The sequence below is a fragment of the Syngnathus leptorhynchus genome, chromosome 7 (assembly GCF_054491065.1).
Source record: "Syngnathus leptorhynchus isolate UIUO chromosome 7, UIUO_Slep, whole genome shotgun sequence".
NCBI classification, from domain to species: domain Eukaryota; kingdom Metazoa; phylum Chordata; class Actinopteri; order Syngnathiformes; family Syngnathidae; genus Syngnathus; species Syngnathus leptorhynchus.
The window spans coordinates 11,027,252-11,164,054 of NC_141201.1; the positions used below are offsets into that span (position 1 = coordinate 11,027,252).

The following is a 136,803-nucleotide window of genomic DNA, read 5'->3' on the forward strand; positions in this document are numbered from 1 at the left end:
TGACGTTAATGGGGTCATTGCACTGACATCCATTAACTGCAATCTCTAGGGTCATTGCAGCAGTTTAGTAAAAACATACAGAACCCCTAGAGTTTTCCAACGTCATGTTCAGCATTAAAGATCTCATGGGCTCGGAACTTCAGGTTTCTAATTAAATTTTGCCCTCTTATCTAGTTTTACATTTTCCATGACATTCATGGCACTGATAAACTGACGTTTTAGGTTGGTAAGACATTTTCTGTTTCCGTGGTGCCCTTTACAAAATGTTGAAAAGGTAATAATAATAATAATGAGAGTTGCTTTGTTTTTCCATTAAGGTGCATTTGAGTAGTATGTGAATAATGTAATCAGGAAGCATTGAGAGACTCAAGGGAGGTTGTCAGTCCCATCTTCTGCTAACCAGCAATTACAGTCTCACAGCCACTGCCACCTGCCATGTCATGTGATTGAGCACAACATGTTATTGACCATCTATCTATTCATCAATGTGTGCATGCTAAAGCGATCAAACAAATCATTCTGATTTTAACACAGTACGATGCAATAATCATTTCTTCAGTCAAATAAAACCACCAGCATCATTCGCCTCTGTAAAGGTGAACATTGATAGAGCTCTTTCATTTGAACTCATTGGTGTACCTATGAATGAAGCTTACGGTTAGATTGTGAATAGTGTGTCGAAAACCAGGAAAATAGTGGATACAAAAACAAGCTCTTCTGGTTCTTCTAAAATTAATGAGGACTGCCTGTTTGAATAAGTTATTTTGTCATGCAACTAGCTCCCTCTTGTGGTCTAGTACTTTTACACGTTTACATCTCAATACCATATTTGCAACTTTTTGTCATGTATTAAAATGGATTACTAACTCCCACTTGTGGTCAAGTACTTTTACACGTTTACATTTCAACAATATCATATTTGCAACTTTTTGTAATGTATTAAAATAGATGATTTGATCTTTTCATCTACAGTCATATTATCATATTGTTACTGCAACAAATTCACTCATTTGATTTAGTCGGACCCCAAATGCCTTTAATAGTTATTATGAGACACAAGACAGAATTATTTTTGCTGAAACACAATGCGCCTCAATATACCCTTTGACATCTATTCATTGGTTAACTCCAAAGATTCATCTGTCGAGAGAAGATGAGAATTGGCCACATAATTTTCACAATATTTCTACATCTTATCCTGCCACTAGATGGAAGCGTGACCCTGTTCCTTCAGTGAGCAGCTTGCTGCCTGCTCACTGCTGTGGAACTTGAAAACACCAATCATTCTAGAAACCTTGTATTACGACAAATGCTCATCAATAAATTTGTTAGTAAATTAGTTTGTATGTAAGTTATTAAAAAAATTCACGACAGATTGTTGAGGCAATGCAGATTACATTTTTTTTGTGCTGGATATTTGAAGAACATCTTCATTCACTCTAATTGTCATCTCCATCATTTGAGAAACGTGCTTTAGTTTTGCATTTGTGTGCATTTTTACCTCTCAACTTCAAGCATGTACTATTTACATGCATGAACGCCAAACAGTGCACCATGGGACGCACCTTTCATGTTTTATTTCATGCTCAAATGCACAAGGTCCCTTAACACACACCTGGTCAATATTAGTCTCAAAGCATATTCGGATCTAGTCAAGCAAAAATGATCATTCTTACCACTCACTACTTGTAAGTGAAAAGTATTTGACAAACCATCTGACATAACTTAGGGACGGATATAAAAGTTTACTTAATATGTTGATGTAGCCACTTTCAGTGAACTTGATAGGCCATAAAATTACGTGTTTCTTGAACACCCATTTTCTCTTCTTTCTTCTTTTCAGACAAATAGACTGACTAAAAAAGATTTAGGTAAAATATTTTGCTTGCAATAATTGCATCAAGCATGTGACCCCATTAACAGTCTCCCTTTGCAGATAAAAAAAACCCATACCTCCTTCATTGGGTTTAAGTCTGAAGGAGCTTTTCCCTTTGTAAATTTTACAACACAACACAGTTTTGTTTTGGGGTTATTATCATGTTGCATGATTAGGTTTGCCTTCGTCATTCTTGAAATTGGCAGACAAGATTTCTGTACATTTTCGAGTTTATTTTGTTGTTGTCCGGCCCAAAGGAGGCCATGTTACCTCCACTAAGTGTGGACGGATTTCTAAATCACATCTGTAAAAATGCTGAAAGGGTCAACAATTGATAACAAAGAACATTAAATCCTAAAGGACTAGCACCAATAATGACATATTTTAAGAGACGGGCACAAAGTGTCCAACCATCAGTAATCATGTTGAAGTCAATACACACAGCATGTACAGACAGAGATGCCGAGGTCTGCTTGTATTGAGGTCTGTTCCCATTTCTGACAGCTGCATGCATCACTGGCTTCTTTGTCTGAGCCAATCAGCAGCTGGCTCACTGGATGTTTCCTTTTTCAGTTGGAGAAGAGCTCGGCATACACATTAGACTGAAAAGAAAAAAAAAGAGAGCATGGCAAGTGTCAGACAGACAGAAAAAGATGAAGGAGAAGAGACCACTTACCACTGTGACGGGAATTTGTTAAATGTACAACAATGAAGAGAGCGGCGTCACAGCGGATCGGCCAATCGGATGCTGAGAAATTGGGCCACTTATGACATCAACGCTGGCATCGGATGAGAGTTGCCCGCATGAGGGAGCTTTCCAGCGAAAGGACAGACGGAGAGAGCATAATATGATGCTCTGCTCTAATACAAATACACTCACATAGAAAAATAAAACATATAGCATTCAAACAGTATGCACCGTCCAGTATAATCAAGATTCCATAAAAAAAATAAAAATTAAACGCACCATAATGACTCAAAAGCTCCAAGAACATATGCAAGACTGCATTCAGTGTAAAGGGGCTCTTATAAATCATTCATGAATATCAATAGAAGTGAGTACATTCTTTGTATGAATAATAGCATTAGTGCCTATAGAAATAGTGGCAATGGGGAAAACAGGGATTCAAATGTGTAAATTGAGGAGCTTTGCTCGGCCTAAACCGAGCTTTTTCCTTCACATCATTGATTAGCATAAATTATAATGATAACAGCTGTATAAGTTTTTGGAAAATATCTTAGTCTCCAAGGAAAATGCCTTTCTAGTTTTCACATGGCATTTTTAATACTTTTTTAGAATGTTCAGGATTTCACAGTCCCACTATCATTTATTGCACAAAAGGGAGTATGGTCAACCCAAAACTTCAGATGAGAGACAAAGACAAAAGTGACTCTCGGTCTGGGGAGAGTGGGAAGTGCATGACTTTATAAATGAGGAGTCAGAAAATACGTATATGGGTTTGTATCTAATCTATCACACTGATAGGATATTGTTTTATTTTCTCACAAATTCTGACACATCACAATTTGAAAAGGATTACATTATACCGCGTAAACTTGTAAAAGTCCCCAAATGTATCGGATATACATTAACGTGGTTTGTCTAAACATAGCATCTTGTTCTTTGTACATATTCCAAATATGATGCAGATTTTCCATAGCTACTTATTTTCCAAATCCCTTGTGATTATTACCCACAAATTCAAAACAAATGAGACCCTTGGGGTTGTACTGCACATTAAATCTGCCATTCAGTCTATTTTCTTTCTACTACTACATTTTTTTCTGGGTCTCCTATGGGAAGGTGTCAAGATGATAAGCAACAGAGAGTCTGGGAGAATTGGGCAGGAAGCAAATAGATGGGAGGCAGTCTTAGGGACTTTACACATGTATCAATTTATTTATCTTTTGATTTAAGGTTCCCTGATGCTTTTACAGGACATTGTGGTCACAGCACACAAATGTATCCATTTGAATAACTCCTGCCGCAATAACATTTTGCCTTGGCAATTCAGGAAGTTTGTTCGTTGCTGGGCGTGTGGCTTCACAAGTATGGACAATTCTATTATGCTTCTTTTCTAACAATATTGTGAGCCAGTGTAACACAGCAGGGGTTCAGTGTTTGTATACAGTGTGTGAGAGGGAGAGAGGGGGGGTGGGGTTAACCCCCTCGGGAGGCAAGCAAAGAAAAAGGCATAATGCGTTGTGTTGTCCGCTCATCCATCATTTCTGTACCATTTATTCTGTTCAGGGTCATGGGTGAGCAGCTCGAGCCTATTTCAGCTGAGCATGCTTGAGAGGCGAAGTACACCCCGGATCACAATAACTTTACACACCTACATGGATAATTTAGTTCCATTAAGCAATGATTTATTAAGGGCTGGGGCGTTGTACTGCATGGTGATAAATTATGCTTCATGGGTCAATGTACAAGAAAAAAGTGTTGGTATTACAGCTAGAACAAGAGATTCTTTACACTAATATTCAATTCATGTTCTCTGTTCAACAAGAGATATAAAAGACACTAAATGTGTTCATCCTGTGTGAGTAGGCCTGCTATTCACTTCATTAGTTAAGCATCGAGAATAGTTCCATTGTGAGAGGAGCTTAAGCTGATAGAACTCACTTTATCTCCTTACCTTGGTTCTCATTCAAGATGTTTGTGTCAGGTCCTCTGCTAATAAAATGTTGAATTTCTGTACGTGACATCTATGCAGGGCTTTGTTCATACGTGATTGTTTTTGTTTGTATCAAATTCAAATGTGGTCTTTTGATTGCACGCTGTGTCTGTTTGGGTGACGTTATGATGACGTCATAAGTCACTCACCCTATGTGTGAGTTAAGAAAATAGGCCGATGATTCATGCATGTATGTTTGTACATAGTACAGTGCATCATGTATGTACCTATGTAAATCTGCATGTATGTGCATGAATTGTGCATTTGCTGGTAATAGTATGCATGACCACGTGTATACACAATGTGTCGCCCTGCTTTCTGATAGTGATGTGATTTATCACAATATTACCATTTTAAATATTTCTTCCTCCCTGTGACTTAGAAGTGACAATGATTATTCTTTGCCAATGGCTTACAGTACATGAACACCGTATCATACAAAATGTGTAATACATCTGGACGCATAATGTTTTTATTGTTGTTTTAGATATTGTCAATTCTAGGGTTGAGATTAGTTACAGCATCAGTAATTTGACTTTGTAGCAACCTCACACATACCTTTATTACGTTGTCTTTTTTGACAAGGATTTTTGATGCATCTTTAGCAGTACCTGCGTGTGCACATACGTGTGTGTGTGCGTGCATTCCAGTGGATACAGTGATTGGTAGTTAGTTGGAAAAGAAGAGTGAAGGTCAACTCCAAGTGTCTGCAGTGAACAAGTGAGTGGGATAGAGAAAACTAATGCAAATAAATTGGACGAAGTCCAGCTGTGGAGCACAGGTAGGAATCCCAAATAATATCTTTGTTTCCCTAACATTTATTTATTTATTTATTTATTTATTTATTTATTTATCCATCCATCCATCTTCTGTACCGCTTTGTCCTCCGCACTCTCACCCACACTCATACCTCGGGGCAATTTGGAGTGCTCAGTCTGCGTACCAAGCATGTTTTTGGGATGTGGGAGAAAACTGGAGTGCCCGGAGAAACCCCACGCGGACACGGGGAGAACATGCAAACTCCACACAGGGAGGGCCGGAGGTTGAATCGAACCCGCACCCTACTAACTGTGAGGCGGACGTGCTACCCAGTGCGACACCGAGCCGCCCATTTATTTATGTATGTATTTATTTATTTGTCGATTCATTGATTTATTTATTTACAAAATGACATGGATACTCTACCAGTAGAGCCTAATAACATGTTTGGTTTTGGTGGGTCAGACTGGTACCCTCTCCCACCATCAAAGCCAAGACATGGTAAGGTGATGGCTCAACCAGGGTTTTATGCATTATCCCTGGTTAGATCTAATCACAACCCTTTAACACTACTCGTGTCCTCAGTAGTTGAAATGTATTTTGGGATTCTTAACCTGTTTCCTCTCCTTTTTCTCTCTCTCTTTCTCTGCACAGCCTGAAGGTATAGTTCACCATGACAAAGGCAATTAGTCAACAATAACAGCATTAACATTTGGTATCATATGAGTCATTTCATAACTTGGGCTCACACTGTTTCAAAAGTTCAATTTATTTGAAAGTCTGTGTTTATTATAGTGTCTTTTGTTCGATCCATTTTCCGAACCGCCTTTTCCTCACAAAATTACCCACACGGGCACGGGGAGAACATGCAAACTCCACACAGGAAAGCCAGAACCATCATCAAACCCTGACTTCTGTCCAGTGAGGTGACGTTCTAACCAGCGCTCCACCGTGCACATAACCTATTTCTACAAAGAAAATTTGGGGATTTATATCGTTAAAAGTCATTTCATTATCGGGTGAAAGAATGACATTTTTTAACAGCTGTCAATTAGCATTCAATTTAACAACAAAAACATTGACCCGTTTTGACATTTAAATCAAATGTGAGTCCAATTTGTAACTACATGCTCATAGATAGGTATTATTGTGCAGCATTGCTCTCGCTCCCGACAGATGATGATGGTCTTGCAGTTGGACAGTTCCAGAGGCTCATCAAGGGCTACTCGAGTCATGACAAACATCCTCCGGGCGGCGTCAGAGCGCCTGGCGACGTGATCACATGTGTCACGCCGTCGTATGTATACCGGACGCGGGATGCCTCTCGTGGCGGACTGAAATTGTCTCCCACTCTTGCAGAGGAGCGGCGAGGTCCATTTGCGGAATGCGGGCTGCACAAATAATCAAGGCTGCATTCAGCGGCCGGATGCGCTCCGGAGCTGCTGCTTATGACTGACTGTTTTCGTGCGTCTCCAGCTCCTCCCCGCCTTCTTTTGGATCGGGCCGTTGCACATCAGTCCTGCCGCTATTTTTCGTCTAGCGGTGCGCCACTTTGAGCCAAGCCGCTGCGCAGTCAGCCTCCACCCCCTTCCCCAACCCTCCCTCCCTCCCTCCCTCGCTCCCTTCCTCCCTCCCTCCTCACCCCGACGCATGCACATTCTCGGCTGCTGGGACCCCGCTGCTCGTCCGACTGGGTCAGGGAGTGTCCGCGTCTTCTCACCAAGGCCATCTCCCTCGTCTCCTTAAGAAAGAGTCCAGGCCGACTGGAGCACTCTACCTGGCCTGCCTGCTGGGTGTTTTGCTTGCACGGTATGCTGACCGGCTCCTGCCGGCCCCAGGGACCAGCGGGACGGGGTGCTGTGGCTCTGTGACCGGGGCGAAGGAGGAGGACATCCCTGTCTTCAAGCGGAGACGGAGGTCCAGCTCCATAGTAGCCTCGGAGATGATGGCGCACAGTCAGAGCAACAGCAAGTCCCACCGCAGGACTTCGCTGCCTTGCATTCCACGGGACCAGGTAAGACGTACGCGTGGCCCTTTAATTAAACCAACATGGTTGTGTGCATGATGATGACCTTCCAGCCGCCGTGGGCCCGTATCGCTGCGACACGTGTCGAATCTTTACGCAAACTAACCCCACAGGACACATCTCGGGGGTAATAACAATTCATTTGTGCATGACCATCGTGAGTCTTCGAGGCCATCCATATTTGGAGGAGGCACTTGCAGCTATGCACGGCCTGCATGCCTGATGTTTACTTGCACTCTGCCGCTGCTGTTAATGTGGTCGTCAGCATCCTGCTGGGCTCAGTTTGAGGCTTCATGCAGATTGTGCAATTGCTGTGGACATGACTGTTTTTGTGTATACAAAAGGGCATAGTAGCATGTTTTATCAACTTATCAATCTTGTGCGTTGTCCGCAAGTGATGCAAGTGTTCATCAACTTCAACTATAGAGCACATTTTATCATTGTAGTGCTGTGGTAAACATTTATGTATGTATGTATGTATGTATGTATGTATGTATGTATGTATGTATGTATGTATGTATGTATGTATGTATGTATGTATGTATGTATGTAATTTATTTATTTATTTATTTATTTATTTATTTATTTATATATTTATTTCTTCATTTATTCATTTTTCATAGTGTCTGGGGCTGCGTTTGATTTCATCAGTCAATTAGATATTATCATGTTTCGGATTCACAGTCTGCTTATGGTCATCTTAATGTTTAATGGATGTATTCAAATGTTTATGAGTAAAATTAGACCCAATGGATTGTGTGGAGTCTGAGTAAATGTATTTATCACAGCATTCATCCACAAAAAAAGCAAAACAAAGAGTGACAGCTGGATGTTAGCAGTTCCTCATTTGATGGTCATAATAATTCAAAATGGTTAGGCAGTTGAGTGGAGTATATTTTACAAGTTACATCTACGCCAAAGAACGGCACCAATCTGCTCTCATATGCCCCCATTAGTGTGGCAGAATATAGTCTGCCTCACTGCGTGCTTTTTTATTTGCTGTTTACGTGATCAAACACTGTATGTATCTCTCAACTATTAAATACATTATCCTGACTGTGGAAAATTATAGTAGGCTATATTAAAAGTGTATGAAAACATTATGTGGCGGACCAGAAGGGAGACAGAAAGCAAACACTTGCAGTTTGTCAGGGATTGTGCAGTCAGAGGTGAGGCGAGACTGCTCACCGCCACACTTTGCATCTGTCCATGTATACTTTTCAACTGGAATCTCCTTTACAAGTTGGTAACCGGCAAAGTAGGGATGGAAAGTAAGATGAGTGTTTTGATGGATATAACTGTAAAAGCAGTATTATGCAGTGCACTTCAAAGGACATTTAGTTAAAGTTCTATATCAGTGCACACTGAAGAGTAACTGTATTTGATTTGAGGATGGTTAATTTCAAAATCATGTTTTTGTTGACTTTTCAGCACACAATACTTCTTTTTTAACTCCTACTCCTACCACTATTAGTACTAATAGTGCAAAACTGCACTGCCTCAGCCCTTTCTTGGTGCTGCGCTAAACCTCTGTTTTTGTCCGGAAGGCTGTTTTGTCAGTGGAGAGAAGGTTAAGTGTGTGGTGCACTTTGTTAGTAATTTCCAAGCACATGACACAGTATATGAACAATAACATCACACACAGCAATTTTCTTTCTATTTTCCTTGCATTTTAAAAATCGGTCAAGATGATAATATTTCCATGCATGCGAGGCTTTAGGTACAGGCCTAGAGATAATGAAGCTCTCCAGAGTGCAGTTGTACCTGAGAGAAGCGGAGTTTTCATCAAGCATTTTTGATGCAATATTTATGAAGCCGGCTGGTGTAGCCTGCCAAGCTAGAGGCAAGACAGCCACTTTACTGAACTGGAATCAGGAATATATTTCAAATTCTTCTCTGACTTTATTTATGTATATATTTTTGCCTTGTTATTAATGTTTTGATGTTGATGTAGGATCTTATTTTAATGAGGGATGAGCATGATGTCATGCTGCTATTGAATTGAATTATTGAAAGGTTTTGACACGTGTAGTGCAGTTCTCTCCTCAACTCGAACTTTCTGAAAACCTTCAGTCATTTGACCAATGACAATTTATGGAAGTCAGAACGGCGCACACAATGAAAACTATAGTCTTCTCTGTTATTCTCTGAAATAACAGTTGTGAACAATCCACTATTATGAAGCAACTAATGTCATAGTCACATGTAGTAGGTTATCACAGTGAGAGACAACCATAATACATTTAATGATACCAGATGGACAACACAAGGCACTCACAAACAATACATAGGTATGATTGATGCCATTTATTACACAACTGAAATGATGTTTTTTTATTTAGTTGGCTATAGTTCAACTTTACTTTAGGTCAGAGGTTTAAACAGCAACATATCACCAGACCTTGTATTGTAATATCATTGATGACATCACTGAGACATTTTCTGTGAGGCCCCGCCTAGCTGAGAAAGGACGAGGCAGGAATGCATTACGTGGTCAAAAAAGATGGTAAAACATAAATAAGTACAATTACACACAACCTGCTCGGGCCGTGATGACCATTGAGTCTGTGTTGTTTGACTAGCATGAGCACAAGTTTTCAGCCCAATCACGGTACACTTCCCCAGCACAGTTGGAAGACGGGGAAAATTAAGCACAACGTGCTTGCTCATTTATGAGAACATGAAGGTCAATCAATGTGATTGTTCCTCCCACCAGTTAATAATGATAAGCGCTACTTGGAGTGTAGGGAGCTGTTGTCATTGTTTAAATAAAGAAGAGCACAAAAATACGTTGCTAAAAGTGCCTGTCTATAAAAGAAGAAGAATGCATTAACTGTTTTTCAGGTTCAGTACTCTGGAGTAAATGTTTTTTCTCTGAAATATTTGACCCTTGACAAATAGAAGTCAGACCTCTGATAAGGCAATGCTCCGTTGCGTAACATAGTCATCATCACATCATTTGCAGTATCTGTGTCAGAGGGGGAGTGGGAGGGAGACTTTCAAAAGATTTTAAAGGAAAGACATGTGCTCAGAAGTCTATTTGAGGGGAGGCCCACATTCTCTCTTTGACGCAAATGAATTTCCTGAGGGACACACAACCTGTTCTCGTTTCCAGGGCTCTCTGAGTTCATCAAGGCTTATTAGCGCTTCCTTAGGGACCCCTGAGAAAATTGGTCTTCATTTCAAATAAACACACAACATTTTGAGAGTTTAACTGCTCGATAGGAAGCCAACAACGTTTGAATTAATGAAACAAATGTGGGATCTGCAAGGTTCTCTTCAATAATTTGGCATTCTTTCAGCAGACATGGTAATGAGCAAATGGGCTGGAATTTTACAAAACCCCAACACTCACAGCTCATCAATCACTCTTTTAAAGTATTTACAGTCATCTCTTTTGTGGTTTTCTCTGACTCTTTGAGAAGAAAGTACTTTTGAAATATTCATGATGCAACTTTTAAAAGAATCAGAATGAAACCAATAATGAACCATCAGACTTGCAGGGTGCATCAAAGTAACTTAGACATTGTCAAATATACTGTTTGAAGAAAGACACACCAAAAATGATCAAAGCAGAAGCTTTTCTTTGACTTTTTGTAAAGTAAATAATATATTGGGTGTTTGCAGAAAATATATTCTGTTTTCTTCAGTATGTCAAAAGCTAATATTGTGCCCTAAATTTCCGATAGCATATTTATGCTACTATATGCTAAAGACCAGTTTACACGGCAGGATTATCGGCCGGAAGTCAGCCCCGAATATCCGCTTCGGACAATCGTAGGTCAGCCTTGATAGCAGATAGTGCCATAAGTGGTGTCTTTAGGGGTTGGACTTTTATGGTGTGGTGTTCATTTTCCCATCACTAGGTATGGCATATTATTAAAAAAAATGTGAATTTGGTTTATAACTGCAGTCAAACAGCAAAATATGTTATTGGCCAAACTCGTTCAAAGAAACTTCACTGCATGACAGGGGAGAAATCTTGGAAGGAGGAAGGTTTAGGGGAAAGGCAAAGCGTTGAAAGATGGGGGAGGAAACCAGAGTGGGAGGGAGATGGTCTGCTGCCAAGCACAGCAGAAGTGTAAAAGGACAACGAGTCGGTCGTAGCGCTCAGACTAATCACAACGCTCGAAGCCCTCGCATGCACTCGGCGCTCGAGCAAGTTTAACTCAATCGCGCATTGTTAGTCGGCCTTTGTGTTTGTTTTCATGTGTTTGTCACCGGGCCATGCGAATGTGGCTTCATGCCATAATGCTTTCACACAGAGAGGTGAGAGCCAGAGGGTGAAAAAAAAAAGAGCAAAAAAGAAAAAGTGTGAAAGGAAGCTGCCACAGCTTTGCTACTAAAAGGCAGCAGCAAATACTTTTTACTAGGCCTGTATACACATAAACACGCTCACAAACATATAGTGGCTTCCCCGCTGGCTGTCCAGATGAGGTTTGGTGGCCTTGGACAAGGATTGCCTTGTTACTTACTCAATGGTGTGTTTTAGCTCCAAAATATGCTCGGTGAGAGGCAAGGCGGTTTTTGGTCTGGGCACGTAACATGTTGAATCTGCTGTAAATCCATCCATCCATCCATCCATCCATCCATCCATCCATCCATCCATCCATCCATCCATCCATCCATCCATCCATCCATCCATCCATCCATCCATCCATCCATCCATCCATCCATCCATCCATCCATCCATCCATCCATCCATCCATCCATCCATCCATCCATCCATCCATCTGTGCACCTTCTACTTAAAAATCTCACTCTTGTTACAGTCAGTAATGTCCTTTTTCATTTGAAGAGAATCTCACACAGTTGAGCACAAAGACCAATCTGTGAACAAAAGTGACCCCAAAAATAGCTTTGCTTGTTAGCTGCTTCATGGAAGATACTAGGTCAGTGCCATTTCCGAACATAAGTGGACAGTTCATTGATGTCGTGGTGACACAAAGAGTGAAAACAATTTCATTCATGTTCAGTCAATGGGGAGCATGCAAGGTGTGATATGAGCTACACCCAAGACTAGTCACCTGTCAGTCACATGACTGACACATAAAAACAAACACACCGACACATCCATGTGACCACTTTGCGGATCTGTCATCTCCCTAGCCAACTTTACATCATCCGTCAGGTCTGCTTGCCGTACCTTATAAATGTACTACTTTGATCTCCTGCATGGACTCCAGCAAATCAGTTTGAGCTTCCACCATGTTAAGGACTGTGTACCTCTTGCGTGCCGATTTTAAAGGGAATGTGAGGAGCTGTTTTTACTGCGGCGGATCAAATCGTCTGTGTTCATGCCCACAGTGGCGCATAACCCTCTTCTCAAAGTCTAACCCGCCACAGGTTATTTGTAGGGCAATAAAATCTGAAGTTTGTGATCCATTTGAATCATTTTCAGGAAATATGTATTCTCCCAGACTTTTAAATTCATTCTGTTCAAACAGTTCAGTGCTTGAACTTGTTCAACGAAAACTAAAGTAACTGAACTGCATTGTATCGTCGATCATTTTAAAGTGTGCCTTTTGTCTAATTTTGGAAAAGCATTCAAGGTCAAGGTCAGCGTTAGGGGCAAAAGTGGGTCAGATGATTCTTTGTTTCTGGAATGTTGCCTATGCCCCTTTTCTTCTTTGTATTTGTTACATTTTGTATACCAAGTTTTCTGCTTAGCTATTTTTTTCTCTGTTTTTTTGTTGTTGTTATTTATGTTCTCCTGGTTTCCATCACTCTGCTCGCTATTCTGCTCGTCGCCTAGCAAGTTTTTCTTTGTATGACTGCTCCCGTCTTGCTCCTTGAAGTTGTTATGGACATTAAAAGGATTTATAAAACCTTACTGGCATCTGTTCTGTGCTCTGCGATCCATCACACAAACTTGCAAGCTACAGTAGAACATCAACACGACTAACCACTGTTCAGTGCAATTATTTATTGAAGAAGAAACAGCACATAAAGGTTCAGTCCAAAATGGATGATTTAGTCCTTCCCTTCTGCAAAGACAGTACTGCACAGTTTACACAATGTGGCATAGAAAATGACTGTATACTCAAAGTACACTCACAAGCACGTCAGCTAAATATTTATTGCAAAATGCTACCAAGTGTTTCTACTGAGTGTCTTACTGAACAGCTTATGTATCATAGAGGTCGTGCTTTGTGTGTGTGTGTGTGTGTGTTTGTGTGTCTATACTTCCTTGTGGCTTGTGCTCAGTCAACAGTCTCCTGACAGTATGTTTGTCTTGGATTGTCCAGTTTAGCTTTACATTAACCAATCAGATCATCGAGGGTAGTATTGAATCCTATGCATCTGGGAGTGGTTTTATTTCTCCACCATAATGTTCAGATGCGTGTCTAGTGTAGAGCAGCTAAGTGCTAAAGCGACTGTTAGCAGACTCGTGATGTCATATGTTGCATAGTAACGTAACACTGGCTCTCTGGAAGATCCTCCTATCACGTTTCTGATTATTCATATTATGTTGTGATAATCGTTATGTGAAATACTGACACCCTAAGTATGGATTTATGCTTTACATATTTAAAAAAAAAAAAGCATTCTGTTCCTTTGTCTCAAATTCAGTCCCCTTCAACGTGCCAGCTTAACACTCTTCGGCATAACTCCATCACCTACCTCTCTTCTCCCAAATTGTTGTTTTGTCTTATAATATTTTGTGGTTGCCTGATTGTCCTGTGATAACAATTGTAGTGTTTCAAGAAGGAATAAAATGACAAAAGAAATCAAATGTTTGTCAGTATACATGCGGCTCCTAATGGAGGATAAGTGTTTGATGGGTGTGGACCTGAAATGCCCAGCATGGTCAATGTCAATCAATGAAAACAGAAAGCTGACAAAGAGAAGTGGGTTATGGGAGTTGTGACGCACTTTGCTTTTGCAGCAATAGGAGTAGGATGACAAGCTGGCGTCAGTAGCCTTACATGGCTACAACAACGTTCGGTAAAAGCACTCCACTTAACTGTGCGCTCTTGATGGGTGGAGGGAGGATGGGAGATGCTCGGAAGAAATGATGTGTGTGAATTTCAAATGAGCTCAGTGCATGCAGGACTTGTTAGCGTGTGATGCATTTTAGTCACTAAAGTAAAGATGATATGTAGATGTCACAGGAGTTGGAATGTGCACTGACTGTCATTACCCTAACTGGATTTTTGTTTTGTTTTCAGTTTTACCATGCAATACAGAGCAAAGTTTGCATTTATGTGTTTTAAGTCACATTTGAGAAATATTTGGGATTACACAACGATGACCTTAACCCCATCAAATGTCACTCTGGTCCAGCGTCAGTGACCCCTGAGCTCACAAATGTTCTTCCGAATGAGTGAACAAGAAATCTCAGAGACAAACTCTAACGTCTCTTGAAGAAAGCCTTAATGTAAGAGTGTCAACACACCATGTCATGCATCACATACATGATAGGGAGAATGCAAAAAAGGACATGCATAATTATAATTTTGCTGACAGATGCATGCATGCATTTACTTGACATTACATGCAAAGGCCTCGTCATGCAACTCCTCTGTGAGACACACGCACACACACACGCGTGCACACTTGCCAGAGGCGGTGTCCAATCACTGCCATCAGCACAATCCATTCACAAGGGACGTAAAAGGGTGGAGATAAACGTGATAAAAATGATGTCATTCCTCCATTTAAAAAAATGAATTTGTATGTGAAGTATTTGAAGTTGTTTCACCTTTCAGTCATGGCACATATGCACGCAGTATTTATTTTTAGTGAATTTTGAATTATTTATGGTCATAAGGACAAGCTCATACTTTAACCTTAGGGAAAACTGTTAAATCACGACATACCACTTTGTAATGAAAAGTAGATGATAAAACACCAAGTATTGCAAAAAAAATAATTCATAGAAACAAATTTTCCTTCTCCTTTTTTCCATGTCACCCAAGCATTACTTTGGTTTTATGAGAGTCAATATGTTGCTTACACTGTATAGCACGGTGAATATTGATATTCGACATATTCCTTTGTTGGGTTTAGTTTTTTTTTTACTTGTAGTATAATACTAATGCTCAGAAGACACCTAGCTGTTTTGACATCATAGTTTTCTCTCTCTCTCTCTCTCTCTCTGTCTCTCTCTCTCTCTCTCTCTCTCTCTCTCTCTCTCTCTCTCTCTCTCTCTCTCGCACACACGCACACACACACACACACACACACACACACACACACACACACACACACACACACACTTAGACACACGCATGAGGTGATCACTTAATTAGATCAGTAAGCAACGGCCAGGTTGGTCTGGTTTCACAGGGCCTCCTAAGATGAGTATTGGGAGCAATTAGCTTCATTGAGCAGCACTAATGTGGTTTTGTGCAATGATGACGATGTGGGAGGAAGGTGGACTTGGCGGCGTCAGCGTCATAATCACTTTAATTCATGCACACTAAGAACACAAACGCATGAGTTCAGTAGGTAAACTGTGATTTTTTTATGCCTAGCACATTGCATAGTCATTTTTAATTGTTGCTTTATGATGCAGAGGCAATTGAGCATTTTCACTGAGGTGGCAAATCCAGGTCTAGAAGGTAAAAACTGGTTTGAGCCTATAGTGCTTCTACAGCAAAAGGATCATGAATATAAATGCTGTTTACTCACTCGGATGTCACAATTTTTATGAAATAATATACATTTTCAAGACTGTATGGGATTATATGATGGTATACTACTGCAGCTTTCTTTTGTGTTTGTGTCCTAACCTGCAGTGCAGGAAGCAAAGGTAACTCTGTCAGATGTTTTTACTCAGAAAAACACTTTCAATCCTATCATTTGACTGCTATGGCAAACAAGTCGTAAAATCATTGCAGCAGGGGGGAGGCGGGATGGGGGTTGGTGGATGGTGCTGCACATCAAGCGTCGGTAGTGACAGAATAGTGATGAGTCTATTTCTTCATCATCATCAGTAGCTCCTGCTCCTCTTTTATTTTTAGATGGAGGCGTGAGGGCAAGTAAAGTAGAGACAGCAAATGAAGAGGAATGTGCTTCCTCTTTTTTGTCCTCATTTTAAAATGCGCAACCACACACTCACTGACATTGTTTAGAGAGCAGTCACAGTGGGAAAAAAAAAGGAAAATTTCATTTAAAAAAAGGGAATGGGTTTAAGAATAAGCTCCTTCCTTCCTTCCTTCCTTCCTTCCTTCCTTCCTTCCTTCCTTCCTTCCTTCCTTCCTTCCTTCCTTCCTTCCTTCCTTCCTTCCTTCCTTCCTTCCTTCCTTCCTTCCTTCCTTCCTTCCTTCCTTCCTTCCTTCCAGGCATGCCATCCTTTTTAGTTGGTTATAGTATGCTACATGCCGTGCTTGAGCTACACTCAAGCTGCATAAAAAAATGTTCTAATACATTCAAAGTGTGTGTTACAGTCATGTCACTTGGGGTCTGTACGTACGCACGGTGTAAACACAGAGCAGTCGTACCAAAGTCGGTCAACTCATTTCATCTCAGTTATAGCGAATTGTACAATACAGTATTGTAATTGGGCCAAATCATATTACTGTGTATTGTATTTGAATTTTAATTGTACCATCATATTGGCCTCACTCATAAAGGAGCTCATCTTTCCTGACCACATGTGGGCTAAAAAATAATTTGATGGACTTTTAGCTGGTTTCTTTGATTTTGAAACCCATTAAACAACATTGATGCCTCTATTTGGGCAATGATCAATATGTAACAACTGTTTTCTGATAATATCGTATCCACATCTTGGTTGTCATGCACACCTATTACAGGAAACCCTCCACAATTGTGACCATCGAAGGATCCAACAACTAGTTTATGGCCCATTGACGACCCACTTTGATCTTTGTCCCAATGAATCTTAGCAACCGGGTATTTTCAATACCTGGGATTTCCGTGTTTTGCAGCTCGTCTCATCACTGGACCGGCAGTGGACACTTGCGATTGGCAGATGCAACGTGGGTGGCAGGCGGGTTACAGGGCAGAGGGAGGTTCATGAGATGACAGAGGAGAGCAGAGAAGCAGATTAGCAGAGCGGGCGAGAAAACGAGAGTGGGCTGCTCCACCGAAATGTCAGATGCTCTGTATTGATGTTCGTGTGCCATTTGAACTGCAGTTAAGGACAGAGATCACTGCTTAGGCTGCTTCAGCATATTGTATCACAAGACTTCTTGATTTGTGCACAGCGCCAACATAAAAGATGCAGAGGAGGCACTCATCGGGTATCATGGGATGCCCCCTGGACAATTCACGTCCTGCTATGCAGGTAGAGTATTTGTTGACATGAAGACTTTCTGGACAGTATGTGTAGGTTCCTATTGTGCGTTTGTGCATGCGTGTGCTGAAAATCAGATAGACATTTAATTAGGAATGGAGAGATAGGACCACTTGAAGCGATGTCTAAATTAAGCTTGATGCAGACAAGTTTTTAGGTTATGCGTGTGCAGCAGTTGGTGTTTGTTTGCTGAAGGGAGATTTAGTGTGACTATTATTTTTTTATGGCCACCAGGTTCCTTTAATAAAAGGGGCTGTGTTATTTTTTTATGCTCTCCTAAGAGAACACAATTGTTCTGCATGTTCTTATTGTCATGAGATCTTGCTGAGTTGTAGGAACAATCTTGAATCCCGAGTCTTGACTTTCCCCTCAGGTGAGCAGTAAAGGATTGTCTGAATGATTTTGTCTCAAAATATCAGCCATCTCGCCCTCATTTCACAAAATGGATGCATCTTTTTATCATCATCAACAATATTTACTTTTTCTATGACTTAATTGCCCTGCAACTCTGATCTCTGCAATCCCGCAATCGTGTCTAACTCTGCAGTCATTCTCTTGGATCCCGGACATGAACGTGGCCTCTGGCGTGTGTTGTTGACTTTCACAGTTGTGAAAGAAAGGCGGAATGATGACATTATATGCTTACCAGATATTTCACCAGCACCTTTTTCATACAATAAGAGCTTGTGTCAGAATCTTGAATACATTTCTTGCAGCTAATCACATTCTATAGTGTTTTTCTTATGCACTAAAGAAAATGACAATAACAGAATGTAAAGTGTCCATGAGCTCAGCTGGCCTGCTTGAATGAGCTGTTCCCATTTTCACTTGACTGACCACAATCTGCCTTTGGACTCAACTCTTTTTCCTCTCTAGCATTCTCTTTCTCTTTGCTTTATCTCTCCTCTTTCACCATCTGCCTGATCTGCCTACATATCTTACCGTCTCAAGTTGAAGATGATGGGGGGGGGGGGGTTGACGCAGAGTGAGCAGAAAAGTTTTCTTTAATTTAATGAAGCATACATCCATATGATGATATATGAATGCATGTAACATCCATTCAGTGACTTTGGGTAGCAGGCTTGATGGTTCTTAGGCATTGACTGATACTTCCCCTACTGTATCCGTGGGCCATTATGCTGGAATTAATCAACTACCCCTACTTCGTCTCACTAAGCCACTGTGGCGGTACCTGCGCATTTATTTATGCCACATTGGATTCACCTGCAAATATTTTGCTAGCAATAAGTTGTGTTTTGAGTCACGTGACTAAACCTGAAAAAAATATTTTGTATTAATTATGAAAGATTGATATAATCAGGGACGGAAATTCAGGCTGAAAAAAACTTAGCTGTGCATATTAGACCTGGAATTATTTTATCTTATAACACCTGAAAGTATTTTTTCCTCACATTTATTTCAGTTATTTGATAGGAATTGATCTTTTATTGTATTTTCTGTGAAGTACTTTGAATTGCCATGGGTATAAATTATTTTCAAAAAATCAACTTTTCCTTGCTTTGATACACTAGGATCAGTCATTACATTATCCCATTGCAGAAAAGTGTCCTCAATTCCAAGGTCAAACCCCCCCCCCAAAAAAACAGACATACACACTCATCCCCAAACACACACACACGTGTGCACACACATGCAAGCTTCCCCTGTCACCACAGAGAAAGTCCATTACTGCCAGGTAATGACTAAATGTCACAATATCAGGATGTCATAAAGCTCTGGAGTGGTCTAATGGGTTTTGTTCAGGTTGAGGTGACACGTGCACACTCCCACACGCACTTGTGCCGTCACGCACTTTTCCAGGAAACAATCTCCCAACACGCTTGATGATGGCGTTTACTCATCAGCAAACATGTTTCAAGAGTTGATGCAATTTGTGTTAGGAAGCATGTTACGAGAATCATCTGTCACTTTTGTTTGAAATCAGAGAACTGGCATTACCTTTCATGCCCCTAAGTATGGGAGTACAAAGTTGTACATATTTTAATGAACTTAAAGTAATAATAGTGTGCATAACAGCTTCAACATTTAAGTTGTTTCTGTTCGACTATGGCTTTGATTTGCCGACTTTAATGGCCTAATATATTGTTAAACTAGCTTAGAAACAGCTCATGCGGTGGTAAAATTAGTGAGTAGGCAAATATCACTGTAGGTGAGTTGGGGTCTTGTTCAAACTCCAAGGTCATCAGACAAGGTTTAATAATGGTCATCATCTGTGGACTTGGAATACTAATGCTAGAAATGAAGCTAACAACAAAGCAATCCACTCTTATCTGTGTGTTCCTTTGTCTTTGCTGTATTGGCACATAACTCCTTCGTAATATGAGTTCAGCTGTTCACCTACTTTACGCAGGGGCAACGAGCGGACAGTGCCTCAGAGATTGGAAAATCCAGTCATCTAAATTTCTGATGTGCCGGATATTAATCAGATGGTTGAATGCCTGGTCGGGAGCTGTCAGTCAATCCTCGCTGCCCTCTGTGCACTGCAGGGCTGTGACGTCAAAGGTTGGTCACAGATACAAGCAGAGTGGCAAAAAGAGGTTGCTGGCAGTCGCCATGCAAAGATGCCTTAGGGTGAGGCAGATGGGTGAGCCAACGCTTATAAAAGTATCACGTGTGCTTCGTGTGTTGCCTCAGTGGTGGAGAAAAGGAGGAAAGAGAAAAAAAAAAACATCTGCTCTGGTTTGAATATCTTCATTTAGCATCATTTTGTAACCATTCAGTATTACCAAAAGACTCTTTCTATTCCTATTGTTTAGTATTGTCAACTCACTTGTAGTCATTAGTTACTTCTGCAAGTGGTACAAATGTAAATGAAAGCTTTCGTTTCCAAAGCCATTATACAATGATCTGGCAATTGAAGTGACACTTCACATACTAAATATAATGAACACACAAGCCCGATTGGATGCAGGACGACTACTAATCGAATCTTCAGTTTGTGGCCTTGTGAGTGTTTTTAGAAGCTGCAGTCTGTGAGGTTAGTTGTTTACCACGTTGTTAGTTTTGTGTTAGTTCTCCATGATCCTGTTTTCATTTTGTATCTCTGTATTTGACTGTCCTGATCAATAAGTCGTTGAAAGTGCATTAGTAGCTGCCCCGGCCTCCCTTCACTTGAGCGGCAGTATATCTGTATGGCGTATTCCTAGTGATAGCGCTCAACTCAAAAAAACATATAAATTGGTACAATCTTTAGGTAAGCTACCGGGGTGTTGTTTATTTCACCATAGAGCATTGCAGTACTGCTTATTATTCCTTGTGGGCCAATTGTGTTTTGTGTATGAAACATGGATGGATAAATTATGTATGTGTGTCCTGGTACATGTTTTGGGGATATTGATTAAAAGATCAAGAGGAGCTGATTAGCATTTGTTGACATTGATGTAAGAATCAATCACTGAAACTACCCAAGGTGGACCAATTTGGGCTTATCAGTCACTGACTGCTAAATTTAGATGAGAGAAGGTGACGTAGCAGCAGAGGCCGTCCTTCAACTTGTTCCGAAGTAAGAGTAACGATAAGCAATTTTTTTGATTCTCACTGTTCTTTTATTTATTAGCAGCATTACTTGACTTCATTTTACTTGGTATGTGTAAAAGCCCGTAAAATGTTGCATTCCATCAAACAATGGTTACCAGTAAGTGAATTCAGAAAAACAGCAGAGCCACACTTACCGATGCACATTCAGCCGTTATTTCTTTGTCATAAGAACAATTTGATTTGATGTTTTTTTTTTTTTTTTGGCAGGCTGAAGCACAGTAATGCTATTTCAATTCATCTCAAACAAATATGTCAAGGTATTGCTGTATATTTAAGGTTGATTTTGCCACGAGAGATGGTTCGTGCGTGTGACTATTCCACAAACGTCATCCTTCTCCCAAAGCGAGTGCGTGCGTCACCGTGGTGTGATGTATTTGTATTGCAAGCACGACTGACCGACTTTTCTTCTTTTATCTTCTCTTCTCCAGTCTTCGGGTACCAGTGTGGTGGTGGACATTGCAGTGATGGGTGAGGCCCATGGATTGATATCAGACTTGCTGGCAGACCCCTCGCTGCCCCCTAACACCTGCAGCTCTTTAAAGGCTGTCAGCAGCCTCCTCAGCACTCAGATTATCCTCCAGCCACTCCATCGGCCTCACATGCCACTGGTCACACACGCCTGCTCCGACTCAGAGGACGGGCCTGATAAAGTAGAAAGACTGGCCATTCCAAAGGTGAATGTTTTTTTCTTACCATCTCTATGCTTATGTCCCCCTGCTGTCCAAATTAAGAACCCTGATATAATGTCAGGGACCGCCTTTCACCCCAACTGTGCGTTCTTTTGTGACAGTGAACACAACCCTCACGAGCACACACCCAAAATGTACATTAGCAACTACATACCAGGCTAAAATAACATTAAAGTCAACAATAATAAAGTTACACTGATGTCCATACTGTCCATGTTTTTGGATTGTGGGAGGAAGACAGGTCCCCACAGAGAACACAAATATACTGAGAACATAAAAACTCGGCACAGCCCATTAAAAAAAACAAAACTTGTCGTTTTTGTTGTTGTTGCATAGCCTACATTGATATGCATACGTCAGGCCCTCTTTGCTGACATAGCATTGAGCTGTAATGTAACTAAACAATGATGCACGTGCCTCTGAAGGGCTTTTTAATGTTTTACAAGGCCAGCGCTTCAAAATGTATGCAAGCACTTTAGGCGGCAAGGAAACTAAATAAAGCGTATGATGCAAGGCAAGAACGGCCTACCGGGAAAGTAGCTTTAACACTGCATGAATGCACACAAACATGGAGCTCAATGAAATGCTGGCTCACTGACAGTATATGCGGGTTCTCATTTAGCAAGGGGTAAATTGATAATTAAGATCACTACTGCTGCTCTGTTGAATGAAACTGCCTTGAGGAGAGCGCTTTGTTAACTTGATTTAGCTATTCCCTGTGTTTATAAAGGAAGCAGGACAATATTGTAAGAGGACAATATTGTTCAGGGCTTTAGTGCTATTAAAGAGGATGTTAAGTCTAAAATGCTCTTTACAATATTATCTTCGAAATCCACCACCTTTTTTTTCACATTTGGAATCTATAAATGTTACGTGTGTATGTGTTTTGGCAAGACGTTTAAGAGTGTTGTGGTTGCTTCATTGTTTTGTAATGTTTGTGTAGTTGTAGCATATAACTCAACATGATTTTCAGAGCAGCTCATGTAATATTGTTCTTTCTTTTAATCACTAAATTACCAACAATAATTGGTGAATAAAAAGTAATTGGGGAAAATTGTTATGTAATACACTTTATTGTAAAAAAATAAATAAAAATCAAATTCAATTAATTCATGAAAGAATCAATAGAATAATTGATTCTATTCGATAGGGAGAGCCATACTAGTTTTTGAGTGTTCAACTTTTGAGGTATTACTGTATTTGTCTTTTGTGCATTGGCAGCGTATCAGGCGAAGCCTTCCCCCAGGGTTGTTGCGGAGAATCTCATCAACATGGACCACGACCACGTCAGCCACTGGGCTACCTGCCATAGAGCCCGGTCCTGTACGAAGAGACCGCTCAGCTAGCATCAAATACACCACAGAAAGGTAATGCCATCATTCCATGTAATTGTGGGATGGGATTAATGATTGATGTTTCTGGGTTTTTTTTTTTTTTACCCTCATTAATTCAGTGAATCATGGAGAAACTCAGTCATGTCAACCATCTCCAAAAGCCGCTCCATGTCTGCCTCCTGTGCTGCATCCATCACATTGAACCACTTCTACAGCAAACCGCTGAGCAAACCAGGTGGGTGAAAAGGTCAAGCTATAAGAATAAGTAGTGGAAAATTTGCAATGACACTGTTGAATGAAAGGATTAGGATTTCTCTTTGTTTTAAATACTGTCTGGACACATTGTATGTATTTGGACACGTCTCATAATCAGTCACAAACAGTTTGGGAGGTCTTCCTTTTCCAGCATGACTGTGGCTGGATGCACAAAAGCAATGTCAATAAAGGCAAGGTCACTAGCTGACTTTGGTGTGGAGGATCTTTAAAGCCTTGATATTAAACCAATCAAATAGGTTTGGGATGAACAAAAACCTTTGTTCAAGCCAGAACCTCTCATCTAATAACAGCGATATTTGAGCACATCTGCTCTTCTGGTTGAATGGAGAAAATTCCATTCCTTACAAGGCTTCTGTGTCAGCAGCAAGTGCCCACTTGTCTTTGTAGTGTCACATAAAGTTGGTTAATCTCTCCTACAGGTTTCACCCGCTCCAACGTATCACCTCTGGGCTCTCCATGTCCATCACCCCCTGCCCAGGGAAGTCCCGTCTCCAGCCCAACTATCAAGACATGTTTAGTTCAGCTTCCCGAGATTGCTGGGCCACTGACAGAGCAGAGCCGTGGCTGTGTGGCTTCCAAGAGTCACCACCGAGCCTTAACTCACAGCCAGAGCGCCCCAAGCTCCACCACCCCTCATTGGCGACCTCCATCACTCTGTAGCAGGTAAACAATATTTGCCACATTAATTGTCTTCCAAGATTATTGGGACAGTGAGTCCAATTCCTTTCTATTTTCACTTTCTTTATTTTTTATTTTTTGTGTCACCTAATACTACTGGTCAATGTTTTAAAATAAAAATAAAATGATTATTTTATTGCAAGTTTACATTACATGAGATTATGTCCATGACATAACTTAAAAATATCTTTTGCTCTGTATTTTTATTTTTACATTATTTCAATGTTGACATACATGGTGCATCAAAAGATGAACATATACAATTCGGTATATCTAAATGAGAATACTATAACAGTCTGTGAGGAAATGAGTCACTCAAAGAGGACAGGAAATGAGTCATTAATCACAGAATGATCATGATCAAATAATGTGCATCCTCTGCTCTCATCATCAGCTGCGGCAGGCCGTTCAACAATCGACTGAACAACGGGGTAGAATCCATTGTCAAGGTAGACCGACTACGCCGTCCAGGTAAACAGACCTATGCTTGCATACATTTCAGATACATTTGGCTATTCTGCACAAGACGATGGTCATTGCTTTTTTTTTAATACAAACAAACGAGTCTCCTTAAACTTAGCTCCTGCATCTAGGATCAGTGGGAAACACAAACCCGTTTAACTTGATGAGGAATCCTCACGCAGATTATTCAGAGTATTTCTGCTCTTAAAAAGTTTGTAAGGAGACTATTAATATGACTCCTGTTAAGTCGTTTTATTACGCCAGTGCTGACTGCGATATTCCGTGTTCCCGTCAGATGAGCGTGCGGTTGCCTCATCGGACTACGACAGCACCTATGACAGCACTTATGAGACCAACCACAGTGACAGCAGCGACTTTGCACAGAATGAGGAAGACGCCGAAGCAGGCAAGAAGACGTCGGAGCTAAGAGAAGGCTGCCGGGACTATCCGTCAGAGAGCATCCTTCTGCATCCCCTCCTGCCGTCCCCTGAGGTTGGCAAACAGGTTTTATATGGTAGTGAGACAAAAACATGTTTCATTTCATTTGATGACTCGAGTTAGTTAAGGGTAGCTCAGTGGTCTGGTGGTCAACATGTCTGTCTCACAAGTCTGTGGTTCAGGGTTCAAATCTCGGCTCCAGCCTTTCCGTGTGTGGTTTGCATGTTTTGCCTGTGGTGGCATGGGATGTCTTCGCTAACTTTGGCTTCCTCTCTCATAGCACAAACATACATGTTAGGTTAATTAAAGACTAAATTGCCCATAAGTGCCAATATGGTTGTTTGTATGTGGCTTACGATTGGCTCGCGACCAGTTCAGGGTGTGCTCTCACCGAAAGAGAAGCAAGTTTCCTGGGTTTACTATGAATTCTTTATACATTTTCCTACTTTTGTTGTTGTTTTTGTTGATTAAATTTGAAATTCACGCCAAAAGGCATTACTGTAGCAATCAATACAGCCATAACTTCATTTTGCACATGTTGTGTAGTGAGTCATAACCTTGAGACATTTTTGCCTCAGGAAGTATTTGAATATTTCCTGGCTGTTCGGCTTCGGCAACAAACACTGGGCATCTGTTTGCTGCAATAGCTACAAGGCTCATTGATTTAGGACAGGCGGAAGTGTCAGCTAAGGCAAATATTTATCCCAAAAGTTAGACTGGAGTCTTCAAGTGCTTCGCTCCCACCAAGCATGCTCTCGCTGTTGCTGTTGATAGTTTACACTGTAGGACAGTGAATTTACTTTGCAAATTTATTGGTTTATATTCACGCTGGTGCCTGGAAAGCTGTGACGTCATACTCGTAGATAATCACATTTTATCCTGCTGACCATCTAAGCAACGTAGAACAGTTCACATAGAAAATTATTATTATGTAGGACCAATGGTCAAGTATGTTTGAGTTGTAAATTCATTTATTCGTTTTTTTTTTTAATGATTTTGCTTTCAACACACAGAGCAAGCTAATTCTGGCCCCGGAGCCACTGGTGATGCCCGGCTTGGAACCTCTCATGAGTCAACTCAACAAATGGAATTTTCCAATTTTCAATCTTGTGGAGAGGACTCACGGAAAAACAGGTTGCATTCTCAGCCAGGTAAGAATAATTTAGCTTTCTGGAGTCTTTGTGCAATTTATTTTATAGGAACATATCAACACATAGACAGAAATATGTAATGTGTATATAGGTTGAAAAGGATGCTTACAAATACACACCAAAATGTGTTTTAAATATGACCGTTTAATTTTTTTAAATACACTGAAAACTTGCCGAAGATAATGGTAACTAACAAAACACATGCTTATTTTTTTAATATAATGCTGTAAAGTTCCACAAAGTGATTCTGCAAACTGCCGCCACAGTCATTCACATATCGATAAATATAAAACTCTCTGTCAGCGTCAATCAAAATGGACGATGATAACCGTTTGCAAAGAGCTTCAGTAAGTTTTTTTTTAGGATGAAACTTAACAACAAATCCTCTGTAAAAATTGCTTACTTTAGTGAACCTAATTTGTTTGTGTGTGTGTGTTTGTTTGTGTGTGTTTGTGTGCAATGTCCCAGGTGTCTTACAGGCTCTTTGAAGACACGGGCCTGTTTGAGACCTTCAAGATTCCTGTGGCAGAGTTCATGAACTACTTTCACGCTTTGGAGAATGGATATAGAGATATCCCGTGTGAGTAGACGTTCCTATTTAATTATTGCCAACATTGTTTTAATTGCTTTCTCTGTGAAAAAACAAACAAACACTTAAAGAGCAGTTGGGATCTTGCAAAAATAATGAGCCAAGTGGCTGAAGCAGGGATGACAATTTATGACGCTCATCACAGTCATATTAGAACTATCAAGTGTTTATTTTATTTTTTTAAATAAAATTGAACTGTGAGCACTCAGTAGTAGAAACAAATGTGAATACTCAGAATGGGGCCAGTTGAGAGGCTGTGCAGGTTGTAGCTCCAGTTTGTACATGATGCATTGACTGCCCTCTGCTGCTCATGATAGATCACAACAGGATCCATGCCACCGATGTGCTGCATGCAGTTTGGTACCTCACCACGCAACCTGTGCCCACCCTCCCCACGCTCCTGACTGAGAACGGCATACACAATGGTGAAAAGCATTTCTTGATTGTGACTAATTACCATCCACTTTTCCATGCGCTGTCTTAAGAGCTGCATTTTCCTTTTTTTTTTTTTCTACCCGTAGACCCGGCAAATGGCATAACCCCTGGTACTACGGCCTTTCTGTCATCCAAGATGCAGTCCTTGCTGGAGGAAGGCTATGGCTCCTTGTCTGGCCTAATTCCGGGTCTGGAACTGATGGCCTTGTATGTAGCTGCCGCCATGCACGATTACGACCATCCCGGAAGAACCAATGCCTTCCTAGTAGCAACCAGTGCACCACAGGTAAATGATTAGGGGATACTGAAGTATCATTTTTCGCTTTGGATGAAGAAAAGTAAAAATGGTTATATTTTCCCCACTGTAGGCTCTCCTATATAATGACCGTTCTGTCTTGGAAAACCACCACGCTGCTTCAGCATGGAACCTCTTCATGTCTCGTCCGGAGTACAACTTCCTGGTTAACCTTGAACATGTTGAGTTCAAACGCTTCCGATTCCTTGTCATTGAAGCCATCTTGGCTACCGACTTAAAAAAGCACTTTGACTTCCTTGCAGAGTTTAATGCCAAGGTAAAACAAGACAATTCGCAAAATTCTATCAATTCTATATCTTTTCTTAATTGTCTGTGTAATGTTGTTTCTGTCCAGATAGTCCCTAATAAATTGCGAGACATTCTTCATTCTTCCTATACCATACATGCTGTCTGTTTCCTGTACATGTGCCCAGGTGGGTGACGAAGGGATGTCTGGTATTGACTGGACAAACGAAAATGACCGATTGCTGGTTTGCCAGATGTGCATCAAGCTCGCTGATGTCAATGGACCGCTGAAGTGTAAGGAGCTGCACTTGCAATGGACTGAGGGGATCGTCAATGAGTTCTACGAACAAGTATGATTCTAAATCTCTGTCACATTATTTAGCTATAGATCAGAGACAGAAAACTCTTCAGATTAAAAGTGGGGGCTGCCAGTCAGGGTTACAGGGAACTAAGTTGAGCAAACAGCTCCGTAGCCTCCCGCCTAGAGAGAGGAGTTTTGAGAATATTTACGAAATGTATGGTAAATGCTGTTAGTTGGTCAGATCAATATTGTGTCCCTTTGAACTTGTATGTGCAAATTCATTCACTGGACACTTCATTAAGTACACAATATGATGTCATCCATTATATTTTTGTACACTTTACTTTGAAAAACAAACAAACAAACAAACAAACAAACAAACAAACAAACAAACAAAAAGCCTTTAACATATACTAGATACAACCTGTAGTTTTTATTGGCAGGCATAATGTTTTTTTTTTACAAACATAATTCTGAAATATTTTTAAATGAGCTTTTTTATGTTAACGAAAATCGTGCATCTTAGTAAAGGGAGAATTTCAGGTACAGGTTTTGTATTAGATATCAGTAGATTAAACCGCAAGTCAGCTAAGCAGTGCACAGTGAGTGCACATGCATTCTTAAAATTGCTCCATGTGAGTGTGTGAAAGTGCTTAAGAGCTGCACTTGAACAGAAAGAGAAAATGCACCTGCTTGCTCAAGAGTTTATTCAATTCTATTTTTGATTCATAAGCCTGGCAACAAATCCTTCTGTCAACCAGCAATTGTTATGATTGGTTGGACCGCTGAAGATAGTCAAGTCCATTGGAGAGATATATTAGAATATTGCAAACAGAAAAGCGAGAATGATTTTTTGGAACACAGTATATTCTTGCAAAAAAAGAAATAAATGCAGCTTTTGTTCACTGTAAACTGCCTAAAATAAATAACTGTCATGAATGAGTGGAGCAGGGCGATCAAATGCAGCTTGGACCAGGGTTTATTGAAGGGAAGGGAGGTGGGCGAACAAAGACACAAGCGGGACTCACGGACAGCAGACAGAAAAAAGAAGTCCACTCGGACATGGAACAGATTCTGACCGTTAGCCTCCACACAAGACCAGGGGAAAATGGAGGAGCAGGACAGGAACACTAGGCAGAAAGCTATAGTAGACACTGAGAGAAAGAAACACATGGCCAGGGTTTAAATACATCAGATAACAAGAGGAAGCCGTTGACAGACATTACAGTAATAAAGGGGTGTGGCTGAGGGAAGTTGCTGGCCGAACGTCCTCTGGCATGGACGTGACAATAACAGGTTTGGTGCAGTAGTCAATCAATTGACCAATGAGGGAAAATTATGCAAAGTGCAGCAAAGATCAGAGATGAAGATGTCATGATGAGGAGCGACGGGCGGTCAACTAGTTAGCATGTCCGCCTCATAGTGCAAAGACTGGGGTTTCTTTTCCAGCTCCTTCCTGTAGTGTTTGCATGTTCTTCCTGTGCCTACATATATTTTCTCCGGTTTCGTTCACATTCCCAAAGCATGCATGGTAGGCAGGTTCAAATGGTCAGGATCGCTTCAGTTTCCTACAGAACGTGCTGATGAGTTGATCATTTGAATGAGGTAGGGAGAGGATATGGCTCTAGTGCAGTGGTTCTTAACCTGGATTCATTATTTTGATTAGCTTCATAATGTCTTTTGGATGCTATTCTACGATTAACCTGGGTTCGATGGAACCCTTGGGGTTCAGTGAGTCGGTCTCAGGGGTTCGACAGAGGAGGTCCAAACAAACCTGATTTAGTGTAAATCCTGATTTGGCAATATGTAATTTGTTGTGAGTTCATGCATTGTGTTGGTTTTGTTCTTGAACAAAGTGTCATGCACGGCTCATTTTGTGCACCAGTAAAAAATATCTGTTTTGAATAAAAAAAAAAAAAAAAAAAATCTGTGAATGTGTTAAGAACCACTGCTCAATTTCGAATTGGCTCCATCTAGTGGAAAGCTGGTGGATTTATGGACGAGGACCATCTTCCTCGAGGGGGCGTCTTACCCCACAGTGGTGGCTTATGGTTATGTTCTTTCTTTCTTTCTTTCTTTCTTTCTTTCTTTCTTTCTTTCTTTCTTTCTTTCTTTCTTTCTTTCTTTCTTTCTTTCTTTCTTTCTTTCTTTCTTTCTTTCTTTCTTTCTTTCTTTCTTTCTTTCTTTCTTTCTTTCTTTCTTTCTTTCTTTCTTCCACAACCTATGGCAAATGCAATTTTGAAATAATGCTCTGCAATGCTCTTTAACATGCAACTCTATTCATGAGGTATTAAAATATAATTTTGTGTTTTAGTTTTTCAAAAATGCAGCTCTTATATGAACCATGTGTGCGTGCATTGCTGGCTTCCAGGTTTTCAGTTGCCATAGCAATCAGAGCTCTTTTCCACATTAATTGCATTTGTACTCACTGACGTAAAAAAATAAACCCTTAACACGAGTACCACAAATTGACTCAAAGTGAAACATGGAACCACAAAATAATGTCACATTAAGATGAGACTTGAAGAATATTGTAAATTTGAAATAAAACAGGGCGGCTGGGTGGAGCACTGGGTAGCACATCCGCCTCACAGTTAGGAGGGTGCAGGTTCGATTGGATGGTGGAGTTTGCCTGTCCCCCGCCTACTGCCCTATGACGGCTGGGATAGGCTCCAGCACGCCCGTGGGGACAAAGCGGTACAGAAAATGGATGGATGGATGGAAATAAAACAAAGTTCATATGGGAAATCTGTTCCATGCAATCATCTTAGCTATGTGATCTACCCATTGTTCAGTTATGCCTTTGTTGACTCAGTACAAAAACAGGAAAAACACAAACAATAAACATCGCAAGGACAATGGAGGAACCAGATGTCGTTTTTTTTAAGTTTGTCTTTATCATAAATCCTGTCAACTAATAATTTATGTGATTCAACCTATCGCAATTGGTATGTAGGGGTATTTGGTGAGCGGACTCGAGACTCTTTCCATTTAAACTCGTTGATGAGCTCGCCAATCAGTTATAGGTTCCTCTAATGGATACTTGACCTACTTTAAAAGACTGCAGTCAGTGGTGCTGTACAAGACTACCTAATGTTCCCCGCTAGTGCAAATCAGCAGAGCAGTGTAAATCCAAACATGTTAATTTATTAAGATGTATTAGTATGTGTTATTCCACAGCTTTACACGAAACAATTAGTTGGATATACACACTGCAGTTTTAAAATGTAAAACATTCTGGTGTTGGGGGGGCTCGTGAATTTATTAATCAATACTAAAGCAAACCCCCAACACCCGCTTTGAAATTATTTGTATTTGGGTTTCATCAGGATCAAACAATGCATTAAAAACTTTTTTTTGTGTTGTATAATTTTGGGTACTGTTATTAGGAAATTGTTTGAAAAACATAAAACGTAATGAATAAAAAAAAAAACAATGATTTAATAAAATATCTTTTATTTATTTTCTCCATCAATGTATGTCCATTGTTTTAACTTTGAGATAATTAGAACACTGTAGAGCAGACTATGCTTTTTCTTGTTAATACAAAAGGGCTTCTTCAGAAAAGGTGTGTCAGAGTCATTTTTGTCACAGGTCACATTATGGTTATTGTTTCATTAGGATTGTGAACGCTTTATGTTTTCACATACACACAACAAATTGAATGGAATTGGAATCATTGGAAATTTTGTGATGTAGCCTATAGTGTGCACAATTGAAACCCTAGAAACAATTAAGTGTTGTTTATGGTTAGACAAGGTATACATTTCTGTACCTTATCCTTTGCACGTAAAGATACAAACAAGTACTCAGCTGACATGAACGCCTTTTAAAAGAGCCCACTGTTGGACGGAATGTGGTTTTGACTGAACCTAGAGTAATACAAGTTTGCACCTTTCTAGGGGGATGAAGAAGCAAGCCTGGGCCTTCCCATTAGCCCGTTCATGGACCGCTCAGCACCACAGCTTGCTAAACTACAAGAATCATTCATCACTCATATAGTGGGACCCCTTTGTTCCTCGTACGATTCGGCCGCTCTGATGCCCGGTGAGTGGGTTGACCTGCCCGAGGGGCAGGTGGAGCAAGAAGAAGCAAACGAGGGTCACGATATAGAGGAGGATGAACAGGGAGATTTGGGTGAGGAGCATACATCCCCTGGTTCGGACTTCTCCCGTATGTACACCTCTCGTTTTATTCACGTACCTCTCTCATGTGCTTGTTGTGCCTTCCAGTTATTCCGTTGCAAGTTTTCAATTACTGCCTTGGCATTCAACTATTGACTGCTGGATTGTATTATTGCAATCAATTTACTCGTCTATCTAATTGTGTAGGAAATTAAATTAACCAGGTCACAATTGCGCTAGTGTTTTTATTTAAAGCTCGGGAACATCCATTTTCTATTTTGCTTATCATTATTAGGGTCACGGGTGGTGCAGGAGACTGTATCTGGCTGTCAGCCAATCATATGGACAAACAAGGATTTACACTCTATTTGCGCCTATGGACCATTTAGAGTCTTCTCTCTAGTCGTCTCCCCCTCTGGTTCCACAAGTTGCTACAGTAGATAGTTGTACAGAGGAACGTGCAATTGTTAGGAAGAACCACATTTCAAATTAGCTTAAGCGAGAATTCATTTCAATGTTTGATTGAAAAATATCTTTCCATAAAACCGTGTAAACTGGTTTCTGGAACAAAGAAAAGGGCGGGCACTGGTGTACTGTGTTGAAAAAATGACATTGTCAGTAAAACATCAATGACATCAGTTTTTGATCAACTGTAGCTCGACTGTTTATCATATTAAGCTTTATTCCTAAAATCAATTTTTACTGTACTACATCAAGGGTATTTGGTTCCACTATGTCAAATGTATTTTTCTAGTTACGGTCATAGACATGTGTTGATCGATATAAAGGAAAAGTCATTGGAATTGCATTTTCTGAACCTTGTGTCATGTCTTACAGAGAGGCATAAGACAAAGAAGGAAAGCAGGAGGAAAGTGTTCTGCCAGATTACGCAGCACCTTCTGGAGAACCACGAAATGTGGAAGAGAGTCATTGCTGCAGAAGTTCAGGAGGACACTTTGAAAGAGGACTCAAATGGTCTTAGCACCTCCACTGACCCAATCACAGCCATTAATGAGGAAGAGGAGGAACAAGCAAGCAAAGAGGAGGAAGATTTGACTGAATGCTTTGAGAAAAGCGAAGAGGTGCCACCTGGAGAAGACGAGGACGGCCTCTCACTTTCCGAGACGTCGGGCGGGAAAGAGGAAGAATCCGAGTGACAATATGAACAATGGCCTCCTTCTAAACCAGGAATTTATTTAACGTTGTCTGTTTGCTCTCCTAACTCTTAATATGGTAGCCAGCACATCACTTTGACACAACACTGTAGCAGATATTTTGGGTAATTTGTGCCTAACAAAAAAAAAAAACAGGGTTTCTGTCCAAAATATTTTGGAGGAGCTGAGAAGTGACCTCGGTGGACAAGGAGAGAAAAAAGAAACGCTTTATTTATTTGATCCATGTTATCCAGTCCTTATCTAGCCTACCTTTTTTCCTATATATGCACAACGATACATTTTCACAAAATTCCTCCATCAATCAAATCGAGCAGTGGCGTGCCAAGCACAGTGGATCGTCGTGACGAGTGCATGAGAATTAAGTTTAGTATTGACCAGCTGAAGTAATTCTGCTGCCGTTCACAATTTCCTCACTGGGGTGGGTGAGTGGATGCCCCTCCCTTAGGTGGATGCCCAGTCCCAGATGACCCTTCCCCCACCATCACTACCACCACCCAACCTCCTCTTTGCTTCTGAGTAGACTTCCCCTTGTAGACAATGGGATAAAAGCCAGGGAAAAAGGTGTTTCCACTGAAGCTTGGCAATGTGGAAATATGTATTACAAAAAAAAAGGGGTTGAACATCACACGTGCGTACATAGACTGAATTTTTATATGCACATACAGTTCTACAGGACAAACATGTTTTTTTTTATACAAAATAGGATGTTCATCAAAGACCCCTCTAAAAGCTTTACCTCCCATCAAAGAAAAATGATGCATGTTTCCTCCCACAGCACACTAACACATTGAAAGGTCACACATCTCAGGAAGGAAGACTTACTTTCCAACAACTTCTTGTCTGCTTTAAATGATTTATTTTCATTATTATTCATTTCATTTATGACCATGTCCATACATGTTATTCACTTTAGAACAAAACCCATAACAGAAACAAGATAAATGATCATATACTTAATAGTAATTATAGTTCTTCCTTCTGGTTCCTAAACAAATTGTCGCTAGGCTTTTCTGTTTATACCTTAGCATGCTAATTAAAACATTTATGAATGGCGCAATATATTGAACAGGGACAAAATTGCTGGTACCCTTCCACCAACAAAAAACAGACAGTAGTCACTGAAATGAAAGCAACAAATGAATATTTTTGGCAGGTTAGCTCAGGAGCGATTGATGACGTTCCACCGTATAAAATGTTTTTTGTTCGTTTTTTTCCCTGCTGTCTCATAATTTACTTTATAACTATAAAGTAGCAAAAAGCTAGCGGCGGCTGAAGACCTCTGCCTGGTACTGTATGTCAGGGTGCTTTGTGGCAAATCCAAATGTCACACCTACCATACTGTATGTTTGATTGGAGCTGAAGGTTTATGCAACCATCATCTATACTGCTTATCATATTCACAATCCCGAGGGGGTGGAGCCTATCCCAGGGGATATAGTGAGAGGCAGGGTACACTACCCTGCAGTGATTACCTGTCAATCACAAGACCAGCACATAGAGAGCATTCACATTTCACACAAGTGTTAACATTCATGTTTTTGGAAGGCGCACAATTGGGGAAATTGGCTGTTACCTCAGGATGTGAGATTAACGTTTTAAGATTTAACTTGTGACGATCTTGGTAGACCCACTTGAAACAGTTATATAACACAGATACAGTATGAGTATGTTCTGATGCTTTGAAGCAGACTGGCTATCAATTATTTATCAATTTTTCCTTTGCTGAAATCTTTCCCCTCGCCAAAGTGGTTATCAATTTATGAAAGACTTTCCATTCAGCAATATGGGCAGGTTCTACATCACTCAGGGTCAACAAGCCATATTATCAAATATGAGTCAACTTGATTGAATGATCCGATCCCTTTGAAGTTCATGAAAATGAAAAGTTGTATTTGTCAGCTTCAGTGTAATTGTTTCATCAATGTGAAACGCTGATGGAAACAATGGAGGAACTACTCAACGTCACAATTCAAACAGCTTAATTGCAACCTCTTAAAGGTCAATAAGTTCAAGACTTCAGCTCTGCAATAATCACAGTACTAAGCTTACAAAATGCCCTAAGTAACAAAAAGTGCTCTCAGTCTTTTCATGAACAGTGATTGCCTTGCAATTGTATTTTTTTTTTTTATCTCCAAGATATGTTGGGAACTATTTGATGACAAACCATAGCAGCTATCAGAAAAGCCAGAGAGCTGAGTTGATATGTAATGTAACCATTAAATCAGCAGCACACTGCATCCTCTCTTACCTTAATATTTTGTCCAGGTGAAAAGTTACTGAAAACACTGCTTTTAAAATCACACACTTAGGAAAATAGTTAGCCAATGAGATTTTAAGACTAAAAATAAAAATCCATTCAACAGGTATGTTTTTGGAAAGTGAACTGCTCTACCGTGACCCAATTACTTAAGTCAATTAGTCTTTCTCCACCGTTAATACTTTCTAATTCATGAGCTGGATCCATTGCACAGTTCTTAACATGCCCATTGTGCGAAAGAGAGCTAAGCTGTCTAACACATTGCCCCTGACTGCCTATTCCCAAGGCTTGACAATTCGTTTTTGTTGTTGTTTTTTTTAAACCAAATCTCTGTCTAGAGAAAGCTGACTGTCCATGTTTAAGTTTCAAAGGAAACAGATGTGTTTTATTGAGAAGACCCAGAAACAAACAACATAAAAAAGGAATGCAACTTGGCAAAAGAAAAATGCCGCGTGATACGTACGTATATTTCAGGTGTCCAGATTCTGTGCCAACATGACTGGGTGTCATTGTATCACAAGCATATGCAGCAACAGCCATCGACAGACCTTCCAATAACATGAGTTATCATGTTTAGAATGAAAATGTAACTTTTTTTTTTTTTGGCTGTATTTTTAAAACTCACTGACTAATCAGACTGCTGTGTAAGCGTGCTGCCTCCCATGTAGATTGAATACAAGAATATGAGCTCCAAGCTCTGTGCACTGTATATATCCTTCTCACTGTGCAATATATTAATGCCTCACTTTGCAATCTAATGTGCATATTATCGTCATGGCACTGTTTCATCAAGTGTGCCACTTGTTTCCCCCCCCCCTCCCCCAAAGCCCCTGTTTCTTGTGGGCTCAAGTTGGTCTGATCTGCCTCACAAACTGTGCACTACCCAGAACACTTAAAAAAAAGCTGTGACATACTTTGCTGTTGTTGACGAATTGGTTCAAAATGTTCTTGCATGTTTCTCACTACGTTGCTGTGATACTTTGGAGGCAGAACGAGCCAGCTCATCCACGTTGCCTCATTCAGGCCGAAGAAGATTATAGTGTGAATGCTAACATCTACAGTCTTACAAGAGCCTTCCATTTGCCACATTTTTTTTAATTACCATTAGAGTATAAGGCAACCATCCTTATGTTTTTCCATGTGTTCAAATGACTTCTTATTTAGAAAAGAGTAGAAATAACTTGGTACCACAGGTATGAGACAGTGGCTGGCTATTTTAAATTAAGTTACATGAAAAGCTGAATTATGCAGGACAAGGGAATATCAGTGCAATGATAAAGGGAAACAAATAGTTCAACTATGATGTTAAAGATATAATGTAACAAATATAAAGTTGCAGTGTTAGAAGAAAAAGCTGGAATTTTATGAGCATGAAGTTGCAATATTATGATAAAAAGCTATATAAGAAGAGGTGTAATGAAGGATTACTGCTGTAATGTGAGAAAGGGTCACCATGTTATGAGAGTAGCAATACAAAATAAGCGTCGCCCAAAAGAAATGTAGCTAATATTAAGTGAATAAAATTGTAATGTTGCAGTGATATCAAAATGGATTAAGAATGTTACGAGAAAAAAAGTAATGTTAAGTGAATAATAAATTTATCATCGTTGAAAACGTGTAGTACTGCAAGGATTAAATGATAATATTACCAGAAAACGGCAGAAGATTCCAAAAATAAAATCATATTTTCAGAGTAAAGGTGTAGTGTCTCAAAAATTAAATTACATGAGAATAAATGTCTTAAGACTAAAATAAAAATAAACAAAACTAGTAAATATTTATTCTATTTAACATTACTTTTTACTTAACAGCCCAAAGATGACAGCATGCCTTGAGCTCATTCAGTCACCTAACAAAGACAAAACCAAATACTGTCTGAATTCTAAATGTTTTGTCCGTGTTCATCTTAATTGATAAAGTACATGCACTTAAAGTTGTGCGACGTCTGAAAATATGATTTATAATTTTGTGCTACACATAGCTGTGTACTACATCGTGCATACAAGAATGGAATTCCGATTTAGTTTCCTAAAAGACAATTTGCTTGTAAATTCTTGTGGGAATGTGTTAAATGTGTCAAATTTGGCAATATTCTTCTTTGGTGCTTAACATAAAATTGCTCCTGGCTCTAATGAATAGGAAAACAAAAACTCAATTGCTTTTTGATTGTTACATGTGCCAGTCTTCTTTAATCTGCTGTTGAAATGTTCACACTACTAAACTACTTCCACTTACTAAGTTATTGATTTTCTTTGGAATTAATTAGAAGAAGGAGATTGCCGCACACCTGATCAGAAACCCCAAAGAGCTGTAGAGCTGTATTTTTATTTTTTGGGGTGATTTGCATACAGCGACCCGTAAAAAGGAGTGTATTTCATTTGGCTTCTGTTCTGTCAGTGTAATCCAGACGCAATGAAGTGCACAAAAATTACTGTGATAAAATAGGGGTGTGTTCTATTCTCAGAGCAAAATCCAGTCTTTGTTTGGTGTTTATAGATATTGTTGTTTTTAACTGTTTGTTGTGCCATACCATGTTCATATGACTTGTATGAATGCTACATTGTTTGTTGAAACCAAAACAAACATTTCAATGCGGCTGGTTATGTTTGTGTTTCTCTGATCTCCTATAGCAGGCACTTGCACTCACAATACACACACGTAGCAATACTTACAGGATGGGGAAGCTGTCTGATGTACCTGTATTTGTTTCATTGGAATATAGAATTTTATTCCTTGATCTTGTTTGACTTTGTATCGAAACAAAAACTATATATATACTGTACATATTGAAAAGGTATTCTATATCAAAAAACATTTTAGAAAAATGTTTATTTTTACTGTTTTTTGTAATTTAGACACAATACTGTAGCTCCTCTATTGCCAGACTTACTGGAAGTGCCTCTTCAAAATGTATTACAAAGTAACTATACAATATTAAAGGATTATTAGACCATGTCACTAGAAAAGCAGTGTTGATGTTGTAATGTGACTATTGTTGAATTACATGATTTATAAATACTGCAAGTGCCTTGGTCCTGTTTCCATAATAATACACAGTTGACATGATATTTTTTTTAAACAGTCAACTTGAATGTGCTCCACCATAATACCTGATGCTGTATAATAATGACAATACAGGAGTAGAGTATCATGTGGTTATGCGTATTCCATTGTAGATAATGTATCACCTATCAATAATTTTCAATATGGTGAAACCCCAAACTTACAAAGTCTCTGCAGTGATACAATATTAGTTCAATCATTTTATTAAATACAGGAGTATCATGTGGTTATGCGTATTCCATTATCGATAATGTATCATCTATCAATAATTTTCAATATGGTGAAACCCCAAACTTACAAAGTCTCTGCAGTTATACAATATTAGTTCAATCATTTTATTAAAATATATAAAAACAAGACTCAAAGGGAAGCAGTCAAGTAGAAATGGAAGCATTAAGAACATTTCACAAGACCTCAATCTACTTAAAGTACTTATATATATATATTTATATATATATTTATATATATATATACATATACATAATCATTGGGTGTGGAGAAAGTATGATTTTCCGTTTTCCACTTGTTTAGTAAGGGGACATTAGCTGTTTTCCATTTTAAGATGCAAACTTTCCAACTAGGTGACTAAAAACAACACATTTGCATGCTTTCATCAATTCAGTTAACAGTGGCGTCTCTTTTGTTGTAGTGCATGATAATGCCTGCTTAAATGAATGGAAGGTAGCGTTGTGTTTGTCATATGATATTACAAATGAGCTAATCACATGAAACATACTTTTTGTAGGCCAGACAGACCCATGGTCACGCAACAAAATTCCACAGAGGAATTGTGACCGTTTCAAGGTGTTGAAATCCCCTTACAAATTTCACACGCCTTACAAGCACAGCGAGCGACACCATGATTACTGCTCTCTCCCTCTTTCTCTCTCTCTCTTCATGTTACCAAAAATAAATACAAGTAGGTGACTCGAAGACAGAGATTGGAGGTGACTCCATTGTTAAAATAGCAAAAATACAACGTTCTTATTTTCTTTCTCAGAGGGAACATTGCAAATACATTAATTTTATTAGTTTCTTGGACTTATGCAGCACTGTAAAGTACTCCCTTTCAAAATAAATGACTGGACTGCTGCAACCTTTTATGTCTAATTCTCCATTCTTCAAGTTGGTTTCTTCAGGTGAAAACTGCCTTTTTGCTACTCATTAATAATATTCATGCAGGACTCAGAATTCACGTCCTCAATCCAGGTTGAAATGACTACATGCAACCATAGCAACAGAAAAGCATACATGAGTTTGACTATTACCTGTGCACACTGTGCCAGCTGTGAACAAAGGAGGTCAACCGCTGTGTTTTAACATTCATTATTTCTCAAGAGTACTGGTGTTATATTAATAATAACCCTAACTCTTGTGGGGTTTTAGTCATGTAAAATGAGGTAAACATTACAACAGCGAGGAGCTATCCTGATACAAACCAGTGAGCTCGTGACAAAGGAATTAAAACTACGATTGGATTCCTTTGAATGTCAGATATGTAGATCTATCTGATATTTATAAAACAGAAAAAACAAAAGCCCACATAGCCATGCAAGTACGAGTGAGAGTGTGTTTTTAATTTTCAACAATACATGCTGATTAAAAAAAAAAAAAAAACAATGACAAAGAGAACAGGTCCTTCTCTCGTCCCTCAAAAGGCAATGACAAAACATCCTTAGCGCCCCATGGAGAAATTATAAAAACCCAAGATCAACCTTTATATATAAAACCATCAATCATTATTAGGTACCTTCAGTCTGAATGAGCAACTCTGATTGGATTGTTAATTAATTGTCACAAAATACATATATGTTTTTTTACAAATGGAAACAATTCAAAGATTGGGGAAACAATCCTTGACAAAAATCCAGAATACGAAAATATATTGTCTGGGAGTCCCTCCTAAAGCTGCTTCCCCTGCAACCCGACCCCGGATAAGTGGAAGAAGATGGATGGATGGATGGATGGATGGATGGATGGATGGATGGATGGATGGATGGATGGATGGATGGATGGATGGATGGATGAATGGATGGATGGATGGATGGATAGAAAATATATTGGAAAAAAGAAAAAAAAGTCTGTCAATATGCAAATCCACAGGTGATGAACTATGGAGGGGTCAAAATTGTAATTTCACTGATGACCACTAGATGGTAGCCATGTCTTAGGCTCACTTATAATGAGTCTCGTACTACTCTATACTACAACCTGAGTAGGCCAAATGTTTTTTTTTTGTGGGTTTGAAATAATATGCAGGACATAGTATCTCAATAAGTTTGAGTGAGTTGATTTTATGGAAAAAAAATCTTGCACTTGATGTTTTCTTGTTCATCATCCTTGAATGGTAATTGTAATGCAAGAGAGCCCTGACCATCACACTCCCATTCAACTTCTGTCGTTGTATTAACAACTTTTATTTTGAAATTTGTCATCCGAGCGCGTTTACACTTTGCAGCGCTTTACTGTAACATCGGGTATCAGTAACACTTTTATTGACAATCTAAATGGAGGCTGGCTTGACTTGATCTTTGCAAGTGGAGGCTGGCCAGTGCTGTGCCGAAACACCGGAGTCCAGTTAAGAGCAGGCGCCTCCTCCCATTTTCTTCAAACACCGGAGCTTACCTGTGCTGTGGTCTCCATCTCGGAAGCACATCACAATTTGTCACGAAGGTAAGTGACTTGTTTTCAAAGTTCAGTTGAGCTCAGTGTGCAATGGAAACGATTTCATACTTAATGTTTTAATTAGTCTCTCGAGTGAGTCGTCTTTGGTTTGCATGCATGAATGATCTCAATAACTAAAGCAGGCATCCGACAAAGCCATATAGAATGCGTCATCTCTGGCATCACGTTTACATCCGTCTCGTGTCGCTTTTCATGATTTAGCCCACGGTTGTCTCATTCAATAACTAAAGATGAATTAATATATGATATCATATCGGGATTCACAATTATTGTATACTGGTAATATTGTAGCTTGATTTTTGAAGCGCCCATTAAAGCACCCATTTTACATTAGAAGAAAAGTAAAGCGCGTCACCAAACAAATAAAATGTCACACAAAGTATGAATACTGAAATAATGATATCTTTCTCCATTCACTTAAAAATCGTGTTGTTTAATTGTTGAAAACTAGCCCTTTTTATTTTATGAATGGCAACAGGTATTTTACTCATTGTCCCCCCCTGTCATTTAAAGGGTGGAAATTCAATTGTTCTGCCTCAGTGTGATCATCTACTTGGTATAGATAGACGAGCAAATAATGGACAAATAATTGCATGGTTTCATAATTTCCCCTGCTGATCTCTCACGGTCACAGCACACCCATGGTTGGGATTTACTGTATTATATTGTCTGCAGCACAATTAGTAATATAGTAAATAAGTGTGTCCTTGGAAATGTCCCAATTCATATGAATTTGGAGCAAAAGAAAGGATGTGATGTTTATTGATGGCGGACGGAAGAACGACAATTTAGTTGTTAGAACAAAATGATTATATTACAAAAGATTAGACAGAGGCAATAACAAAATGGATCTTTGGGTTTAATGCATAAACCCATCATTCATAAGATTAATTAGCAGGGTGAACATCACGTGTGGAATCATTTCACTGGTCAGGTGAGTCCTACTACAAAATATACTGCACATGAGCAGTCAATAAAGAGTTAAGGAAGAAAAAGCTTCTGAGGTGTTATTTTACTGTTGTCTAATTGATGACAGTGGCATTAAATTGGCCCTGCAGCATTCGAAATAATCATGCAAAACACTGTGTTTTAGATAATGTGTTAAGCAATTATTGTTATTCATATTGGGGGTTTCCTAGAAGATAGGTTTCTTTAAAAAAAGGGAGATTTATGATACATTTGTTCACAGTTCATTTGTTTCTCTTATTAAAACGTCCATTAAATTACGTCACATTTTACAACCCTTATTTTGCCTAGTTGAAATTATGTTTTTGAGGGGGTAGTCTTATCCGATGCATGTGAGCTATGAACTAGTTCACTATTGAGAGCCAAGTAGCATGAATAAAATAAGTCATACTGTACTGTAAAAGCTGGAAGAGAAATGTTCAATTATGCTAGCCCTCATTAAGAAGTGATTCATTCTTGGAGGCAGCACTTCATTGCAAAGTTGGATTCCACTTTTTGTTTCTTGTGTGTATATGGTGCATTATGGAGGTAGATTGGGGTCCAAAGTCTTGTACTTGAAAAAACAAAACTCGTATTTGAAAAAAAACCAAACTTTTAATTTGAAAATAAACGTGCTGAGCTTGAAACTTAAAAAATAGAATAATGAATTCAAAATAAAAATAGTTGTTTGAAAGTTTTTTTCGAGTTGAAAATAGTGTCGCCTTGCCTTGGTCATTTTTTGGAATAAATTATTTATTTTCAGGTTTCATCTCAATTTATTTTTCAAGATTTGAGGTATTCTTTTTTTCAGTTGCGTGTTTTATATTTTTAGATTCACATCATTTCAGGTTCAACTCTTGTTTTTTCAGATTCACTTTTTTCAAGTACAAAACCTTTGACCCCAATCTACCTCCATAAATGGTGGTCATAGGGCAGTCCTGCTTGAGGCTCAAACCCATACAAACATCCTTTTGTTTAAGAGTCAAATGAGCTAACTAGCAGGCTAAAAGCCTGGGTCACTAACCCACCAGCGAACACTACCATGAAGGCTTCCGAGGCATGAGGTTACTCCGAAAACCAAGCTCTCAATCTAATTAGCAAAAGGCCCAGGTTGCTAACTCACCAGTGATTGCTACTTTTAAGGCTCCTAAATAGTAGTTAGGTTCAACTACTCATGTATATTTGCAAGGGCGCCAGCCATTCGTGAACACATTGTCAATGAAAACCTTTTACTCACAGATGCATTTTCCGAAAAAGGCAGCTCACAAATTTTTTGGGGGGTTGTTTAATTTCATAGTTAATAGGCTTAGAAACCCATGTATTTGTTTGGTGTCTCCTTTTTGCCTTTTGGTAAATTCAATTTAATATACTTAATCTGGAGCTTGTGACTGCCTCCACCATGACAACTCCAAAATATTTTTTTTCGTTATAAGCCACATTTTTTTTCAAGGGCCAATTATTTTTGGTCTCTTTGGGCACATGCAATAAATACTGTAGTGTAATTTAAAACAAAAACATAAATATGAACTAAAAAACAAATGTTTTATTTTGTATAACAAACTCCCTTTTTGATTCACAAACTCCATCAGCTGAGCAATATTAGTCATGTCAATGGACTCATCCACAGATAGGAAAATGTACTCTACATTTTTTATTATTTCTGCATCGGTGCTTTCTCAGAATCCACACCACATGAATACTCTGTTGCCTTTTTGGGCTTGCATCTAAATGAGATGTGACAAGAATCCTGTTTTCAGCTTGATATGCCAGATTTAATTTCCGTTAGGATTCCTATGCTTTTTGTGATAATGCCAAAGTGTCATGGGAGTTATGTGATTAAAAAAAAGTCTGCAACGATGCAAGGCGATGTTTGATGAAGCTGGCAATGTACTGATTGGAGACAAGTGGCGGAAATGAAAATGTTGACTTCTTTTCCTTTGGTTTTGAAGGATGACCTTTGTGGCATTTAATTGTTGAATAAACGTGTAAAAGGTTTCTGTATTTTACAGGTTTCCTCGCGAGCAGGGCGCTTCTTTGAGTGGATTTGAGTATGCATTTTTCATTAGGCTGTGACTGTTGCTGATGATGTGATCGTCCTATGCTAATTCATATTTTTCGTGGTACGAATGCAGGATCAGCGAGGATAAAGAATTTACACTGAATCTCTTTCATTGTGTTTTTAATGAATTGAGGATTTGGATTCACAAAACGTCAAGAGCAGAACATTTAACTGCACGTGGGACCGAATGCGTAATTATGAGTTTTGATATTATCTTAATGTGATTTTGTTCTCAATTTCAATTTCATAACCAGTATTGTATCGAGTGGAAAGTCTTTGCTGGATAATGATGAGGATCTTAACTGATGTCATTTTTTTACTTCTTTACAGAGCAACCCACGTGATAATAAACAGTACCCTGCTGGTCGCAGCCCATTTTGCATTCTATTTTAACTCAATTTATTCCCTAGCTAAAACAACAATTAATCAACAATCAATTACACAATAATCAGAATGATTATGCCCATCCCAGTACAGATGACCAACTTTTGTGGTCCTTAATATTTGTGGTCCATCCAAATCTCAGGTTCAGTGTTGTGCGACTTGCTTGTAAAAACTGATTAAACAAGCGCTAGCAAATTTGTAGAAATACTTTTGCAACGCAAACATGTTTTGGGAATTGAGTGTGCATATGTATTGCATGGATTGGCTTCTTAATAGTTTGCAACCATATCCACTTGTCAAATGCAGCGATAGGATGAGTGATGCCCATTAGAATGTCACAGATTCAACAGGGAATGCAGCCATATGTACAATCAGCTACTCCCTGTAAAAAAACAACAACATCTGCTACATTTGAAATTGTAAACAAAAAAAAAGAAGACAGTATGAACCTTAACAAATAATTAAATTATTAATTTGGTTTTTGGACGGGCGGGGGGGATTTCCGTTTGATTAAATCAAAGGATTACAAGGACAAAGCAGAGACTACCTTCCTAGGATGTGAGAAGACAAGTGTCTTCACTGTCAGATCGAGAATAATTCAGGTTTCATAATAATATTGTAGTGTGACTTACAAATGTAGAAAAGAAAAACAAGTACAGTCCCTGAATTTCCTAAATCTTGCTTTTCTATTCTGTTTCATCTTTGCCATAACCAGTGCCATGCTCTTTCACTAGAAACACTGAATTCACAATTTTCACGACTTGTCGAGCTTCCACTGTAATCTGTTTTAAACTAGTTGCTGCTTATCAAATGTGAATATTGACCAACCTCCATTAATTAGCTAAGAACTTCAAAACCTTAAGACAGAATAATTAGCCGTGTAGAAATGCAGACTTCCATGCAATGTTGTTGGCGTCTTCTGTTTGCTATCCATGCTGAAGTGGCATCACTAATTCTGCCCCCCGAGGCATCACATTCACAGCTTCACATGACTCCTCTCTACGATAAAATATACTGAGTGGGGGTGAAGAGAAAGGGCAAGACTGATAAACTAAGAAAGACAGAACATCTGAAATGGGTTTCATAAATTGGCTTGTACAAGTGTGTATTTTACCGAAACCTATAAATACAATTCTAATACATGTATTGATAAGTTAATAAAATTGTCTGGAGTCCGGAGATAGTTATTTTTGTATATTTTAAATTGTATTTTAGTATTGCTTCGATTTTGGGAATAGAGCTGGTTTTCTAAACAATAAGTATCGTGTTATAGTCTGCTAAATGTATGGTGATTCTTCTTCATTTAACAGTGCTACTTACTCATGTGTACTCCCCTTTGCCTGCTGTAGGATGTTTCTGTTTGTGCTGAGAAAGGGAAGTGGGTCACATGCTTGAATTATCCATTTACAGGCTTGCATGCATCAGTGCCAAGAATTTGCACTTGGTAGACTACAGAAAAGCAGACACAGTGACCTTTCAGGAGGATGGAGGTTGGAGCAGAGCACGGCGCTATGCACAAGACGCGACGCGGTGACGATGCATCCAGAAAAACACGCCCTTCATCCTGCTCCAGTCTTAAGGCAAGTTCTGTTTTTATTTCACAATGAGATGGAAGACGAGATTATTTGGGGAATTTTAATTGTTTCGATCTTGTGAAGGAAGGTACTGACGATAAATGTATTGTTAATCCTGTCAATGCGTCACATGTTGCTCCAAACTTGCCTTAGTTGTATAAACACTCTCAATTCAATGTTGAAAGTCTATAAACTCACATCTTTGGCCACGGTAGTTGTTGAGAATAAGAAAAGAATGTTGTGCGGGTCTTATTTAGAAAACTTTAGTTCACTTTTTAACAAGTGTGTGGCCATGTTTCCTTTCGAGCGCCAATTGAATGCCCATTTGAGGATGTTATTCATCATGAAACATGTAAGCCTCTTTCGAGACGTAACAGCAGAGCTGGCATTTATTGGCCTGCGCCTTTTAAGCAGAATTTAAAGTGGGACAGTCTTGCATTAAGTGAAAATTCATCAGATTATTAAAACACTTGATTGTCTCTTTTTTTTTTAAAACTAGGTCTTAAGTGTAATTTTCTTTTTTTTTTTTATAACAAAGTCTCAAGTATAACAGTTTGACATTTGGCAAGCTCTTTTCTGGGTTTTACTCTATATCTCCATTGTTGTCCATCTACCTGCCTCACAATGTTTTGTTCCATAGTCCACCTCAAAGAAAGAGCAGACAAATAAGGCAGAACACAGCATGCGATGTTGTGATTAGACCACCTCAGGCTTTTCCATCTCACTCTCGCCTTTCCTTCTCTGGCAAACCACCTTTAAAAAAAATAAGCAGAAAGTCTTCTTACAAAGTTGGTGGAACTTTAAATAAGATCAAACCCTCTTGTTGCTTCTCCACCCAGATAAAAGTGACGTGAGACAATGGTGTTCAAGCAGCTTCTCATAATACAGACTTTGTTTCTTCTCAGAATTATTTACATTTGGGTGGGACACGGCACATTTTCCTGCAAATTTAATCCTATACTTACCTACTTTTTGTTTATTGTACCAAAGAGATTGGGTAACATCTATTGTAACACAACTTTCTTGAGAGTTATTTTACGGTGCAACGCTGCATACAAATTCCGATGCACCAATGTCAGAGGAAATTGTGAAATACGATTTCAAAATTGTAATAGAATTTGATCAAACAAGTGTAAAAGATCAGAATTTTTTTCTGAACAAAGTGTACACATATTATTAGAGGGCGTCATTCATTGTGGAACAAACAATGTCATTGTGAGCTGTAACATGACGGAATTCTCTGACTGGAGGAAAGCTGCTGTAGATTTTACAGCTTGTTTACCCTGCATGCAAATTAAGGGGATTGCTTGATCATCCTTTGATTACAATCATTTAGGAAACCAGTTTTCACATAATCCTGCTAATTAAGGTTGTTACAATCTAGTGGTGATTATATGCGGCTCAAGAGTTTCATTTGTCTCAAAATGTACGAATTAGCACTCCAACTTCATTTGCCAACATTTCCAGTTGGCTTACCCAGCATTGATAGGTTGAGACTATAGTGTGTTTGGCTCATAATTTTCATTCAAACAAAACTGGTGATGTACAAATCAATACAGTATCACATACAGGAGTGTCTAACCTTTGCGGTAATGTCATTGAATATATTTTCACAATCTTATAAATTTAAAGAAAACATGTATGAATATGTATTTGTAACCACAGAATAACTCAATTTAGTTGTATTTTTTGCCAACAATACCGGTAAAAATCACAATACTATGACTGTAATAATCAATTTACTAGAACAAAAACATCTACAGTTTATCTCAAAATCTGGTTCACGGAAAAAATAATATAAAAGCATCGAAAACGTTATTGATTACTTTGAAATGCTGGTATGTTCAAATGGAACATGATTATCAAACTTATTTACCGCAAGTGAGTGTCAACAACTTGCAAGCTAACGTACATAATTGGCTAGTTTATCATATGAAACCAAATGTTCTATCACATGCTTCATATTTTTCCAAGCACACCTTCATGGTCAATTCCAAATAGTTAGTAGCTATTAGCTGTATAACACTTGAACTTTAATTGGAGTTAATCAGATGCACTTTAGATGCTGGCAAGCGTGTGCTGACTCCCATTTAACGTGAATTTGTTTTGGATTGGTTAATTCTGAACATGACCAAATCCCCAGGGTTTGTGCACACTATGCGACCACATTCTCTCACTTACTTTTACATTGCTTTTCCCTCTCAGCTCCCCCTCATTGAGTCATACAGGTTATACATGATGTTAAAAGTAGAAAAAGTTTTTTAAAATATTCATCTTGGCCTCATTATTTTATCAAAGGAAAGCTGTCATTTGAACAGGGGTGGCTAGACTTTACATCCTCAGCAGGTGGTGATTTTAATGCAGGCACACTTCACAGTGAACCTTGGAACTGCTGCCTCTCAACTCTTCTCACTACAGTATGCGAAAAAGGGCAAGGCAGGATGGGTCACGTTCCAAAGAGGTGATGTTAATTGGCTTCTTGATTGACAACAGTAGAAGCCAATAGAAATTAGAAACCAAGCCATATATCCTATCTAGCTCCCTTTTTAACAGTCAATACAGACATACACAGATCATTTTGTTCATGGAATCATTTCAAAGGATCTTCGTAATGGTAAATTGGAACTGTTATTTGTCATCAGAAAAGATTTGCTTGGTAAAAGCTTCATTAAATTTTGCACTCATCTGAACATGGTTATTACTTGTATTCACTTGATGTAAACAAAAGCACCATTGTATGTCCATACAAAGACCCTTTTACTTGTATCTAATTTGTCCTCATCTATTTCCATTCTCCTCTCAGATGTTTCTGATGGCTCTGTCCTTTGCCTATTTTGCAAAGGCTCTGTCGGGGAGCTACATGAAGAGCACGATAACTCAGCTGGAGAGACGCTTTGACATTCCCAGTTACCTAATAGGCATCATTGATGGGAGCTTTGAGATAGGTGCGTAAATCTGCTTGTCATCACATTCATGTCGATGCTGTTTCCAGCTTCCGTGTCGCATTCGTCATCCACTCGCCCCACACTTTTATTCTTTGGAAAAAGGAATGGGTCATAATGTTATTCAAGGTACCGAGAAAGGATTTCTCAGGCTTGTGTGTGTGGGAGAGAATGGGAGTCATAATGTTGAACAAGGACAAGCACTTTCTGGTAGGAATAGAAACTATTTGCTTGTTGTCTCAAGATTAATATGGTCCACTCTCATGTATTAATCAGTTAGTCCTTTTGTTTTGCCTTAGCCATGGCACAATTCTAGTGAGTTGCCATTTTTGGCAGGAGGCAAAGTGTAAAATAAACAATACAAATGCACACGCTGCTGCTGTTTCAGCTCTTAGGTATGGATGTTATCCACACAGTCAGAGATTTTCTACAGTGGCAAAGTGGGTGAAATGTTGAGAGTTTGTTTGTCCTCGGGTTTATCATTTGGTGGAGATATGAAATAAGTGTGATGTGCGTCACACCGGTATTTTGACAGCGGATGTCGCAATTGTCACTTTGAAATGTTCATGGCAGTTTAACGTCATTTGCAATTATTTACGTATTTATTTGTGTATTGTGTGAACTATTTTCGTGAAATATACATAAAATATCCAAACGACCATTCACAAACCCTGAGGGTTGACTATACTTTCAAATATTGTTGGAGATGAACAAAAACAGAAAATACAGGTCACCAAGTTATTTTAAAGTGCAACAAATTGCAATGAACAAAATCGCAAAGAAAAAGAAAATGGTAAAAAAGGTATTGTCATACAATCAGTTCACCTATAAACAGATGGATCACAGCGAGGCTGATGTGGACTAGAACACAGAAACCGGAAGACAAACATTAGAAGCAAACATGAAGCCAAGGACAGGACCTCCAGGAATTAAGTTGTTGGTTCACATTACTTTTATCTCGCTTGTCCTGTGCATACACGCTCAGGATGGCACAGAATTGGACTGGTTGCTGGGACATCATAAGATGAGTCACGATGGGCATGGATGTTCATCAGGTAAAATTGTCATGAACCTATAAATGAATGAATGAATGAATTTATTTGTTTCAAACATGTAAACTATATATCATGAATCACCTTCTTCTTCACCTTCATCTTCTTCCGCTTATCCGGGGTCGGGTCGCGGGGGCAGCAGCTTTAGGAGGGACTCCCAGACCTCCCTCTCCCCAGCCACTTCCTCCAGCTCATCCCGGGGGATCCCAAGGCGTTCCCAGGCCAGCCGAGAGACGTAGTCTCTCCAGCGCGTCCTGGGTCGTCCCCGGGGTCTCCACTCAAATTGAATGGTAATTCTTATCATGAATCAAATGAAGACAAAAATTAAAAGCAAAAACAAGATGAAAGTCATTTAAATGATGACTGTATAAATACTAGGTATAAACAGAAAACAATCTGCTGCACAAAATGGGCAGTCTAGTTGTTTGAAAAGGAGTGGGAAGAAGTAAGATTTATTTAATCCCACCTTCTATCCAATTTAAGACAAAAAAAATTAAATTTGTAGTTACTTTATTTATTTTATTTTGTCCGTTACTTTCCCATGGAAAAAAAAACCTACCAAAGAATACTTGACCAAGATGAGTTTGCAAGAGGGGACAAGAGCGTTGCACAGAAACATTTGACCTTTTTAATTTTATTAGTACAGGCTACGGCTGAAATGGTTTGCTTGCAGTACTGCAAAAATGCAAAGTAATGCTGACTTTAAGTAGACGGATGCAAAGTTTCTGGGTCAGTTGCATAAACCTACTTTGCTCAACTGTAGCAGTATACATCAAAGAAGCTGCAGTTTGTTACATTGTGAAGATTTCTTCAAAAGAGGCCAAGTGCCTGCCTCAAACTGGTTTCTTGTCAAATTAAACAGAGCACAAGGAGAATTACACAAATCACATATAGCTTTGCTTCACAAAGGTCCTTTTGTTTAATGCTAAGTCACAATGCATGGATGCAAAGACAGGCTAACAAAACTAGAATCAATGTTGCCTTGTGTAAGCAAAGGTTATTCAAACAATAAACAGTCTTTATTATTACACAGTATTTGTGCAGTTTGCTGAGCAGTTGTGACTGTTTTCTTTGCATATGTTTTATACTGCTTCTTGTTTGCTAAGAAGGAGCTTCATCATTTATTAAAACCTGAATTCATGATGCAAAAACTGTTCAATTATTTACATTATATTTGATTGATGTTTTTTAAGTAAAATACTTTAGTGATATTTGTCTATTTATAAATTTGTACCTTAAAATGTTAATGTTTTATGGAGAGATAGAATTGATTAATGCCATTTCTATTTATTCTGATGGAAAAATATGATTTGCGTTATGAGTACTTGCATGCTCAAATAATACATTAAACTCTCTTTGAAGGCTCCATTGTAACATGGTACACTTATTCAAAAGTTGAGAAGGTTGCCTACATCATCGTGAAGCTGAATTACTCCATAAATGTAGTCCCTTTTGTCCCATTAAAGATATTCACATGTGGTCAAGGCAACCAGCTCCATCTATAGGATTGTTGCCAGGGAAACACAGGCAGGAAGGGCAACATGAATACAAAGAGGAAGGGAAGGTACAAATCTAAACAGAGCACAGTGGGAGAGTATTATAATGGATAAAAGAGTGAGCTCCATCCATTTTTCAAACAGTGGACCTCCCACATACAATATCTGCTGTTTGACATTCACAAATTCATCTGTTCTGACATTTTTATTTATTTTTTTGCTCACAAAATATCATGCCCACTGTATTCAATTTTCTGAAATATAGAAAATAAAATTCTGAATTTGAGAGGTAGGAGGAAATTCTGTGTATTGTATGCATTTTATTCTAGTGTAAGCACGCCAAACAAAAACAAAAAACCACCCATCAAACTAGTTGTTCACTCCACCAATCTTCACTTAGCCAATGGATCCAATGTTTATGAGTCAGTCAACACTAAAACCATTTGAGTGCTAACTGATACGATGCTATCTGACTTCTCTGCAGTAGACTTTCCAACCAGCACACGCCTCCCTATGAAGCAATATAAATGCTGCGCGCTTCTTTGCAATCACATGTACATGTTTTTTCTCCATACTGCATTGCTGAAGTAATTTTCACCATCGTCATCATAATTGTTGAAGTCTGCATATATGTACTCTACATTGTGCGCTTAGCTGTACAGAATTTTTAAAGATTCAGCAATCGTTGAAGATGTTTGTCAGCCTTTGAAACGCTATTAGAGTGTGTTCATGATAGTTCATATTATATTTTTTAAACTGTTAACATAGGCTATTGTCAGCACTTTCAAGGGAGCTTGAATTATTCACGGTAAGTTGCTATTTGGTCTCGGGACTGTACTGTATATCCTGTTCAGAGCTGGAGGCTTTCCCAGCTGACTTTGGGTACAAGGAAGACTACAGACTGGACTGGTGGGAGTGGGATTATGATAGTTAATCTTTGTAAAGATCGCAGCACTTGATCTGGCTAGTCCTGCTATGTGCATTTCATCTGCTTCATGAAATCATTTGAAACATCTTGAAGACCTACTGTTTGTTTGAAACGCTGTAATGATCTTTTAAAGGAAGGATAAATCATTAGGCATGGCTTGTAACCATAGCCCTCAAAGGACTAGATTGGTTAAATTTTCTGACCATGCAGCTTTTAGTCCAGTTTTCTGACATTATGCAAAGCTAACCTACATAAAATGTTAGTTAATGGATAAGCTTCATTAGTGTGCATTCTTCTGTGTGTTATGTCAAATAAACATTATCTTTACATAGTTAGAAGATTCATGCATTTTTTTTAATGCAGATTATTTTGCTTTCCTGAAATATAAAAGTGGTGGCTGATGCTGTTATTTGAATACAAACAATTTGCACATCAAACCGTTCCTATCTCTTCTGTCAGGTAACCTGTTAGTTATAGCATTTGTGAGTTACTTTGGTGCCAAACTCCATCGGCCAAAGATGATTGCAATGGGATGTGTGCTGATGTCTATCGGGACATTAATCATTGCCCTGCCTCACTTTATCATTGGACGGTTAGTAAAGAACTACAGTACACTACTTTGATGGAAAATTGGCACTTGTTTTCCTTAGATTTCATTCTAAGCTTTATGTACAGATATGAATTTGAATCATCTGCCAAGTGGGTTGTGAATTCAAGCCTTACCTCGTCGCCATGTCTACCCGGCTCAACAGCTGACCCCAGCCATGATAGTAAATTACCTCAAGTGCCAGTGACAGGTTTGTGTCTACTCAGATCAACACATTCAGCTGCCCGCACACCGTACCGTACTGGAATAAAATAATCTTCTCCAGAATGTGAAGGAGATTCCAACTTGTCCATGTGGATATATGTGCTCCTGGGAAATGTCCTACGAGGGATTGGAGAGACCCCTGTTCAGCCCCTTGGAATCTCCTACATAGATGACTTTGCTACTGAGGAGAATGCTGCATTATACGTGGGTAAGAAAAAACATTTTTCAATATCTACGCTGAATACAATATCTGTGCATGTATTCGTCGGCCGGTTGAACATTTAAGTACATCTCCTCTAAATGCTAATCGATTACCAAAACCAACTGAGGTTTTTCATGAGTGCCCTGGAGACACTTAAGTTATGTATACTACTCTACTCTCAAAATATGCAGCATGAAAATGATAATAATACTAACAACACTAATACTACTACTACTACTACTACTACTACTACTACTACTACTACTACTACTACTACTACTACTACTACTACTACTAATAATAATAATAATAGTGGCAGTCTGCAGGCCTCCCACATCAACAATGAGCGGCCGCTTCATTCATTTATTCATTCATTCGTTCGTTCGTTCGTTCGTTCGTTCATTCATTCACCATAAATAGCACGGGTCCATTCTATATTTTAATTTGTAATATCACCATTCACTACTAGATGGCTTGGTTGCATTTGCACTGGGTCTTTTGCACTCTCGATTACTCTATTCTATTTTTAATCACTACATCTGGTTAGAAGTGCGTGCTCCTACTTGATCTATGGATTATCCTTGTTAAACCAAAACGGTATGATTATAGGTATTAGCCTCCATTAACAACACTAATATTTCGTTCACCATTAAATTTTGCCCGTATTCGATATTTAATGGATGTTGATGGTCTTTGCCTGTGTTCAACTTTGCCTACCACATTTCTCAAGTGTATTTATGGTGTTCTAGGCTGTGTGCAGACCATCTCTGTGGTGGGGCCTGTCTTTGGCTACCTGTTGGGCTCTTTATGTGCAAAAATTTACGTGGACATTGGATTTGTAAAACTGGGTACGTATATTTTCACATTACTTGGTCCGAGAGTATTATTTTAATTTTTTACTTTCACAGTAGCTAAAAACTCAATTGAATTCATGAAAAGTGATTTTTTTTTCTTCCTCTGGCACTTTCAACTAAAGAGCTCATTCATAAAACTGAGACATGATATTCAATAATACAAATGCAAGTGCCGCACATTGAGTTGAGTATGAGTCAGAACAGATGTTCAGGCTTAGAATCAGTCACCCTAATGAACCAAAGCAACTTTCAATCAAATAGAGTGCTGTAGAGAGAGTGCAAGTGGCAAGTCAATACAGGCTATGCAAAAACAAGACTCACAGTCCATATAGAAATCGTGGTCTTCACATGAATTGTTAATGAGGTATTCAATTAAAAATGACTCCATAACAATTTTTGTTGTTACTTTAGTCATCAAGTCAGAAAACAGTATAAAGACCAAAGCTGTAATAATAATAATAATAATAGCAATAATAATGCAGTGCCAGCAAATGTACATGACATGAACATGTAAACATCAAACATTGACTAAGATTAATTCACTCTATTTACCCCAAAACAGAAACCATCACAATAACCCCAGCAGATTCCCGCTGGGTTGGAGCCTGGTGGTTAGGCTACCTCATAGCCGGCATCATCACTTTACTTTCTGCCATTCCATTCTGGTTTCTGCCTCGCTCGCTGCCAGTTCCAGGCTCTCACACCCCAGAAAAGCCAGAGCAGGCAAGTTTTATTCAAGGCTCTGCCCCCATGAAGCACAAGTATCCAGCGGAAGAGCACACCAGTTTCATAGAGATGGCCAAAGGTGAGCCTGGCTAAGGCTTTATCTAAATATATTTCACACACTCTCTCTCACACCCACTTCCTACCAAAAAACTCACTCACTCACTCACTCACTCACTCACTCACTCACTCACTCACTCACTCACTCACTCACTCACTCACTCACTCACTCACTCACTCACTCATCTAATCGACTCTTATTCATGTATTTTCACAGATTTTATTCCAACCCTGCGGACCCTGTTGGGCCACCCTGTCTATCTGATCTACTTGTGTGTGACAATCATCCAGCTCAACTCACTTATTGGCATGGTCACCTACAAACCCAAGTACATTGAACAGCACTTTAGACAATCCGCCTCAAAGGCCAACTTTCTAATGGGTATGAATGATTTGTGTACGATAAGCAAACAATATATAGCACGCATAGATTCCATACCAATACATGATGATGTGAGTTTTTTTTGTGTTTTGTTCACAAATTCCAGGTGTGATTAATATCCCAGCGGTTGCACTTGGGATTTTCTCTGGTGGTCTCCTAATGAAGAAGATGAAGCTGAACATCATAGGAGCAGCCAAATTTGCTTTTCTAACTTCTTTTCTTGGCTATGTCCTTTCTCTGTTTTTCTTTCTGATGAGCTGTGAGAACGCCAAAATTGCCGGAGTGACTCTTCCGTACAACAGGTGGGTTGCCAAAATCAGTAGACCCCCGCAAATTTGGCTTTTGTCAAATTGTAGAAGGTTTAGAAGGTTTCTGGTACTGTGCACATCACAACCAGTATTTAGTAGCATATTGCCTTGTTCTCTTTCTTCCAGCATGGAGGACATATCTTATGACAAACACTCTCTTTTCACCACCTGCAACTCAAACTGTTTTTGCTCAGCAAATAATTGGGACCCAGTCTGTGGGGGGAATGGAATCACTTTTGTTTCTCCCTGTCTTGCTGGCTGCACCATCTCCACCGGTTCAGGGAAAAACACAGTAAGTAAAAGTGTAAAAAGTCAAATGCTTGACCACTTCAACAGGCATGTTGAGGGTACCAAAAAAAACCCAATCACTGTAAGTAAATGTATGTATAAACAAACAAACAAACAAACGAACGAATGAACCAATGAATAAATAAATAAATTGACATAGTGCGGGCGATTGTTTTGACCCACATGCAGAACAAACTCAGAGAGACCAAAGTGATTGTTAAGGATTTATTGAGATACGCTCGGTAGTTGAGCCGGGTTCCGAAACAGGAGTGGCCGAACTGGTTCTTTGATAGGAGAGGACGTGAAGCGTCGCCAGAGAGGAGTGAATCTTAGTGGACATCCGCGAGTGGGGTCCAGGAGCTGAAAGACAAAATCACTGTCAGATTGTTTGATGGTATGCGGCGGAGGGCGAACGGGCCGACCGGAGAGCCAGGAGTCGTGGCGTAGGCGAGCAGAGTAGGAAACGTAGTTTCAACAGCTGTAGAGGTGACCAACATCGTCTAACATTCAGGCGACAAGTTGTTGACAGAAAGCTCTTTAAGAGCCTCCCCTTGAAGAGCCTGATCAGTGGCACGCGTGGACCCTCAGCCACCCTGCTCACAGATGCCACCTGTGGACAGAAAGGAAGCTCCTGGACCCTGACATACAAAAATAAATAAATAAATAAATAGATAGATAGATAGATAGATAGATAGATAGATAGATAGATAGATAGATAGATAGATAGATAGATAGATAGATAGATAGATAGATAGATAGATAGATAGATAGATAGATAGATAGATAGATAGATAGATAGATAGATAGATAGATAGATAGATAGATAGATAGATAGATAGATAGATAGATAGATAGATAGATAGATAGATAGATAGATAGATAGATAGATAGATAGATAGATAGATAGATAGATAGATAGATAGATAGATAGATAAATAAATAAATAACTTTTCACATCAAGACCTACGTCACAATTTTCTTTTTTGTGGACAGTTGTACACATCAAAAGCACAGCATATTTTAGGTTCTATTTTGATTTCATAGAGGCAGCAGTGATTGTGGACTAGCCAGATGTGGCCCGCGGGACCTACTTGACTTTGATGCGCTTCAAGTCTTAAGTTTATCAAAGAGCTCAGTTGGTCAAGAAAAAAATATGAGCAGCAAACAACTCTGGTGCTCATTTGAAAAGATTTTTTTTCTGTACACCCCTATACTTAATCATCATAGCGTAACTCCACATGATCAGTTTAAAGCTGTAACAATTGAGCTGCTGTTCTTCGTCCTCTCGTCTGGAGCATGCTAGGACCTTGTTATGAATGCATACAAGCACGTGGAGCCCATACACAATAGTGAGCCACATGAGTTGTCCTGTGGAAATTTACAATTTTGAGCAGTTATTTTGTTATCAACTACCTTCCACTCTCTAATAGTTGGGTCACTGAAATCTGGGATGTGTGATTCTTTTCCTTTATTCTTTTTGGGAGGTGGGATGTTTTGGCCTTCATTTCGGTCTTTTAGCTCTGATACGGAAAGTGCCGAAGTTTAGATGTGGTTAATAGAGTTATATGAGGAGGAAAAAGTATTTTTTTACCTTTTACTTCCATCACCAAAGTTTCCATAAGAAATCACTTTTTACGGTAAAACAAAACGTAAATGTGTGTGTCTGTTTTCCAATGATTCATGTATATGCATTATTGTCCAGGTCTTCTCGAACTGTAGCTGTGTGGGTGTGGCTGGTAATCTGACAGCCCATACAGGTCAGTGCCCCGATAAGGACGACTGCGACAGGATGTTCCCGTACTTCTTGGCTCTTTCCGTCATCACGTCCTTCATCATTTCTCTGGGAGGAACGCCGGGCTACATGCTCCTCATCAGGTCAGCCCTGTGCCAAAGCTCATCAAAAAGCTTCCATGTCACTCATCCTTTTGATCGTAGAGGTTTTAAAGATGAGTGAGTAGAGCTGAGGTGGTGCTGTGTTTGATTTGGATACCGCATGAGTGAATGCTTTGCAATATGTCAATATGGAAATTTAAGCTGTGAGTACGGAAATCGTCTTGCCTCTGTAAACCTAACTCTTTGGCAGCAGTGATGTAACAACATCCGCCTTATTTTCGGCAGCATTTTGGCGCTACTTTCGGCACATCATTTCCACTTGTTAGCTTAATTTACGCGGAGAACTAGTGTTTTTTCACAATGTGAATTTGCGATTGGGTTTTCATCACTTGTAGACAAGTTATTTAGTTAGATAGGGCCTACTCAGCAAAGGTTTTCGCCATCATGAGGATTGTGCCATGGAAATAGACAAGCCGAACAGGATCAAGAACTGCTTCAGATGGGCATGGCTCGAGAACAGCGTCATTGTACAACTCGGAACACAGTCCATAACCACGTGCACGACAGAACATATCTGTGAAGTAGATGTCCCAGGGAAGGTTTTGTGTATTTTCTGTCAAGATATGATCAGCTCTGAAGGTCATTTTTGTGGTGTTTCACGCCTTCCTGATCGTGAGCCCGCCCAAGTAAAGCTGCGTCATGACGCAGCGGCGGTGCTGAACGTAGATAAACATGGCGGCGCCCTTGAGCTCGCGTGGCTGGCAATAAAAGCGCTTAAGTTTTCTGGGAACGGAAGTTGGGAAGCGTATCGAGCTCAGTTTGAGTTGGTGGCTGATGCAGAGGATTGGTCGGAGAGGGTGAAAGTGGTACAATTGGCGCTTTCGCTGACGGAAGATGCCTTAGCCCCTGGTCAGCCAGCAGAGGACCGGACCGGGGCGATCCGTGCCATCTGGGAGAAGAACTGCAATGGGCTGGATGTCGAGCAGCGGGAGCAGTTGTGGTGGGTGCTGTGGGACTTTGAGTACATCTTTGCCCTCAGCGAGAATGAGGTGGGCCTCACTCACTTGGTGGAGCACCACATCGATACCGGGGACACGTGACCAGTCAAGGTGTGGCCCCGATGCTTACCTCTGGTCTAGCAGGGGGCTGCAGATCAGGAGGTCGGTGCTATGCTCGAGGCAGGAATTATAGAGCCCTCCGACAGTCCGTGGGCATCTGGCGTGGTGATGGTGTCCAGAAAGAAGAGTACCAGACTGCGTTTCTGTGTGGACTACAGGCCACTTAATAAAGTGACGAGGAAGGACTGCTACCCGCTTCTGCCTCATGCTTCCAGTCGTGATAATGACTCTTGCTAAAGCCAACACTTGTGGAAAAACAGTTAAAAAAGATCAAGAGGAAGGAGCTTGAAATGGCACCCCCCCCCAGACTCCCGATCGGCCCCCAGACCCCCGGCTACTTTTCAGTGTTTTTTCATATTTGCCGTTCTCATCCCTGTGTATAGCAGGAAATCCCACTGGGCCATCTTCCATCTTTTTTTTTTTTTTTTTCTTTAAAGCCTCTTTGTAATCACATGATCGGCATTAAATCTTAAAAGGCCAGTTTCTGCTCTTCACAAATAAGATCAGACGATGTTGTGATATTCGTGTCAGAGTGCAAACAGCTACTGTTTAATTTCCTTGTCATTGCTAACATTGTCCGACTGATTAGCACATCCGCCTCACAGTTCAAAGGCTCCAGCCTGCCTCTCTGTAGTTTTCCTATTCTCCCTCATACTCGACTTTCCTTTCGCATTCTAAAAACATCCACAGATGGTTAATAGATGACTGGATTGTCCAGCGGTGTGGGTGTGTGCGAAAATAGTTTGCCCTCTGATTGTCTGTCAAGCAATTCAGAGCATACCGTAATTTTTGGACTATAAGTTGCGTTTTTTGTCATAGTTTGGGTGGGGGGAGGGGCGACTTATACTCAGGAGCGACTTATATGTGATTTTTTTTCACACATTTTCAAAATTCAAAAATCCGTAAAGTAGTGAAACCGCGATAAACGAACCGCGATGTAGCAAGGGATTACTGTCATTTGAACTGCAAGTGACGTCACCCATGCCGCGCAGCGGTTGTTTACATAAAGGGCAAAGGATTCAATCACGGGATGACGAAGATGACTAAGGGCCCCACGTATTGCCGGCATCATTAGCGGCTTTGTTTGTGAGTGACACGGAGGATGAAGAGTTTGAAGGATTTAATGATTTGGAGTGACACAGAAGGTTTGAAAAACTATTATGGCTTTTACGCACGCCCGGTCCTTCTCGACGGGAGCTCTCTTCCACCTCCGTGGATGGAAGTCGGGGCTGGCGCTCGGCCGGGTGGCTGTCGGGGGACGGTGGATGGGGCTCGGAAATCGCTTTTACGCACGCCCGCTCCTATTCTATGAAGCTCTCTTCCACCTCCGTGGCTGGAAGTTCAGTAGTTAGTGGCTCGTTGAACTCTTGTTTTGTTAAATAAAGAGCCGTTTACCAAACCCACGTCTTTCTTGGTACTTTGTTAACGGCACAACATAATTATATACTAGATTGCTGCAGCGCACGCGAGGCGTTGTTGACATAAAGAACGAGGAATTTGATCGATGGATTTAATGATTTGGAGTGACACAGATGGTTTGATAATATTGTTGTTATATGATAGTGAAATAGAAATAGAGATATAGAAATGAATAGAAATGTTGTCAGCAATTGTTGATTTTTTTGGACGTTTTAAAATTGCCCTAAGTGCACTCTGAAAGCTCAAAAACATTATTTTAGCTGTTTTCTTTTTTACTTTATTTTTCAATGGTACTACAGTCATCCCTCCTACTTCGCGGCTTCAACTATCGCGGCTTCGCTGTATCGCGGGTTTTCAAAAATAAATTAATGATTTTATCGCAGAAATTTCATCATTTCACGAGGTTTCGCGGCCACTTGAGTTTCTTCATTTTTCTTTAATAATGATAGCTTATGTTTAAAAGTCGTTTTCTTGTTTTGAAATGAATAAATTAAAGAGTCAGTACAGTATACTTTATCGTCACATGTGACTTCAGGGCGTTCTCTCTGTTGTATATTTAGATGTTGTATATTTTGGACTAACTCATGTTCCGTAGTGGGAAAACCCCGGATGTGGGAGGGGGAGCTACGGGGACGTTCAGTGTTGCGATGTACGGCCAGTGAACTGACTGTGATGAAAGGAATAAAGCAGTATCCATCACGTCGTTGTCCGAACCATGCTTGCTACATCAGAACCTGGAAAATAGTAAAGATATAACACTCTCCACCGGCGGTGGCCTTCATCTGGACATAGCAATACACTGTTAGTCTCGTCGCTAAGGCATGAATGCGGAGCGCACAGTCCATTGATATGAAAGTCCCCTAGCAGCGAGCTGGTTGATGTCAGCGATAAAAATAGAATATCTTCCAAGAATAGCTCAAAAAAATCTAGTTTCTATTTCGCGGAAATTCCCATTTCGCGGGTGGGTCTGGAACGTAACCCCCGCGAAGTAGGAGGGATTACTGTATACTAAAATAATTTTATTTCCCTTTTACGATCGACCATGTCCAACTACACTTTAAATTCCTTGCACGCACAATTTCAGTCATAATAATTAATTGTCATGACCTTGATGTAGCAATTTTTCCCTGGTCACTTAGTTTGTTTATGAGGCCATTTCTAGGAACTGTCTTCTGTTTCCAAAACTTATACTATTAAAACTCATAATATCCACAGTGTTCTTGAGGTCTTTTGAGAAAACAGATTATCTGAATTGTCTGAGCTGACCTTCTTTTAGGAAAAGTGTCACAGATTGTAGTTGGAGAAAAGAAACATTATGATGGACATACATGGATTGACACATGACATTTAAAGAATCCATTTTCTGTACCGCTTTGTCCCCACGGGGATCGCGGGCGTGCTGGAGCCTATCCCAGCCGTCATCAGGCAGTAGGCGGGGGACACCCTGAACCGGTTGCCAGCCAATCGCAGGGCACACAGAGACGAACAACCATCCGCACTCGCACTCACACCTCGGGGCAATTTGGAGTGCTCAATCAGCCTACCAAGCATGCTTTTGCAATGTGGGAAGAAACCGGAGTGCCCGGAGAAAACCCACGCGGACACGGGGAGAACATGCAAACTCCATACAGGGAGGGCCGGAGGTGGAATCAAACCCGCACCCTCCTAACTGTGAGGCGGACGTGCCACCCAGTGTTCCACCGAGCCACCCTGACTGAAGCCAAATGTATTTCATCAATGATAGAAACTAGACATATTACTTTCGCTGTCAACACTGCAGTCGGGGAAATGATATATAGTATTCACGAACAACGCAAACACTAGTTTACACACATTTGTGAGTCAGAATTCCTTCGTTTATCTTTGACTGGAACATTTTGAAGTTGAACTCTCAAGTGGAAGTCATGACTTCGCAACATAAAAATTTAGACGATCCCCAAATAAAAGCTAGCAACACTCTCAAAGAAGACCAAGAGAAAACAAGGAGAGGTTAAAAAGGATTTAAATACTGTTATTAGTCCCATCATTCTTTTCAAGACCCACATTTCATATTAAATTATATATATAATATATGACTCCAAATCTCTTTCTTACAGGTGCATCAAACCACAGCTGAAATCCTTTGCCTTGGGATTCCATGCTCTAGCGACACATACACTTGGTGAGGTCCTTCAAAATGTATTCTATGTGAACGACTTAAATTAGTGATGGGAAACAAATTTACTTTGTGAATCAATTTTATTTTTTGACTCCTCTAGATGGCACTGTGGGTTTAAATAAAGGGGTGCTTTCAGCCCAATGTTGAACAGAGAGTGGCATCTAGAGGAGTAAAAAAATACTACAACTTGTTTGTGTAGAAAATTTGAAACTTCATTTCACTGTTGGCTGAAACAATGTTGCTGTCTATATACAGCCGGAATCCCGGCACCCATTTACTTTGGAGCAATCATTGACAGCACATGTTTAAAATGGGGTCAGAAACGCTGCGGTGGAAGAGGAGCTTGTAAAATTTACAACACTACAAAGTACAGGTAAAACTCTTTCAGTTAATACATGCTGCATCTGAAGTTATTTCCACATGAGTAGAATTGTTTTGTAATTTTTTTCCCATTAGGATCGCCTACCTGGGCCTGACTTTGAGCCTACGGACGATCTCATTTCTAATGTGCATCCCGGGCTTCATCCTGCTCAGTAGACAGCTGAAGAAAGAGGAACAAGATGCCCTTCGTGGATCTCGAGCCAATGGCGGAACAGAACTGGAAGCGCTCAGAAAGGAAGAATTTGTGATCTCAAATTCGGCGACATTGCAAAAAACAACAGAAAACGGCTCAGACCGCGAAACGCGACTGTGATGCCCTAGAGAGGGAAAAGATGACCTCTGAGGACCACCAACCTCCTTTTCATCACATGCAGATGAACAAACTTATCTATATTCACACGCACACACACTTGCAGGGAATCATTATAAATCTGATGACAATATTTCTGAATTCTCATATTTTCAGAGAGATTTCATGTACTGTAGTTGGATATTTTGCATTTGTAATGTATTTGTTCCCCCCCACACAAAAATTGATAGAACACTGTTTTTATGTATGAAGGAATAATAATGCCACAGTGAAATGAAATACAATTATAAGAAAGAATAAAGCTGTAAGGTCAGTAGAATAAAGTTGTAATGATAAGAGGAAAAAGTCAAGAGTCAGTATTATGAGAATAAAGTCATAATTGTAATTTTATCATGCAAAGTGAACTGCCGCTTTCTTCAGGGTATATATATATATATATATATATATTTATATATATACATATACGTATGTATCTCTCTCTCTCTCTATTTATAACGATGTACTGTACATTTTTCAGGTCTTTCATATTAGTTAAAATGTTTTATATTAATTTATATGTATATATTTTATAACATTTAAACTTTGGGGTATTTTGACTTTAGCCCTTACATTACAACTTTATTGCAGTTAATACTCAAAAATTGAAAAGGTCTATTGGCCATTACTTTTTTATGATACTAATGCTAGACTAAATGCTAGACACTCAGTTTACACTCAATTACAACTTTATCCTGATAATATTTTGACAGTCACTTTTGTACTATTTTTTTTTTTTTTTAATTAAACGTGTATACATGCTATTCGGGGGGTGGGGGCTGATTATCTGACAGCACCACAACTGTACCGTAGAATTTTAATATCCTCCCTCCATTGCAGTTTGCCTAGAGTGATGCTCTAATCTATCAACCCTAACATGTATGTTTCGGGGAAATGCTGCTGGACAGTACAAGACTTTGAGAGGAGACCGAGAAAAGAGAATGGACCAAAAAAACAAAACAATAAAATTTAAATCAATAGAAAAAAATAGACAGCATTAGACAACAGTAGCAACGACATTCGATTCAAAAATTTCCGCCAAGGATTTGGGTCAAATTCAAAATACGATTTTCCAAGGCCCCATGCAATCGTGATCACTTTACACATTACGAATAGTGGACAAATAGGGCAAAACCTGACTGGAGTAGCAAACCTGCCTTTGTGAAGGCTGTTGGTGTGCTGTAATGTTGAAAGAATAGGCAAACTGAATGTTTCCTGCCCAAAAGTGCCTTGCAGGTTTTACATACAGTACTGCATATGAAGTCTGTGTGTGATACAATGTCATATCAGAGACGTGTCTCCTGTAAGGAAGACCGCCGCCCCCACAAGGTCAGTGAGACCTGGCCCCTAAAATTGATCAAAATGTTGGCCTTTTTCCTGCATTTTCACTTTAACCCTATCAAAATGGATATTCTAACAATAATTTTAATTGTTTTATCCATTTTAAGTCCTCAATTAACCTAACATGCCTTTTTTTAAATGTGGAAAGTACAAGAGAACTCCACACAGTAAGAAGAAATTTTTGAACCTTTAATCTCAGACTCATGAGGCAAACGAGCTGCCCTAAGCGTATCCATAACATTAATTCCAGATCGTTTGGTGATTCACTGCACTGCCAGAGCAAAACTCATAACACTGATTGGACAGAATGCTGTCATATTAAATGGCTCAACTGCTTACCAACAATTCTAGCGAGTGCTCTGATTCGCTAACAGCCGCCTAAGTACATTAATATCCTCAAATCGGCATATTTATAGTCACCATGGCGATCACTTACCGCCATGCTTGCCTTGTGCCGTATGGTAGTTTCCATGGATGACCTGTGCCAAGCATTGCCCTCGGCTTTTGATCAACCCTCAGCTTTTGATCAATTGATCGACCGTGACATAGTATGTATTGTTAATATGTATTTAGCTCTACCTCGACATTGTCAGACTTTACACTCGTGACTTTTTGTGATGTTTTTTGGGGAGGAGGGGGGGGGTTGTGTGCGTGTGTGTGTGGAGAAAGTGATGATTAAACTCAACAGACATATGTTCTCAGTTGTTTACTATATTTCTTTCTTGGGGAAAACAAAATATCCTCCTTATATACTTAGCAAAGGTAAATTCAAAATATCTATATAATATTCTCAAATATGTAGACATTGTTTTGTATGACTATCACTACGGAGGATACATGCTGTATAACCTAATGGGAGGTTCAACTGAATTGTGACTACTTGCCTTTTGAATTCAGCTGTGTCAGGCACAAGTATTAAGTACAGACAGAAGAGCAGCAATGAAGTTTAGCAGAAAAAAAATTACTTGGATTATAAAAATCAGAATGTATTTAATTTTTATTATGGATTATTTTTGTAAAAATGCCAAGAAAAAAAATACCTTGCAAGTAATAAAACTTTGAATACCCAATCTAAAAAAAATGTGTTGGGGTGTTTTGTGTAAGATGTAAAAAAAAAACAAAAAAACAACAACATTGTGCATCAGTGATGGGCATGTTGATTTACATGCATGTGACAATACATAGCCAGCAAAAGTGAGCAAGGTGTGCATACAGCATAGGTGAAACATTGGTGAATTTGGGAAACAAAAATACAAACTCAATGTCCCATGCAGTAAAACTCATTTTCTTGTCACCTAACACACCATTAAAAAGCGTTACCTCACACGTTTTCTTTTGCAAATGACACATTCAAATTAAGATGTGGCAAAAACAAGGGAAAAAGGTTCACTAAGACATAATGACCTGAGTGGATGTGTGCTACATCCAAATAAATGTAAACTTTCACGAGTGATAGAGGTCGTGAATGAGGGAATGATCCATTAGGAGATTTAGAAATACACACAAAAGAGTGGATCATTTCTGAGAACGACAAAGCTGAAAGAAAGCTTAGATGTTTTTGTTTTTTTCAATCAAGCTAACATGCTTCAGAGAAGTCCCAAACAAAAAAAAAGAGATAATATTGACTTGAAGAGAAATCCACATAGGCTATGTTCACCTTGCGGCTCAATTCCCATTATTGTCCATACGTATGTGTGTATATGTCATTATTTTAGGACATTCTAAACAGCTTGATTGCGTTTTTGTTTTTTTTCCTCTCAAATCCAACCTGGGCAACTTTCATATGTGGTCCAAGATTTTTTTTCCACCACAGTGTGAATGACCAGAAACAGAAAAGCGAGTGTGAAAATTCTCCTTAGGGATAGTCACGTGCCAAGTCAGAGTCAAAAAGTTAAAAAAAGTGCTCCATTAAAAACTTGTATGTGCTTCGGGTGTCATTTGCGCGGTGTCACAAGAAGTTGTGGGGAGAATTTCTCCCAAAGGTTAGTCTTCCTTTTTGTTTACGGGGCTTTGAGCATTCTGGAAGACAAAAGAGCACAGGAGGAAAAGTCGTTGTGTGGGAATAGCTGGCCTTAGGCACATGCCAAGCTGCTGTTAGGAAAAAGCATTACCTGAAGCACGTGATGTTCTTGAAGCAGTTTGTCATACTCTTTGGCAAGGCTGTCCGTTTGTTTCTTCAATGCCACCGCATCGCACTCAGACTTCTTCAGTGCTGCACACAGACACACGTCGAAGATCAAAACCCAACACCGGAAGCAATTGCTCCGCCGAGGTTGAACCGACAATGTAAGCAAGGAGGGGGAAAAAATCGTGAGGCAAAATTCTTTGTTTGACCACTGTGGCGAGAGACTGTTTGTCCAACCAGAATTGCACTAACCGTCTTCTGAAGCCTTCAGTTCTTCTTTCAGTTTCTCCACCTCTTTCTTCAACAGCTCCATGCCCTCTGCAGTTGCTGCATCTCCTGAGCCTTCCATCAGAGTCTGGAACAACATGGCAAGCACAGACTTTTAAAAGCCAGGTAGTATTGAATTATTCATCAAATGTGCATACACTGATGTTTAAAGGAGCCTGTGGCTGGTTGGTATGCGCTTGAGTGGAGGAGTACCATTTATCTATTACAGATTATTACTCTATCTATCTATCTATCTATCTATCTATCTATCTATCTATCTATCTATCTATCTATCTATCTATCTATCTATCTATCTATCTATCTATCTATCTATCTATCTATCTATCTATCTATCTATCTATCTATCTATCTATCTATCTATCTATCTATCTATCTATCTATCTATCCGTCCATCTATCTGTCCGTCCATCTATCTATCCGTCCATCTATCTATCCGTCCATCTATCTATCCGTCCATCTATCTATCTGTCCATCTATCTGTCCGTCTATCTGTCCGCCCGTCCGTCCGTACCTTCTTAAGCAGCTCGTTGTCTTCCCTGTACTTTTTGGCAGTTTTGTTTGCAGTGTCAGCCTGCGCCTGCAGTGCAGCAGTTGTCCCAGATACTGAAGCCAGTTGATTAATCAAGGTGATCACTCGCTTCATAACCCTTTTTACAGATAAAAAGAAAAAAAAAAAAGTTGAAATTGACAGGTTTATTTATGCTTGATCTGGAAGTAAAGACTCACAGCCAGAGGAAGACAGCGAAGCCCGAGATGTAGAGGTTACGCTGGGCACGGAAAAGCTTCATGTGCATGTGGTCATGCATGTTGGGTAGCAGTTTGGCGTCCGTGCCGAGATTTTTAACCGAGTACTTTCTCACCTCGCGGACAGCATCTATAAAAGGGGGAACACACCAAATTCTACCATCCTCACTGTTTGTATACATCAATATATATATATATATAAGAAATGTAATATATTAGTTTTAATGAATCCTAAACAACTGATTGCCCTTACCGAGGAAAAGGACAATAAGTATGATAATCATTGTAAGAAAGACTTTGTTCCAAAAGCGGGCAACTGGGCTCCAGATCCTCAAATTTAAAATTCTCTGCCACCTGAAACACACACATGCATGGTTACACGCTAGCACTCATAAAATCACCATGCATTAATGCCTTTATAAATGGGGGTACACCAAAAAAACAGATATATAAAAATCAAATTTCCCTGTGGTGTGATTTAGGATTCATTTGAATTAGCAGACACTTTTTTGACACTCAACTCCTCAATTTGCGTCCTGGAACAGCGCAGTTGCTTGTTAAACGTGTGCATCACCTCTTAGCTGAGATGAAGGGCAGGCAGAGGATGACAAGGACGCCTATCTCCATATAGAGGAAAAGGGCCACAGCAGTCCATTGTAGCGTCATCTTGAAGGGATGAGGTCAATTTAAAAGAGGGTAAGACAAGCGCACACTGGTTTAACAACCTTCTTAATCTTGCAACAGGTTCAATGGAAGGCGTGGTCCATTTCCACTCAAAGTTCTCTAGCTGTTTGTCAACACTTCATGGCTCAACATTCTCTGAGGTTTAAGTTAACATAAGCAACGCGGTCTCAAGCAACAGTGACGTGAAATACTCCTCACAAAAGAAAAACAACTCACAGAAAGAGACGATCGCAGCTACAAGTGAAAATCAATCGCACTTGTGTACTTTTTGTGACACTCAAACTTCCTATCTATTTCAATTAAAACATAAGAACTTCATCAAATCTGCACCTGAACAATATGGCGTGTTGGAATGCAAATAACTAACGAAAAACACACTTTTAAAACTTATTCTAAAACAATATTAAGAAGGTGGGAACTTACGTCTGTCGATTCTCTTGCCACACTTCCTGCTATATGGAACTATGCGACTTTTCCGGTATAACATATGTTTTCCGCTGCATCCTTTCAGATTAAAACTTAATACATAAAAACACGTGTGGGTTCCAGCAAAATATCCATCCATCCATCCATTTTCTATACGGCTTGTCCGCATAGGTTGCCGTAGCAACATAATTGCTGTCGAACTCGAGAAATACGCTAATTGCACATTTAGTTCTACTAAATTGCTCTTATTTTGAAGGGACCTTTATGAATTCCGTCCAGTCAAAATACTGTAATTGATTTAATAGCTTTCTTATGGTGTTTCTTTTAATATACTGTACTTCAAATGAATCCCGTAAATGTGTAAACAAATGGAATTGAAACCTTACAACTGGGTATTAAATCACATGTATTGTTTATACCGTTTTATATGATGACTTGTAAAAGTCTATGGCACAACAAACAAAACCTAATAAAATTACATCAACAAAGAGGGGTCAATCTACTGTTTTATTATGTGCATTATTACAAGTGACCACAGATTAGCAAAATGAATGAGTAGTGTTTAGCACACGTGCCTCACAATTAAAATGTCTTTACTCCGGCACAGTACCAAAACTTCAAATAATTGGCTAATCATGCCATTCAGTCCATTTTCTATTGCTTGTTCCTGTTCAGTGTGTATAATGTGTGTGAATTGTCACCTATAGGTGCCCTGCAATTGGCTGGCGACCATGCCAAGGTGTCCCCTGCCCCAAAGTGTGCAGGGATATGTCACGCCTGGTCCTTTATTCAGAGAAATTCTATAGAAAATGTTCATGTTTCCAACTCATGCACTGAACCATATGTACTCTGCAAGTAGTCTATTACAGCGGATGTGCTGCATAAAGAATTGAATACTTTTCTCTCAGGCTGGGAGCTAACCCTCTCAAGCATGTAGATGAGATGATTGTGGAAGCACGTAAATGGAGTGCCATGTTGGACAGAGATGTCCACCCAGTCCCATATGCATTCCAATGGTGTATCTTCATACCCTGCGAACAAGGCCGGGTTAGCCAGCAACCCTCGCGCTACCATCACACCTAAAACAAATCAACAGGAAATTGTTATATACGAGTACTTTCAATAAAGTAATTTTGACTAAAAATAAAAAAAAAAGGGGTTCACCATCAACACCAGTGAGCTGGTGAATAGACTCCACATCGCGTAGGTACTTGATGTCCCCGTTGGCAATAACCGGAATGGACACGCTGTCTTTGATTGTCTTTATGGCGTCATAGTGAACTGGCTGGTGACGCTCCTCCGACGTACGACCGTGCACTGTTATCCACGATACACCTGCTGACTCCACCTTCTGGCACAGGTCTACTGTCTTCCTCAAGTCGTTGTGAATTCTACAAAAGTCAATTTAACTATTAATGTGGTTGTTTTTTTTTTTTTTTAAATCATGTATTTTTAATAGCTTTCTTTTACCTTATTTTAATGGACGTTGTATAGTTTGGATTGGCCACTTGGTTCTTGACATGTCTGATCATGTCTTTAACCAGTTCTGGCTTGTTGATAAGGCATGCGCCATATCCAGCAGACATGGCCCATCTGAAAACAACAACGATTAATGACTGAATAATGACACCGTAATCCGTTTAGTCGTCTATTCTAACCGAAGCTCGTCACTAGCTAACTGATGCGCTGCGAGTAGAACCAAGTTCGCATTCCCTTTGCGTCCGGCACAGCAAAACTTTTCGGGACCATCTCAGCATTTCAATCATCAGAAAAACTGAAAAATACGTGATTCTCAATATTAATGATGCGCAAAAAGCTCATTTTGACTCACAAACTGCAATGTAAAATGGATTGTTTCGAGACTTGAAGTCCATTGTTAAATAAAGCAAAATCATTTCAGACAGCAGCCAGTGGTACTATAGGTCACCTTCATTTAGATCAAGTGTGGGGAATGAATCAGCAAACAGTATGCAGTGTTTAATAATTGTATTATTGTTGACATGTGTATTATCACTGCCCAATGTTTATGCTTTATTTTTAAAATGGGTAGATGTTCACCTCTGGGGACATCCACAGTTCAGGTCAACTCCATCTGAGAAAGGTGCAACAGCGCACGTTGCATCAACCAGAGTCTGAGAGTCGTGGGCAGCAAACTGCACAATCAGAGGTCTGTCACCTATGGCAGACAAGGGACAAATGTCAATAGTACAGTTTACACAGTTGATTATTCGAGCTTAACACAGATGAATTACACCTACTCACACTCATTTGTGGTGAATTCACTGTCTCTGGCTTTGATGGATCGCACAAAGTCAGATGCAACTATCATTGGAGTGAAGCAAATGTCACAATTGTACTTCCTTACCAACGACCTGAAAGCCAGTCTGTGGAGAAATCATAGCACGGGGGTTTATGATTCATATTCAACTTCATTGAATAAATATTGACACGACTTTGGCGGGAGTAAACGCGCAGAAACAAAAACAAATGACACTTACTTAGAGTAACGAACCATTGGCGCACAAATTTTCACCACATTTTGTTCTTCAAAAATGCTCATGACGCTGTTTTGGTTACTGGTCTTCATCCTTTCAAAGGTGTAGCGTTAGCACTTAGCTAACGTCGGTGGCGGTGCCCGATTGTTGCCACCCTATCACTTTGCCTTAAAGTACTTCAAATCAAACACAAGCACATTATTGCTAACACGTACTTACGTTACTAAAACTGTGGGTACGACCAAAGTTTTTGCTCCGGACACATGTACCATGCACAACAGGACTTCTCGTCCACCATGCGGAAATATGTGGGCGTGGTTTATCAAATGAGGTAAACTAACTATTTATTACTAATACAAATGATAATAATGGTAAAAAATAATAATTGCTTACTTGTTAAATACTTACAAAAAAATTGTGACAGGAAAGTACAAAATGCAAAGAGTGTTAAGATAAAACGTCTTATGCTGCGTTCAAACGTATCGTAAATAATTGACCGAAACACTTCAGTTCTACGTTGCAGCAGCTAAACAAGTTAAAAATAAGAACATTCAACTTTATTTCAACATGTTAAGTCATGACATGTTGAAAAATAAGAACGGCAATTTCAACATTATCAACAATCGCCGATTTTTTTCTTTCTCAATAATAGCCCGGTCCAGTTTCCATAGTGTAGTGGTTATCACGTTCGCCTAACACGCGAAAGGTCTCCGGGTCGAAACCGGGTGGAAACACTCTCACGCTTTTAGAGAGAATATTGTTTTGATTATTAGAATTTATTCCCAACAATTCGATGTTCCGGATTAATGGAAGTTAAAACAAGTTTAAACAATTACACTTCACAGCCACTACGAGGCGCTCTAGCACTACAGAAGAAAAATTGCAAATTGGTTCATTCCAAATGTCTTATATACATGATTGCGCAGCAACTTTGTCAATTAATTGGTGCAAAGCTTCTTTTATACATTTGTCTATACTATAGTTGATACCGGGCGCAAATTACAGGGATTATTTTTTTTTTAATTATAAAACATCTATATCTCCCATCATCTATCCTGTATACCATTTATTCTACATCAAATTCAAAACTTGGTGAGCATGAATGATTTTATTTCAAAATTGGCACCAAATCAATAGCAAACATAAGAATGAAACAGTGAGGCATTCCGCAAATACTGTATCTATTGACAAAATAAATTTATCAGATGATAAAATCTCTAAGCTTAAAAAGAATAAATACAAATTTCTCTTGTGGAATGCAGTGTTACTTTTCCCTTGTAGGCCAGTGAGAGATAAACAATACTGTATTTGTCACTTCAATTAAGACTCGTGTTCCATCCATGTCACATGCACAATTCATGTATACAAAAGCTTACTCGTACTGAATGGTTACTCTAATCCAAAGACATGAGTATTATGCATTTGTCAATGTCTAAAATAAAAGCTGAGAAGAGCTTATTCTGTGCTAATTTAGTGCAGAAAGGCAAGAAAACAAAAGTAAACAAAAAACCTCATAGCTAATTACCCTTTGTACAGTGTGGTTATCTTAAGTGATTTCTTAGCATGCACCAAAACCCTGCACGACAGTGAATTCCGCTCCCTTTCCTTAACTAGTACAGTTGTCATCATCTTTGCTCTCATTAAAAATAATGTTAAACATCAAGCAGTGGCCAACTTGATGGGAGGCTTCAATGGAGGGCAAGTCATTAGCCTTCGTAGGTCAAGATCTGTAAAAACACTTGGACGGATACAATATTTCTGGAAATTAATATAAAGGTCATTTCTAATGAACGATTCACCCACTGGCAGAATTATGAAGACATGGAATGAAGGGGTATAAGCTCCACTTTAGACTATGTCTACATTTCTGCTTTATGTAACACAGCACATGTGATTCAGGACCGATGCCATTGAGAAAATGTTAACGAGCAACTCAAATGTAAAGACAACGCAGCAGGGTTAGCGACAGCCAGCCAAGGGGTACGTTACAAAACAGGATTGATCGAAATGACCTCTTCAGTCTTACTGAGGTAGCTTCCTGCTGCCAGCAACTCCACACTGGAGAGGAAACGTCTGGCTTCTCGGTGGCGATCGTAGCTCAGCTCTGTGACATACTTGGTGCTCATTTTCTTGGGGTAGATAATGGTGGTGCTAGTAAAGCTCTGCGGCCTATGGCGGGGCTGGAAATTCAGTTGTGTCTTATAATGACGCCAAGTGCTGTGGGACACGGCCGTGATGGTTTGCGTGCAGTGTTCTAGGGCCTGACCCCACGGCTGCAGGTCCACATTCTGAATGAAGTGGCGGTCCGAGTCATAGTGCATTGAGGAGGTGTACCTGGAGAGGATAGAAGGTTATTGAGCTGTCTGCACATCTGGACAGTGCTGTTTTTATTCCGCTCAGCAATCCTTGAACTGCCCCTGCCAATCTCAGGGCAGATGTCAACAAACAAGCATTCACAGTTCACACAGCTTATCTTCAATCAACCAAACAATCTTATATTTGGTCTGAGGGAGCAAGACTGAGTACCCGCAAAAATTCAAGGAGAAGAAGGATGCTGTCGAGAGTCGACCACTGAACCTCAGAATACAAACCCTTAACACGGTTGACAAAATGGATAGATTGAGGAACTTCTCAAAAAAACTAACCTTACTTCTTTAGGAGGTAAAGGCTCAATTGCTATACCTTCCCCATAGGACCAAGGCTGGAAGGACCCAGAGGGCAAAGCTGAAACCTGCAAAATGCATAAATACAATTAAATAAGCACGTTAGATTGAACATAGTATGTATGGTCCAATATAAGTGAGCCAATGAGTTCATTTCATTTAGTTTGGTGTGTATTTGAACATAGACATATGTACACTGACATACGTACAGCATAAAATTCATAGCTAATGCTCAATGCCCATTTCCACTGCAGATGTGCTTTAAGGCAAACAACAACAAAAAGTCATATTAGAAGTACATATTTAAAGCAAAAGCATTGTATTCAATTGGGGAAATCTGACAACCTATAATATTCACAGACTTATTTTCGTTTTACATGTCGCAGCAATGCTATATCGAATACCCCTGCATAAACTGTTAATGCTAATTAAAGTAACAATTCTGCTTAATAAAATAAAGAGCTGCAAACTGGCACATCATTATTTGATAATTGCCTAGGTGGTTCTCAATTTTTTGCACTAAGCACCACATAAAGCAAAAAAATATTTAGCTCTCTAAGTATCCCTTTCATGACACATGATTAAAGGAACAGTGTGTGAAAGTTTTTAGATTTCCAATCCATCTAGTGGTGAACTAACAGTATGCAAGAAGCTAACTTTGAAGCATATGCATTTTTAAGCAACGTAAGCCGACCACGTATTTTCTCAACAGAGGTGCAGGCAAACTGTTATCACAAACAACTTCTGGTATTCCAACAGGGGACAAAGTGAGAGTATGTTACACATGTTGTAGTCATTGATCCAGCAAATTGGGTGATTGTTTCCTTCAGGTATTTGTTGCAGAAAGATGGTGGCGAGACATGCCCATGTTCTGCGCTGTGAGGTGTAAAACAAGCAATCGATAGACCTAGGATGTTGATGTAATAAAACAGATTTACTTGCATATTATTAAGATGAAGTGTTTTTAAACAATGGAGTCATATAATTAATTTGGAAATAATTGGGTATATTTTAATTTTTAACATCTGTATCAATATAGGCAATTAGAAACCCATTAGAGCAGGGTCTACCATTTTGGAATTTTTGGATTCACGTCGAAAGTTTGTTCCAGAGCCAAGATTCACTGGACCGTGTTGTCAACAGGTAGAGCATTTCAGAACACCGGTGCCAGGTGATAGTGGTCCTTTACAACTTTGCATTTCTGGTGAAACTCATTATTGATGCATACTGACTGAGAGAAAAATGATAAAAATACTATGAATCTGTTACCCACCCGCGATTCTTCTTCCGTCGGTATCGGACTCACGCCACGGGCTAGTTTGTCCTGATGCATTAGCCAAACGCTGGGGCTCGGGCTTGGCGGTAACCCGGAGTCCGGGCTGTCTAGCCCCCTGTCCGCCCGGCAGCTCATACCCAGCGGGTCCTCTTCGCAAACATTTGGAAAGTTCAACCGTCCGACCATTTCCTTTTCAAGTGAGAAGTTGTGATACAACAGCAGCCGGTAACACTTATTGCAAAAGAGGACTATTTCCAGAATGCAGCTTCCCCGTTTTGCGGCGCTTTTTGTTTACGTTCCCCGCGGTCACGTCTCACTGGTTCCCCTCCCGAGCTACTTGCAAGGGTGCTTGCAATGAAGAAAAAAAAAAAAAGACAAAAATTCCCACTAACCTTTTACTTAAGTCCTTTAGCACAGTCATCAGAATGCTCACATTTGTATATACACGTGCATACTACATTTTATCACCGGACAGGGTAAAGTTAGACATGACTTGAATAGACCCGCGGCTGAGCTTCAAACATTTCCCTATGAGGTCGTTCATACATTAAAAGAGAGAAGACACGCCCTTTGAAGGATATTTCTCGATGCTGATTGGATGAAGGACAAGAAGAATTAAGATAGAGATATTTATTTCAAACCCCACAAAAACAAAAAAAGCAAAAGGTACGGATTTGGCTCATCAAATCAAAACAAATTTTACCATACACAAATATTGATAAGACAATGCAGATGACTGAGGGTTAGATTAAAGTATTAAAGTTAGTAGTGTAGTTTCTGTCAACAGTCAACTCATTACAAACAAACAAACAAACAAACAAACAAACAAACAAACAAACAAACAAACAAAAACGGCAAGTTTTGCACACACGGAAGACAAAAGTGACATTAGGACTCGAAAACTAGCAGAAAATGAAAACCCAAAAAAATGGGTTGGTAAAGTAGGTCCAGGGATCATTAGAATTTAACTCATACAGATTTTCAATCTAATTCAAAGTGGACGTTACGCTGTTTTTAAAATTATGTCAATTGCCAAATTACTAAAACCGAAGAACATAATAAATGAGTGATTTCACATTAAAAGCTATAATTTCTGACTAGTACATATAATGCATCTAAACTCTTAATTACAGGTGGACACCTACACTTCTATTAAACGTTTCATTCAGATTTGAATACTGGTGGCATGCACCTATTGTACAATTGTAGAAACTGTCCTAATGTCTTAGTATAACATAAAGATACTAAAAACAAGTTCACTAACTAGCTCATTGCTGAAACTAGCTGTGGGAAGCTATCAGTCATGGGAATCTATGCACTCCAGGGATGATTAAAGTCACAAATTCCAACATTGTAACCAACCAATTTTTTATTCATGGTATTTACCAAACACAGAGAAATTTATCTTGGCTTGTAACTTGTCTCTTTTTCTTGATTTTAAATATTCACACGTACTACTTGTCAAGTTTAAAATAAAAACTACACAAGCAGTATGTCAATTGATGGTTAGAAAGGAGCACTGTCCAACATGGCTCATAAACATTAATATCATCTTTCCTCATTGATATTTTTCAAAAGATGGAACTGAATGTGGCATATAACCGTTCATAAAGCACAAGGACTCATCTGTGGTTATGATTAGTAATGTTCACAACTTGCCGTACATCACCACGAATATATTGTTTTCCTTAAGGAAGGAATGTGCCTAAAATGAGTAGTTCTCAATTGTGTACGTGTATATGTCTAGACAGTCAGCAGAATATTCCCCCAGAGACCCAATAAAGGGGAATAACCTTTTATTTTCGGATTCAAAAATGAATGAAAGACAAGCATAAATATTTCCAATCAATATATCCCGATATGTCATATAATTCCATGACCCTACAGCTGCAGTCATTTATCATCATTAGAAACCATAATTTAACTTGGATGAATTGGCCTGTACTCTACAGATAACAAAAACAACATCCATTCTTTTGAGTGCAGTTCATTGTGCAATATACTGATCAATGCATAACCATTGTGTGAACACAGAGCTAAGGAAATTGCACATAAAGGAATTGATGTACCAAACGCAAGTCTCAAGGAAGTTTCTTCATAACCCACCATGAACTTGGGTTTATTTTTCTGTGATGGAAAATTGACTCATCTCTTCTATCTTAGCCATGTTAAAATGCTAATTCCTGACCCAAAACACCAGCCACGCCCAAAACAAGACAAAAAACAGCTTCTCACTCTGTGACGTCGTATGGTGAGGAGCCACACCCGGTTTCTCAAAGCAGCTGTCCTTGCATCCTGAGTTGACATGCGGCTGTTCCGATTTTGGTGCATCAAATAAATTATAGTCTTTCCACATACTCCTTACAATGCGCTCACGTACTGGTGATTGCTATTTGTTGCATTAAAAAAAAGCATTTTCTACGTAATTTTGAGTTGTCCTACTTTGCGAGAGGTCATTGAACGCACGTCACTGACAGATGTATGTGAGTACAGTGGAGGCGGGGTTTTAGTGAACCTGTCGCCTTACTTCAAAATAGCTCATAATAAGAAATTAGATAGCAAATGTGCCAAAAATAATAGTTTCATACATGCAAATAGTTCAGCTTAATTAACATGATACAGCTCCTTTAACAATAATTTAAGGGTGCAGCCAAGCAGCACACATCTTGGTTTTACAGTCTCTTGATGAGCTTCTCTAGTTTGCGAATCCGGGAGGACTCCTGCTCAGGGGTGGGGGCACTGAAAGACAAGGATGTGCTGCTGTCGGCCCCGGAGGGTGGTGTGGGTAACCTTTGTCTGAAGAGCTCCAGCATGCTGCTCTGCTCACCACGTTTTAAACCCTAAGAAGCCAAAAAAAGACATTTGATCAACATATATTCAAATGATTCAAATCATTATAAAATTAAATATAATTTTGGCAGTTTTCTCACGTTTTACCCTGTTTTATAAGAGCTGTCTGAAATGGCTTTAATGAAAGAAAAGTGTTTTCAACAGAAATTTTCCAATGTAATAATTTTCTGAATTCAAGGTAAAAAGGCATAGGGGATTTTTCCGCACACTTTATAGTGTTGGCATGAACAATCATTCATTCTTCATTTAAACACTCAAGTGTTATTATTACTGCGCTGTTAACATTACATTTTGTTGCTGCAACACACTTGTGGGTGTTGCACATTCAACAGTTTAGTAAATGTATCTTGAACACCAGGTAGTGTGCATCCATATAGACAGTTTACCGTTTCAATTTCTTTTTTGTTGTTGAAAAATTTGTTGAAAGATTTGTTTGAACGAATCTTTTGAGTGAACTGATTCTAAAGATTCAGTTCACCTAAAAGAACTGGAATTCTCATCACTACGCTACTTTGAGGATTGCATCAACTCTAATCATCAGCCATCCTAAAACACAAAGACACTCCTAAAGCAATGCGACAGTGAGCGCTCGGTGCGCTGCGGTTGCGCGATTGGACCAAAGTAAGCTCCCTGCGCACTGAGGTCCACTTACATTTTGGAAAGTACATCAGGACTTTAAAAATATTTTCTAAATTTTAGCAACCGCTCTGTCACAACAATGCGACCAGCGCAGTGCAGTTTCGCGGTCGGCGGCGCGCTACGGTTGCGTGTTCGGCGGTGCGCTGCAGTTGCGCGATCGGACAAAAATGCGCAAATGAAAAAAATGCTTTAAAAAAGGTGTATTTTTTTGTTTTGTTGTTTTTTTGCTTAGAATGGATGCAATTTTTTTCCATTATTTGTAATGGGAAAACATGATTCGGAATTCGAACAATTCACTTCGCAAACAGCCTTCTGGAACGGATTGTGGTCGAAAACCGAGACTCCACTGTACTGGCATAGTATGCCTGCACTCACCTGACTGTTTTTGTGGAGCAATATACATTTGTCTACATAAAGCATTCAAAATGATTTGAAACAACTGGGCAAAGCGACAAACCTTCATTTCAAGTATTTTCTGGAAAGTCTCAGGATTGCCATCAGCCAAGAGCTTGATGTAGTTATCCACAAACACTACGGGTGGTTCATGTGGGGCCATCACCACCTACAAAAAAAACAAAACAGAAAAAAACATAGTAGTCTAAAAGTTTGTTTTGACACCCCCTCTTTTCCCGTGAGCCATCATGGTACGACCCAAGAAATCTTTAAATGATCCCATATGGTGCAGCTGTGACCTAAATCAGGCAAATGTGGTAGGGGGTTCAAATGTGACACAACTGCTCGCAAATGAAGTTGATATTTAACTATTCTGCATTGCACATTTTAAACCACAACTACAAGTTAGTAAGCACATTTGGTTGCGCAACAATTAACCTTACCGTTAATCATTTAAAGCGGATAGAATGAAAGATTTCGTAAAAATGTTGAACTGGTCTTATGGAATAGTGTCCAACAACAAAATAATGTAGGTGGAAAGCTTGGATCAGAGGGCATTTGTTCCAGCCACACATGGCTGACAGACAAGACCCTCTTCTCTTCCTTTAGCATGCGCACACACACACACAAACATGAAAATGGGCCAGCACTACAAATGTCTATTTGTTTTCTCATTTTAACCCTTGTTACTCCAGACGTGTACAAAAAAGCCTCTGTGAAGGAATTAAAAGAATTTGAGAAGTGATCCGTCATGAAAGGCTTGGGATTGTGTGGAATTCTTAGCTTTCATACTTGCCCTGCTGACCAAGTGATTTATTTAGCAACTGTGCTGGAGCTGGGCCAAAGAAAAGGCCTGTGGGTATTGTGAGAATATAAGCAAGTATAAGAATGTAATACAAAAAAGGCAGTGTGATAAAGCGAGGGTGAAACAAGGGTGGGGATGGGGGTTGCTTTTTAAATCGTCCCCAGAGGAGACCTTCACAAGTGAACACTGGAGTGATATTGGTCTGGGATGGAAGCGTGGAAAACAGCCAAGTCTCACAGCCTGGTGTTGCACCAGCTAGGAGAGCAAGCCTCAGACAGTCGGAAAACTCCAAACATAAGTGGCTCACAAAACAACCTCATTGTACACAAGAAGCAGACAATCTTTAAAACTAAGGAGAATGGCTTCCGCAGCCAGCAGACGAGATGGACACAAGACAAGTGTGCAAACTGGATAGCATCAAACCAATTAAGTTCTATTTATAGCAGGCCTTTTTATAAATTTTCATACAAAGTAACCAAACAAGAATAGAATCCAGAGTGGCAGCCTTATACCGCAAGCAAGTGGGCTGAAAAAACATTTCAACATTGGTTTGGTCTTCTAAAATGTGTCTCAAGTCATTAAATTTTCCTAGGATGTATGCTTTAAACCCTATCTAATACAATTATTCAAATGTCTGAAAAAGCTGTTCTTTCAGTGTTATCCTAAGGTGACAAAAATCTTATTTCTTTATCTGAAACACTATGGTACATTTAAATTGTCAAAACTGAGATGAAATGTCTTCAATATTGAGAGAATAAATAGATATAGATAACCTCACTGGTTGTCAAGCTGTCGGTAAAAATTGTACAACTCAAGCAAGTCTGTTGATCGCCATCAAGACAATACAGCACAATCAAGGTCAACCTTCGGAAGGAAAGAAGGGCTCATGGGAGTCCCACCAAATTCAAAAGACAGACGGGGCATTCACTTTGTGGGTGTGGGCATTTTTCTTTACCCCAGAGACTGTTAATAAGGGTGGCGCAATCCGGGGCAGTCCCCCCCCCCCGCTTTGATGTGACATGGGAGGTTGCGACGAGGCCAACTTATCTCAACTTTCACAATTACTCTTTGCAGTGAAAAACTACACCCAAAGCACATGCTGTGTTTTGTACTATGTGAGTTCAATAAATTCTTCAATACAGATACTTGTTTATGTTCTTATTGTCTGGTAAAGAAAATTGCGATTAGAGAATAATTATAACGTAATGTTTTGTACTTTGTGCACTGTTTGGCTTTCTTTGGTAAGAGTGCGTGGGGGTATTCAACATGGCTGCCCGCCCAGGGAGTCATTCATGCCAGATCCGCCACTGCCACTTTATAAGGCAGGAACCATTTTAAGATAAATTGGATGCCAAATGCCTTGCTATAATTCAGAACAACAATGCTATTTATCACAACCAAGCAGAAAAGAATACATTACAAATAATAAGACAATTACATTTTAGTGGTGTATTATCATTCACCCATTTTGTACCGTTTATTTAATTCAAGACCATGGGTTGAGGGGAGGGCTATGCTAGTAGACGGCCAAGATTTGAGTCTAATAGTAAAAAAAACACAACCAAGCATCACAGTCACATTTGTACATAAGGACAATTTACAAGCATGTTTTTGCAATGTGGGAAGATGGAGGGTGGGGGGGGGGGGCACCTAGGGAAGTACGGGTGAGTACATACAACTGTACCACCATGGCAAGCCAGGGTGTAAGTATTATAAAGATAGTGATATTTTTAGCTGCCACTAAAACAAAGACTTGTCATGGATTAATTTCATGGGGATAAAACATAGAATTTCCAAGTATTTAAATAAGTCTTCGATAAAGGATTAAAAGAGCAAATTCCTTTCCTCAAGGGGACATTAAAGATTATTCTCTTCATTTTTCAGTGCCTCATTCCGTTGGACACCAGACAAGAGGTGCAAAGCTATTCTTGTTCTGCCATGAATAAAGTTTCTAACAATACATCAGTTTCAACATAAGAGCAGTTATATGGGCAACAGAAATATGCCAACCTCATTAAAAGTGGAACGTTCCAAGCCTTTAAAGGTCAGAAACTGAGTCTTTCGTCGACACGACAGGCATACATTTATCTACACTGGTTCGATCTGTCATAACATCTGAAGTGTCCCATTACAGTTGAGTGGCTCTGATAGTGTAGATGTGAACAAAGTAATTCTAAGTTTATGTGGTAAAAGTAAACTATTTAAACCTACCAAAGGTTTATTTTCAAAATTCACCCAAGAAAGGCAGCCTAGGCATGGCATGTTTAAAACCTAAAGGGACTCTGTATAGAATCATGTCAATCTAACACCACTGCACTTAAGGAGTCTTACCACAGTTGCTCACCTTAAGTATCATCTCTGCACGGGTCATGCCCTTCACCACAATCTTAGTGTAGCTGGCGGGTGCCTTGCGAAGTACCTGGGAACCTATGGAGGGTAGATCTAGCAGCACCGTCTTTAAGGAGTGTGTGTCCAGAAGGAGCTTGTTGGAAGGAATACACAAAATGAAAAGCTGGCCAGAAAGATATAGAGCTGAAGCACCTACAGGCAGAGCTACAGTAGCAATGCGTTTAAGATGATAACTAAAATGCAGCTGGAATTTGGTAATGAGCACGCACGTACTTGTTCTGCTCCCACCATGCTGATAGGCTTACATCTGAATAAGTGATTGATAAATTTGGGGATGAAAGAGCTAGAAAAGAGAAATGACAACATTCAAATAATCTATCTTCACTTCATAATTAATGTACCATTTCATGGCTATTACTTTGTGAATTTGATGCAGAACTGCGTGAAGTATTTGCGTGTGGAGGCCAAATTGTCTCTGATGATGGGAACATTCTGCTTTATGTGCATGATGATTGAAGTCACATAAGGACTTTGGTCACCGACATGCTCCACATTCTGCCACGGCATCTGAGAGGAAAAGGAATTCACATACACAGTCATCATAATAAGCAAATCATATTTTACAAAAATGTTTTTGAATGTAAATTTAACAGTGCTTCTGACCTTGCTCATTGCACTGAGAGCAGGGTCACAGGCGGCATCAAGATCTTGAACAAGTAACTGGATACTATTAGAGATCACGCTAGTGCAGTTGTAAAAAAGAGAAGACACAAATATAATGAGCTAGCAAATCAAAGGCACGCTGCTATTTAGGAACAGTAGAGTATTATATTTGCTACATACGTGCTGAATGTATCCATTTCCCCAGTCAAATTAATTCTCTCCACAAGAATTTTATCGACTTTTTCTTTTAGTTTCTCTTCAAGCTGTAAAAAAAGCACATGTAAATACAAGATTTAGCAAAGTATTACAAAAATATTTAACAGCCACATCCGTATGACCAACCTGTCTACAAAAATACTTTTAGGCAATGTTGTAATCAGGACTGACACTTTTTTTTTTTCTTTCATTGAACTTTACTTATCGAGGCAAGGCAATTGAGAACAGATTCATTTGCAATGCTGACCTGTCTGCAGACAACATAGTAAAACAAGGCAAAATACAAGTAAAAACAAGAATCATCTATCTAATAGTGTCTCAGTGGACATTTGGGTTGAGTAAATTTGGATTCCAATTTAAGTGAACGTAAATCCACCAATTTGCTCCCCATTGAAATCCTTACACCTGAGCAGCATTTATATAAAAAAAAAATATATATATACAAATTTTAAATGTACATGCCTGTTGCGTGGTAGCAAGACAGTACTCGGCAGTGCTAAGGATACTACAGATAAGGCACAGCTCGTCGACGGTGAACTTGGCCGTTTCCGAACCTTCTTTTTCTTTCAGCAGACTGCTGATGGTCAGAACACCACTGTTACTGCTTGACCTGGAGATGGATATACACAGTGACTGAGTGACAAAAAAAGTGAAGCATTACCTTGCAAGAGTCTGGTAGTAGCAGTGTTATCATAGCAAATGGTATAGTTTCAGAATATAAGTATTTGAAGTCTTTAAGTCTTAGATATTGGATTCTCCTTTGTTTTCAAGTTCAGACTATGATGGCACGATGAATAGTGTGCAACCAAGTGTAGAGACACTACGGCAAGAATTTTATTGTTAATAGCCAAAAGACAGTGATGTGATCAACGACTGTGTAAATCAAGCGGCTCTCAAGAAAAAACCTTGAAACATGAGGTCATAACTCGTGACAATAGACAAGCGGGCCTGAGCGTTCCCTTGAGGAGTATGTTTGAGTGATTTCATATGGCCCACAATATGGCTTACATTAGTCAGCGAGTGCATATGTATAATTAGCATGTTCGCATATTTGCAACACCTAACAGCAAAATTGCGTACGTAGACCTGTCAGTGATGATTTCTTGTGCGGCTAGTGACCCAAATAATTTTACTACAATTTGCGCGTTATTGCCATTGCATCACTTCAATTCCCATGTTATTGCTACCCATTAAAACATGGCAAGGACTGCTATTCCTTTTCAAAATGAAGTCCCTTATGGTTTTATCACCACACTAAAAGAAAGACCACATATGGGTGTGACAAATGTGGATGAAATTATGGTTTAGTTGAACAGAACTAATGTGTTCTTACTTAGGCAAATTGCCTGAGAGGATCTTCCAGGCATACTCTCGCAGGAATTTCTGAAAGATGGTTGTGAGGGCAATCATGGGCTCTCCGGTGCTCAGCTGGGAGCACTGGACCATGCACTTTTTGTAATAGACAAAGAGGTCAGCACAGCTTGGCAGCACAGCACCGCCCTCGTCTGTGGCAACCCTGGGTGGGCCCTGTGCTCGGAAGTCAGCCACAAATCTGTCTATTAGTTCGCCTAAGTTCCTACAAGAAGCACAGACAGTACCAGATGGATTAACAGGCAAGCATATAAAAAAAATTATAGTTTGGATATAATAGAAGTGAGGACTGACGAACAGCATTTAAAATTGCGCAAAACAACCATGCAATCACAGCTCTTCTGAAACTTTAGTCATTTTCAGAGAAAACCACAATGGCCTGCGGAAAGGATGGACTATTAGGGGGAAAAAAATGGAGGCTGGTGGCAGTAACAGAGGGAAAATATGGGGAAGGGAAGAGAAAAGAAGAAAGCCAACAAACAAGGCAGGAGCAGAGTAAAAAGGGGGGTATAAAAAAAAATGAAGAGGTGGAGATTTAAAAAAATAAAATAAAAATAAAAAGCGGTTGCTGAGGCAGCAATTTATTCAAGCACTCTCGCTCTCTCAGCGTCTGTGGTCGTGTAGCTAATGGGAAACATTTCTGCCACAACTAAGTCAGTGGCATGTCCAGGAACAAGAGATGGAAAGACAGACAAGTCAGTGAGGTGGAGCACAAGAGGAGTGAAAGTGTGTTAGTGAATAAGGAGGAATCGGGAACGTGCACGTGTCAACTTTATACACATGCGACTGTATACATATGTTGCTCACTTGTCTTGGGATTCTATGTAGACATACAGATGAGGCTCAAAGCACTTGGAGACGATGCCATGAAAAGGATTCTCAGGAGCTTTGGGTTTTCTGGGCTATAGGAATGCAAGAAACAGATATTAATACATATGCCTGATTACAATTTGACAGTTCACTGTGGTTGTTAAAATGTCAACATTTCAATTACCACCTAAACTGTCCATCACCAGTAATGAGCTTTTCTTTTATTTTACGGGGGCAGTTGCAAAACGATTGGCTTATTGAAAACTTCACTTTTCCAGTCGCCAAATGACTGATTTTAAAAACAGCCAATCAAAAATAAAATTTTGCAAATATATACACAACACAAAAACTATCAGCCCCACCTTTGAAATTTAAAAAAGAAAATAAATTTGCACATAAAGTATCCAGGCCATTCTTAACTATATATCCAAGTGGCATAAAGCTTGTTAGCCAGTAAAAAGCCGTTCATTTGCTGCACCATTCTTCAAATTTTTATTGAAGCTTATCTCACCTTTGTCAGATCCCCATCTTTGTCATTTTTCTCAGTACCCTCATCTTCACCTTGATCATCCTCCAAGAAAGGGTTCGAGGGATCTAAAGGGCTCTCTGGCCTCTTCTGCTGCAGAGAAAAATACATGTTTTGGTTATATTGTCAATCTCCAACAGAGGTCTGTCTGAGTGTGCTTACTCTTACCACAGGGGCATCGGTCAATGTGCATCCTGTGAAACGTTTTGCCAGCAGACCTTCAAAGTTTGTAGTCCTCTGAATGGCAAACAGAAGCAGCTTCACTTCAATCTCCTTGGCTCGTGTTCTCATTACTTTGGAAAGCTCCGCTCTTTTGGGGGGAAAAAGATGCTTTTTTTCAATTTAGTCTTTTTCCTTTCAAAATGTCTCGGGCAATTATGCCCTGTGACTGACAAAATATATATATATATATATATATATATATACATTAAAAAAAAAAAGGGGGGTGATGGATTATTTCCACTTTCATTGAAGTGCAGTAGTCACTGCAAATTGCGGGCGATAGACACCGAGCCAATGACTTGAAATGACAATTGGGTACATATAGAAAAATAAGTCTGAAATGACATTTTGCATAAATGTGGCAGGCATCACTAGCATGCGAGACTCACAATGCACTCGGCGCTTAGCTCCTAACATCTGGGCTCCAATATGATGGATAACTATTGAAGTCTGTCAACGTCAAGTGATCCCCAAAGAAACCTGGCTGACAACACTTCTAGTTGGTGGAGTTTGGTTTTGTTAAGAACAAAGGTGGACTCAGTGGAGTGGAAAAACACAAGTGTTTGGGGTAAGGCAGGTGTTTATTAAGGGAGTAGGGTGATCTTGAACCACTTTTCTATTGTCCCGGTTCTACACTGAAATGGCCGTGCTCAACCCTGAGTGGTCAGTTTTCCATTAGACTTTTTTTGGGGCTGTGCCATTTAATGGAACTGCTTTTTAGAACCTCCTACATGGTGGTTATAAAACGCAGGCCATGCAGGGATCTTAAATCTTTGTTATCTGAATGATCGACAGATGTAGGGGTTTCCTAAGCGATGCGGCAAAGAACTCTGCTGCACACTCCCATTTTGTGGTCAAGTGAGCCACCCGCCTCCAAGTTATAAAAATACAGTAAGAGATATTGTGTTTTACAACAATAATACATGGATGTGAATGGCAAATGTGCAAAAACACTGAAAGGTAGCCGGCCGGGGGTCTAGGGGGTTGACCGGGGTTCGGCCGACCGGCCGATCTCTATATATAGAGACAAGTAAAAAAGCACAGTTTTTTTGTTTTGTTTTGTTTCGATGTGCACCTTAATGTTCCGCTTCCCTACCCCCCATATATAAAAAAAAAAATTTCATCGGATTTACACGATTCACAAAAATGATACTTTCGACTGGAGGAAAAAAAATGGAAATCCGCGGATCCGCAGAAAATTCTCATCCCTGATAATAGCATTTATTTACAATTTATGTAATAATAGATGAATAAAAAGTGGTGATAAATCTACCTGGTGATATGGCAGAATTCCACTGCAATACGTTCTATCATGCACCACTCCTCTGGAAACATGCGTCCATATTTTTCTTCATAGTCGACTAGTTGCCGCTTGATCCAAGCATAGCGGCGATCGATCTTGTCTAGCCATGCGACCTAAAAAATTTAGTAGAGGCCTTTTTCATGCACAATATCACATGAATTATTAAAGCCAAACTATAAAGCTTTGTTAATGAATGTTTACTTACATCTTGGTTCTCCTGAAAGAGCACAAGGTATTCTGAAAGATGCTGCCGGATGAACTTTTTGATTATCTCATGTTTGATGCGTGGGTCAAGAACATTTGCAACCAGACAGGCATCCCGCAACACATTACTTGGCCCGCCGGGCCTCTGTGTGTGTGTGTGTGTGTGTGGGGGGGGGGAATCACAAACACATTTTCTTTTATTTTGATAAAAGCCAAAAAACTTAAGGGATCTGAAAAGACTTTTCAAAAGATGACACAAGGCAGGTGTTTACCTTGGAGCCCTGAGATGGGAAGGCTTCTTCAAAATCTGCCAGGATCTGAGTGCCCAACTCACTCTGTGCTGCTTTTACTCTACACAAGTCCAAGACCAAATTCACAACAGAAGTGTCAGAGTTGTAGAAATGTGTCATATTTGTCTATGCTCCCATTCATCCATTTTGTCTGAAATTGTTTGCAAGATTTGTAAACTCAAATCAAAGACTCAAGTTATCACGTAGATGTCAGTTGTGTCATGTCTCAGACTGATAAGTAAAGGTCATTCAGAGTCCGAAACAGTGTGTCACAAAAAACTGACGCCACCTCCAAATATTTTCTCAAAAGTGCATTTCAACTTAAAACCATCATTGTGCTTGACATGATCTGAGACATCAGCAAGTCCTTTGGCTCCACAAGTATGTTTTGCCTCTTGTTTTTATTTTTTGTGTCATGCCGCCACAGGAGGGTACTGATTCTTGCAAAGTGTGCAATTGAGTGCGAAATGCAACTATCGAAGCATGCACTTAAGCAGCAATTTCAAAAACAAATTCACGTTTTTCAGGCTAATGCTCAGATGAATAGAACGAAACAAAACCAGTATTTTTCAACAACGCTGAGCATAAATTCACAGAAGTTAAAGATTTGTTTATTTTGCCTGCAGACCGACACACACCCAAGATTAATTCGAAAACGCTTGGTTGAACAAATTATATTCCACCATGGACCCTCTAAATGTTAGACACTTTAAAGATACTGTAAAAAGTGATTGGTTCTAATGATATACAAAAAATATATATATATATATATATATATATATATATATATATATATATATATATATATATATATATATATATATATAGCTAATTACACTTTGGATTAAGAATGCCAGAGGTTCACTATTTCCTTCAGCCAAATTTAAAAAAAAAAGCTAGAGAAATGTCAGTCACAATAAAATTGTAAATGAAGAAATGTCATCAGGTAGTTGTCACACAGCAGCCAAATGCATTTGTAATGTAACCCTCCAAGTGTGATTTCTTTCTGTTCAGTCTCAAAATTGCTTTTTGAGCTTTCAAAAGTCCATGTTTTGATGAGAGTTTATAGTATAACAAGTTGTTTGTCCAATCCTCGAATCTGTACTAAAATATCTTAGATGGTGCATTTGTTCTGCTTCACACTATTAACCTGTACTTTTGAGTTTCTCTGCAATCACTACTCCCCCCCTCTCATATTTCTTGACTTTCCCATCATCTGTTTCTCCTGAAGAGTCAGTCCTTCCATGCAGCTGTTGTTTGCTATTCAACACTGTCTGCCACACCTTGGTCAAAACTGAACAGATGGCCATCTTTCCTGATTTGGTGGATCACTCCTACTACTCTGAATCTGGAGTTAGCTATGTTCCATCTGTTTCTAGAGTTGCTGTAAAATGAGGCCATAACTTGTCATACAAGATGCACAGCCTCGAAGGATTTTGCAGTACAGTCAAGATGTGAGCCACTGTGCATATCTGTGTTGAGGATGAGGTTACCTCTCAGAGAGCTGTCTGATCTGCGGTATGCCCATATACTTGTGGAAATGCTCAAGTACGTTGACAACTCCTTGCAGGAGATTGGCCACCTCGCCGTATTGTCTTTTTCTCGTCATGGCCCTGGAACACGCATACATACTTGAGATTATTTTTTGGATGTCATTGTCAAGGATAATTCAGCAGAATGATTAATAACTTAAATTATCACCGTCAAACAATTAGGATGCACATAGAAAGGATTGTCATCAAAAGTTTCCTTTTCTACAAAAAGTCAGGACAAACAAATCAGTCCTGAGCCGTCGGCAGTAAATCAGCTAAATTTATTGTATTAAACATTAACTGCTTGAGATGATTTATCGTATCTTGAGATCATATCAGTAATAAAACAAGTCTACAAGGGAGTCGTGGATATAAAAGAAATTACTTTATCAGTGAAGAGCCATTTATCTACATCAGCATATTGTGACAGCATTTTTTTTTTTGCAATAAACATGTAAAGTACTCACTCTAAAGAGTCTACACCTCCCGCTAACATATGCAGGTGGTTCAGTGTGGTGATAGATGTAGTGAGGTGGCGCTTGGCATGGTCCAACTGCTTTATGTCCCTGGTAATCTCCTTGACCTAAGGAAGAAGAGAAAGGAGTCAAGCAGGTTGGCCAAGTCACAGATAAGGGAAGGACAAAAAAACAAATAGAAACTGTGAAAACATACTGAGCTGAACACAGCAGGCAAGGAAATGTGTTTTCAGATGCTGATATAAAGCTCAGATAAAGAGCAAACAGACATGCTGGTCTGAGAATTAATTGCTTACAAATCTTGAGGGAGGGTCTACCCCCCCCCCCCCCACTTTCAATCATTCCTTTACTCACTCCATTAAATTGTTTCCCGAGACACACAAACACAAACTCAGAAAGGCGACCCACTGATATTTATTCTTTTTTAACGAAAGGTGCAAATTGTTGGCAATGTGTGTACGTACATACCATTTGTTCAGACTTCTCTGCTTTGTCCTTGATGTCTTTGATTTTTCCAAAAAGCTGCTGAATTGCTACCTGGGCCTCTTCCAAAGCCTGTATAAATAAAATACCTCATTATTAAAAATAGTTATTCAGGTGTTTGAAAATATTAAGGAGTAGAAAAAGGAACTGGGAAGTCAATTCACAGTTTACAAATGAATAAGAAAATAAAAATGTCTTCTTGACAATGAAACCATCTCAAATACAAAAGATCCTTATTACATCATCTGTAGGGTCAAACGTTTTCACAAATCTAATTTGATGAAGGTTTTATAAAACCGAGTCAGTTTTGATTTTGTTATAATTCAATTCACCATAATGTTGGGGGATGGGGTGATTTACTTTGGGAGTGAGCCGGAGCTGCGGCACAAGGGGTGAGGTCGGTTGCTACGCCAATCAGGGTAATGTTAGCAATAATCAAAACTAAAACGTACAGCTGCCAGCCATAATTGACCGAAAGTACACGGGATTGTGAGCCAAATTGGCAGCCATTTATATAAAACTAGCCTAATGTGCGACATAAAGTGAAACACGACTTCAAATTTGGTCTTTTTCTCTGAACATAAACTGTGTGTGTGGTTGGTTGAACTATAGTCCTGCTATCAAAGTCTGTGTCTGATTTGAAGGGATCCCATTTATTCTCTCTCACAATTAACTCTGGCTCCAAGTGAAAAATGATCCCGTTAATCCTGCCTGCAATGTCAGGCTCAGTCTAATTGGCCGACCGGGCACCGACTCATACGGGGAAAAGGGCCATGAGAAGCTCAACATGAGGACTGTCACTATTAAGGTTAAAGAGATAATTTGCCATTACTGATAGCCAATTAACGGCAGAGCTCATTAAATTACACAAAGTTAGAGTGGAAAAATCGTTGCTGTGTTTTTCTTACATTTGCATGTCCTCAAATTTGTGATGACATTTTCCCTTTTTGAAGAGATTTTAATTGCAGCTGGTGTGAATGTAATGTAAATGTTATGCGATTATTAACAATGCATTTTTCATTATTATAACAAAGTGGTGGTAGTTTTAGGTGCATCATTAAAATTGCTCCAGAATATTCATTGGAAGCTACAAAAAAATTCTAATTGCAGTGATTACCTCACAAGGTTGCGCAACAAAATACCGTTATTTCTGTGACCACTTTGCCCTTTTCGTTCATTAACAAAAGGGTATCAAAAATGTTGTACAGCTTTGCACACAAATATGAAAGAGAAAATTGTGCATCTCTACGATAAATACAACTTGTACTTCCTAAAGTTACAGGGAGACACATTATACAAACAGCAAAGTTCAAATCTACATTTTGAATCAATTTGAAGAAAGTCTACGTATTGAAGATCACCATGGAAACAGAAGAGGTATTATTAATCTCAGAAAGTAATTTATGGTTTTCCTGTGTCTATGACATCTTTCTTAGACTATTTTTTCAAGAAACTTGTTGCGAGCTGAAGTAAGGCACAAGCCCACAGCATTTTGGGGAAGGCCAGGGCATTTACAGTACATTACATTTCTAACGAAAATATAAGTTTGGGAACTGTTGTTGCTTTGATATTAATTACATGTGGGACAATTACATGGGCCACACTGAAATATAATATTGTCTACCTTTGCTCTTCGGAAATAAGATACAGTAGAAATAGAAGGTGCCATACTTTAAAAAAGAAAAGAAAAAAGGCAAACTTGTTTCACTGCATCATTAGTTCAGCTTCTTTGTAGCCTCAAGAAAGTAGTAAAACTAATCATCATATGAGAAGAATGCTTAGCATTGCAAGATTTTTTGTCATGAAAATTTCTATTAAAAGGAAAGAAAGCAATGCAATATGAACATAAAAATATACATTAAGAAAGTTTGCTGAATAGCTTGACTAATTCCTGGTTAAGAATTGTACTGACCAATTATTCCTTTTATGATATGTGTTTGATGATATAAACAGAAGAGGTTTAAACATTTTATGATGGGAATGTTTTTCAACCATTAAAAATGTATTATAGTGTTCTATTTTCTTTTCTTTAGTGCAGCTCAATATTCCCTAGGAATAAAGACTCATTAAAATAAAATCAAAAAGGCAGTTGGATGAATGGGAGTGCCCCATCATTTTAAAAAGCTTCCCTGTAGGTGATCTTAAAGAAAATCTGTACATCCAGAGGAGCCAAGATCCTTCAAGGCTGCAATTGTCACTCATGCAGACTCAGCCGAATCAATCTGGCTTGCTGCCTAGTGCTCATTTCCTGTATTTAGCCCAGAGGAAAGCAAAGGGAGACCACTGCCCAGCAGGCGCCTTCATGCCCGAGATGCTATCTGCCTTTCCACACAAACATAACAGTGTATGCCTTTAACATGAAATACATGGCAGCTGCCATCGCATTGAGGAGGTATTGAGCTTTCGTGAAGGGGAGAGAAGATCTTCTTCCAAAGCTAAAGAAGTCATCAAATCTCCTTGACATGAATTCAAAGTAGTACAGGGTTGAAACATTTCATGCAAACACTGAGTTACACTAAAAAGGCATTCCTGCCCCCACCTCCACCCCCACGCCCCAATCGGAGTCTGCAAAAGCCATCTCAGTTGCAGTTGATTCTTTTCTTCTGAATAGCTACACATAAGTGACAAACTAATGCTGCCTGTGTCCCAGATGTTACTTTCGATGACAAATCCGGGAAGTCAGAAAAAGCTTAAAAGGACTGATTCGTTGTCAGAATAAAGAAATAAATGGATTTGTCAAAGAAAGCGCCTGGGGATGATAAGTGCGAAAAGTAAAACAACTGAACAGTTTTTTTCTGACAATATGAAATATTCAAATTTGACATTAAATATTAACGTGAAGCTTTTTTTTGATGAAAAGGTCCCTTAACATTTTTTCAACCACACATCCATGTTCAGGATCAAATGCACACGAGCGACATGTCTGAAGGGTCCTTCCAAACTGGCTGATCACGGTTGGCTAAACGTCACACTTCTGACAGTTTATCACTGACCTCTGAAGACATGGATTGACAAAGCAGACTATATACTGAACAGGTTCGTGGAGTTCCATGACAAAAGGTGTCGCTGGTTAGTCAAGAGGCCATCCATGGCAAGAGCAGTTCAAAGCAACCTTGGGGATTGATTACCTCTATAAGTTTGACCCCAAAGGAAAGACGAGCGGAAATGGGAACTTAGGAATGGGGCACACGTGTGGGATTCTATTTCGGAAAGATAACCAGTGATGGAGAACGCCATTAATTTAGTTGTATATGATGCAAAAGTCAGTGTACAGGATTTTCTTTTTGTGTGTGGTGGTGTTTTTTTTTTTCTTCTAACCCAATAGATCAGGTTAAAACTCAGTTTCACGATACTCCACCTCAGACTTTCATGACAACAATATTAATCCTGCAGCATAACAAAGCCCTGCAGTTCATAAAAGTTACCTTCCTCGGTGTCAGCCAACGGTCAAATTTCGCTTAAGCGCTGTAGACAACATTGCTGATCACGTTGATTTTATTCTATTCCGGCTCCTATGTCTCAATCTTCATCTTGAAAAGAGCACCTCTCCTTCTTTCCATCTGTAGAAAACATTTTCCCTCTGGAAATGTTGGAATTGCTTCGTGGCCTTGGAAAAACAACCTCAACTTATTGTGTCTGTGTAACCTGATAATGTTATTTGTCTAGGGGTTGTATTAAAGTGTTTCCGCTTCCAAACAGTAGCACACTGGAAAAGACATGGCCACCACTGCAGACGCCCAGAAGACAACACACACACACCAAATTGAGTCTACTTTTCAGAACTGTCGTGGCTCAACCTTCAGGTGTCATGTTCCTTTTACACCACAAACCCTGGGTTGGGAAAAGGCTTGAACTAAATATGAGCGGGCTGCTCTTTTCCATCATGCTCTTACAAGAAAGCCTCGGGTTTTACCATAAGAAGTATACACAGGGGCATAAATTTCCCAGACATGTTTTTTTTTTTTTTTTTTTCTAAAAAAGGTACAGTTTGCGCAATGGGGATGAATCTGAGTCATCACGTCCTTTTCCGTGGATTGCAGTGGGGACGAATGAAAGGGAAAGCAAAAAGGATCTCTGTTTTTCCAGAGATGAAAACAACTTGTTGCTTCCTAACTTCGGGAAATGGATAATGTTGTCTCCATAGTGCATGTGTGTTTAATGGAGGTTTCTTGACCCAATTATTGCACTGTCTTATATTACCCGATAAAATATTTTGCATTACAAAATATGTGTCTTACTCCTTAAACCGAGAATAAACACCACTATTTGGGCCAAATCTGAATATTTGAGCAAATGTTCAGTAACAGTGAGTGTGTAAAACAGTAATGGATAGAAATGCAATAAGTGCTAACAAACAATAGGTCTTTAACAGTCAAGAATAAATCCTCTTTTAGGCTGAAAACAACCAGTGGAAAATTTACAGGCCAACTCACCTGCCTGCCATCCTGCCCCACATTGGTTTGACCCCTCACCACTGTCCTGATGTTGTCATCAAGGCGCCTGCAAATGGAACACATGATCGTATATTCTGTATTGTGTATTTATATTTGCAAATACTACAGAGTGAGAATATTAACAGAAAACACTGAGCGCTACTAACCTTATTTTTAGACGTATCTTGTTAACCACATCGTCAATATTAGCAAGGGACTAGGGGAGAAAATGAGTCAAGCAAATAAGTGATTATTGAGGCAGCACTTCAATATTAGCCTTCAAAAATATCATCTGTTTCATGCTATATTTATTTGATCGTGTTTCTGCAAAACAGTTTGTCACAACCTTGAATAACTTTTTGATTCATCTTGCTCTTAGTTCTTTTTCATTGTCTTACAGAGCCCCCTCATGGAAATGGAGGATACCTACACAAGAAGGCTGTTATAACATCTCATACCCATGAAAGGGTCTTCCACCCATTCATTTTGTATAAAAAAATAAATAAATAAAAAAGTCCAAATAATCCTGTACTGTATTATAAGATTCTAAGACTGGCCATTGGCGTAGAAGGTGCATCAAAACGGACAGACGGGAAAAAATAACGATCATCAAAAATGGAGTGAATGAAAGATGCATGGGTTGTTGTTGTTGTTGTTGTTGTTGTTGTTGAAATGTTATTTTTTAAAGTCATTTTTATTCTGGCAATGTTCTGATAGCAGGACATTTCAGAAAGATATTTCTAGATAAATTATTGATCACATTAACTCTTGACTTCATTGGGAAATGTACTGTTTGCATTCTTCAATAACAGCAGCTAAAAATTTAATAATTGTTCTTGAAAGATTGCATACCCACAAATCCAAATGTAGTCATTCAAAACCTTTAAAGCTATTAAAAATTATTGCTTTATGTTTTGTTTCTTATCTATTTTGTGTGTTCAGAACAACAACAACAACAATAAAATAATAAAATAATAACAACAACAACACAAATTCCTTTCCTGTCATTTTACCTGCTCGGTGGGAAACAATGTGTTTATGTATTCCACCGCATTGAAGTCTGCTTTATCAAGCGGATCTTGACTTGGAAAGACCTTGCGAAGACAAACTTTGTTAGTCATAATTATTATTAATACATATAATATTCACATATTAAAAAATATAAACAAATATATATAAAAATAAAAAAACAGACCGACGATGATTTGTACCGTGATTAGCTAATTAAAAGCTCTATGGTAAATCGTTGACATTTGTCAGTGGATACGAGAATAAGCACAGAAAACGCATCTATTAAGAACATTCGGCCGACTTTTCAGCCAGTGTACGACAATAATAAATACACGGTACGAGTGCCACAACCAGCAGGTACGGAGTAACAGATCCTTTTGATCGCAAAATATGTCAATAATGCACCTCAAGCGAAAAAAAAAAAAAGGTCCCAAAAGCTACCTGTTCAATCGCCAGTTGCACTTCTGGTGTGAGATGCAAAATTGCTTCCAAATCATCGGCAAGTTCAAATTCTTCTTCCTCCATCATTGTCCAAACATTAAACAGCCAAAGTGCCTCCCACTTCCTGGTAAAATGGCTTCTGGGATATCTAGTGACGCAATTGTGGGGCGTTCAAAACTATCGGGGAAAATGGAAAATTCATATATTCGTGGTTTATCGGTGCAGTAGGCTGCAGTATGATACTGCAGATCTTAAAGTACACATAGAACCATATAGTGGACAATAGGATCGTACATATTATTCCAGCGTGGTTTATTGATGCGGTAGGCTGCAGTATGGTACTGCAGATCTTAAAGTAGCGCATCATAGGATCGTAAATATTATTCCAGTAGTCCGATTGACAGCTTTCTACTCTATTAGTTTTAAAAGCCAAGTCTGTGAGGGGAAAAAAAAAACAACCTTACCCATAATGCACGCGTGACTCCAAGTTCTGCAAGTGGCATATTTGTGTGAATGTTTTTTATTCGTTCATTTGTTACTTCACATTAACCAATATGATCAGCACAGTAATCAACTGTTAAATGGAGAACTATTGCAATTATACAACATTGCTTAGGTAATTATTGATTGATTGATTGATTGATTGATTGATTGATTGATTGATTGATTGATTGATTGATTGAATGAATGAATGAATGAATCAATGAATGAATGAATCAATGAATGAATGAATCAATGAATGAATGAATGAATGAAAATTCAATGTACTGATGACATTTGATTTTTTTTTTTTTTGTCAAGGTGCATTCGAACCTATGATATTCTCATTGGATCCCCTTAGCCACCACAATCATTGATTTACTTCAGTTAATAAACCTGTCTGTGAACAGCGATACCATCATGTCCAATAGCACTCAGGAGCTGATTCATAGACAAAGTGATGCATCTATATCTAAGACACAAATCCTCTTTATTAAGATAAACACTCAAGTTCAAATCTGTTTCATACAACCCCCTGGGCATTCACATGAGAGCACCACTGCAATATGACAGCTGTGAGTCTGATCTTTTATGTCTGATGATGTCACAATTGGCAGATTGGAGAGAGAATGAAAACGCCTAGTAGATCCAAATGCAGAATAAGCTGTTTTAATTGCAGTCAAGAAAGTTTCAAGGCTTTAATCACAATCAGATAACCTTAAGTAGAGTAGCACACAGAAAGCAGTTAAGTGTGATGTGCGTGAATATGTTGCAGCACTGCTGCCTTCTACATGTAAGATGTGCTGAAAACACTTTCTCCCTAAATCATCCGCTTCAGGCATAATTCACGGTTTGGAAGAGGGCTGAAAGGATTTCCAAAATGGATACATCAGGCTTGCAACGTGACTTTGGAAGTTGGACTTTAAGTACCACAAGAAGGGTAAACGAGAACTTTCAAAGTTGAAAGCCTCCAAAATGTCATAGATGACAAGATTTACAGGTTTGTCGGATTGTAAACATTTCTCAAATTAATGTTGTATTTTCTTGTGTTGCTTGTGCATAGATTTGGGCATAAAAAAGCTTAATCCTTGTGAATGACCAATGAAGGTCAGCATGCAAATAAAGGTATGCGAGAATGCATGTGGCAGCCATTTAAAGTCTCACAATATTTCTGCTCAGGCATCTAATTGAAGCCATAAATTGGCTAAACATATCTCCAGAAAATACCCTACTCAGCCTAAAGGGGGAATCCTCAATTAGAAGGGAAAATAATCATTTTAGTATTGGGCTGCTATATTTTTGCTTTCATATATTGTTTAAAGATGCTTCATTTCGTTACTGTGTCGTATCATGTTGTGTGTTAAGATGGCCTGACAAATTCAGGTCACAAATTAACACTGCTTATCCCGGGAATTATGATCAAGGAACAACAACTTCTCATGTTGCACCAAACTCAAAAGCATACATATTAGCTGGTGAGTCGTGGACAACAAAAAAACCTCCAACGATAATTTAATTGTAGTATGAGTACCTTCTTCTGCGCTATAAGCATGACAAGCTCTTGACTTGAATACTGCTTTTATCAGTCTGGAAAAATGTAAGGAGCAAGGAAAACATATTTTTTTTGCTTTGATTATCTGTCATGGTGGATTTATTTGTTTTGATGAGAAAAAGGAATAAAAGAGATGGCTCATTTTAACTGCAGAACAAATTCTACCGCAGGGATGTCAGCTTTGTAATTGTCTCAGCGGCAGGTAAATTTAGACTGGTTGAATGTTTTTATTTGCAAATGTGGAGCGTAGGAGGATGACTCCAGCTATGGTACAAATGATCTAATCATTCAAAATTCAACGGAAACTGTTTAGCATTATTTTTGTTTGTTAGCTCACTGATCAATGATCAGCCAAGAGAAGGCAAAACTCTTGCATTTAGCCTATTTAATGCAAAGTGAACCACTCATAAAAACGGCTTGGTATTTGCTTTAAAAAAAAAATCCCTCTATTGGCGTACCATATCTTTTGTGTTCATGAATGTCTTCTGTTCATTTTATGTGCCAGGAACAGCAATAGTGCTTGGAAAAAAAATGAACCGTTGAATGTTTTTCTCTCTTCTTCACCGATACAAAATCTGAACAGGGCGAGGTGAGGGCTGCTTTTACTGGACACATTTTGCTGTTTTCTCTTGGCGGAGGTGTGTTACACTTGCGTTTCAAAGCGTTCTTTCTATTTTTAGTTCATATTTTTCAAAAGTAAGAGCGAACGAATGAAGAATAATTTGAGGTGAATGACAAAGTAGAAATAAAAACGCAAATACAATATGACTTTCTTTTTAGAATGTATTCTTACACTTTTTTCATTAGTAACATTTCTAATCTCCTTAAAAAGTTATCTCTGGCTGTTAAACTATACAGATTGAACTACTACCACGGATAGACATATAGACCCCAACAACCCTGAAAAAGAATATATTTTATTTGTAGAAAATCACTTTTTTGAGAAAATACCATTAAGACTTTGCAACAGAATCTTTTGTTTAAAAGCCATTAATAAATAACAAGACATTATACTGTACAAACGTACCATGGCAACCAAATCTTTTTAATAGAAGCTATTAAATATAGTTTTCTTCCATTTCATTTGATGCAAGGACAGCGACCCTGTGGACCAACACGTCCGTCCATCTAGATTGTGTATTATAAAATAAAGTACAATATCCATCCATCCATTTTCTGAACCGCTTTGTCCCCACGGGGGTCGCGGGTGTGCTGGAGCCTATCCCAGCCGTCATCAGGCAGCAGGCGGGGGACACCCTGAACCGGTTGCCAGTCGATCGCAGGGCTCACAGAGACGAACAACCATCCGCACTCGCACTCACACCTAGGGGCAATTTGGAGTGCTCAATCGGCCTACCAAGCATGTTTTTGGGATGTGGGAGGAAACCGGAGTGCTCGGAGAAAACCCACGCGGGCTCGGGGAGAACATGCAAACTCCACACAAGGAGGGCTGGAGGTGGAATCAAACCCGCACCCTCCTAACTGTGAGGCGGACGTGCTACCCAGTGCTCCACCGAGCCGCCTAAAATATAATAGAATTGACTATTTAATAATAATAAACAAGCCAGATTAACGTATGTGTCAGAAACCCAATACAGTCTTGTAAGAAGTACTTAATTACTTCTATTATCTTATTTTTACTTACTGTATCTGATCAGAAGCCGGAAGGACTGTGTTTAGCCTTAAATATTGATCAGTGTAATTGGTTCACAGAGATCACTCATTACAGTTGCCAGACAAATCTGGCCTCAAGCAGTTCACTAAACACACATCACACTTTATTCATGGAGATTTTCACGACTTTGATGGCAATCTAATTTTGGAATTACATGCAAATGACCTTAGGCCGCGAGGGAACTTTAAATGATTTGTAATGGTGTTTTTAATTATGATCAGTTTATTGAATTAACATCTTTATACTATATTTCCTCCTTGTGTGAGTACACTTTTATGAGTTATGTCTTTTCAGAATTCAAATGTATAGCCACTTAATTGCATACTGTTAGATTGTGACCACAGCACAAGCAGTGATATTTAAAAGCAACGGTGTCCTTTTATTTTAGCTTGAGAACTTAGTGAAAAAACTAATTTGTAATTAAAAAGCTTATTTTCGCCTTCAGATTATTAGAACAAGTTGAATCATTCAACATTAATTTTGCTCTGCTGTTTTCTAAATCTTCAAATCAAAAAAGGACTTCTGTCACACTAATGCCAAGGACATGAATTGCAACCTTGTAGAGTCCTGAACAATAATTTGACGAATTGAGCGTCTGCAAAGGCAAGGGAGGATGTCGTTAACCGGACAGTCAGAGGTTCTGAATTTGATTATCAGCATTGGCCCTTCTACACTATAAGAAATAATTTGTTTAGTGAGAAAAATCATGGAAATATTTTCCACCGAATTAAAATGTTTTCATTTAGCAAGATTAATTTTGTTTAACCAACTATTGAACCTAAAATAGTGTACCTGATTTTATGACTTGTTAATTGAAAACCCTAATGAATAAGAAGCATTTCTTGTACACTCTCGACCATACTTCAATATTGGCTGTCAGTCTCAACCATAGGCCAACCACAACTAAATGCCAACAGATCTTGCTCCATAACTGCTGCAATTTCTTGACATCAAATGCTGGCCTTTTCCAATTTTTTTAATCCTACAATCGCCATTATTTTGGTGCTTACAAAATCAATAGGTTTATATACTCCAGCGACACAAACACAAAAACCATGACTTCCAATCTGTCAACACAAATGGATTGTGACTGGCCGAGCAGCATACAGAGGAGTGAAAAAAAAGAACAAGAACAAAAAAAATGAACAATTGGAATGTGTAATTCAAATCCTTTTCACATTTGCTGTTTTTTTTTTTTTTATGAGGTTGCATCAGTTTTTATTTTATTTTAATTTTTCATGCGGTACTGTTCATTCCTTTTTGTTATGCCAGCGAGAGACAAGAGAGTGCAATGGGTTGTGATTTAAAAGACTCCTTTGATTTGGGGATGACCTGGACTGAGTTATCGTTTATTTTTGCCACATTGTTTGTAAAGCGTTGGCTTTCACTCTTGCTGCTTTGTTCTTGTTGCAACAACCATGAGGCATTTTTTAAAATAAATCTGGACAGGCTTGTTTTTTAATCTGCTTTTAGGAAGGGGAATTAAAATAGAAACAAGAATTTTCGAAAAACATTTTCATAAAACATTTTTGTAAAAGGACGGAAGAACACATCCTCATGTGGTTTCTGTGTCTCTGTCTTCCCTTCTGTCCACAGGCCCTCCTCTCACTTCCGCCCACATGTATTCAAGGGAGAAACAATTCTAATCCTGTGCCTATTCTTTTTTTTATCTGATCCTCTCTCTCTTCTGATCCCAGACTCAAATGTCAAACGTGATTATATGCTTCTCTGTATAATATTGTAATATATATATATATATATATATATATATATATATATATATATATATATATATATATATATATATATATATATATATATATATTTCACATTTGTCTATCTATCTTAAAAATAGAGTGTATAAACCAGAAACATTTCTGTAGTTCCCTCTCTTGATCAGTATTTGTGTGTGAAGCGGTTCAGATAATGGATAGATGAATTTGATTCACGGAATCACCTAAACAAAATGAAACTGAATTCTCCCTTTGAGATACAATATACTATGAGGTACTGGGTATACTGTATGTGGCAGAGCGTAACAAATTTCAAGGAAACACTACGCCTTATAAACAACAGTACCTACCCATCTGCATGGTTTGAAAAACTAATAAGCTTTTGAGATTCAAACATTCTTCCATGACTCAGAAAGAAAAAATGGATCATATCCAGACCCTTCATATAAAGTTGCCGAACCAGACAAGATTCCAGAGCATCTACTCGTGGAATGTGCCGATATGCTGACTTACATTGCGATATGTCCTCATGAGCACTTTCAACACTTCCCTGAGCCAGTCTGTCAGAGAAATTTTCAATTGTTGGCCTCGACAGCTCCCTTTGTAATTGGATTTTGCACTCCCTGGGAGAGATAGAACACAGTCGGTGTGCATTGGCAACAAACAGAAACACAGTGGGGTTGAGCACTGGCTCCCTTGTTTCTCCTTACCCTGCAAAAATGATCCGATATTTAGGTTGGGTAAAAGGCACACTATTATCGACCCTAAGAATGAAGTCGAACACTTGGTTATGTGACCAAATAGAAACTAGAAATATATATTATTTCATCCAGAACAAACTAAAAGTGGCAGTGGCTTACACGGACACTGGGAAACCCTTGTCACAAGCTTGGCATGAAGACGTCACAAGTGCTCATCTCTCACCATGTAATTGTAACCAGAAAAGAACGAAAGCACAGCAAAAGACTGGACAGAAGAAGCTTATCACTGTCCATTGTCACAACAAACTGAAATACAAATTCTATGACCTTGAAACATCAGCTAGGTCAGCTATTCGATGAAGAAATTCATCATTGAAAAGTCATCTCTGGATCGACCAGTAGGTGTTCCATTGGGAAATAACTGCATCTTATGAGATGGTCTTGGTCATTCTACCAAGAGATTTTGAAATTTGATACCCATGAAATTAATCTGAACAAGAACAATAAACAAATGCATGAACTGCTTTCAAAGCTTTTAATTACATGGCTTTGCACACGATTTACTTCAGTAGCAAGTCATGAAATGATCTCAAATGCATTCTGATATTGAAGGGCTAATAAAAAGGCGAGACCTATTTTATTTCACAATGCTACGTAAATTCAGGTTTAATGGCAGAAAGGTCATAGAGCCACTGAAGTAGGTCCCTACTGTCAATCATTTTGATCAGAATTAGTATATTCTTGAGTTTCGTTTTTCATCCAATATGGTTGCTTTTAGCTTCTTCCATATTTAAGAGCACCTTTGATGTTTCTCCTCCCTTACTCTTCTCTTCCATCCTAATCCACTTAGCTTCAGCTCTCTTAGGCTTCTCTTTCCTTTGCTGTTCCTTACTCTTTCCATTTCCTTTTTTCACTCCCCAAAGCATGAGCCTGGACTTGGTTTCTATCATCCATATCGCTCTTTAACAGATGCTTCCCTCTAATTTTGTCTTTACATGTGTCCCCTTTTATGGTGTGGAGAAAATGATCCTGCCTTTGGAGGACACATGTTGATCTTCGTATTCAGGTTAAATGGTAGAAGGAGATACACAGATGTGGCAGGTAACTGTACAAAAGCATATTAATATTGGCTTCTTGTTCTAAATACAGTATTGCATTATGCTTTGCGAGGCAACATTTTAAAAACCCTCTTGCCCATTGAAATGAAATATACTAATTTTTGTGATCCATGATGGATAAACCATGATTCTAGACATTTAGTGTGTACTGCGGAGTAGAATTATTTGAAACCATTTACTGGGCAACTAAAAAACCGAGTTGGTCTGTCATTACAAACATACTGTAAGCGCTATCACAGTTTTATTGTTGAATTTGTTTACCCTGTTGTTTCACTTACCTCACTACCTCCAATTATGCAAAAGTACATGTTGTATGCGTGCGTCTGTTAGTGTGATCTCACTGCCTCACAGCTTCAGTTGCCTCTCAACACCTCCTTGGCATCAACTCATTTATTTTTGTCAGACGACAATCTGTTCACGAGTGAAGTTTCACCCACTTCCGCCAACCAATTAATTATCATAATAAAAAAGGAATTCTGACAGGGGAGCGCTCTATTTTTAAGATGGATAGACACGAGACTACAATATATATATATATATATATATATATATATATATATATATATATATATATATATATATATATATATATATATATTAGTAAAGTGCTATGAAACAGCAGAACGACAATAAACTAAAAATTTACCCCGAAACACTGTAAGCAGCAGGAAGGAAGAGGAAGCCACTTTTGCCGCTAGAAAGGCCGTGTAGTTAATTTAATGTTTGCTGACTCAAAACAAGCGTTCATGAGCAAGGCAGAAAGCTCAGAAAGCAGAAATAAAACATTTAGTTTTATTCACATAACTTCCTCATAACAGAATCAACATTATTTGTATTGGAAGCTGCGTTATTTGTCTGAATAGTAATTAAAGAAATTACAGAATGTAAATTAACATTTCAAGAAGAAGCCTATGGTACGGGCTCTGTATGGAAAGCACAATTGTTTGAGGTGATGGATGGTGAGCACTTACTGTATTTTGGTAACTCAGAAAAAAATGGTTTGTATCTACTGCAAATCTCTCAAAATGGCTTGTATAGACAGCGAATCTCACAGATCCCACGCAAGCTAGTGAATCACTGAAAACTTTGAGAAAGCCAAACTAGCAGCAACACACGTTATAGAAAACCGAGAGCTCTTCTCTGTCGTAGCATGAGAAATTAAACAAATTTGTGTTATTTTTTAGGGTGTGAGTTGTGTCAGTATTGCTAAACGTGGGTGTTCACAAAGAGCACGTAAATAACATGACTATCTAAAAGTCTTACATCAATTTATAGCAGCAAATGTCAAAAAGTTGTAAGAACTTGATGTAACGTCTGAGTTCTTACATGCTGTAGAGGACAGATGTTTTGAAAGTCTGACAGATTAAATAATGACACACAGATGAGGATAGAAAAGTTTAATAGCTTTTAAAGCCTATCGTGATTTTCAAATGGATATTGTTATAAAAAGTCTCTGCTATACGTCATTTCAAAAATGAATAGACAAGCCAACTTTGAGAAGATTCTCTTAGTTTCTCACATACGAAAAATAAATTCAGCTCTTACATATAAATTGAGTTGGCTGTTTTATTTCTTGACTGATTAAGTGGTCTGGAACTCCACGAACCCAGCTCTTTATTTAAAGTCAATTAAAAATAAAGAAGAAAAGTTGAGTGAATTGAAATCAGCAATGTATCGTGCTGTTAATTTTTCAAAGAACAAAAATTTATGTGTTACCATTTTCTACTTATAATTTGTTATTTTTGGAAATTATTGCTGTGAACATATTATTCTTTATGATATCTTTGTTGGAATCTAGTATAGTTTGCCAAAAGCAAAATTACTATAATTATTGAAACAAAAATTATATTTGAAAATATACAGTTAAATGAGTAGATCCAATTGATTAATCAAGGACATTCAGTTCAGTCCCTCTGTATAAGCACACTGTTTGATTTTTTATTCCCAAATATACACATGATGACCGCATTATGTGTAATTAAATTGTTATTTGTAACTTCATAGAAGTTCATTGAAATAAGCAGATGGTGGTTTATTCATTCAGTCAACATTTGTTTGGTATCCTACTGTACTGTCATTCCTGTGCCAAATCCTGCCATATTTAATGCAAAGCTCTAAAATAAAATGACACTTGCAGCTGCATTTCAACATGTCATGATAAGCCAATAGACGGCATAGCAAAAGGTCTTTTAAACGATGGTTAGTGGCTTTTGATAGCATCTCAAAGCAATTTGTCATTTATCTACACATAATAAATAATATGCTGTCCTTTTACAGTGTGCATCATTTTCTCATGACAAACCAAGGCCACACACAGCTACTCTGTATATTTATTATACTCTACCAACCAAGGGCAACAATGAGAAAATATACCGCATGCTAATAAATGGGCCCATCGACCATGCGGCAGTCTGTATGGTGAAGCTTGAGACAAAGGGTCTTTAAGTGCAGTCAATTCAGAAAATAGAACAACTGACCCTGATCAATGGTAATAAAGTTTGATAGGAGGTCAATTGTGGTACACTGTATATGTCTGACTTTAAAGTCTCACTGGTTTTGCCTTGTGTGGTGATCCAGCTGTATTGTAGATATAAAGAGTCTATTTACACTGCAAACCAGGGTTTAGGGATGGAAAGGCATTTTTTCAAAAAGAAAAAGTCAACATTGATAGATATGTTCATCTTCATTTGATTGGAATGTACTGCATACAGAGTAGAGTATTGAGTCTTAAGTGCAAAGTGTTCTTTCTTTCTTTAATATCTTTTATCACGTGGGATACACACACTGAAGTAGCGAAGCAATACTATACAACACTTTTGGGTAATGGATTTAAATCAAATAAATATCTCTATCTTCTACAACTCCAAATTATTTCAACAAATGTACTACAATTTACAATGAGGTTGAAACTTGAGTGCAACAGTTTTATCGAAGATGACATCACTGAGGCGACTATTTTGTGGTGTGTGTGTGTGTGTGTGTGGGGGTGGATTTATGCCACCGTTAAAAAACGGAGTTCCTGGGGATTTGAATAATGCCCAACATTTTAAGATTCAATCATATCTACAGGCTCAGTGAGCACTTACATCAGAGAGGCGAAAACACACAAAACAGGAATTGCAAGGGGTGTAAAAATCTGGGTTGTTAATAGCTTATAGTCAATAATGCCAGTCACAGCTAAACCTTTATCTCCACATTCCCAGGTGACTGATTTATAAAATGACTCATTCCATGCAATCACTACTAATGGCTCCCTTCATGTCAGAAAGAGCGCTTCACTCTGCCGTTGATGGACAAAAATGCACAATTCACGCATCTGAAGAAATCTTGTTTCACGGTGACGACTTATATTTCTTCGGGACATTGTGTTTCCTACAGCTCGTGACGGCAGAAATAACGTGATTCTAACATTTGGATGAGAATCAAAATAGCAGAATCAGTACGGTTATGTATGACAGTTGACTGCCGATGCAACTGCATGCATACCGACTGCGGGTGAATATATGGATTTGTGATATTTTTGACATTAAGATGCATTCATTCATATGACAAGCGTTTTAACTGGAGCTACACAGCTTTCTGATTATTTCTGATATATTATTTCGGCTATATCTGTGACTACGACTTTCATTATTAGAAGGGTACCAACAGTTTTGTCCATTTGAGCATATTGTAAAAACTTATTCACCAAATAATTCAATTTTATAACATTGCTACTTAAAATGGAAGGTTTACATCCCTGCATCAAATTTTATTTAAATGATCACGTCTTGACAAAAATCCTGCACTTTTTCCCCAACCACCACCATCAGCATCTTATGACGATAATTGGCTTGCCTACAGACAGACCAAGAAACATGATACCCTGATCTAATGCTTAACGCCCAATGGCCTTTCCATAACCAGACACAATGTGATAGAACACTTGCTTCATGCCTTCAAAAAGCGGCAAATAGGAAACATTATTTCAACCCTGTCTCTCCCACAATGAAGTGGCCCAATTTAAAGTTCTCCCTTGAAGCAGATTCATTACAAAGCAAGTTCAGAACAATCAATGGGAAACGGCAGCAGGGAGGCAGCAGCTCCAACACGAACGAAAGAACACTGAGGCAAAAAGGCTCTGTATCCACCAGGATTGCTGTAATAATGCTTCGTGTGGGCAGAGATGCTTGCAAATTCCAAATAAAGCCTTTTGTTCACATTACATTTCATGTGTTGGAGTCGCAAGTCTGAATAAGTGCTTTTAAGAATTCTATTGACTGCATTCGACTTTCTCTTTGACAGCTTAAGGAATTCAACGCTGTATTGTCATTGTCATCGTCTTTGTTACAGCAAGAGGAATCAAGATTTTAACATGCCAGCAGGCAGGAATATTTCTGTGTAATGAAGCTGAAGACAGCATGTGATATCACATGTTACACTACATTCTTTTCCCTTTAAACTTCCATATCGACATAATTGGTGTTTCCTTCACTAGCTGTCCAATTCCAATTCATTTGGAATAGGTTGTTATTTATACACTTCAAAATGGTGACTTCTAACGAGAGCTCGTCTGCAACAGTAGAACTACCGTAATTTCCGGACTATAAGCCGCTACCTTTTGCTCAAGTTTTGAACCCTGCGGCTTGTCATCCGGTGCGGCGTGTCACGCCCGTGCCAGAGCACGCTCGGCCGTCAACTTCCCTCAGTCACACCCCTGAGTCTCTATCCCGTCTGTGTCTTCGTTGCCCACTTTCCTCCCTTCCAACTCCCTTTTCCCTTCAATAAACCCTGGTCCAAGCTGCATTTGGTCGCCCTGGCTCATTCCGATTCGTGACACGGTGTATCTATGGACTTTTCGTGATTTTTGTGATGACTAATATACATACACTCGTAAAAAGGCGGTGGACCGCTGTTGTTCAGCACCGCTTTGCTGGGCGGGGGGATATGTGAACCGGTCACTGGGGAGAAGAGTGGTGTGGTGCGTGGTGTGTCCATCCGCCAAGCAAATAGTGCCGTATAATTGACACAAATAAGAGACAGAACGAGATCAAGACGGACATTACTGAAGAAAGGAAGCTTTTATACACAAACCCTCATTATGGGGAACAAAATAAATGCATATGATGCTGCTTTTAAGTTAAAGGCAGTCAATTTGGCTCTTAACGTAGGAACTTCAGCTGCTCATGCATGCACTGTAGAGGTTTCTTCCGGTCACTAGGGGGCACTGGGCTATGGTTGATGACATCTTGTTGCGTCACCCTTTTCTTTCTTTATTTCCTGGTCATGTCTACTCTGGAGCTATACGTGTAGCTCGCTAGTTTAATGTAACTTAGCACTTTGTGCATGAATAAAATTAGCATAAACAGACCCTCATCATGGAAAATGCTAGAAGAAATGCATAAAAGCGACAATGAGAGACTGAGAAAGTGTGTATCGAAGTATATCCGACGCCATTCCAATTCGACACTGAGGAGGAAGACTTCGATGGTTTCAGTGCACAGGAGGGAGAAAGATGAAGACGGCTCTCAGTGACTTTTACCGAGATGTTTTTTTAAACAGCCCTGTTATTACTGTGCTACCATGTTGCTGCTGTGTTACTGCCACGTCTCAGTGACTTTTACCGGTATGTTTTCTTATCTAGCCCTATTAGTGCTGTGTTACTTCCGTGTTGCTGCTGTATTACTGCCGCGTCACAGGTATTGTTTGGAAAGAAGTCAAGGTATGTTATTAAAATTCTTTCTGTGTACAGTCTTTCTTTGTAAACAACTCGTGGGCACATACGGCTTTTAGTACGGTGCGGCTTATGTATGAAGAAAACCAAGATTTTCCCCTAATTTACGCTCGTGAGGCTTATAATCAGGTGCGGTTTATGGTCCAGAAATTACGGTAGTTTTGCACTTGATATTCAATTGCTTTCATATTTGCGGCTTTTATCCAGGATAGTGTTGCTTTGATCCCAACACACAGCTTGTGACAAGAGTTGACGGTAGAAAGATAGAAAATCAAGAGCTTCGCTTCCTGGCTCGGCTCGTTTTCACCTGGACAGACAGATACAGAGTCCGCATCACTGCAGCCTGATCTGTCTGTCGATCTCCGGCTCCATTCCTTCCAATCGGATGCTTGAATTGTCCTTGGTGGTGGTCCTTGCTAATCCCCAGAGAGTTTCCCTTTATTTCCGCTTCTTGGTGCCAATTCTTGGCTGCTTCTCACATACCTTCTTGGGTCTTTTCCCATTTCCGTTTGGCCCCATGCCATCTTCTATCTCTTTCTCGCATTCAACCTATCACTCTCCTTCACTTGTCAAAGCCAACAGATGACAGACAGCCTGCAAATGAGACATGAAGGCAGACAGAATGATGGAAGGCAGGAGTCTGATAGCTATAGATTGCTATGGATAGCTGTGGATTCTGGATATGGTTTACATCGCATCTTTTTAGTTTGCTCAGTGGGCATATGGGAAAACCCTATACGATAAATAGAAGGAAGCTCACTAGAAGGCATTCTTGAAGGTCTTTTTTTGTTTGTTTTTTTGTTCCTTTTTTATTATTCATGAAGATATCCTGGAGATAATTTCAAATATTGCCGTACTGTGGACAACCAACTTCACACAAAGTTGAGATGATTCTTTTTGCATTTATGGTGTTTTGGGCTTCACACTGTTACGTCGTTCCAGCAGCAGCTGTTTTTAAAGTTCTCCAACTTTATTTAGGAACCTTATAGCTCAAATGTGTTTCAGTTTGCAAGGAACATTCAGTAATAGTTTCAAGGAAATACATATTGGCAGATAAAATCCTTGAGCACCTTTGCCAAATCTTCTCTTCTTCAAATCTCTCTGTTGTTCCATCTGATTGGAAAATATTGAACTTTGGCCTCCTTAGCGAATCTCATTGGCAGCCTTTTGCAACATCAATAACCATTATTCTGAAGAACACAATGTCAATGGAGCTACTCAATTTAAGTGATTGCAACAGATCAAACGACAAGAGACTAAAAAATAATGACACTTGGCAAAAGAGAATTATTGGACTCTTATTTTACCCGTAATCTCATGGTACTCATGAAGTGCCCAAGTTAAACAGCCTGTTGAATACTACATAAACATATATTGTTTTTACATCAAAGGATGATGCTCTCAACAGAGGCAATGGCCATCTCACCAGCTTGACATTTCTACACAGGTAAAAGTCCAGCAATAAATCGCTATCATAACTACGTAATTCAGATTAGCAGAATCAGGCATGCAGTTTATTTATGTTTTAAATCTCAAGCATATGTTCATTCTTCGTGTATGCTTTTGTTTTACTCACGCACCTTTTAATTCTAACTTATTCTACTTTTCCTATTTGCCCGCCCGTCCATCCTTCTATCCATCTATCTTTTCAATAACAAAGTGTGATCATGTCTCTGATCTGTATCTGTGGGTAAATGGTATTGAGCTGTGTGCAGTGGACTGGATGGATGATCAGATTAACTGGGAGGTTTGTTGACAAACGTCTTGGCCGTTCTCACACCATCAATGAAGTTAATAGAACCTGAATCGGTCTATTCATGCTGGTGTTTTGTCTGTCAATCTCATCGATTGCTTTGCATCACTCTTTTGGGCCTTTACTCTAAGTCCCTTTGGGTATGTGGGAGCATATATTGAGGTATTCCTGATTCAATATGTTGTACGATATACAAAACCTTACAAATATCAACATGAAACACATATACGTTTACACATTATTCAGTTACACATACAAACAAACACTCGGGACTCTGATTAGGATGCCTTTTGGCCGCCTCACTGGTGAGGTGTTCCGGGCATGTCCCACTGGCAGGGGACCCAGGGGACGTCGAATTACGCACTGGAGAGAATATGTCTTCCGACTGGCTTGGGAAGAGCTGGAAGAACTGGCTGGGAGAGGGAAAGTTAGGCTTCCCTGCTGAAGCTGGCTGCCACGACCTGACCCCAGCTAAGCGGTCGATAGTGAACAAACTGGTAGATGTAGATTATTCCATTACATTTTTACTATATTTCAATTTCATATTATGATACAAGATGATAGATGCTAAAAAGGTGACCACCTGGTTGATATTATTTTTCAGTTTCTTGGTATTTTTTTTTTCAAATCATCCTTGACTTTTGCAAATAGTAGTTGATTTCACATTTAGATTATTATCAGCAAATAATTCACATTACTTTGTTGTCTTAATGGTGACCTAATCATATTGAATACCATTGTTGTTGGTCGGAGTTTGCTGTCATCTCTTATCAGATACCTGAGAGAACCCATATACGTATCCTGTGGCTTTATATCATCACGAATGTGTCTCAACAATACAAGATGACTGGCTTTGTTTACAATAACCTTTGCATGCCAAGGTGTGAAATACTGGCAATATGACTGGTGACCCATCATATGTCTGCCTTACTGGCTCAAAGTGAACCACGACATTTGCCTGTTGGATGTCATATCTCAGACATGTCAGATCAACTGCTTGTCTTCATTCACTTCATTTCCCACGCCTCACATTGCCTTTAGCAATGTTATTTATATTTGCCCACACATTCTTGTGTATGTAACCATATTTGTGAGAATAAATTGTAAAAAATATTTATCTATTCTTTAACTGCAGCCTCATTGGATGTTGGACTTTTAAGGACCATTCTTTCTGCGTCAATGTCTTCTCTTTTAACTTTTAAAAAAATATATCCTACTCATCCCTTCTACGGGTGTAACCACCTATTTCTTTCTGTCTCTTGCTGTCTCTCACAGTCCATCTCTTTTTCTCATCTGCAAGACAGGGATCTAGTCAATATTTGCACAGTAACTTGTTGGTAATCATTCAGCCCGTTATCACTGTCCGTGAACTGAAGTAGACGTATTTATGTCTGGTAGATTGCATTTTAGTGTGCTTGTGAGCGTGTGGGTTCATTGCGAAGAGATCACAGGGAATGAAACAATTCAGCTATAGCAGCAGGTTAGTATTGAGCGGATGTTGTTTTATAAAGCCTTACAGAAAACAAATTGTAAGATAAAAAAATAATTGGGATATTTAATGGGGGTTATGTATCCCTGGTGGTATGTGAAGGCACTCCAGGGGGTTTGTGAGATTTTAAAATATATTTGAGAAGTAGCATCTAAACAAAAATATTAAAAGAAAGATTCATATATGTAAATAGTATCAGTATCCTAAAAACTCAGTCCCCCCATATAATTCAGTACAACCTGAAAAAACAGCTAATTGCTCAACCAGTCATCCATCAATTCTTGCAAAACTAGAAAACCCTCAACCAGTCATCCATCAATTCTTGCTAAACTAGAAAGCCCTTTTCAATCACAGCATCATTTTTAAATCATCCAAACTTGTCGAACTTTCCATATTCACACTATGTGCTGTTCAAATTTGTCCTTTAGTGCCTTGCAGGTTCATTTGAATGTTGAATTTAAATTCTTAACCAAACTATTTATTGCTTGTGAAAGGGAGGGATACAAATGGCCACAGTTGGTTGACCCTTTCAAAACATTGTGAACAATAACTTTTCACTAGAGAAAAAGACAGTCCCGCAGGTCAGGAGTTTTCGGGACACTCTTGTTTCTTTGCTTGCAGCCATGGCCTTGGGGTTGATTCTAGCAAGATGGTGTCACAATCAGCCAGCACATTGGGATTTTTCCTTCGGGCAGAATACCAGGGTGTTTATGAAGCCAGAGATGCTTTGTTGCATTGTTTACAATGTTAGAGAGAGATGGCAGTATTCAGATTCACACAGAACTGTGTTCACGAACTAGATCTATAAGCAATTTCAAAAGAAACCTGTTTTAATCTAGCGATGGCTCTTTCAGCCTGTTAGACTTGTTTTATATTGTGACAAATTGACAATACCGTTTTTTAAGCAATTTAGATATGTATGATGGCTTCATACAGAGAAAAGTTTTTAAAAATCCAATATGTATTGGATATCTCTAAAGGCATATACGTCAACGCAAGTCGGAAATCATCGAAGTACGCACAACGGTGATTAGACGCTTGTATCTCTCCAAACAACACACGTAAAGAAACTTTGGAGAAACAAGTGTTGTAAATCAGATTTATTCACAGACACATTGAGAATTAAATATGATGCATTAGATGATCAATTACTGAGTAAAAAGAGCCAATGGTGGCAGTGGTTAGCCTGTTTTGAATCAATGAAGAGAGCAATTTGTCAGACCAACTAAATGACAAAATGGACGGTCATTTAGCAACACTGTATTTGTGGGCAAAGTGTAGCTAATGTATCCTGATTATTACTGTGAGTTTCATTTAAAAATGCACTATATGAACTCAATTTCTTTCATTGCTTAATGGTTATTGAATTGATTTTAATGATGAAACCTATAATTAAGATTGTTCAATCAGCAGAGATTTTAAGGATACTATGTACTACGTATATTTGCAATTGGTTTCATCAGAATGTAATCACTATAGGTCAATTAAAAACCCATTTTGTTGCTTGCGTACAGGTATAACCCACTGTAGAGAACAGAGAATTAAAATGCAACTTGAATTCTGTTTACTATGTGCTTCAACCCCCCACAAGTCGTTACAAGCAAAACAACCCATCGATCATTATGGAACCAAAATGTGCTGTTGGCTGCCTCATTTTAATTAATACTGTTTTAATGGCTGCTGAAGTTCTGTTTAACTTTAATTTATTCATTGAGCCTCACACTCAGTCACACACAATGTATTGGTACTCTCAAATGTCCAGGTAAATGTCCTAGAAAACATTTCATAGAATGCTGATAGGCTGGAGTGGTTCCAGTGAGTATGATTCTCATGTCAAATATGATGAATCTGACCTACAGGCATCCTAATTTTTCAAAGTACAAAGATGCATTTATGAATGTCAATGAGATTTAGACTTCCTATATACGCTGACTGCCCAATGGGTTTATGTGTGTCCCTACTACATTTTAACATGCTGATGGGACAATATAGTTAACATAATAATGGGATGGGAGTTACACAATTTTTCTGTAAAAGAGAACATTTTAAATACAGACGTGACTGGGAAACGGCTCATCCTTGGTTAGACAGCGTGAGTGGTGATGATTATAAAGTGTGTCGGCGAAGGTGCTTATGGTGGGCTGTTTGACATGAGACAGCATGCATCAGGAAAGCAACACTGCAGACACATAAGAACACAGAAGGACCAACCTCGGTGTCACAGTGGTTATTGACTCAATCATCTCCTGAGCCTGGGAAGGTATGACACATGATGTGTTATGATTGATTCCTTTTCCTATTTGGTTGTGCTTTTGCCACAATAACTTCTTTGAGCATTTTAGCAGTCTTTATACGGTCATTTGTTTGTTTGAGAATGTACAATTGAACATCTATTTAATATGCAGTAGTATTAGCAAATATACATTTAAAGGAGACGTATTATGTTAAATCGACGTTTTGAGCTTTTAGCCATGTTAAAATGCTAATTCCTCACCAGAAAACACCCCCATTCATTTGTTATTTTTCCCGTTTTCCTTTGTCTTTATCCTCTTGTCGCCTGGACCTTTTGGTCTGTGCCATCATTCTTATCTAAATTGCTGTCAGTGGCAAGTTTCCAAGAACGAAGGTCAATAGTAGCCTGCTTCAGGGAGCATTTTAGTTGGTCCGGTTTTGGTCCTCCGTGAGTCTTATTCCTGTATCTGACTCCCCATGAAGCATGACTCATGGTAGTCACAATACAATATTGTCTGTATCTTAAATGTCCCCCGTTGTTCACTCCAATAAACACTGAATAGAATTTAGAGTGATATTGATTGGTGGAGTGAAAAGCCTAAACAAACCCCTGAAGGTAACCTATGAAGAAATAAAAAAATATTAAAACATGTAAATGAAATCTCTTACAACACAATTATCCTTGAAGTATATGGACATATTTAGAAGTGTAGTTTACTACATATGTCAAATGTTCCTAGGCCTGAGAGTGGATACCACGCAAAAAAAGGTCTTAACTACGAAGCTTTGTTTGTTTTTTGGGACTAGCATATTATCCATTTTTGGACCAAATATTTTGGAATTGTGGTAACAGGTTCATTTTATTGTGAGCTCTCTCACATAGTGTCCTGACCACATAAAGAGTAATTAGTTGTAAATCACAAGTGAGCCCCCCCCCCCCCCCCCCCCAAACACACACACACATATCCAAAAACAAGCTCAGAAGGCTGCAAACTAGACAGTGGCAGCCCAGAGAGAATATGGTATTTTTCACCATGAAGCCAATTATAGAGCCCCAAAGTCTCACTGTGTCAGCAGAGCATTCCGAACTATCACCGACACACAGGCAGTCTAGTTTTGACTAGAAATTGGTGTTGTGTCAGTTTGTGTTGCTTGCTGCCTATGTTTTCTTTCATTGTATTATCTTTTTTTTCTTTACATTTATTCAGTATATGTTGCCAAGACTTCCACTCACATGCCATCATTCACTTTATCTTACCTTAGATCTGCAATACCTCTGCAAAGCAGTACCTGTAAAGGTTCCTTGAACTTTTAAATACCAACACTCTGCTTATCGATTTCAGCGTTTTCGGTTCGCCCAGTCAAAGTAAAGACATTTGGTGCATCCTGTCTAGGCTTTGATGTGTACAGGCATCCCTGTCCAGCACCAGGCAATGCAGCTGTCCCTTGTCAGAATGAGTCATGTCCTACTTGACATCGCCTTGTATACTTTGAAATTCTGTGTAGAGCGGTATTTCACAAACTTCATACATCATCTTAAAAAATACTTGACTCCCCAAGTACCACCATGCAGGTCACGTTTGTCACGCATAGGTTTACACAGCAGACAGACTATGGGCGCAATTAAAATGTAATGAGAACGTTTAGACCCCCCGAAAATCAGATTTGACCTCGAAATGAAAAGGAGTATTAAAATCTGCATTGTGAACATAGCCTAAGCGAATTCAATAGCGGTATTGTTGCAAGATTTATACATGCTTATTACAATCACTACATTGTGTCAGAGGGGAAATGATTTTACTTAATCTAACCTTTAAAAAGAAAGAAAATAGATCCAAAATGTCAAGTTTCTTAAAGTTCAGACAATGGTATTTAAAATACCTATAAAGGCACATGCCACATCTGTTGGGAATTTCATTGATTTGTTCACATAAGCCAGAAAATCTTCTGTCCCTTTTCTTCTCTTATCTGCTCTCTTCTCCCAACACAAAGAGAATACCAGACAGTAGTTAGAACTACTTAATGTCTGGAGGACCCAGAGACTCACTACTCAGCCACCTCTTTCTTTTGTCACTCACACTTAATTGAATATGTTCGCACTATGGCGTGCGGCACATGCAGATATAACAGAGCAGACACAACCACATCCGACTGCTCGTGTACAAGAGGCTGAATCTTCTTGACATGTCTGTCTCAGAAGAGAAGCAAAGAAAGGGCGGGAGCACAAACAAAAGTAAAGGAATGATGGTGAAAGAGAGGCAAGAAAACAAGAAGAGAGGATGAAAGTGAGAGAACGAGGGTAAAAAAAAAAAAAAGAAGGAAAATGACACATGAAGGAGAAAGAGTCAGCAGACAGAAGCTGGAGGGCACAATCAAATCAAGTGACACATCAGCTCATATCACCATAGCATGCTGAGAGAGAGAGATGGAGCGACTTCGGGACAATAAAAGAATGGGACATGTGTTTAGGAAACAGATAGACAGGGTATAGGTGTGAAGAGAACCTGAGGAGACAGCAAGACGGAGAGAGATAGAAGAGAACGTAGAATGACAGATGGAGGAAGCTTGTGCAGATAAGAGAGCCCCATTGAGATTTCATTTTAGGACAGGGGATTAGGTTTGTAAGGTGGGGCTTCAAGGAAGTAAGGGCTGGATTTGCATTACAGGCACGAATGAACGATTCCAGTTTCGTGTCTAAACTGTTTTTGTCGTTGACTATTGAAATCTGAAACATCTGTCAAAAGTTCAGAAACTTTTCATCCAATAGCATAAGCAAGTATGTCTCAACTTTTTGCTCAAAGTAGAAAATGACAGCATTTCTCTTGCTTTTGCACATTGGACCTGGGCTTCAAAGGAGAAATAAATTGGGTCATAATTGTGTTATTTTATTAGCATTCATTTAACCAGGATAAACTCAATGAGATTATAGGCTCTATTTTTATTTCTAGTGCAGGTTTACATGTCTAAATGTTGGCAGAGGCTGCTAAGAACCGTCTATGATATACAAAGCTCTCAGGGGCAGGGTGACAATTGGAAAATTCAGTACGATTCCAAAACAGTTGGTCTTTTCCAGGCCAATTTGGAGTATTTTTAAATAGGCCTAATGTCATGAGTCTTTGTTGCATCATTGTCACTGCCATGATCACTCATTGTTAATTGCTGTCTTGAGTTTTTCTTTCCCCAGTGTTTCTTTGTTACTTAGAGTTTTGTTTTTCAGGACTTTGATGAGGGTTTGATACCATTATGTTTGCTTCTGTTTTTGTTCATTTTTGGCTCAGTCCTCCCTGCACTTGGACTGACTCGTATGCTTCCCCTAGATTTGGGTCCACAACCCCACAATTCCTATTTAATAAGTATCTTCAAATGGTGAACATCGTCTGAGCCGACATAGCCTTATGAATGTTTTCCTCTCATGTGGATTTTGTGGCCGACAAAAATGCTGATGATACGTTACTTGAAGTTAACACATTTTTTGGGGGGGATTTTACTAAAACATTTCTTTTACCAGTGCTGAGGCAAACCAAGCCTAACTTGCGTTGGGTTTATTTTGCCTGTGCAGTGTTGTTAATTCTTTCATAGTAGTTAGATGGGAAAATGAAGCTTTAAATTTGCTTCATTAACCAGTTGTATTTTATGACTCCTTTAGTTTTAGGAAAAGTAAGGAATTCAGCATGCTTTGAGCTCAACACTGAACAAAGAAGTAAAAAAAAAAAAAAGAATCATCTCGTTAACAACTGGTTAGGCAATTGTTAACCAATAACTGCTTCATGAAGCAAATTTGAAGTTTTATTTTCCCATCACTAGAAGTAGTGAAAATGACCACCCAACTTACCTTCAATGGTTAACCTTTAATTTGTAATGGTCAGCCCAGTGAGGTGCTAGGCAGCACACAGTTGAAGTCATTGTATTGAGATAAGATGTGGTCAGGAAAAATTAGAAGTGACATTAAGTCCAGAACATTAAATGCACACTGGAGTATACTGTATTGGTTGAAGGATGGAAAAAAAATAATTATAAGAATGATGATGAACGATACAGCCAATACTGATGTGGCTTGCACAAAACATGCTCTCCAGTGTCCGTGTGTAGCAATGACCCATCCCTCAAATATAATATATTACTCTGTTGCTAGGTAACATAGATGTGATATGTTCTTTGGGCCTGATGTGCTGTAAAGGTTCCCCCGTAGGGCAGACAGGTGTCTCTGCATGGGTTTGATTATTCTACAGGATGTCGTGGCAGTTGCAACCGTGTGGTGCCAGTCGAAAGAGGAATTAAGTATGAGATGATTATTACCACATGCTAACTCTTCACACCCTTCTTTTGTCTCTCTTTTGGCTTTTATTTGAAAAATCATTTCTGTCATGCACTATTGTTATTGTTTCTCCAGCTAACATTTTCTTTGAATAATCTCAGTTTCACCTACCTCTATGTGTCAAGGAGAGTTACTGGAGGTCATTCCGTCCTGCTGCTTGATAGCATGTACACCCCTGTGTATTTTTTAAAATAGTTATTTTATTTAATATTACTGGTATCATTCATAGTGGAACTGCATAAACTCACCTTCAAAAGTATTAGTACAGAGAAAAAAGTAGTCCTCAGCAACAAAATTGATTGGCTTCATTCTCCCGACACTTAGAAAGGAGTGTTAATGGGTGGTTCTCTGGACCCGTGGTCCAAAAGTGCCACATGAAAGTTGAAAAATAAACTTGTTCAAAACCAGGTCAATATGATATACACTATGCTTTAAACCCAAACTTCCTGCTGTGTGCTCTGAATAAATATAGTTCACTCACCCTATTGTTTGCAAGAGATTGTTGAATGTACGCTTCACATGATGCTGAACACCCCCCACATATATATTACATCACACACGTTACCATTCTAACATTTCCAGTGGCACGAGTACAAGCATCAATATGTGATGATTAATTCTCACACATTTCTGAAAAACTCAAATCCGGCCATCGTATTTGACGGCCAGTTTGCTTTTCAATTTAAGTCACCTATGATTCAGGCACAGCACTACTGTTTGTTGCTCCAATGTTCACCATTAATACTGCTATTTTTTTTACCTCCACTTTCCATTCAAATCTGCATTTGCATTATTCATGTACAGTTGCTGCAAAATCGCATCCACTCAATATGCTCAATCACATTGCCTGAAATTTCAAATATGCACATAAATGGTTTGTAATTTTGGATTCTTGATATTATACTCTGCTGCTACTGTCACTTTGCTACAGTAAAACTTGAATCCACCCATTGTGGGACTAATAAAAACCTCTTGTATTATATTCTATTTCTAGTTTATTATATGTCCTCCCAAATGATATGGACAATGCCCTTGTATATTTGCTGGCTAGAAAATTCATCTGTAGCAAAGCAGCCATTTAATAATCTGTAAACTATTGCCTCTATTGCATAAGGGTACATTTGAGGTCATTTAGTACCACAGAGATTCCCTGCTTGCATCAGTCTAAAACATTTTGACAAAGCAGCAGTAGATTTAACAATACAGTCCACCTTTCAACTGGTTAACCACAAGCAAAGTTGTGCCCATGGGCATTACACTTTTATTGCACAGGAAATAATTCAGAAGGAAAGTGAATACATAGAAGCACGCACAGCACACCACAAAAAGTTTTTGTTGGGTGATAGGAGAACACTTCCAGAGCGCTTGATAAGACACAAATTATTAGACCTGAAGCAGTGAAGCAGCAGAAACCAGTTTTTGTCCTCAAAGCCATTCTTTTCTTCCCCTTTTGTTTGTTCCATATTTTCTTAGAGTTGTTTTCCAAATGTGCAATGTCGTCACCTGATTTAGTCCAGCTCCTATGCACGCTCATCTGCTACAGCACAGACGCAATTTGTTTGTCTACAGTAATGTCCTGTTTTTATCCTTCTGTCTTCCCCTCCTGTGGAGTCCTATCCCGTGCTTAATTGTGCACATAGGAGAATCAGCAAGCATCATTTCCTAATCAAAAATGGAACACAACAAAGTACCGTGCCCATTAATCCACATTCAAGATTTAAAACTCTGTAAGAAACATTACTTTCAGCTCCAGGGGGGAGAAATACAGTATATTGCCATATAATATAATAGGTTGTGACATTAACACTACAACGTAGTACATGATAACCTTTTCAGTTTGGACTCCTTTGCTCAGTTATGGTCATATCTTTGGGTTGTTACAAAAAGAATGAGGCGTATCTTTCTTGAATAGAAATCTTACTATTGATATACTGTAGTTGAAGATCTGTGCTCAGCTTTAGGGACGTCCATTAGCCACATTTTCACGTGTCGACTCGGAACGTACTTTTTACTACACTACACGCAGAAGCAACATAAGCATACACAAAGTCAAATATATATTGTTCAAGTAATGATTGCACACTTTCTATAAATCCTATAAACAGAATTTCACTTCTCAAATATCACTGTGTTTGTCTGCTATATGATATATCTAACTGAAATTGCTGATCCGAACAACCAATGATTTATAAAGAAAAATCATGAAAATGATCAGGGCCGTAATTCCAGCACTGTTAGGCGCATTTAAAAACTTAAAATTTACTAAAAAAAAACACAGTGCGCCTTGTAATGCAGAGCGCCTTATATATGGATCAATTGATGAATTTGTTGATCCATACTGGTTGTACACAGTGCTCTGCAAAAATGTTTCAATTCATTTTAGTAGGACTAGTAAATTACAAGGTCGCATCACTTCCCAGCATTATGGCAACCGTGGTCAGACTGCGTCACTGAATAACTGTTGTACCCGCGAGGCTATTTCATTTCAAATAGGCTGTTCTGTTAATGTTTTCGAGTATGCTCACGGATCAATAGGCAACAAAATCATAAATAAGCAGCACCAATGTGTTAAATCAGTCTTTAGTCGGTTCCGATTGTTGTTTGGGGGGGGGGGGGGGGGGGTGCCATGACCCTTTGCTGAGGCTCATGGGAGTCTGAAAGCTGAGGCTCATGGGAGTTTGCGGGTGGCTAATGCTTTAATGATAGCTGCTAAAGGCACGAGGCTTTTCATTTCAAAATAGGCTGCCCTGTTAATAATTCAAGTAAATTTACGGATCGATATGGAAGGGAAACATAAGTAAGCAGTACCATTGTGTTAGATCGGACTTTAGTCGGTTCCGATCACTTTTATAGGGGATAGTTTGGGAAACGCTATTCTTTACTGGGGGCTCATTGGACATTGGTTATTGTGTAATTTTTGTATATAATAAAGTTTGACTGAATACCTCACTGTCTGGTTTATCATGATACAAATTAAATTAAAGAAAGTTTATGACTATAAAAAAAATGAGTGGGGTTGCTGGACCAAGAAGCCAAAGCTCACCACTTTAATACAGAACGGGAGTTGGACTTTACCTCATTGTCTGGGTTGACATTCCCTTTAGCACAGCACCATCTAGTGGATGCATACCACGTCCCTATCAACCTCAGTTTGATGCAATATAGCTTCTATCTTCTATTTTATGCGCCTTTTAATCCGGTGCGCCTTATAGTGCAAAAAATCCGGAGTGTGTGTTTGTGTGTGTGTGTGTGTGTGTGTGTGTGTGTGTGTGTGTGTGTGTGTGTGTGTGTATATATATATATATATATATATATATATATATATATATATATATATATATATATATATATATTCCAAATTAACATATATATATAAATTTTGTCCGATCGCGCAACTACAGCGCACCGCCGAACGCGCAACCTTAGCGTCGCCGACCGCGCTTCTGCACCGCGCTGGTCGCATTATTGTGACAGAGCGGCCACTGAAATTTACAAAACATTTTTAAAGTATATATCACAGTCAACTTTCTTTACCAGCCTGAACAACCTTAAAAAGTCATCAGGCTTGGAGTATAGGAACCAAGATTTAAAAGCCAACACAACCACAGGTCAGCAGATTGACGAGAGATGTTTTTTTTTTTTTACCCCACTAATTGGAGGATGAGGCGCCTCTCCTCCCTCCGCTCGGAGCAATCCCTGTGTACTCACCCCCAAAAAAAACAACAAAATGAGACCACCGGCATGCGTTTGCTTCAGTGAAAAGGGAGTTGGTCACTGCCTGACTACCAGACTCCAAAGTGGCACCATTGTAGTCGTGTCCAAAATTTCATCAAAATATGCTACATAATACTATAATACCACAGTTGAGTACTAAATTATTTTCCATCAGTTCAGCAATTATCGTCAACAAGGTATAATGTATTTAGGAAAAAAATCGACGACAACCTCTGAATTCATTTGACTGAATCTTAGGTGACATTGGATAACTTTCTGCAGCATACCTGACAATCTCTCACAGCACCCCAGGGTGCCACGGCACCCTAGTGGGGAATCACGCCGTAAAGTATCAGGTTGTTCCCTTTCATTTCAGGGATGTGCTATTCATCTACAACGCATTTCGTAATTATGCATTCTTTGGAGGGGTTGCCTTAATTCAATTTTGCCACATAGCAGTCACACCAGAAAAATCAAGTGAGGCTGGGAGTATCTACTGCATGCGTGTCGTGTGCTCGTTATGATAAAATAAAATCTTGGGGATAATTTGTGTCTGAATCATATTTACAAGGATGAAATCAGTGTTTTTTTTTCTAGCTACTGTATCAGTTAATTTATAACCTTGGAAGTCAAGGACAATTACTTCACAAATGCATCATTTTTAAGAATGGTCACAGTAACGAATGACCCTCATTGAGTTGCAAATAAGACGAAAACGTTGCATTTCTGAAATTGGTGCAATATTCTGAAACCAGTAAAGTTTAGCCTTCATAGATAGACTAATCTTATGTTGTGCCACCACTCGTGCAGGTATTTCCACTTGCCACTGAAATGGAGCATAGGGATTTAGGTCATTATCCAGCAGGCAACAGATGTGCTAATTGTAACTCCAAATGTGAAATAAGCAGCTGGCGAGTACATAAACTTCCAAATGACAAAGATTGCCTACCCCTGTGAGGACACTTATGTTGGTCTACTCAAGTGTGCATAAGGGCACCCATCCAATATTGTCTCCCCTGTCTGCAAAATCAATTAAGTATATTAAATCAAAAGGAATATTGACTTTAAAAACAACAACAATGTATATTTGAAACCACTTCAGTGGCTGTGTCATAGCCCTGGGGCAAATCACACCCCAACATGAACAATAGACATTGAAGACTGTCTCCAAGTGCCCACTTCACACATCTCTGATCTCTTTGACCAACATTGCATCATCCAGTCAATAACGTCTGCTTGCAGCTCCTTATAAATGCACTTTTTGCCATAATTTTCTCTTGTGAGCATAGCCGGTTCGATTGACGGCGAATCAAATCAGCTGCGTTCATGCCAACAATGGCGCAAAACATTTCTTTTTAAACGTTCAGCAAAAATCATTATCGATTTGTGATTTCAAAGATATTTCCCAATGTACCTTTCATATTGTTTCACAAAACACTAAAGCTTAAGTAAGCTCCTTCATAATTTATATAAGGCAACATCTGTTTTCTGCATTTGAGAGATCCCTAAATAGCTGTGGGCAACAACCATTTTCCCACCAGGGACCGGAAATGTGAGCACCACAGTAAATCAAGCTGACTGGAAATTAACTTTACACCTTACTTAAGGAATTGGCCAAAGCTCACATTCTGAGATAGGGGACGACATGGGAAATTAAAGTGTAAACAAACAGTAAGCACAAGGCCGTACAGTACACATCAACATCAAGTTTGGCGTTTTATAAAGATTGTTTCCTTTAATTTTAGTGTTCACTTTTACTGATACAGCACTCTGCATGTTTACTCCAATGCATAAAGTTTGCTATTGCTGCTGGCTTGTTTGGACGTCAGCACTTTGAGTGCACAACCCTTTGTTTTCGTTTTTTGTCTTTATGTCACAGTTATATTATAGAAACTATTTACTCCACTTACATCCATCCACACATTTCGTTTTTATTTTCATCAATACTTTTGTGGATAACTGGGGCTTGTGTCAGCTATGTTTGAATGAACGACAGGCTACACTGCATTGCTCATCGGTCAATCACACGGCAAATACTACAATCGATTCTACTCAGCAATCTCTTTGTCGCTTAATCCCACGCTCATATGAACAAACACAGCACTTTCTTCTGTCCACACTATACAGTATGTTTATAGCATGGCTTTTAAATTGACTGGAAACAGAAATATGATGAGGCGATGGTAACATATTTAGAAATTTGTTGTTGTTGTTTTGTTGTTGTTGACTGAGCAAGCTGTGCAAGTGGTTTGAGGGCAGTTTTTATTAGTTGACCTACCATTTTAAGATAATAGGAATTAGAAAGACAAAAGCTCCAGTTAAAATCAAAATAATAAGAGTAATAAAAAAGCTACAAAAAAAAACCTATCATTCCGGAAAGCATTTAATTAGTACTTTCGCCAGGAAGGATAAGATCTGGATCTTTTAAATTCAATGTTACTAGGACACGAGTAAACCAGACTTGCATTAATAGTTAATTAGTCGTTTCTTAATTGTTTAATTGATTTGAGGCAACACAGTGGCAAGTGGTTTGCACCTCTAGTTCACATTTGCTTCTCTGTGTATATTGCTTTTCTGGAGAAAGAGCCTTTTAAATATAAGATGAAGGAATTGTTGGAATAAATATCTTATTTGTATAAATGGCGATCCAGATAAAATTGTTTTGAGTATTTTGTAGGACTTTGCTATGAAAATGTATCTCTGCTATGTATGTCTTTTTTATTGTTGCATGGGTTACTGATCCGTAGTGTAGAAAAAGGTTGGATTAGATTGGATATTTAAAAGGTAAGGCTTTTATTTGCAGAGGCATGCTTTCTGGTTTTTTTTTTATCCAGAGTCCGAAAGTAACAAATCAAAGTTTTACTGTTAACTGCTTCACTTTATGAGAGTAGGGAAGTGTGTGTGCTCAAGTAAAACAGACAGTTGGAGCACAAAACATTAATTCAGAGTCGGCATGCAAACGCATATTGTTTCTCTTTTGTCCTTTCACACTCCCTCAACTCTTTCCTTATTTGCTGTTGCAAAAACAAAAAAATGTAAATCGAGTTATACCAGCACGTTGTGACTGTACCGACGAGTTTATAACACTGGTAGTTGATTTATTTAGACAATTTTAAGTTCAACACTTAAACATTGCTTGGCCAACAGCCAGAAAGACCAGATAGGAAATCTCACCCCAGGAAACCCAATCTTAGGACTGTTTCTTTTCTGCAGAGCTGTGATTCCAAGTACCACCAAAAGATAAAATTGACTTTTTTTTTCTTCGTAAACATAATTTACTTTGCATACTCTATCTTATGCAGCCTGTATTTCTATGCAAATATCAGTATCCATTCAGAAACATTGAGAACATATAATGTACGCACAGGAAACACAGCGGCACTAATGGCTAAGAGATTGCTTAACATGTGACAAATTTGCGTGATTTTCCCAACCATGGGTCCTTGAATCCATAGGGGGTGGAAAAGAGAATCAAGACAGAGGAAGAACAATAATTATGAACACAGTGCATGTTTTAAAATACTGATGAGGCCATTTTGGAGAAGGTAGGAGCACATTTTGAGCACATTCTAGGGATATGAGACTTAAAGCGCTATCTTAAATACATTCTGCATTATCTGTTATCCTTTACGATTCAGACGTATTGCATACCTGATAATATCCTGTCATTGCTGTCTGACAATTGGCTTCTGTATGAATCCAATTCTCTTGTGCATGTGCAACACCCTGTTATAATTTGTGATAAAAAAAGGAGCATGAGAAGTTCAGTTAGTTCCGGCTCGTTCTCGCCTAATAATGGGTTAGATCAAGGCTTTAATCTAATGCATTTGATGTGTTCTGAAGTCTTTGGTCCCCTCAGGCTCAGTTCTGCCGCGTGTCAGCATTGTATCACGAGAAAGCATACATCAAGTGTGATTGATATGAATAAACATCTTATAATTAATGACTGTGGAATGGTTTGACTGTTTCAAATAGCTCATTTAGGTTTGCACATTTGCAAGAGTCTAAAGTTTCATAAGCACAATGGCATTGTGAGATGTTTCATTAACGTGTGGCTCAGTCTGCATATTATGATTTCTTATTGGTATTCAAATCTCACACAGTTCATATCAGTCCAATCTAATGATGGCATTTGGGCTACATTTCTGCTCTTTTATTTCAGTTTTATACACCTAATTTTTTTTTTATATACTGCATAGTTTGCACAGGGTTTTAATAATAATAATAATCATGAGTGACAGTCCATTAACAGTTACCCTTCTCTGTAAAAGGACACTAGAGTGCTGTGAAACACAGCATTCACTGCTGTTGATTATGTACGGTTTGTGTGGGCTGTTGGGTGACATGCACTGTTGGCTCTGTGATATAATAACAGTGGTCAGAATGTTCCGGACTTCGGCACCAAGACTGTAAACATGGTTGCATGCATCTTCATAATCTCTTTAATGGAATCTGTGGGCTTGGCAGTGACATTTCGCTCACCCACACTGAGTTGGACATAAACTCTGAACATTTGTTGCCAATGTCACACTGACTTGTCTTAGCAATTGTTTACTATAGATATGACTAGAAAATGTGATTCCATGTACGTAAATAAATACACTTTGTGAACAAGCCATAAAAGGTCTCATTAACCATTGAATTATGTCCAATAACCAAATTTATTTTAAGACAAAATATCTACAGTATGTCAAATTGTCCCTCTTCAAGCCAAATATTACCATCAGAATATTCACTTTCCATACTGATCAGCTTCATGTCACATAGGGTATTTATTTATTCATTTATCTATTTATCTATCCATTTATTTATCTATTTATCTATCAACAGGTTGTGCGTGCTGTTAGATGACATGTTGCATGTGATCAAATGGGATTACAATATTTTACTAAAACAAACAAACAAACAAAAACAAGTGCGTAGTAAATTGTCTACTCACTCATAAGTGATTGCATGTGTTGTTGGCAGTGTTTAAAAGTTGTGCAGACAACTATGACATCACTTTGCACTGCTGTGCAAATATTACATCTGTGTGGTTAACTCCAGACAGTTTTCTCACTCAGTAATGCGCTACAGATCAAAAGTTTAGTCGAAGGTATCATCAAAAGTCAACATTTTCTCATGGATCTTCTTTTTTTGTGTGTGCTTTCCAATAATCATTTAAATTTAATGAAAGTTTCTCTTTTACCCATCCACATTTATTTATCTCTAATGCCAAGCTGGTGAGGATGGTGATAGATGGCTCTTTAAAAAAAGATAGATGGCTTTTACAGAGCATTCAGAATGTTTTTTGGGATGTTTACCAGAGCAATATTTGTCAGGGGTGGGGGAAAGATTGATGACCAGTCTTACAATCCATCAGAATAAACTCAACTAACACTTGTCTTATTTCTTTTTTTCAAATTTTGCTTGCTTGTAGTCCCACTATCACCTGCTTTGAAGTTGATTTCATATTGATGCCAAAAAAGCCGTTCATTAAATTCACACACGTTCCTACTTTATTTTATAAAAGGACGCAAACAGTCGAGCGACAGCTTGAATGACGACTCTCACGGGGACTGTTAATGTATTGCATGAACAAAGTCTCTTTGACAATGTCATTAAATGGAAAGTCTTGAGAAATTCAGCAAATGTCTAAATAACTCTTTGTGCATTGCTGTAGTGATATTTATATACATTCTTCATCCTTAGGGTATCTCGGGGAAAGACCGTGGGCTCTATTTCCGTAGCCAGTGCAAGTCTGGCATGAGGCGTGTTGTAAATATGTTATGGTATTTTCACAGATCCATGCAAGCTGTGGCAGCACAGTGGATTTTAAAAAATAATTTGCGCTGTCATGGCCCCCTGGCAGACACTCGGTTAGAGGTTGAAAGCGGTCTCCAAGCGCCCAATTTTACATTATCTTCAAGTAGAGATCCTATTGCAATTTGTTATAAATGTACTTTACACATGGCAATCTCCTTCATTTAGGGGTTCACAATGTAGACTGCGTGCGTTACCTGTACTGAATTTAAAAGAAATGAGAGGAGCCGATTCGATTGGGTCAGAGTCGAGTCAACTGTGTTTTGTCTCAGAAATGCCAATTTCTACAGAAAATGCCCACATAAAAGAAAACTCCGACCATGTGCAAACGTAGACTGCGCCTTGTGCTAGATTTGCACTGGGAGTGAAAATAGGACCAATAGAATTGAAGTTTAAAAACACTCGGCTGAAGACTCATTTCAAATTTGATCAATTTCACAAGATGGCATCATCGTGTTGTGTTTGTAATGGAATTTAGTTCTGCCAGTCCCACAAGTTACATAAAGCAGCAATCTATACAAAACGTCCGCGTGGGCAGAGGAGTAAAATCGCGAGGATGAAGAGAGGCTATTTCATGCCTGCATAGGGGATCTGCGAAAAGAAGAGCTGATCACCTCAGTTGTCAACATCCTTTAGCTAAGCACCCATAAATCCGTTTTACAAAAGTCCTGCGCTTTCAAGCTACATGGTCCACCATCACTGAATTACTGTTCATAGTACGTGGTGGGGGTTATAAAAGCTTTGACTTGGTTTCACAGAAGTAAAAGCAAGTGAATGATCTACTCAATTCCACCACAACTGACGACACCCCCGCCATATTCACCTGGACACAAATAATGCAATGGTGAAAAAAATGTCCAATGCACTTTTTATCATAACAACGAATGAAGAACATTTGTATCACAGCTGTGAATGATGTGAGTTGACAGGGATACGAGAAATGATCTGGTCCATGATTAGAAAACTTGTTTTTGAAGTATGATGGAACCTACGCTATTTAAAATGGAACCTCAACAAGATAGTTGACTTATGATTTCATAGCAAGATATTAATGGCACGAGACAAGATTCACAAGTCATATTTGCACTGTGGTAAAGTTTTTCACTTCTCAGTGGCACCAAATAATGACACTCCTTGAACCCGCTCCCATTTCTTAATGCTGGTGTTTTTCCACTTCTCAATGCATTATTCAAAGACACAGTCTACATTCTGCATCTGTGTCTGTGAGACCTTAGACGCGCCACTCCACTTCCATCCTGTGTGTTTGTTTGTGATAAGTCATTCTCCTTCAAATCCCTCGGATGACTATTCTCTATATCTTAGAGGCCCACACAGGTTTTTTTTTTTGGTTTTTTTTTGTAGTTGTTTTTATTTACCCAACAACAGCAATAACATCTCGGTGATATCTTGTCAAAGAAAAGCAAGAGTCCTATGTTCCATTTTGTTTGTTAAAATTCTACTTCATTTTAGGTCAGATGGTTTCCCGTAACAACACCTCACCTCTTCTCTGTATTTCTCTCTTTATTTTCTCTTCCTACTTGTCCTCCTCCAGATGTCTCTCTCCTCATCACTCACATCCTCTTGTAATGTCAGCCAAGGTGGTCATGCTGTAGTGAAAAAGCAATCCTGCTCCTACTGTCTATCGGTGGCACACTTTGTTTTGGACTTGATGGATGAGGCGCTCACACAGGCATAATCAACCATTTTTGTTTCTCTTTCCTTTCTGGGCTATAATGAGACCCAAGTTGCATTTACTTGTAGTAGTATTTTTCACATTTTAGGAAGTGCCCCTTAAGCCACTAACTCATATTTTATGACTATATCAGTTTTGCATTATTAACCGGTAACTCTTTGTTTTCTCTTAAAATACAAAATGTTAAATAACTCAAAAACAGTCTGCCCCATTATGGTATGTCACAATCATTTTTACTGTTTGAATTTTAATAGCATATTATATCGTACAGCCCAAAAGAAAACAAGAGAGAATTATAGCTGCTCCTTTCCACATAAATGCAAATTCAGATATTTTCTTTCTTCCATCAATCTGAAGAGCTCACTCAGCTATAAAGAAAACAGCAAGGGAACATTGTTCCAAAAAGACATCGTTAATTGCCACTTTTACACTTTTTCCTAAAAACCCAAAAGGAGTGCATTTCTAATTGATCAGTGTTAAATTCAGGACAATCTACTTCATAGGCTGTTAAAAACACATGTGAAACACAAGGCATTCTATTGCAATATAAAACATGAGAAATCTTTTTTTCTTTACAGAAATTAAATCAAATTGAACTTTTAATTCTATATATACGAAACTTCAACCAGTCATCCTAATGTGTAATAGCCATCAACTTCATGCAACACAGCAGGAAAGCAGTTCTAAGAAACAGTAGTTATAAAACCAAATATTGGTTCAGAAATTCACAAGAAAGCACCATAAAACCTTTCAGATGATGTTGTAAATCAATGTAAAGAAAAAGAGGTGCCAGGAAAGACGTTCAATACATATGTTACATCCCAATGCAGTTTCATACATTTGAAAGATTATGGAGCTATTCTGATTACACCTGCTGATATTTATACATCCCAGGATTTGGATATGAAATCAGCGTTCCATTAACAAGTCCAAGCCACTTTGCCAAACTTATTTCAACTCCTTTATCTCAACAATTTTGTGGGGGATTACTCCATTTTGGATAAAAAAAAAGGAACTCATTTCTGTCTCATCTCCTGTCCCATATGGCGCTCCCTCCCCTCTTCTGTTTCCAACCCTCGTCTAATCCCATCTTCTCTCCTCGACTTTTCTTTTCTTCTCCTCTCCATTACTGCCCCATCTCATTCCTCATTTTCCCAAATCCTCACCTCCCCCTATCCTCTTTTCTTCTGCTCTCCATGTCCTTCATCATCCTCTTATCTATGCATCCCTCTCTGGTTTAGTCCTTGATCCTCGCTGGTTTGCGCTCCCGTCTTCATTTTTCTGCTTGCTTCCTTCACTCCTCAAACACATGGATCTGTCTCCTCACCAAGGCCATTCTCTATTTTGGCCTCATTCATTTTTCTCTACGAGTCCTTGCACAGTTTCTCATTGCCCTCCACTTTCGATCTGCTGCCCCTTTCATTTCTCAACCACTCTTATCGGACTCATTCTCCCAACCATGACTGATCTTTAAAACAGAGAGTCCCAACAATGAGGAACATTCTGCTCCTTCTGTCTGTGACTCGGACTCACTCGTTTGTTTTTTAGCGTTTGAATCCGGTGGGTGTCAAACTGTCTGCCTCCAGCCCACTCGTAACTCTCAAATGCATGCATAGACGAGCTCGTTGTGACTTGCCGGAGCATTAAATTGCAGCCTCACTCAAACTGCTGTGAGGGAATCGTGATGATCTGCTTCGATTACAATCTTTCTTCTTTGTCTCCTTTCACCTTCCATCTTCCTCTTGTCTTCTCAATATTGACTGGTATTTCTCCTACCCAAGTCACATTGTTGTCTCTTCTATTTATATCATTGTCATTTTTTTCATGCTGGCAGACACCTGTCCTTTTCCACAATCAGCCCATCACATGCATCCCTCTTTGTCTGTGTCCTTATTGCGTCACATATTCTCTCCTCCCTCTGCTGGTCTCCATTTCTGTCACGTCCTGTCCAGAAATGGCATCCATTCACTTCAGATCAGCTTTTGTCTATCATCCCAAAGCTAAAAAATGATATTTTCATAACCCTGTATAGTATGTCCATTTCCTAATTTCTTTTATAGTCACCTACCGTATCGCTTCATGTTTGCATTTCAATCTTGCAACTATCTACTCCATCACACTTGCTTTGACTCAAGATGGCCATTCTCACTCTTCTTCTTGCTCTCTTCACAGCCCTCATTACCATGTGTGTATCCGTGTCAGGTTTCATCCTGTCAGCAAAAGGTCAGCGGCAGGGATTTCCCAGGGCATTACAGCTTGCAGCTCTAGCACTGTGCAAGTGCAGCCTTATGGTGCATATTAATAACGATAGCAACAGCACGCTTAGCCCCTTAATGCCACCATCTTGCATATTAAACAGCAAACAGCCAAAGGCCCAGTAACTAAGGCCACTAGTACAGTGTGAGCGTTTTGAATATTTAGCTCAGTTGGAGCACTTACCGCTATCAGCTAAAGATGATGACGTGCATAAAAGCAATAGCCCTATGCGACATATTTGAGGTGCCAGCTGGTGTGGCAAAAGGTTAAGCACAGGGCCGTGGATGCGCCGCCTGCTGAAGATACCATCCATCAATTTCTCTTACGTTTTGCGGAGGGTAACTGGAAGTTATCCCAGCTGACTTTGGGCCAGAATGGCCTTCTGTGTATCACATAAAAGCCACCAGCGGTCCAGAATATCCTGACAGACTTTGGCAAATTGGATATTTTTCACACATCTGTACTATTGATTTTTTTTTTCACAGGATTGACCAATCCAAGGTGTTTGAAAATGTTTACATTATAATAATTCTTCATAAAACTCGTAATTATTTCTGAGGATGAAGATTTGAATGAGGATTTCCGAATTACGTGGTACAAGTACCACATAAATGTAATCTGAAACTAATACGGAAACATGAGCTTTATGGCAGTAAATTGCAAATTCATAGTTTAACATCCTGTATGTAATGATTTTAATGCACAGCTAGATCAGATCATAACTCAGAACATCTGTTGCCTGAAAGCTGAAATACTGGATTATGTCTTATGGAAGCGGCAAGTGGCCCAAGACCATTTAGAATTCATTTCCGGTTGAAATTGAATTTCTCCTCGGCCAGTGACAGCTTTGCTAACAAATGGCTGCTTGGCTACATGGCTGCATATGAACACCAGGAAAACATTTGTTATATTGACCTTCATTTTCACTATATTGGCACGAAATCAAAGGTCGATTGGTCCCACAACGCTTCTCTCTGGTTTGCCAAAGGTTCACTTGATTCTTAACAATTGCAGTGCTACAATAATTTTTGAAGGTGCTTGGCAGTATCTAAAATGCTTTTAAATTCGAGACAAAGTTTGTAGTATTTGTATGTTTGAAATGATGAATGTACAGAATTATAATGGCTTTTAAGGAAGTTAAATTATTTGTGAAATATTTTTCTATTTTGAATCCGTCCCTATTCTCTTCGGATAACAAGTCCACAGTATTAATAGTTTTTCCATTCATCTTGCTTTCCATGATGCTTGATGATGGTAAAAAAAATAAAAAAAATAAACTAAATAATACAGAAAAGCTGTCGTACAAGTAGTGCAAGTTCTAAATTCGGACACTCTACGGGCCTTAGTTGCCAAGGTCCAAAACAACTGGTACTTAACTGTGTTCATGCTAACAGATTGCGCACACACACTGTTGGTGGGCGTGTTGCATGTGATCTGTCAAGATTGCAATGTTTTAATATGAGCCTCAAAAAACCGGCACAAAATTACACGTTCACTCACTCTAGCAGAATGCGCAGGCTGTTGGCAACAGGTGTAAAAGTGGTGGAGGCAGCCATGTTCAGAAGAATTTTGTGCTCACCATGGTTAAACTTGGACGACCAAGTGCCAAATGAACTTTAATATGATAGAATTGGAAGTGACAGCCAAACAAACATATTAGAGGAAATGAATTCAACATAAAAAAAACAAAAAAGGTTTGGAGTCTTTTTCACTGTACACTGACCCAGACATATTACATGACCCCTTCTTGTGACTGTCTCCAAATCAAACCTTTGATCATTCGGAGTCGCCAATATTGCATTGCTGAATAGACAATATGTTACAATAATTTTTGTTTGTGTCATTTACAAATGCTCACAAAAGGCAAAAAGTTTTCCCCGCCTCTGATATGATCTGCGCTACGTTAGCATACGCAAATCTTTAGTAAAGCAGTCCTCAACTGTCCTTAAAATAAATCATTTCAGCAATATGCCATGTCATAAAAAGATGAAGAGGAGAGTTTAAAAGATAGTAGTGATGTCTGCCAGACAAAGGCACTGAAGAAATGACAGGAAGCAAAGCTGGAGGTGGCGGAAATGAAGACGTTCAGGTTTTTCGTTAGGAATCACCAGAATGGATGGTATTAGAAATGAGCTAATTAGAGAGTGAAGCCAAGGTCAGTTTTGTTTAACCTTACAGCTTCCATCGCAACATAAAGCATCACTACTACAGTAGTCAAATAGGATAGGTACAAATAAAGGAGAACAAAATGATACCTGATTTAAAAATGTATGTCAGATGTTTGTTATCCATTCTTTTCCACGCTTTTTTTTTCCTCATGAATTGTAGTTTACTTTCCTTTCTGTAAAATGTTGGACACAGTCTTTTTCCACATCATTGTCAGCCTCATTGCAGCATTCTTAGTGCTGTCACTCTCTCGGTCGGTTTCTCTTGGTATTTATTCATCCACTCAATACACACAAGGCGACAGGGCACTGCAGCAGATGAAGTTGACGTTCTGCACCAACGGAGCATAAGGCTGTAGTTAGCCTGCTTGGCATGAAACAGAATGCCTCAGCACGGAACAGAGGTGAGCACAGCAGGACTGAGGGCTCTCTAGAGCAGCAGGGGCATCTCACATACTTCTCACGATGTACCCTATGTCAATTCTTTTTACACTTCTGTTAGCTTGGTCTGAGCTGAGTATGATCATGTTGATCAGATGAGGTGGCTGAAGGCGACCCCATGATGCTTTGAGTGAGGGGTTCATCATTGAAAGACCACCACAGGGCAAGATGTTATTGGTTTGTTTTTTGGTGGGTCTTGGCTAATCCAAAACCAAATCACTCGGCAGCCATGCCGTGTCTGGAATTGGGAAAACCCACAGTAAATGCCCAGAACCTATTTTGTCGTTCAGTGCCATACTATGCAGTGTTATGCTTTAACTTGCCACATTTTAAGCAAGAGCTCAGTGGGGCAGCAGTCTGTGCAAGATCATTCCGATTTGTTCCCATTTAATCTGGAAAGCTGCTGCCCTTGCCGTGTTCAACTCTGGCATAGTTTTCACACTGTGCTGTACAGTTCAATGTCATGCTGAGCTATGGTATGATTTTACACCGTGGTCTTGGTCCATATCTTTCCTGTGCTGCAAAGTGTCATGTGTAATGCAGCACAGGAGGGAAGGAAGCCCTGCCAGAGTATGCGGCTCATCATGCTTCAGTGACTGGCACAAAAATATAGTAGATTAGGAGGCACAACTATTTTTGGAATCCTGTAAACTGTCGAAAAGCAAGTAATCTGAATCAAATTATTACAGGTATTTCCAAAATGTTGGCCAATCAACCTCCCCGTGGTGAACAAAACACAGCTTTGTCCTCCAAGTACATATTATGGTTGTTTTATGATAGCTATTATACTTGTTGCAATTTCAGGAATTTATGTTGGCAATATGGTAGCCCAGTGATGTGCGTCGGCTTCACAGTCAACCACTTTCCTGGTTTTGATCTCAATTCAGGCCTGCTAGTGTGGAGTTTGCATGTCCTGAGTGTTTGTCTTATTAAATATTTTAAGACAAATTTGAAAGTAGCCAAGCTACAAAACTCAGAATGTTTTTGCTGAGTGTCTGATATAACAACCGCATACAACATATCACGGTGTTGCTGTGCTCTAAAAAGAAGTATCCCCCGTACCAAAGCGGGTCAATCATCACAAAGTAAGCAACAAGGTGGTTAAGGCATTTTTCTTTGGTCGTCGTATGCTGCTCCACCTTCCCTTAAGTATTCTGTTTTCACCCAGCAGAGAGACTTTCACAACACAAAATCTAAAATGTCACAAAACTTGAACTCCGCAGTTGACAACAGAATCCAATTTGTGAGCTGACAGCTTAGATTTATTCAATCATTCATTTTCTACTA

At 39.0% G+C, this 136,803-nt stretch overlaps 6 protein-coding genes and 1 non-coding gene across 10 annotated transcripts; 3 read left to right on the top strand and 4 right to left on the bottom strand.

The window, feature by feature from the left end:
• The first annotated feature begins 7,013 nt into the window (after positions 1-7,013).
• On the top strand, positions 7,014-38,659 carry pde3a (phosphodiesterase 3A, cGMP-inhibited). 2 transcript variants are annotated; one of them, XM_085917011.1, is made up of 15 exons: positions 7,014-7,327; positions 21,593-21,838; positions 23,075-23,220; positions 23,307-23,422; positions 23,883-24,126; positions 24,536-24,612; positions 24,899-25,095; positions 26,055-26,192; positions 26,661-26,772; positions 27,099-27,206; positions 27,303-27,502; positions 27,585-27,788; positions 27,946-28,107; positions 31,961-32,231; positions 33,020-38,659. In XM_085917011.1, exons 1-15 carry the CDS (start codon positions 7,256-7,258, stop codon positions 33,337-33,339), a joined length of 2,613 nt encoding a protein of 870 aa, XP_085773137.1. In that variant the 5' UTR covers positions 7,014-7,255; the 3' UTR covers positions 33,340-38,659. The 2 variants fall into 2 exon arrangements, with proteins under 2 accessions (XP_085773137.1, XP_085773138.1); XM_085917012.1 differs by having other exon boundaries at positions 31,961-32,195.
• A 2,613-nt stretch (positions 38,660-41,272) lies between these two features.
• On the top strand, positions 41,273-66,028 carry slco1c1 (solute carrier organic anion transporter family, member 1C1). Its single transcript, XM_085916245.1, has 15 exons — positions 41,273-41,350; positions 46,161-46,330; positions 49,128-49,269; positions 53,202-53,334; positions 53,418-53,539; positions 53,615-53,761; positions 54,505-54,603; positions 55,172-55,414; positions 55,610-55,774; positions 55,881-56,076; positions 56,209-56,374; positions 58,073-58,245; positions 62,837-62,901; positions 63,154-63,271; positions 63,355-66,028. Exons 2-15 carry the CDS (start codon positions 46,235-46,237, stop codon positions 63,590-63,592), a joined length of 2,103 nt encoding a protein of 700 aa, XP_085772371.1. The 5' UTR covers positions 41,273-41,350; positions 46,161-46,234; the 3' UTR covers positions 63,593-66,028.
• Positions 66,029-66,074: 46 nt separating this feature from the next.
• On the bottom strand, positions 66,075-69,331 carry bcap29 (B cell receptor associated protein 29). 2 transcript variants are annotated; one of them, XM_085916247.1, is made up of 8 exons: positions 69,231-69,331; positions 68,698-68,789; positions 68,377-68,477; positions 68,106-68,253; positions 67,891-68,026; positions 67,344-67,446; positions 67,078-67,178; positions 66,075-66,985 (listed from the first exon to the last, which is right to left on the bottom strand). In XM_085916247.1, exons 2-8 carry the CDS (start codon positions 68,787-68,789, stop codon positions 66,950-66,952), a joined length of 717 nt encoding a protein of 238 aa, XP_085772373.1. In that variant the 5' UTR covers positions 69,231-69,331; the 3' UTR covers positions 66,075-66,949. The 2 variants fall into 2 exon arrangements, with proteins under 2 accessions (XP_085772373.1, XP_085772374.1); XM_085916248.1 differs by lacking the exon at positions 69,231-69,331 and adding an exon at positions 69,024-69,220.
• A 395-nt stretch (positions 69,332-69,726) lies between these two features.
• On the bottom strand, positions 69,727-72,113 carry dus4l (dihydrouridine synthase 4-like (S. cerevisiae)). Its single transcript, XM_085916295.1, has 7 exons — positions 71,948-72,113; positions 71,732-71,821; positions 71,496-71,617; positions 71,292-71,409; positions 70,704-70,826; positions 70,398-70,624; positions 69,727-70,312 (listed from the first exon to the last, which is right to left on the bottom strand). The coding sequence occupies exons 1-7, from the start codon at positions 71,998-72,000 to the stop codon at positions 70,047-70,049; spliced, it is 999 nt and encodes a 332-aa protein (XP_085772421.1). The 5' UTR covers positions 72,001-72,113; the 3' UTR covers positions 69,727-70,046.
• Positions 72,114-72,389: 276 nt separating this feature from the next.
• Positions 72,390-72,462, top strand: trnav-aac (transfer RNA valine (anticodon AAC)). The gene has a single exon. It is a non-coding gene; the product is annotated as a tRNA-Val (tRNA).
• A 336-nt stretch (positions 72,463-72,798) lies between these two features.
• rflnb (refilin B) lies at positions 72,799-76,247 on the bottom strand. The gene is made up of 4 exons (XM_085916135.1): positions 76,060-76,247; positions 75,665-75,856; positions 74,374-74,459; positions 72,799-74,062 (listed from the first exon to the last, which is right to left on the bottom strand). Exons 2-4 carry the CDS (start codon positions 75,851-75,853, stop codon positions 73,714-73,716), a joined length of 624 nt encoding a protein of 207 aa, XP_085772261.1. The 5' UTR covers positions 75,854-75,856; positions 76,060-76,247; the 3' UTR covers positions 72,799-73,713.
• Positions 76,248-77,446: 1,199 nt separating this feature from the next.
• vps53 (VPS53 subunit of GARP complex) lies at positions 77,447-96,847 on the bottom strand. 2 transcript variants are annotated; one of them, XM_085916134.1, is made up of 22 exons: positions 96,685-96,847; positions 96,246-96,326; positions 95,400-95,449; positions 95,233-95,299; positions 90,785-90,871; positions 90,308-90,423; positions 89,802-89,921; positions 88,291-88,369; positions 88,020-88,163; positions 87,785-87,927; positions 86,458-86,599; positions 86,275-86,379; positions 85,761-85,855; positions 84,916-85,158; positions 84,045-84,192; positions 83,547-83,629; positions 83,367-83,445; positions 83,122-83,270; positions 82,977-83,046; positions 82,699-82,836; positions 79,614-79,718; positions 77,447-78,507 (listed from the first exon to the last, which is right to left on the bottom strand). In XM_085916134.1, the coding sequence occupies exons 1-22, from the start codon at positions 96,769-96,771 to the stop codon at positions 78,340-78,342; spliced, it is 2,499 nt and encodes an 832-aa protein (XP_085772260.1). In that variant the 5' UTR covers positions 96,772-96,847; the 3' UTR covers positions 77,447-78,339. The 2 variants fall into 2 exon arrangements, with proteins under 2 accessions (XP_085772260.1, XP_085772259.1); XM_085916133.1 differs by having other exon boundaries at positions 86,275-86,382.
• Positions 96,848-136,803: the final 39,956 nt, after the last annotated feature.

Bases quoted from the DNA above. Each gene is read 5' to 3' on its own strand.
- pde3a (XM_085917011.1), top strand. From the start codon at position 7,256: ATGATGGCGCACAGTCAGAGCAACAGCAAGTCCCACCGCAGGACTTCG. The intron at 26,193-26,660 runs GTAAGAATAATT...GCAATGTCCCAG, and splicing joins CAGGTTGCATTCTCAGCCAG to GTGTCTTACAGGCTCTTTGA. The intron at 27,789-27,945 runs GTAAAACAAGAC...ACATGTGCCCAG, and splicing joins TTGCAGAGTTTAATGCCAAG to GTGGGTGACGAAGGGATGTC.
- slco1c1 (XM_085916245.1), top strand. From the start codon at position 46,235: ATGGAGGTTGGAGCAGAGCACGGCGCTATGCACAAGACGCGACGCGGT. The intron at 46,331-49,127 runs GCAAGTTCTGTT...TTCTCCTCTCAG, and splicing joins CATCCTGCTCCAGTCTTAAG to ATGTTTCTGATGGCTCTGTC. The intron at 55,415-55,609 runs GTGAGCCTGGCT...GTATTTTCACAG, and splicing joins TTTCATAGAGATGGCCAAAG to ATTTTATTCCAACCCTGCGG.
- bcap29 (XM_085916247.1), bottom strand. From the start codon at position 68,789: ATGACGCTACAATGGACTGCTGTGGCCCTTTTCCTCTATATGGAGATA. The intron at 68,478-68,697 runs GTGATGCACACG...TGTGTGTTTCAG, and splicing joins CCCTTCATCTCAGCTAAGAG to GTGGCAGAGAATTTTAAATT. The intron at 68,027-68,105 runs GTGAGTCTTTAC...ATCTGTAAAAAG, and splicing joins TTCGCTGTCTTCCTCTGGCT to GGTTATGAAGCGAGTGATCA.
- dus4l (XM_085916295.1), bottom strand. From the start codon at position 72,000: ATGGTACATGTGTCCGGAGCAAAAACTTTGGTCGTACCCACAGTTTTA. The intron at 70,827-71,291 runs GTGAACATCTAC...TGTTGTTTTCAG, and splicing joins AACTGTGGATGTCCCCAGAG to ATGGGCCATGTCTGCTGGAT. The intron at 70,313-70,397 runs GTGAACCCCTTT...GATTTGTTTTAG, and splicing joins CCAGCTCACTGGTGTTGATG to GTGTGATGGTAGCGCGAGGG.
- rflnb (XM_085916135.1), bottom strand. From the start codon at position 75,853: ATGGTCGGACGGTTGAACTTTCCAAATGTTTGCGAAGAGGACCCGCTG. The intron at 74,460-75,664 runs GTGGGTAACAGA...TGCATTTTGCAG, and splicing joins CGACGGAAGAAGAATCGCGG to GTTTCAGCTTTGCCCTCTGG. The intron at 74,063-74,373 runs GTTAGTTTTTTT...TATCCTCTCCAG, and splicing joins TTACCTCCTAAAGAAGTAAG to GTACACCTCCTCAATGCACT.
- vps53 (XM_085916133.1), bottom strand. From the start codon at position 96,771: ATGATGGAGGAAGAAGAATTTGAACTTGCCGATGATTTGGAAGCAATT. The intron at 90,424-90,784 runs GTATGTACGTAC...CTTCTTCCTTAG, and splicing joins CAGAGAAGTCTGAACAAATG to GTCAAGGAGATTACCAGGGA. The intron at 87,928-88,019 runs GTAAGTAAACAT...TAAATTTTTTAG, and splicing joins TCTTTCAGGAGAACCAAGAT to GTCGCATGGCTAGACAAGAT.